Here is a 144,179-nt window from a genome sequence, read left to right as displayed (position 1 = left end):
TAAAGTACTAGGATTATAGGCATGAGCCACAACACCCAGTCAATATAACTTTATAATTCACAAAGAAACAAAACAATTTGTGTGACTCACTTTATAGCAATATTTACTTTATTGTGGTGGTCTGGAACCAAATCCACAATATCTTTGAGGTATGGCTACACTTTCTAAGCATTTCCTGAGTCAGCCTACTTTTTCTCCATTTTTATTGTCATTATTCTATCCATTTTTTTGTTTTCTTGTTGTTGTTGTTTGGAAACAGGAAAGCGCTGTGTCACCCACGCTGGAGTGCAGTAGCACGATCATAGCTCACTGCAGCCTCCATCTCCTGTTTTCAAACTATCCTCCTGCCTCAGGCTCCTGAGTAGCTGAGACTACAGATGCACGCTACCACACCTGACTCTTTTTTTTTTTTTTTTTTTTTTTTTTTGAGACGGAGTCTGGCTCTGTCGCCCAGGCTGGAGTGCAGTGGCGCGATCTCGGCTCACTACAAGCTCCGCCTCCCGGGTTCACGCCATTCTCCTGCCTCAGCCTCCCTAGTAGCTGGGACTACAGGCGCCCCGCCACCATGCCTGGTTAATTTCTTGTATTTTTAGTAGAGACGGGGTTTCACTGTGTTAACCAGGATGGTCTCAATCTCCTGACCTCGTAATCCGCCCGCCTCTGCCTCCCAAAGTGCTGGGATTGCAGGCGTGAGCCACCGCGCCCGGCCTGGCTCATTTTTAAAAAGATGTTTGTAGAGATGGGGTCTCATCATGTTGCCCAAGCTGATCTGGAATTCCTGGCCTCAAACAATCCTCCTGCCTCTGATTCCTGAGTAGCTAGGATCAATCCATTGCTGAAGAGTACGTGGATGCTACTTTGCAGACTGTCAACCTGAATTTGTGTTTGCTTGACATTGTCTAATTATTGGTTTCAGTTTCAGTTTACCCACTTTTTGTCAGCAACATGCAGAAGAGACTGTGCCCTTTTTAGTGTATCCTATCAGGAAGCATCTCACATTGGTTTGTGCCATTACTGGTGCCGTGACTTTAAGCCACTTGGTTAAGGTGGAGTTGGCCATATTTCTCTGCTGCAAAATTACTGATTTTCCTCTTGTAATTAATAAGTGTGTGTGAGAAGATTCTTTGAGATGAGGTATATATGTCATTCTTCATCAAACTATAAGGTTTTTTTTTTAAGTGAAAGAAAATGTATTAAGAAACTAAAGGAATAAAAGAATGGCTACTCCATAGGCAGAGCAGCTTCACTTTAAGTGTTTGACGTTAACTGATTTTTGTCCAAATCAATAAGTACTGAGATGATTGAAAAATGATTATTACTAAATTTGTTTTCATTGTCTCAAGTTCTGCTGAACTCTGGATCCAGGCTGTGTCAATAGCGTAGTGTGGTGCCTCCTGTACCTGTCTCAACCTCCTACAGTCCTTTATGTTTATTTTGTTTTTTATAATAGAGACAGGGTCTTACTATGCTGCCCAGACTGGTTTCAAACTCCTGGGCTCAAGCAATCTTCCTGCCTCAGCCTCCCAAAGTGCTGAGATTACAATGGTGAGCCACCACACCCAGCTAAGTTCTTTACCATCTTCAGAAAGTTTAGCTTGCACTTTCAGCAGGATGGATTCCCAGAAAGACTCTGAGAGAGAGTTGGGGACTAAGTTGATAATATCAAATACACTGAACTTGACCGTGTTCACCATGCTCTGACTCTAGAGAAATGAGAGTGCTAGTGAGGTTGCTGTCATTTTGTGTATCTTCTGTACCTTGAAGTCCCTCAGAAATCTTGCCACTGGGCTTCTTGTTCTAAGGACACAACAGGTTCTCTTTTTCTGTGGAGATGAAATCTAGATCTTCGATTTTGGAACCAAATTTGGACTCCTGACTCTGAAGCACCAATTTCTTCAGCAAGTTGTTCTCTGGAATCAATCCCAGGGTATGGGTTTTCATAAATGCCTAGAAAAGAGTGTGTAATTGAGAGGTGCTATAGATGGTATGACACCGTCTGGCTTCTCTACGTTGAAACTCCACACCAGGTTGATCTTGCCCATGGCTCTGGCTTGAATCTAAAGTCAGGTTCTGGTCTTTTCTGGAATCTGTGCCTAGCTCTTCAATTCTGGGCGACAGAGCGAGACTCCGTCTCAAATAAAAGAAAGAAAGAAAGAAAAGGCTGGGCACGGTGGCTCATGCCTGTAATCCCAGCACTTTGGGAGACCAAGGTGGGTGGATCACGAGGTCAGGAGTTCAAGACCAGCCTGGCCAAGATGGTGAAACCCCATCTCTACTAAAAATACAAAAAAATAACCAGGTGTGGTGGTATGTGCCTATAATCCCAGCTACTCTGGAGGCTGAGGTAGGGAATTGCTTGAACCTGGGAGTTGGAGGTTGCAGTGAGCCGAGATCGTGCCACTGCACTCCAGCCTGGGCGACAGAGCTAGACTCTGCCTCATTATGGGTGTTACATTGAAAACTGGTACTTTTCAAATGAAGTAGAAGAAGATACAGATGTATGATCTCTGAACATAATTAAAATCCTCTAATCAAGACTGTTAACAGAAAGGTTTACTTACAAATGATAAATTTTTATTAAAAATTTTAAAAGACACTTACCTTTTAGACTAACCCACTGAAAAGTCCTAGAAGCATTAAACATGCATTCTGGACTCTTCTGTATTGATTTCTAAAGCAAGCTTTTGTTTGGTAGCATAACCTGGGTAAGGTTTCTGATTGAAGGTATTGATGAGGATTTTCAATTGATCTTCTGTGAATTTGGTGTGATTGCACCTATAATTTGTTGCTACCATCTTGTGTGAAAAGGTGTCTTTAGTCATGCTGGAAGAGATTCCTGGAGGCTGATCTGCTGTCTGGGAGACCACTGACAGCTCATTTTTAAAAAGAAAGATCGCATATAATACAACATAATTCACAAATCTAAAGCTTATGGTTTTCTGGATTTTGACAAATGAAAACACCTGTGCAACTTCAACCCTTACCAGGATATGGATGAGGGTTTCTACCCAAAAGCACCAGTATTTTAACAAACAGCTTTGCATTTTTTGAATTGTTCTGTGTCTGTGAGGGTTCCTTACTCCAAGTTTATGACAAATATATTCAGAAGGCATAATTTACAATTATCGTTTGGGTAAGTAGTTTCATCAATTATCTGATTATTTGCTGTGAATTTGAAGTATGTTGATTTTTATGCAGTTGTCTTCTGAGAAACACTGTGCCATTTTCCACGTGGAAATCACTTGCAGAATAAACAGAGATTATGAACACACAGAGGTGGTTGTGATGGGCATGTCTACCTGTGGCTGCCATTTAAGTGGAAGGTGGAATCCGACTCTGGAGCATCGGCAGCCTGAGCTGGTGCTGGGCTCACGCTGACCCCAGGAGTGCTCTATGCATGCTTCACCTTATGAGGGGTGCGGCAGGAACAAAAATAGAAAAGTGTGCTCTACTTTCACATTACCAAAGGACAGAGGATACCACCAAGGAATTAGAAAACTGTTAAGTGAGAGTTTATTCTTCTTAATAGCCTTTCAAATAAGGAATTTGAAAACAAGATTCTACTCATCCCACACCAAAATGTAAACAGATATATTATTTTTTATATTCCCAGGATAATTTCGGTATTACTTAAGCATCACTATTGTCCTGAAATATCAAGTCAAGTGGAAAAATAAATGTGAATAATCCCACCACTAGCCTCCAGACTTGATGTTTATGTTATTTCCTTTTTACAATGACCTTTAAAAAGTTATAAATTAGAAACGTGGAAAGTAGAATGGTTTCATGCAAGAAATACTGAAATAAGATCCCTGTCTGGCCCCAAAATCTTAGACAAGTCATTCAGCCTTTCTAAGCATCAGTTCTCCCATCTGGATAACGTGGGCATTCATCTCTATGGAAGCTTCAAGCTCTAACTGTCAGTGAGTTTCTGAAACTTGCCCAGGAAGGAGCAGCCCTAGTCTGAGTGCATGCCACCCTTGTGCTTGCCTTTTGCTGCTTCTTTTCCTTGAGGTAGCCTGTAGGCTCCTCCTCATTCATCTCCTGAGCCAGTGCTATCTGACAGCAGGGAATATGTTTCCAATTCTGGTCACATCTGAAAGAAATTTTTCCTAGAAGAAAGATTACATCCATGACCTGCAAAGCATTATGCTTCTCTCTGTATTCCAGATCTTTTTTGTTTTTGTTTGTTTGTTTGTTTGTTTGTTTGTTTTTTGGAAACAGTTTCACTCTTGTCACCCAGCTAGAGTGCAATGGCACGATCTCAGCTCACTGTAAGCTCTGCCTCCTGGGTCCAAGTGATTCTCCTGCCTCAGCCTCCCTAGTAGCTGGGATTACAGGCGCCTGTCACCACACCCAGCTATGTTTTTGTATTTTTAGTAGATACGATGTTTCAACATTTTGGCCGGGCTGGTCTCAAACTGCTGACCTCAGGTGATCCACCCGCCTCAGCCTCCCAAAGTGCTGGGGTTACAAGCATGAGCCACCACACCTGGCACGATTATGTCTTTTTACATGAGGAAAATTTCTTGAGATCATAAGGAAAAAAATCCCTGAGCCAAAATAAATCAACCAAGAAGAAAAAGAAAGTGAAAAGTAAGAAAAATATGTATTTTAAAGAAAGTAAAGTGGACATAGTAATCACATTGACATCCGGGTATAGAACAAACTTCATCTCTAAAATTTATATTTAGCCAACCACTATTCTAAGCAAGGTTGTGGTAGGAATACCTACCAACTATTCTGGGCCACATGTCACTTAAACGGGCAAAAAGTAAAGCAAAGCCATAATTGTGGTTTGATATTTTGGATATTCAATCTCATTTCAGTATTTGCATAGTCTCACATTTTGGAAAACAAAATTGTGGTGATTTCACTTGTCTCTTCATATCACGATTGTGCTCAAAACTGAGAAACAAATGTAGACTAAAGAAGTAAACACTAAGCGGTGAGATCATGCAGGTTAAACAGATACGCTTTCTCAGGGAAAAAGTCACTTACCCATCATGTGCTGATATATTTTTGTGAGCTTATATGGTTCTAGTGTATTTACAACTTGACTAAATATACGTGATTCACCGTGTACTGTGGAATATAATTAAATTGACATTTCCTGGTACAGAATAAATTTGCATATGAGTGAAACAAATGGTGAAAATAAATAAAGTCTGAAGCTATATAATTCCACTGGTTACCAATTTATGTCTTCAGCTCTACACCAAAGCAAATATTACAACTCTGAACAAGCAAGCAGGAGAAGAATAGATTTGCTGTAACCTCAGATGTCAAAGAATGCATTTATCTCTGAAAACATTTGTATTTTTTTGTCACACCGTACTTTATTTAAAGGTGGCCACAGCATTAAAGTGTCAGTTAATTTTGTACAACCAGAAATGGAAAATGAGTCAGTCAAGGTGAAGCAGAAGTTTCTAACAAAGTCTAAGGCACAGTTCTATATAACTAATAATAAGGACACAATATTTGGCTTACTTAATTCCCAAACTGAGGTCACTAAAATTTAAGAATATCTACCAAAACTTAAGCGAAATCTCAAAGAGAAACTTTAAAAATAAAATTTTATTTTTGATCATTCAAAATGTTTCAATCAATATTCTGAGCCTAAATGTGTAGGTGAGTGCTTTCTCCATCTTTGCACATGTGAAGTGCACCTAAACCATAGTCCCATATTTCTCAAACACCATCACACCCATAGAACAGAAAGGAAAGGGCAGTTTCACCAGCTAGCCCCCACAAGCCACTCCCTGGGTCCTCCCCAGCATCTGCTAAATTTGGGAGGCCTGATTTCTGAGGGCTGGATAATGAACTGGCAAAATAAACGCAGCAGAATCGTAATCACAGACAAAGACCAACTCAGGTTCCAGTGCAGATAGACAGCTCATACCAGTGCTTTTGATGTTAGCTGCGGTTAAGGGGGCAGGAAAGGCTCCTGCTCTATGGTTGGTGGCCGTGATCAGCTCAGCGCTGCCACCTCGGCGGGCTCCATCTCACCATGACCCTCCCAATCAGGCTGATGGTGTCTCCTTATGCCAAGTGGAAGGAACTGCAATCAAATTCTGACACGACCTGCAAATTCTCCCGGGCCCTGGGCTACTGGTTAGGCCACTAGTAGGGCTGTGGATCAACCAATTAATTACTGGCAACACAGCACGGCCTCCTTCTCAACAAATTACGATGCTAATTCCCGGATTCAGCCATCCGTGCCCAGGGTCTTTTGTCCTTACCTTTCAAAACACCTCCCCTGCTCCATGCTTTCTAGTCTTGAGGACTTGGCTTAAGCGTGCTTCTGAATTGCCGCTCCTTCTGGTTGACAATTCTTTTTTCTTTTTCTTTTTTCTTCTTCTTCTTTTTTTTTTTTTTTTTTTTTTTTGAGATGGAGTCTCACTCTTGTTGCCCAGGCTGGATTGTGGTGGCACGATCTCGGCTCACTACAACCTCCGCCTCCTGGATTCAAGCAATCCTCCTGCCTCAGCCTCCTGAGTAGCTGGGATTACAGGCGCCCACCACCACACCTGGCTAATTTTTGTAGTTTTAGTAGAGATGGGGTTTCACCATGTTGGCCAGGTTGGTGTCAACCTCCTGACCTCAACTGATCCACCGGCCTCAGCCACCCAAAGTGCTGGGATTACAGGCGTGAGCCACCGCGCCCGGCTGACAATTCTTTACACTATTCTCCAGTTGGGGCGGAGCGGGAGACACCATGGAGCCCACCTCTGCAGGAGGTAGGGCTTGGCAGAAGGCAGACACCCCAACCAGGTGAAGGTGCACTTTGGGTACCGAACTTTAGGGAAAGCGCTCTGGGTCAGGCGTCTCCTCCAGAGTGGTCAGTTGAAAATTAAAAAGGCCACCTTCAAAATAGTTTTAAAATCTATACATTTACCCGGACATAGACATTTTTCGAGACAGGGTCTTGCTCTGTCGCCCAGGCTGGTGTGCAGTGGTGCGGTCGCAAGCCATCTTCCTGCTTCAGCCTCCACAGGCTCACGCCACCACGCCCGGCTAATTTGGTTTTCTGTTTGTTTTATTTTCGTTTGTTTGTTTTGTAGGGATGGAGTCTGACTGTGTTGCCCAGGCTAGTCTTGAACCTCTTGGCTCAAAGGATACTCCCTCCTCGGCCTCGCCAGGTGCTGGGGATTCAGGCTTAAGCCTCCACGCCCGGCCCTATTAATTATTCTTAATTAAAACATTTAAAGGACTCAGTGTTTGGGGCCAGCGCGGCGTTTGCAGCGGCTGCTCCAGCCTCAGGGCCGCAGGTCACCGCGCGGGCCCCGTGCCTACTGGCCAGGCAGTCCTGCGGGTCAGCTCAGGGGAATGCTCTGGAGAACCCTGAACCTACCTCCTGCACTCCGCCCAACCTCGGGTGCCCAGGTCCAGCCTCCAATACACAGCTCCCAGCGCGGCCGCGCCACACCTCCAGGCTGCTCCGGGCAAAGGCGCGGCCGGCGCGTCCAGCTCGGCCTCCTCCTCCAGGCTGCGCTTGTGAGTCAATGGATAAGAGCTTGGCGGACTGAGCAGCAGCCTAGGATATCGCGGAAGCCTCCTGCGGGGACTTCCACGGCTTGTCCCAGGAGCTTCCACAACAGCCTGGCATTGAAAATAAAGTTATAATATTTTCCGCCAGTTTTTCCCAGCCCCGCCCCCAAGCGTCTGATCTTAAAGTCCCCGCATCAGACTCCGGGGGGCGTCCCTGCAAGGGTGCCACGTTCCCGACACACGCCAGGGAATAAATCTCCGTCCCAGGAGAAGGGCGTGGCGAGGGAGGAAGCAAAAACCACAGGACCCATGACAGTGGCCAAGCCTTAGAGACCTCGCGTGCCTGCCAGGCACCTGAGCCCACGCCGTCCACGCTTCCCCGCCCCGGCGGGAACCAGCTGTTCCCCCTGCATTTGCGAGGGCCCTGGGGTGACCCCCGCCGACGCCAGGCGTGGGCTCCAGAACCCCCTCCCAACCGCCCAGTCCCGGCAGCGCTGGGAGCCTGGCCCTGACCTGACAATAAAGAAATCATCACGGACAGAAGGAAAGGGGCGCGAGGCTGGGAAGGCAGTGGCTTTAATCCGGGGTCCGCCCCCTTCAATTCTCCTGCGCAGCGGCCCCGAAAGTGGGGTGGGGACCGGGATTGAGGCTGAGCTCTCTTCTTCCTTGTTTTCCGGGTCTCGCGCCTCTGAAGCGAACTGGGCCTGGAGGGATGGTGGGGATCGAGAGAGCTGGGTTGGGGGCCTGACTGAGGGAAAGGTGGGGCCGGCCCCTGGGTCCGGGTCGGAGAAGGATTACGAGGCGGAGCCGCTGCCGGCCCGCGCAACACCCGCTTGGTCCACCGGATGGCTCCGCGCTAGACTCGCGGCTGCGGAAGCGGCGGGCCGGGTGGTGATTACACCCGGAGCGTGTAGGGCCGGAGCGCTATCCCTTTCAAACCTGACCCCCTAACTCTGCTCAGTAACCGGATTTCCGGAAGCCGCGACCTCGAAGCCCCCAGCGTTTCTCGATCGATGGTGGGGCCGAGACTCCTGGAAGCCTCGGAGCCGCAGCTCCCGACTGCAGCACACGCCTCGGCCCCCAGGGAGCAGCGCAGCGAGGCGGAATACCCTCCGGCATCCGGAGCGTAGCGGGCAGGCCCCAGGCTGAGGACCTGCGACTCCGTGGGACTCCAGTGCCCGCCCCTCCGCCCCTCCGCCGCGGCCCTGGAAGTCGGTTGAGTGCGGAGACCGCGACCGGAGGGGCGCAGAACGCTCCTCCAGACGTCTTGGGCTCCAAGGACATAATTTTAAAACCACCGGGAAATCCGAGTCCCGCCGCCCGCCGGGGGTGGAGCGTGGCCGCCTAGCTGAGCCCCGCCTGGTGAGTTCCAGGACTCTGTGGTACCCCAGCCGCCGACGCTCTCCAGTGTCTCTTGGCCGCGGCGGGAACGGAGCTGGGCGCCCAGACGGCGCCGGGGTAGTTTCTCTGTCCCCGCCCCGTGGCCGGAGCCGCAACCCTGCCCCTTCCCCACTGGGGCTGCGCCTTCCTTCCTCGCTGCCAGACCGCCCCGGAGCTCCCGGCCCCAGGCAACCCGGGCCGCAGCTGTCATGGAGAAGCCCGGTGCGCACTTGGGGTGCCCGGCAACAGGCTCGGCCGCCTGGCGCCCTTCTTCTCGCCCACGACTGTGGCCGGCGGTGGCCTCTGCTTCCCGGACCCACGAACAAAGCTGGAAATTGCTGCTGCGGAGTCGGTCCTGGGTCGCAGCCGTCGGGGCACAGAACGGCTGCCCGGGGTGTTCCCTCCTCCGGAGCGGTGGCTAGGGCTGGTGGGGCGTGTGCGACGCGGGACCCCGAGCCCACCGCCAAGCACGGCAAGGACCAGAGCGAGCCTCTCCCCACTGCGGCTGGGGACGGCAGGCATGGGGTGGGAGCCCGCCCAGGACATCCAGGTGGGATCGGCCGCCGCTCAGGCGCTGTCCCAGGTGAACGCGGCCAGGGGCAGGCTCAGCACTGAGCAGGCCGCTGGCTCAGTGAGCGCAGAGAGGGACCCCCGGTTTATGCCAAAAGCATGTCTTCTCCAATCTCCTCCTTAAGCCCCTGTCTCATATGCGGGTTCCTGTCTCTCTCCAATAGTTCCTGGGTGCCTGGGAGCAGAGACTTGGCCCGTTCTCCCCAGGCTCAGCTGCAGGCTTCAGTGACCTGGGCAAAGTCTGGTTAACCCTGCCCACCTTTTGGGGAGGAAGGCCGGTTGCTCCCCTAGCTTCCACTGTGGCACTAGGAGGCAAGGGTAGCCAAGCTGATCGCTGGTTTCATCTGCACCGCCCTCCCCCGCTCCACCCCCACCCCCCCCGCACCTGCCACAGGTGATGAGATGGGCAGTGACAGGTGAATTGGCAGCCAGGCTGGAGTGGCATGGCTGGCTGCCCTGGGCACCATATTCCCTGCCTGTCACCACTCCTGGCTGCCCAAGTAGCAAAACAAAGTTACAATGACAAAATCCAGAGAGGGGAGGCTCCAGTTGGAGATGGTGCTGCTGTCACAGGCCACCAGAGCAACAATGTGACAGCTTTTCATGGGGGTGGGCAATGTCCCCAGTCCCTACCCTGCCCTGGCTTGATCCTTGTCAGTGTCTATTTCTTTGCCTTGCTCTTATCTCAGCCTGGCTTCCCTTCCAGGATGTCAGCTCTGAGTGTCTCTTGGTCCACGTTTCTCTCCATCGCTTCTTTCTCTTCCCCACTCCCTAAACTCAGGACCCAGTCACTCCTGCTCCTTACACACATACACACACACACTGACATACATGCACTCTCACACTCACTCTCATAGCCCCCCCCCAGCACACACACACACTCCCACCCTGCCTTAGACAGGAAACAAGTTTCCCTCCCAGAACCTTTATTAAGACCTGTGGGGAATGACCGGAATCTGGGCCCCAGTAGGTCTGTGAGCGAGCCTGTGTGTGTGCAAAGGTGTGAGCCTGTGAGCATCCACATGGCTGTGGAATTTAGAAAGCATGTGTGTACACATGTGAGTGTGACAGTGAAAGTGTCAAGAGTTCGAATAGTGTGCATTTGGATTCAGTGTGGCCTTGGTTGTGTGGGCACACAGGTGAGCTCCGGCTAGGATAGAGGGATGTGAGTGACTCGGAGTATGAAAGCTGAGCCCGGGGCAGATGGACAAATACATCCTTTGAGTTCCTGTGGAGGCTGCCACCCCATACCTTGCTCACCTACTCCATCTTTGTCATCTTAGGTTCTGTCAAATCAGGATGGGGTGCAGGAAATGGGAGTGAAGCTGCTGACCTCTGGGAAGGGGCCTGCATGCTCCCTGGGCCTGTCAGCCACTGATCTGTTCCATGTTCCTATAAATACTTAAAAATCCCAGCTGCTGAGGAGCAAGACCTTCTCCGCCAGCCAGCTGGGGCTTCTGGCATGGAAGCTGGTGGGGAGGGAGCTAGGGAGCGAGACACATGGGGGAGTGGAGGGGGAATCGCATCAGCGAGGCTGGCAGTAGGGACTCCTGAGTTCAGCTCCCAGTTTTGCCAAAGATTAGCCTGGGTGTCCCAGTATGTCTTCATCAGGAACTGCAGAGCCAGAAATACCATCTACGCCTCTGTCCCAGGAAGCAGCCCTACCTCTGCCTGAAGAGAGAGACTCCCCCATTGACAGCCAGCTTTCTGCCTTCTAGTCACATCTCTCAAGTAGGAGTAATGAGAGGGATCTTCTTGCTTTTTTTGTAGTGGGGAGCATCTCACTGTATTGCCTGTAGCTCCCAAAGTACAACAATTACAGGTGTGAGCTGCCACACCCAGCAGCTTCTTACTCTTTAAACGCCACACAAAATTCTTCTGGAGTTCCTGGAGGGAATTGTCTCTTTGAACTCAAAACTTTTCCCAGGACACCTTGATTAATCCATCAGGCTCTTTCTGGATTGGAAGCAGAAGAAGCTGCAGCTCGATGACCCCCTTTGCAAGAGCCCCCTCTGCAGCCCTTGAGGGGAGCAAAAGCATTTTCATCTGGCCTCTCCTCAATCTGCAGCCAGCTCTTTCACTTCTGGAGCTGGGCTGGGTATGATAACCTGGAGGAGGGGGAATTAGTTGGGATGACTCACTTGCCAGAGCCCATCAACACTGGCCTAGACTTGTGGCCAGATGCCTGGTTAACTAGCCCAATACAGCTTCCTTTCTCATGAAGAGAAAGATTATTGATCCTCTACACCCACTGCCCAGGACAGTGTCAGGCACACCACAGGCCCTTGGGCATTTGTGTGGCATCATCAGCCTTATGCCTGGATCACCAAGTCAAACTTTCCCAATAGTAGTTGGTGGTAAACTCCAACTCCTAGTGTGAGAAGGCATCACAAAGCCCAGATGTCCTGGGCCTCCTATCAGGGGAAACCTCACCCCTGATATTTGATGGGGGTTCTTTTCTATTTCCCTAAGTGTTGGCTGGTCTGAGAAATAAGAGAGAGAGAAATTTTAAAGCTGTGTGTCCAGGGGAGACATCACATGTCAGCAGGTTCTGTGATACTCCCTGAGCCGTAAAACCAGCAAGTTTTTATTAGTGATTTTTAAAAGGGGAGAGAGTGTACAAATAGGGTGTGGGTCACAGAGATCACAGGCTTCACAAGGTAATAAAATATCACAAAGCAGATGGAGGCAGGACGAGATCACAGGACTGCAGGATGGGGTGAAATTAAAATTGCTAATGAAGTTTCAGGCATGCCTTGTCATTGATAACATCTTATCAGGAGACAGGGTTTGAGAGCAAACAACCTGTCTGACCAAAGTTTATTGGGTGGGAATTTCCTCGTCCTAATAAGCCTGAGAACGCTACAGGAGACTGGGGTTTATTTCATCCCTTCAGCTTCAACTGTAAAAGACAGTCACCTCCAAAGGGGCCATTTAGAGGCCTACCCTCAGGGGCCCATTATCTTTCTCAGGGATGTTCCTTGCTGAGAAAAAGAATTCAGCAATATTTCTCCTATTTGCTTTTGAAAGGAGAAATATGGCTCTGTTCCGCCTGGCTCACCAGCAGTCAGAGTTTAAGGTTATCTCTCTTGTTCCCTGAACATTGCTGTTATCCTGTTCTTTTTTCAAGGTGCCCATATTTCATATTGTTCAAACACACATGCTCTACAAACAATTTGTGCAGTTAACGCAATCATCACAGGGTCCTGAGGTGACATACATCCTCCTCAGCTGACAAAGATGACTGGATTAAGAGACTAAAGTAAAGATAGGCATAGGAAATCACAAGGGTATTGATTGCGGAAGTGATAAGTGTCCATGAAATCTTCACAATTTATGTTCAGAGATTGCAGTAAAGACAGGTGTAAGAAATTATAAAAGTATTAATTTGGGGAACTAATAAATGTCCATGAAATCTTCACAATTTATGTTCTTGTGCCATGGCTTCAGCTGGTCCCTCCTTTCAGGGTCCCTGACTTCCCACATCTTTCCCTTTCTTTTCATATAAATGTGCCATGGCAATGAAGGCTTGTTCATTCTCTCAATTTTGACGCAGGATTCTTTGACTGGTCCGGTACACTAAAAACAAGCCGATTAAACAGAGAGACATAATTCCAAAATTTACTACAGTGGAGCTCCCAATAGACTTAATCCAAGTCGTGTGGTTTAATCCATAAAGATTTTTGCCACCTGATCTAACGCCTCAGCTCCAGGCACAATGGATAAGTGAGCTTGAGAGGCTTCAAAAATTGGTTTCTTTAATTTAGTTATGTCCAATGATGAATTATCTTCCCTATTCAGAAGGTGTCATTGACCATTTCCCATGAGGATCAGTCTCATTAGAGGAATATGGGGTGATATAGAAATTAGAGGTATTGCCGGGAGCGGTGGCTCAAGCCTGTAATCCCAGCACTTTGGGAGGCCGAGACGGGTGGATCACGAGGTCAGGAGATCGAGACCATCCTGGCTAACACGGTGAAACCCCGTCTCTACTAAAAAAAATACAAAAAACTAGCCGGGCGAGGTGGCGGGCGCCTGTAGTCCCAGCTACTCCTGAGGCTGAGGCAGGAGAATGGCGTAAACCCGGGAGGCAGAGCTTGCAGTGAGCTGAGATCCCGCCACTGCACTCCAGCCTGGGTGACAGAGCGAGACTCCGTCTCAAAAAAAAAAAAAAAGCAAAAGAAATCACAGGTATTCCAGTCACACTGCATTTGCATGTGATGTTCAAGACTCACTACCTGATCTCCAACCCAAATAACAGACTGTCTTAAATCATTAATTTGATTAGCCAATTTTTGGTCAATATCTTGTTGAGAATTCCACATTTGGGTGGAACTGGCTTGCCAAACATTAACAAAATGAGCCGTTTGAATAGATTGACGTGACGCCATTCTGGCAGTGGTGGCCAGTGCAGTGACTGTAATTAGGCCCATGATCATAGGGATTAAAGTGAAAACAAACCTCTTAGATCTTTTTAGAATTCGCCGTAACACTTCATTAATTAACTGTATTGAGGGGGAGGATTCTCAAGGTCTGGGCAAAGTTACCAGAATCCAGATTCCTTCTCGAGCTCGAACCAACATTACACTTTTCCTGGAGTCAAAATGAGAGTTTATACAAGTGTATAAATGACAGGTAATGCATTGGACAGTTTGATTGTTCATCCAAATTTTGATATTTCCCACTAACAGCATGTAAGGAGGCTTAACACAACTCTGTATGGGAACAGTCAGGTTGGAGGTAAGTATAGCAGAATGTCTGGATCTATATTGATACTGACAGATGGGGTTGGTAGTGGGGACAACAGACAGAATAGTTTCCTTTCCCATACTCGCAGTTCAGACATAGCAATAGCCAATTTCCAAAGTTCTGGGTGTTCTGGGCTCAGAATGGGGAGTATCTCATGAGGCCTCAGGCGGGTAATGCCTTTATCTTCCCATTTTAAGGGAAAGAATGAGCTGAACCTCCTATGCAAAGTAGAATGATGATTCTCATTTTCCTGAAAAGAAATAAAATAAGTAGCCTCCAGGCATTCCTTTCCGCCAGAGGAGCAATTGCTTTTTAAATAGCGCTTTGGTGCCCAGTCTATTACTAAACCATATGAGTCATTTTTTAATATTACTGCATGTGAATTAACACAATCTTCCCAAATTAAAGTTTTAGATGGGCCCTCAAAATGTTTAGGGCATGGTTTTCCTGCAGGTTTATATTGAAAGGATGGGGTATCTCCCATTACTCCCCCTTTCATTTGTTTTAAAGGAGAAAGGGAGAGGCCAGAGACCAAATGTCCCAGTTCCTCTGCAGCTGATCTTTTCGGAAGATAAGCAGCCCAGATTTGAGTTTCTAGATGGATACAACCAGGTGCATGTCTGAGACACAGAGCAGGGTATTTATAACCCATGGTAACATTAAATGCAGTGCCTTCTTCTCCTGGTTGAGCAGAGCAACAGCCATCTGTAGCTCCAGGCATCCACACACCATTGTTAGTGTAGATTTCCACAGGAGCATCCATCCAAGTGAGAGGTCGAATAAGTGGAGGAAAAGGCACATAATCCCGAGAAGAATAATTTTGTGTAGCAGGTAAATCAGTGTGAGAGAAAACTGGTGAGACAGAAGGTATAAGGAGGAGAATCATTAAATAAAGCCCATTGTAAGCGAGATTGAGTGCTGAAGGGGGAAGAGAAGAACAGAGGGATGGTATTTTCAGGCTAATAGAAACGGTGAGATTTTTAGGTTTGTAAGGAGAAAAAGAAAGGTAATTAGAAGTGGGATTAGTTAGATATGTCTCCATTATCATCAGAGAGGATTGAATCAGACCCATTGTGATTTGGTGTGCCAGCTTTTAAGGAGTTGGCATAGATCTCACCACGTCTGAGGGCAGTCTCTGATACAGATGTCTTTTCTCTGTGGTTTTTTTTTTTTTTTTTTTTTTTTTTTTGATGATCTCCTGGTGAAACACAAGCATATCCTCTTTCCCACGTTAAGTAGAATCAGAAACAATATTTAAAGGTTTGGGGAAATCCTGTAAGGCAATAATTACAGCAATTAATTCTGCCTTTTGAGCAGAGGTATAAGGGGTAGAAATAAGTTTGTCGGTAGGACCTATATAACCAGCATTGCCATTACTGAAATCATCAGTGAACACTGTAATGGCCTCAGGAATGGGCTGATGTTTCGTTAATCGAGGGACCACCCAAGAAGTCATTTTTATAAAATCAAACAATTTGTTTTTTGGCTAATGACTGTCAATAATGCCAATAAAATCAGCCAAGTGAATTTGCCACAGTACTGAATGTTGAAAGGCAACCTGAACTTTGAGCCAATTTAAAGGAACTATAATTAAATTCAGATGAAATCTGGAAATTGTAAGTATTGTACACCATGCCTGTCTAATTAGAGTGGCTATTTGATCTAGGTAAACAGACAAAGTTTTTGGCACAGAATGAGGAAGAAAGCACCACTCCACTAAATCATTATGTTGAACTATTATTCCACTAGGGGAGTGTAATGAAGTGAAAACCAGAAGCTGAAATACTCTAGATAACTGAGCAGTCTGGATTCTTTCCTCTATGAATTCCAGTTCTAGTAAAGCCTCTGGAGTCAAAGTCCTGGGACTGCGGAGATTGGAATCTCCCTGCAGCGTAGAAAGCAAGTTAGACAGCGCAAAGATTGGAATACCTAAAGTAGGTCTTAAATAATTAATGTTACCCAAAAGTTTTTGGAAGTCATTTAAAGTTTTCAAGGAATCTCTCCTAATTTGAACTTTTTGAGGTTGAATATGTTGTTTTTCGACGACCATTCCTAAATATTGAACAGGAGTAGTCTGTTGAATTTTATACTGAGTGATGTGTAATGCAGCCTCTGTAACACAGTGGCTCAAAACTTGATAACAGTCAATTAGTTTTTTATCAGAGGGGGCAGCAATTAAAATATCATCAATATAATGAAGAATATAGGTCTGAGGAAATTGGGCTTGAACTGGTGAAAGCACTTGTCCAACATAAAGCTGGCACTTCGTAGAGCTATTCGGCATTGCCTGAGGAAGTACTTTCCATTGATAACGAGCTGCAGGCTCCTGATTATTGACAGATGGTACAGTAAAAGCAAATTTTTCACAATCTGATTTATGTAAAGCAATATAAAAAAATCTTTAAGATCAATAACTATGAGAGGCCAATTATTAGGTATTAAAGCAGGGGCAGGCATGCCGGGTTGGGTGGCTCCCATAGGTTTAATTACAGCATTAATGGCCCTTAAATAGGTTACCATCCACCACTAGCCTGATTTTTTTTTTTTTTTTTTTTTTACTAGAAACATAGGAGAATTCCAAAGGGAAAGAGAGAGTTCCACATTTCCAAGTTGTAACTGTTCAGAAACCAATTGAGTTAAAGCCTACAGTTTTTCTTTAGAAAGCAGCCACTGCTGAATCCAAACGGGTGTGTCAGATTTCCATTGTAAAGGGATAGGATCAGGAGGCATGGCAGTGGCCGCCACTAAAAAGGATAACGTAAACCAGCCCTGTTTTCTTTTATAGTAACTGGGAGGGGTTTAGTAATCCCTCCATGCTTGGACCAAGACGGAGCCCAGGAACAAACGCCATATTTTCCATCATATGCTGACTGGGGGCACTATAAGAGTTATGTGAAATATTAATTTCAGCCCCCCATTGTGCCACTAAATCTCTACCCCAAAGATTAATGGGAATTGGCATGATATAGGGCTGAATTATACCCTTTTGACCATCAGGGCCAGTGCAAGGCAAGATAAATGTACTCTCATAAAAGCTCTCAGCTTTTCCAACACCTACTAGTCCCATGTTAGAGGGATGTTTAAGCCAGGAGGAAGGCCATAAACTAGAGGAAATAACAGAAACATTAGCACCAGTATCTACCAGGCCTTCAAACTTTTTTCCTTGAACGTGTATGGTGCAGGTGGGCCATTGTTTATAAATTACATTAATTACATTAATCCAGTAAGTGGCCTTTTCACCGCCGAAGCCCATCCCAGCGCTATGTGTCTTACCTGCTTTGTTTAAAACGATATTAGGTAGTAAAAGCGATTGAGCTTGTTTAACAGTAGTAAAAGAAACAGGAGCTTTACCTGGGGCGCGAAACTTATCCCAAGCTCTCATACACACCTTTGTTACTTGTTTTATGGTAAGAGTATCAAAGCCTAATTGGGCATAAGTGTCAGAGAAACTATCAGAACCTGTGAGCTGAACCTGAGTAATTAGAGTGCCATTAGTCTGATATAGCTGAGCCTGCAGATAGGCCTTTTCGGACCACCAAGCACAAAATTGTAAATGCTGAGATGGGGTCAGAACAACTTTTGCCAAAAGGTGCCAGTCTAAAGGAAGTAAAGTGACCTCCATACAAAAAGTCTGCAATGCCATTTTAACATAAGGAGAAGTAGGGCGATACTGAGTACAAGCATCCTTAAATTATTTTTAAAAAGTAAGATTCCAACATCATCCTGATACCAAAGCCTGGCAGAGACACAACAAAAAAAGAGAATTTTAGACCAATATCCCTGATGAACATCGATACAAAAATCCTCAATAAAATACTGGCAAACCAAATCCCACAGCACATCAAAAAGCTTATCCACCATGATCAAGTGGGCTTCATCCCTGGGATGCAAGGCTGGTTCAACATATGCAAATCAATAAATGTAATCCAGCATATAAACAGAACCAAAGACAAAAACCACATGATTATCTCAATAGATGCAGGAAAGGCCTTTGACAAAATTCAACAGCCCTTCATGCTAAAAACACTCAATAAGTTCAGGATTGATGGAACGTATCTCAAAATAATAAGAGCTATTTATGACAAACCCACAGCCAATATCATACTGAATAGGCAAAAACTGGAAGCATTCCCTTTGAAAACTGGCACAAGACAGGGATGCCCTCTCTCACCGCTCCTATTCAACATAGTGTTGGAAGTTCTGCCTAGGGCAATCAGGCAAGAGAAAGAAATAAAGGGTATTCAGTTAGGAAAAGAAGAAGCCAAATTGTCCCTGTTTGTAGATGACATGATTGTATGTTTAGAAAACCCCATCATCTCAGTCAAAAATCTCCTTAAGCTGATAAGCAACTTCAGCAAAGTCTCAGGATACAAAATCAATGTGCAAAACTCACAAACATTCTTATACACCAATAACAGACAAACAGAGAGCCAAATCATGAATGAACTCCCATTCACAATAGCTTCAAAGAGAATAAAATATCTAGGAATCCAACTTAGAAGGGATATGAAGGACTTCTTCAAGGAGAATTACAAACCACTGCTCAGTGAAATAAAGGAGGACACAAACAAATGGAAGAACATACCATGCTCATGGATAGGAAGAATCAATATCGTGAAAATGGCCATACTGCCCAAGGTAATTTATTAAATTTATTAGCTTATTAATCAATGCCATCCCCATTAAGCTATCAATGACTTTCTTCACAGAATTGGAAAAAACTGCTTTAAATTTCATACAGAACCAAAAAAGACCCCGCATTGCCAAGATAATCCTAAGCCAAAAGAACAAAGCTGGAGGCATCACGCTACCTGACTTCAAACTATACTACAAGGCTACAGTAATCAAAATAGCATGGTACTGGTACCAAAATAGAGATATAGACCAATGGAATGGAACAGAGTCCTCAGAAATAATACCACACATCTACAGCCATCTGATCTTTGACAAAACTGACAAAAGCAAGAAATGGGAAAAGGATTCCCTATTTAATAAATGGTGTTGGGAAAATTGGCTAGCCATAAGTAGAAAGGTGAAAGTGGATCTTTTCCTTACTCCTCATACAAAAATTAATTCAAGATGGATTAGAGACTTAAATGTTAGACCTAATACCATAAAAGCCCTAGAAGAAAATCTAGGTGATACCATTCAGGACATAGGCATGGGCAAGGACTTCATGTCTAAAACACCAAAAACAATGGCAACAAAAGCCAACATTGACAAATGGGATCTAATTAAACTAAAGAGCTTCTGCACCACAAAAGAAACTACCATCAGAGTGAACAGGCAACCTACAGAATGGGAGAAAATCTTTGCAATCTACTCATCTGACAAAGGGCTAATATCCAGAACCTACAAAGAACTCAAACAAATTTACAAGAAAAAAACAAACAACCCCATCGAAAAGTGGGCAAAGTATATGAACAGACACTTCTCAAAAGAAGACATTCATACAGCCAACAGACACATGAAAAAATGCTCATCATCACTGGCCATCAGAGAAATGCAAATCAAAACCACAATGAGATACCATCTCACACCATTTAGAATGGCGATCATTAAAAAGTCAGGAAACAACAGGTGCTGGAGAGGATGTGGAGAAATAGGAACACTTTTACACTGTTGCTGGGATTGTAAACTAGTTCAACCATTATGGGAAACAGTATGGCGATTCCTCAAAGATCTAGAACTAGAAGTACTATATGACCCAGCCATCCCATTACTGGGTATATACCCAAAGGATTATAAATCATGGTGCTATAAAGACACATGCACACGTATGTTTATTGTGGCACTATTCACAATAGCAAAGACTTGGAATCAACCCAAATGTCCATCAATGACAGACTGGATTAAGAAAATGTGGCACATATACACCATGGAATACTATGCAGCCATAAAAAAGGATAAGTTTGTGTCCTTTGTAGGGACATGGATGCAGCTGGAAACCATCATTCTCAGCAAACTATCGCAAGAACGGAAAACCAAACACCACATGTTCTCACTCATAGGTGGGAATTGAACAATGAGATCACTTGGACTAGGGAAGGGGAACATCACACACAGGGGCCTATTGTGGGGAGTGGGAAGTGGGGAGAAATAGCATTAGGAGATATACCTAATGTAAATGACGTGTTAATGGGTGCAGCACGCCAACATGGCACATGTATACATATATAATAAACCTGCATGTTGTGCACATGTACCCTAGAAGTTAAAGTATAATTAAAAAAAAAAAAAAAAAGTAAGACTGAGTGGCGACGCAGACCAGTTGAGGAACTGAAACAACAGGAGGGTGAGGGGCTGAAGTGAATGGGGGAAGGCCTGAAGAATTACAGGTAAATTGTAGTTTGGTCCCAGAGCCTTTAGGTGATGCCCAGAGGCAAATGCTGCAAAGGTTTGAAGAGGGAAAGGTTTGTGGTCCTGGGCTGTGTGAGTCATGGCTGAGGGAGCTTCAAGTACTGGCTCTTCGTGAAAAGAAGTAAGATCATCAGGAGGTAACGTTAAGCCAAAGTCACCAGAGTTAGATATTGAATTTTCAGCATCCTTAGGTGGGGGAGGAGTAGTCAAAGGGAGAGGCTGATCAGATAACGAAGGCCATGCGGGAGAGGAAAGTTGAGGAGGTATTAGGATGGCTTGCACCAAGGCCCAATCACCCCAAACAGTGACGGGAACAGAATTCCCTGTCAAGACCAGCTCCTGGAATTCTGCAACAAGATCCCATACTTTTACATATATGGTTCCTTTTTCTGGGAACCAAGGACAGTATTTTTCCACCATCTTGAATAGAGTGACCATATTTTCTGTGGTTACTCGGACCCTTCCCTGTTTTAACAGGTCTACATCTAAGGTTCCTTTTTCCAGAGACCAAAGACAGAATTTTACCACTGCCCTGAATAGAGTGACCATATTTTCCATGGGCACTTGAACCATTTCCTGTTTTAACCAGAGTTTAATATAGAAGAGATAAGTATAATTTTTATACTCCATGTGTTAACCCAGACCATACACAGACTACTCACCATTCGTCAGGGAGTCGAACATGCGTATCTGTGGACCAAACCGATGCCCTTTCTCCACACCTACCAAAGGGAATCAGGTTCCCACGTGCACTTAGGAAGAAAGAAAAAACCACGTTCGTGCAATAGATATCAGGGGAAACCCCACCCCTGATATTAAACGTGGGTTCTTTTCTATTTCCCTAAGTGTCGGCTGGTCTGAGAAATAAAGGGAAAGAGTACAAGAGAGAGAAATTTTACAGCTGGTTGTCTGGGGGTGACATCACGTGTCAGCAAGTTCCGTGATGCTCCCTGAGCCATAAAACCAGCAAGTTTTATTAGCGATTTTCAAAAGGGGAGGGAGTGTACAAATAGGGTGTGGGTCACAGAGATCACATGCTTCAAAAGGTAATAAAATATCACAAAGCAAATGGAGGCAGGGTGAGATCACAGGACCACAGGATGGAGCGAAATTAAAATTGCTAATGAAGTTTCCGGCATACTTTGTCATTGATAACATCTTATCAGGAGACAGGGTTTGAGACCAGACAACTTGTCTGACCAAAATTTATTAGGCAGGAATTTCCTCGTCCTAATAAGCCTGAGAGCGCTACAGGAGACCAGGGCTTATTTCATCCCTTCGGCTTCAACTGTAAAAGACAATCGCCCCCAAAGGGGCTCTTTAGAGGCCTACCCTCAGATGTGCATTATCTTTCTCAGGGATGTTCCTTGCTGAGAAAAAGAATTCAGCAATATTTCTCCTGTTTGCTTTTGAAAGAGGAGAAATATGACTCTGTTCCACTTGGCTCACTGACAGTTGAGTTTAAGGTTATCTCTTGTTCCCTGAACATTGCTGCTATCCTGTTCTTTTTTCAAGGTGCCCATATTTCATTTTGTTCAAGCACACATGCTCTACAAACAATTTGTGCAGCTAACACAATCACCACAGGGTCCTGAGGTGACATACACCCTCCTCAGCTTATGAAGATGATGGGATTAAGAGATTAAAGTAAAGACAGGTATAGGAAATCACAAGGGTATTAATTCGGGAGGTGATAAGTGTCCATGAAATCTTCACAATTTATGTTCAGAGATTGCAGTAAAGACAGATGTAAGAAATTATAAAAGTATTAATTTGGGGAACTAATAAATGTCCATGAAATCTTCACAATTTATGTTCTGCCATGGCTTCAGCTGGTCCCTCTGTTCAGGGTCCCTGACTTCCTGCAACACCTCCCAGCTCAGGCAAGTCCAGCATGGACACAGAAACCCTTGACACTGAGCCAAGATCTCTTTCCCCTGTATGGCTTGAATTTCAGATATACTGATGTTGAGCCCCCCTTGCCCACAGTGGGACTCCCCTTGGCCTTACACAGGTAATGCCTATATCCTGGCCTAGGCTTTTCCAAGAAACCAGACTCTGGGAAGGACCTGGAATGGAGGAAAACCCAGGCAGAGGGAACCCCATGAGGGGCTCTGGCTATGGAAACTTGCCCCTAATGGGGCATCAAAGCCAGGAGGGCAGGAGCTCCTGCTCTGCCACAGGTTGTAAGTCAGGACTACAGCTTCCCATCTTACTCTTGGGATGCAGATCAGCTGTTTTCGGATGAGAGAGTCTGAGGTTCCAATTTTATAAGATGAGAAGAAGGGCTGAGATGAGACCCATTCTGCCACTTGGTGAGTCCAGAGCTGTGATGAAGAGGGAGAAGTTACAGGGCAGGACAAAGAAGGGGGCTGTCAGGGACCCGGGAGTTTTCCTTATCAGAAGTCAACTTGCCCCACCCCTGAGAAAACTGACCTTCTCAGCTGCAGGGAGGAAAGCAGGGACTGGGGAGGAGCCGACAGGGAAGAGGAACAGTCTGGTGCTCTGTGCCCTGGGGGAGAAGTCTGATGACAGCAGTGACTCAGGAAGGGTTCAGAATATTCCTAAAACAGCCAAGCCACAGCCTAAGCCAGTCCATGAATGCCTCTTCCAGAGAGCAGATCTGTAGCAGGAAAAGTCAGCCTGATCTTTGCCCCACTGTCTGCTGCCTGGCCCTGGCTACTAATTAAACCTCCCACCCTGTTGCCTTCACCAACTCCTGTCCTAATGGGGATGGGGTATGAGTAGTCAGAGGAGCCAAATCTACCCAATCAACAGGGAACTCCAGATGGGACAAGGAACACTGGTCCAGTGCCTCCCCTCCTCCATCCACACTCCTGGTCTGAGTCAGGTGGGGGACGTAGGGGGACAGACAGGCAAAGTACAGGCCTTGTACATGAGATGGAGGCTGCCAGGAGAGAGCAACCAAATTCTCCCACCCACACATATGCATCACCAGCCACGATCAGGTGGGACCTCCAAGATCATCATCAACTACTACCTTCTAGCTCTGTGTTCCCCTTTACTTAGGGCATCTTGGAGTGAGATGGGCAGGGAAGGGTTGAGGGAGCCTCTTCATGAACAAACCATATATTTGTTTCAGGGGCAGGACTAGGTACATAATTTGCAGGACCAGATGTGAACTGAAAATGGAGTCTGTTGTTCAAAAATTGTTAATAATTTGAAGGCAGTGACAACATAGCATTAAATCAAGTTCAGGTCCCCTCTGAGTGTGGGGCTTTTGCCATTGCACAGGTGGCACCTCTATGAAGCCAGCCTGGTGCAGGGGTTTGGTTGAATGAACATTTACTAAGCGCCCACTTCTCAGCTCTTCTGGCTCTGTAATATGGTCTGGCTCTATGTCTGCACTCAAATGTAATTTTGAATTGTAATCCCCACGTTTTGGGGGAGTGACCTCGTGGGAGGTGATGACATCATGGGAGTTGTTCCCACAGGCTGTTCTCGTGAAACTGAATGAGTTCTCACAAGATCTGATGGTTTTATAAGTGGCCTTTCCCCTCTTCGTTTTGCACTTCTCTCTCCTGCTGCCATGTGAAGAAGGAGGTGTTTGCTTCCCCTTCCACCATGATTGTAAGTTTCCTGAGGCCTCCCCAGCCATGTGGAACTGTGAATCAATTAAACTTCTTTCCTTTATAAATCACGCAGTCTTGGGCATTTCTTCATAGCAGTGTGAAAATGAACTAATACACTCTGTGACCTCAGAGACTCCCTCTCAGTGACCCTGTTCTCAAATGTATGAAGATGGGTTCTCAAAGATCTCTCTCTAAACATGGAACGGGGGCTATCTGAAGACATAAGTGATTAACTTTTAATCTATAACTAATGTCTGAGTCCTGAAGACCTTCCTCTGGAGCCTCAGTAAATTTAGTTAATCTAGATGGGTTCAGGTGCTGCAGGTGATTATCCTTATCTTGTCTCCTGCAAAATCATGGGGGTTTGGAGAGTTCTTTTAGACTCCCTCTTGTATGGAGGTTTGTTTTCTTCTTTTTTCTTTCCTGCAAGGACAAAGTGAATTCTATGATGGTTTGTGTAGCGTTTTTTAGTTTATTGCCAAAAATTGAGGCTCAAGTTTGTAGACTACATTTTTAAATGAAACTTTCTAGACAAAGAAATGCAGCTGAAACTGTTCCTTTGACACAATTTTCCAAATTTACACAGAGTTGATAGCAAGTTTTTCTCTTTTTCTTTCCCTGAATTGTATATATTCATATAAATGCTCTTAAATTATTAGTGCAACAGGGTAGATTGTCATTACAGAGAACGTCCTTAGTATAGAGCACAAATCTTCCCACTGCCAAATGGGTTCTGGTCACAAAGCACCCAGAGGTGGCCTTCAACTTCCACTTCTTGGTTCTTTTGCTTACCATTTCTATTTCTAGAATGGCTTTGTCTTCTCACTTGTCTGTCTAGTAATATCCTACTCCTGTAAGAATCAATGAGTTCTTGGTACATATTGGCCTAAATTTGCCTCCTGTTTGAACCTTTTTCCAGTTTTCCAGGCAAGGTTGATTTATCTGTCTTCTGTGTTTCCATAACAATCTTTCCAAGCATAATACAGTAAAAATAGAGCTGATTCATCATGTCCTGTCCGTTTCCCTCTGGAGACTTGGGAGCTGATGTGAGAATACTGGTGTGCCCCTGTATAAGCTCTTTGGTGGCCTTTGTCAGTTGAGCACAGTCTCAGTATATAATTGTCCTCAGGTACCATTAAACTGTACCTGAATAATTGAAGGATTGAAAATGTTCAGGAAGCCACCCAGGATGCTTCAATAATTCGTCCTAATTAGGGTTATGGGGAAACTTTGCATGAGAAAGGTTTTTTTTTTTTTTGAAACTTTGAGGATAAATTAAAATTCAGTAGGCAGAATGATAATATATGTTGATAATTTTTTATTTTAAAATATTCATTTTTTACCATTTTGATATAATAATTTATTTTTTAAGAAAAAGGCAGAAACTGCTGCTTATTAGAAGGCAGATTTTATCAACTTTTATACCCCTAAACTTGTTGCATACCAAACCTATATAAAAAATCTACAAATCAAATCATAAATTGTGCCTAGTATAATAATTCTATATATGGATGTAATGTTTAATTGTTTAGGAGCTTTAATAACTTAAAGGCGCTTTGATTGCCTTAAAATTAATTCTAATTGTATTCGTTTATATTGTATTATTAAGCAAAAGTACAGAGTAAGCAATTAGTGTGATTAATTCCTCTTCTATAATACAGCAAAGCACTGCCTCCCTAGACCAACTCTCTGGGATCCCTGGAAGACATCTGGCATCCAGCAAGTCTTCACCCCCTCTTTTGAAACTCTGGAGAAACTGGAGGCAATTCTGTGAATTATTCACCCTCTAGAGGCAATTCCATTAATTACCCTCTGTCACTTATCCATGACACAATTTCTTCAGTTACATGTGGAATGCTGTAATGTGTCTCCTGGCCAGACCCTTTATTTCACAAATGTGGAAATTGAGGCCATGAAGGATGAGATAATTGTTCAGAGTCCACATGACTAGTTACTGCCCAGAGCCTGGCCTGGACTTCTCTCTTGTTCTGGGGTCTTGAGTTCTCTCCCTCTTCTTTAGTATATATGACCAGATGTAACATAATCTGTGTACCAGATGGTTATTTTCCATCTTTTGTTTCTTTGCATTATAATAGCTATTTTAATGGGTATGGCGTTGTACCTCACTGTAGACTTGCTTTCCATTTCCCGTATGACTTGTGATATTGTCTGCACATATTTTAAGGTTTATACACTAACAAAGCTGATTACTAGGGGTGTGGGTGTAAGGGGAACTGTTTGGCTGCTGAGTGGCTTCCCTGTGGGACAATCAGCCAGAACCCACTATTGTATTAGGGCAATCCCCAGATGTCACCGTCTATGAGTCTTTTCCAGTTTTTATGGGTACATAGTAGGCATATATATTTATGGGGTACATGGGATATTTTGATACAAACATATAATGCATAATAATCACATCAGGGTAAATGGGATATTCATCATCTCAACCATTTGTCATTTATTTGTATTATAAACAATTCAGTTTTAAGCAGTTATTTTAAAATGTACAAAAAAACTATTGCTGACTGTAGTTACCCTGTTGTGCTATCAAATAGTAGATATTATTCATTGTAACTGTATTTTGTACCTATTAACTATCCCCACTTCCCCCCACTGACTGCACTTCCCAGTCTCAAGTAACAACCATTCTACTCTATCTCCATGAGTTTAATTGTTTTATATCCCGGCCCGCGGGATCGTCGAAGCAGGCCCTGGAGGAGGGGGTGGGAATTTGGGGAACAAGAGACACGAGAAATGGAGACAAGACAGTGCTCTGATCAAGTCTCGTTTAATGGCGGTAATGCAGTGCCTTATATACACTTGGAGGGGAAGGGGTTGGGCCAGAGGCGGAGATGATCTCATCGCAGAGGGCGTGACCAAGTAGGTATTGGTTTCTCTGGTCGAACGTCATGTTGCACCTGCGCTGTCAGTTGGTAATTTTCCCGGGCACGGGATGGTGCCTGTGCTACAAAGTAACAATTTTCGCGGCCGCGGGGGAAAAAACAAGTGAAGAAGAAGCAGGAAGAGCGCCATCTATTATGAGGTATTGATACAAAAGAGAAACAACAAATCTAGGGAGGAGGTAGAAGGTGGAAAGGAATAGAGCTCGGACGTTTAATCATTAATTATTATTTGCTATGGCCGGGGCGCGCAGCTCCGGACAGGTCCCCCTTTTTATTATTTTATGATAAGAAATGACCCCTCGGGAACTGCGCCTGTCTTAGGTTGGGTCAACTCATCCCCATCTTCTAGGCCCGTCATGGGATAAGGCAGCAGCAAGGGTGGCCCTCCTGTCTTAGGCTCCGATGGGGATAGTGTCCTCTTACCCGTCATTGACTGTCCAGTTCAGCACACAGGGGAGGTGGTCTTATTAAGGTAAATAAGACTCACCATTTTCAGTCATCTCAAGGCGATGATAATGGACCTGTATAGGTTTGGCCTGGAAGGCCTCGATTTGTTGTCTGACAAATGCCATAAGCTTATTAAGGATTATAGGCCCGATAGTGAGGAAAAGTAAAAGAGTGAGTAAAGGACCAAGAAATGGCAGGAGATAGGGGAGAAGTCCATCGAGTCCAGTCCATAGTGGATTGGCGGCCAAGCCTTTTCTGCGCTTTTCTAGTTCTTCTTGCAAAGTTTTTATCTTATCTCTGATGATTCCGGATTTGTTGGCGTAAAAACAGCACTTTTCCTGTAAGGCCAAACAGATCCCTCCCTGTTCTGCCGTTAACAAATCTAGGCCTCTTCTATTTTGGAGAACTACTTCAGCTAATGAATCTACTTGATCTTGTAAATCTTGTATAGTACTGGATAAGGTCTGTACATCTGAAATTAATTGATTGGATAATTTGGTATATTGGGTTAGTGAGACTCCTAGGCCTGTGGCTCCTGTAGTAAAAGCAGTGGTGATTCCTAGTCCTGCCAACAAGGGAATAAATTGTATGGCTCATTTTGGTCTATAAATAAAATGTTCAATAGCGGGGATGGGGATAGGTTCATCTCCAGGGATGATATCAATGTCGGGGAGAAGAGTGGCCAGAACACAAAGCCCTGTCCAATGTGTAGGTAGATACGTATATGCCATGTTGTTTCCACAAACGAAAACCGAGCCATTTATAGCACACAAAGGGTTGGTGGCATTGATTATGGAAGTACAGTTGCCAAACACAACATAGCCTAAATCAATTTCTTTAGTGTTATTATATGATGGTGAAAAGAGGCAAGTGGAATTAGAAAACGTCATCGGTTGAACTAAGGGGGGGGGGTAATAGGACAGGAATTATTTACTAAGGATTCATTTGAGTAATTGACATAGGACAATAAAAGGTTAGGTATAGCTAGAGGAATAGGGGGGCCCATCTTAAGGCAAAGCCAACAATCATGGGCCAGACTTGTATTGGACATTTGAAGTAAATTGTAAGTAGCGTTGAGGATATCGAAGGTTTGGGCATCGAGCCTAAAATTATCTCTAAGCTCAGGCAAGGCTAAGGGGTGATATTGAAGTTCCGGATATAGAGCTTTATGAATTTCTTCTAATTTTTTCTGGACGGTTTTAATTCTTGCAATATCTAATGGGCCTCCTCCATCAGAAATGTGAATGGGGGTGGTAGTGCTCCAACAAACAGGCTTTCCTTTTTGGCCATTACAAGGAGATTGTACAAGTTTATTAGTGGATCCTAATACTTGTACGTCATTAATGCCTCCAGTTTGTGTTTTTAGTAACGTGGCCGTATAATATGTTCTATTGCCTGGTTTGCATTGTTGATAGGAGGTATAACAGGAATTATGTACAGAAGATTGGAAAGAACTACAAGGGCATTCTAGGAGCGGCCCGTTAGGTGAGGTATCTCTTGGGGTAGACTTACATTTCCATAACTGGTTTGGCATTAGGTAAGCTGTCTTGCCCGTGCAGGTCACCTGGGTGATTCTATCTGACGGAGGTTCAGATACTTGTCCCCCTCTGCAATCACAAGGCTGGCCGTATTGTTTTCGTAATAATTCTCTTGCTTTACGAGGGTCACCAAAACCTGTATAGACTGCCACTATGCTATATAGAGCGATTATTCCCCAAAGGAATCTCATGTTAGGCTTCATTTTCTGAAAAACAAGAAGGAAAGAACTTCTCAGGGAGATTTATCTTCCCTGGACTGACAATGGTTATGATTTATTTGTCTTACCAATCTTTCAGGCAGCCATCCGGCTGCATCATTTTTTTGTGAGAAGATGCATACTGAGCCTCTTCCCCAAATTAAAACTGAATCGGGGCCATGCCATGAACTATCAAGTGGATCTTTCCATTTTACCATTGCAAACTGTTTTTGAGATTCAGGATGCCAGAAACGATCGGCAGCCGATTTTCCATGACTGTCCAAATTTAAAAAATTAAGGATAAACAGGGCATGATTGAGTATGTTTCTGGGGGTACCCTTCACGGGGTACCAGCTCCCTCCTTTTAATTTTGTGATAACAGTTTTTAATGACAGATGAGCTCTTTCTACTATACCTTGTCCTTGGGGATTATAGGGAATGCCTGTGGTATGTTTAATTTGTAGGGTATTACAAAATTGTAAGAAGGTTTTGGCTATATAACCGGGGCCATTATCTGTTTTGATTTGTTTGGGTATTCCTAAAATAGAAAAGCAGTGTAATAAATGAGCTATGACATGTTTGGTGGCCTCTCCTGTTTGGAGAGTTGCATTGATGAATCCACTATAGGTATCTATGCATACATGGATATATTTTAGTTGACCGAATTCTAAGTGGTGAGTAACGTCCATTTGCCAAATTTCGTTGGGGATGAGTCCTCGGGGGTTAACTCCTAGATGAGGAACAGGTAAATATGTTATGCAGTCGGCGCATTGTTTAACTATTTGTCGAGCTTGTTCTCTGGTAAGTTTAAACATAAGCCTTAAGGTTTGGGCGTTTAAATGATGTAAGGCATGTGCTTTTTGCGCTTGTTGCAAATTGTCTGTAGTGACTGTGGCTATGGTTTTTGTTGCCGTGTCGGCTGTTGCGTTACCTTGAGTTAAAGGTCCCGGTAATCCTGAATGTGCTCTAATATGCACAAGAAAAAAGGGAGTAGTCCTTTTTTGAATAAGTTGTTGGCATTGTAAAAATAGGTTAGCTGTGTCTGAAATATGTTTAATTTGAGACACGGTCTCTAAGAGGGGTATTGAATGAGCCAGGTAGGCGCTGTCTGTATAAATGTTAAGTGGCTGACAAGGAAAAGCTGATAGTGCTGCAATTATAGCTTTCAATTCGACCAGCTGAGCTGATGTATAAGCGGTCTGGAATTTAATGATTATATTATTGTAGGTGTAAGCGGCAAGTCCTGTGGAAGATCCATCAGTGAAAATTAGTAATGCGTCATTGAGAGGTTCTTTACTGGTAATATGGGGAAACACAAATGCATGAAGTTTGCAAAATTGAATGAGTTTGTTAGGTGGGTAATGGTTGTCAATCACGCCAGTGTAAGAAGCGCAAGCAATTGGCCAGGCTTCCGTATTTTGTAACAGCCAATGGATGTGTGATTGAGTGTAGGGCTGTATAATGGTAGAGGGTTCTATTCCAAAGTATTTTCTACTGTTTTCTCTTCCCAAGATAATTAGATCAGCTATGGCATCATAATAAGGCAACAAAACCTTTTTAGGGGAGGAGGGCAGGTGTACCCACATAATGGGATTATTTTGCCAGAATAAGCCAGTAGGGGTTATTGTTGTGTTAAAAATAATGAATATTAATAGCTGAGAATAATCAATGCTGGTAACAAATTGTGTTGCAATGGCATGTTCTACCTGTTGGAGTGTTATTAATGCTTCTTTAGTAATGGACCTGGGGGATTTTGGATTAGAGTCTCCTTTTAATATATCGAAAAGAGGTTTTAACTCTCCTGTGGTGAGCTTTAAGTACGGTCGATGCCAATTTATGTCTCCCAGTAATTTTTGGAAATCATTTAAAGTTTTTAAATGATCACGACGTATAACGGCCTTTTGATTAATGATTTTGGGTCCATTAATTTGGAAACCAAGATAGGTGTATGGATCTTGTAATTGTACCTTTTCTGGGGCTATTTGTAGTCCGGCTGTTGTTAACTCTTGTTTGAGTTGGGCAAAACACTGTAAGACTTGTTCGCCAATTTCTCCTGCTATTAAAATATCATCCATATAATGTATAATATACATCTGTGCCCATGTTTTTCTGACTGGCTCTATAGCGGCAGCTACATATTTTTGACACAAGGTAGGACTATTAGCCATACCCTGAGGTAAAACTTTCCATTGATAACGCTTCATTGGTTGTTTAAAATTTGTAGATGGAAGACTAAAGGCAAATCTTTTCTGGTCAGCAGGGTGAAGGGGAATTGTAAAAAAGCAATCTTTAAGGTCAATAACGATTTTAAAATATTTTTGAGGAATCGCAACTGGTGAAGGCAATCCTGGTTGTAAGGCACCCATAAGGATCATAGTGATATTTACTGCTTTTAAATCTTGTAAGAGTCTCCATTTACCAGACTTCTTTTTAATAACAAAAATAGGTGTATTCCAAGGGGAATTACTTTCCTCAATATGTCCTGCTGCTAGTTGTTCCTGCACTAACTGTTGGGCGGCACTTAGTTTATCATTGAGTAAAGGCCACTGATCAACCCAAACGGGCTCATCTGACTTCCAAGTAATGGGGTCAGTGCACCTTTGGGGTGCAGGTATGTCAGTGGCCTGAGCTAAAAATTTCCAAACCCCTTTTTATCAAGTTGCCCTGAAACCAGTATAGGCTGTGGGATACCGTTTTCTCCTTTTCCAAGACCTTTACCAGGGGTGTATCCTTGAGTCAACATTTGTGCAGTAACTATATCGTTTGGACTACACATTATAATTTTCATTTGAGAGAGTAGATCTCGCCCCCAAAGGTTAACAGGTAGGTGAGGAATGACAAATGGCTTAATGAGGCCTGAATTGTTTTCTTTATCTGTCCATGTTAGATATTTAGAACTTTGTTTAGGATTACTGCTTTGTCCAATTCCTCTCAAGTGAGTTAAAGTTTCTGTGGTAGGCCAATGAGAGGGCCAATCTTCCTGTTTAATGATCGTTACATCAGCCCCTGTGTCTATTAGTCCAGTGAATGCCTTCCCGTCTAACCATAAGGTTAGAGAGGGTTTTTGATTTGTAATTGGTTGCACCCAATATATCTCTGATGATCCGAAACCTTTTATATTTTTATTAGAGTATTGGATATTATTATCTGTTTTAACCAAAGGTAGCAGGAGTAACTGAGCTATTCTAACTCCTTGAGGGACAGTAATAATACTATCAATAGCTCTGGCCATAATTTTAATTTCTCCTTCATAATCATTATCGATAACTCCAGGGAGGACTTGTAAGCCTCTCATGGTGACACTACTTCTTCCTAAAAGTAGCCCAAAAGTGTTAGGTGGTAAGGGTCCATATATTCCAGTATTTAAGGTCTGTGGTCCCATTTCAGGTGTTAGTACTGTGTGGGAGGTGGAACTGAGGTCCAATCCTGCACTTCCTGGGGTTGCTCTACTAAGTTTTGAAATGGATTGCTGTTGCTGGCTGGAACAAAGCTGACTGCCCCATATGCTTGTTTCGGGGCCTGAGGCTGGCCCCTCATCCCGTTTCCCTGCCTGGGGGGTAAAGGATTTCCTTGACTGTCAGTTTTAGATTTACATTCATTTGCCCAGTGCCTTCCTCTTTTACACCTTGGGCAAAGGCCTGGGATTTTTGCTTCTGGACTCTTATTTTGGTTTTCACAGCAATCTTTTGCAAAGTGTCCCCTTTTACCGCATCTAAAACATTCCCCTTTATCTTTACCTTTGTTAATGAGGAAGTCTCTTACTGTTTGGCTGCTAAAAGCGGTGGCCATTGCTAGGCCTTGTTGATATGAGGGCCCAATATCTGAACAAAGGCGAATGTATCCTGTTAAATCTGTTTTCTTTCGATAAGGTCTGATTGCCGCTTGGCAGGCGGGGTTAGCATTTTCATAAGCTAACTGTTTAACATAATCTACACCCGTTTCTGCATTTCCAAAGATTCTACCTGCCGTGGTCATAAGCCTATGCACAAAGTCTGAAAATGGCTCATCGGGTCCTTGTTTAACCGCTGTGAGCAAAGCCCCTGGATCTCCTTTAACGGGAAGTTTTCTCCAGGCTTTTGTAGCAGCAGCCTGGATTTGTGAGAACAGTCCAGGGTCATATTGCATTTGGGCCTGAGTGTCTGCATAATTACCTGAACCTGTTAACATATCAAAATCCCAACCGTTTCCTGCCTGTTGATTTCTTTTAGCTGTATCTCTACAATTTTCAAAGAACTCTGACTTCCAAATTAAGTGGTCTCCCCCAGAAAGAACTGCCCTAACTAAGGTATTCCAGTCTGTAGGAGTGAGCCAATTATCAGCCACAGATTCCACTATAGCAAGAGTATATGGAGCAGTAGCCCCATACTGAGAGGCAGCAGTCTTTAACTCTTTTATAATAGTAAAATCAAATCCAGTATGATGCCTCCAAGCCTGTCCCTGTTCATCTATGGTTTCAGTGACCGGAAAAACGTCTTTGGGGGAGGAGTCTTCTCTATGTCGGCTAGCAACTAACCCCCCTCTTGGAACATGTTGTCCAGGCCGCTGAAGTGGGCGCAAGGAACCCTCCATAGCGTCTGAGTTGGGTATTTTTTCATTTCCTGTTTTTAGCTTTTGGAGCCTAATTATCAATGATTGATGTAACTCTTCAAGTTTAATCTGTTCTTCTAGTTGAGCAATTTTTTGCTTTAATTCTTCTTTGGGATCTATTGCTGCCATAACAATGGGCGCAGAAGCCTCATTATGCATCTTATTATATGGGGGTGGGTATGAAGTAAAGGGAGGCAAATCAGGGTTGTGATATTTAGCTGCCTCTTCCTCTAAATCATCCCAATTTATGTCCAATTGATTAGGCTTATTAATTTCCTCCTCTTTTTGAAGCATCTGTAAAATTGGGTATTTTTTTGGTTTGTTTTCGTGTGGCATTTCTTTATCTGTTACAGAAGGAGACTTAATTTCCTCATGATCACTTTCGAGGGAAATGAGATCCTCCTCCATATCTTGCGGAGGCTTTGCGAGGTTAGGGCGGGAGCTAACCTTTAAAATATGCTCTGTCTGAGCGACCGCAGCCATGACTTGCGGATCGGCCTCCTTCTTATCTATTAAATCTCTAATGAGGTTCCAATAAGAGAAGGCGGTTACAGGAATTTTTTCCGGCCCAAAAGTATTATAATAGTCCTGAAGACAATCCCCTACTCTACGCCATCTTTTAATATCAATAGTTCCTTCCTGTGGGAACCAAGGGCAAGTATCTTTTACAAAATCAAAAAATTTAAACAAATCATTACCTTTAACCTTTACTCCTCGTATCTTTAAAGCCTCTTTTAATTGTCCTACATATATTTGATGTTGGCTTAATTCTTGTCCCATTTCGGACGCGTCACTTACCTTCGATTCTGACGCGGCAGGTTCCCGCGGTGATCGGAAGAGTTTGACTCCTTTTGTCTTCATTAGTGGTGGACCATCCTTTGGCGTCCTCTTCCTCACGGAGTCCCTCGTTTCCAGGTCCCTGTTCGGGCGCCACGTATCCCGGCCCATGGGATCGTCGAAGCAGGCCCTGGAGGAGGGGGTGGGAATTTGGGGAACAAGAGACACGAGAAATGGAGACAAGACAGTGCTCTGATCAAGTCTCGTTTAATGGCGGTAATGCAGTGCCTTATATACACTTGGAGGGGAAGGGGTTGGGCCAGAGGCGGAGATGATCTCATCGCAGAGGGCGTGACCAAGTAGGTATTGGTTTCTCTGGTCGAACGTCATGTTGCACCTGCGCTGTCAGTTGGTAATTTTCCCGGGCACGGGATGGTGCCTGTGCTACAAAGTAACAATTTTCGCGGCCGCGGGGGAAAAACAAGTGAAGAAGAAGCAGGAAGAGCGCCATCTATTATGAGGTATTGATACAAAAGAGAAACAACAAATCTAGGGAGGAGGTAGAAGGTGGAAAGGAATAGAGCTCGGGCGTTTAATCATTAATTATTATTTGCTATGGCCGGGGCGCGCAGCTCCGGACAGTTTTAATGTTTAGCTCCCCAAAATGAGCGTGAATGTGCAGTTTATCTTTCTATGGCTGACTTATTTCACTTAAAATAATGTTATCCAGCACCATTCCATGTTGTCACTAATGACAGAATCTCATTCTTTGTTATGGCTGAATAGTACTCCATTGTATATATGCACATTTTCTTTATCCATTAATCTGTTGATAGACACTTAGGTTTCTTCCACATCTTGGATATGGTGAATAGTAATGCAATAAACATAGAAGTGCAGCTATCTCTTCAATATATTTATTTTCTTTTTTGTGTATATATCTAGCAATGAGATGGCTGGGTCATATGGTAGCTCCATTTTTAGTTTTTTGAGGAACCTCCAAATTGTTCTCCATAGTGGTTGCACTAATTTACATTCCCACCCGCTTTTTTCCGTATCCTCACCAGCATTTGTTATCACCTGTCTTTTGAATAAAACCCATTTTAACCAGAGTGAGATGATATCTCCCCATAGTTTTGATTTGCATTTCTCTGACAATCAGTGATGTTGATCACCTTTTCCTGAGTCTATTAGCCTTCTGTATTTCTTCTTTTAAGAAATGTCTATTAAGATCTTTTGCCCATTTTAAAATCAGATTATTAGATTTTTCTCTATACAGTTATTTGAGCTTTTTATATATTCTGGTTATTAATCCCTTGTCAAATGGATAGTTTGCAAATATGTTTCCCCATTTTGTGGATTTTCTCTTTGTTGATTGTCTCTTTTGCTGTGCAGAAGCTTTTTACTTAATGAGATCCCATTTGTTCACTTTTGCTTTGGTTGCCTCTGTTTATGGGATATTGCTTAAGAAATCTTTCCCCAGTCTAATGTCCTGGAGAATTTCCCCAATGTTTTCTTGTAGTAGTTCAACCTACCAAGATTGAACCATGAAGAAATTCAAAACCTGAACCGACCAATAACAAGTAATGAGATCAAAGCCTTAATAAAAAAAAAGTACCAACAAAGAAAATCCTGGAAGCAATAGCTTCACTGCTTTATTTTATCAAATATTTACAGAAGAACTAATAACAATCCTACTCAAACTATTCCAAAAAAAATAGAGGAGGGAGGAATATTTCAATGCCTGATACTTAAACCAAAGACCCATTAAAAAAGAAAACTACAGGCCAATATCCCTAAGGAAAATTGATGCAAAAATCCTCAAGAAAATTTACAGGCAAAACAAAGTCCACAACATATTGAAAATTATTCATAATGACCAAGTGGAATTTATGCCAGGAATGGAAGGATGGTGCATCCTAATGCAAATCAATGTGATCATCATATCAACGAATGAAGGACAGAATTTATAATAATGTGAATTGATGCTGTAAAGCATTTGATAAAATTCAACATTTTATTGTAAAAACTTTTTTTTTTTTTTTTTTTGAGACGGAGTCTCGCTCTGTCACCCAGGCTGGAGTGCAGTGGCCAGATCTCAGCTCACTGCAAGCTCCGCCTCCTGGGTTCACGCCATTCTCCTGCCTCAGCCTCCCGACTAGCTGGGACTACAGGCGCCCGCCACCTCGCCCGGTTAGTTTTTTGTATTTTTTAGTAGAGACGGGGTTTCACCGGGTTAGCCAGGATGGTCTCGATCTCCTGACCTCGTAATCCGCCCGTCTCGGCCTCCCAAAGTGCTGGGATTACAGGCTTGAGCCACAGCGCCCGGCCGCTATTGTAAAAACTCTTAACAAAACAGGGTATAGAAGAAACATACCTCAATACAATAAAAGCCATGTGACGCACACCCACAAGTAGTATCTTACTGAATGGGAAAAAAACTGAAAGCCTTTCCTCTAAGATCTGGAAGAAGAGATGCTCACTTTCACCACTCTGCCTCCTGAGTTCAAGCGATTCTCCTGCCTCAACCCCTCCCAAGTAGCTGGGACTACAGGCGCATGCCACCACATCTGGCTAATGTGTGTGTGTGTGTGTGTGTGTGTGTGTGTGTGTGTGTGTGTATTTCTAGTAGAGGTAGGGTTTCATCGTGTTAGCCAGAATGGTCTCAATCTCCTGACCTTATGATCCGCCTGCCTCAGCCTCCCAAAGTGCTGGGATTGCAGGCATGAGCCAGGGCGCCCAGCCCTTCCTGTCTTCTTCAAAGCTCTCCAAACTGTTCCAACCTCTGCCCATTACCCACTTCCGAAGCTGCTCCCACATTTTCAGTTATCTTTATAGCAATGCTCTACTTCCCAGTACCAATTTTCTGTATTAGTCTGTTCTTGCATGGCTATGAAGAACTACCTGAGACCGGGTAATTTAAAAAGAAAAGAGGTTTAGTTAGCTCACAATTCTGGAGGTTACACAGGAAGCATGGCTGAGGAAGCCTCAGGAAACTTAGAATCATGGCAGAAAGTTAACAAGGAGGTGGTACGTCTTACATGGCTGGAGCAGGAGGAAGAAAGAGCAAAAGGGGAGGTGCTACATACTTTTAAACAATCAGATCTGGTGAGAACTCACTATCACAAGAATGGCAAGGGAGAAATCCTCCACCATGATCCAATCACCTCCCCCCAGGCCCCTCCTCCTACACTGGGGATTACAATTAAACATGAGATTTGAGTGAGGACACAAATCTACACCATTTTCATAAGGTTAATATTCAAAGTTATTTGCTTTCCCATATACTAGCAATGAAAAAATAATTGGAATTTGAAATTTCAAATGCAATGCTATTTACACGAGCATCTCCAAAATCAAATATGTAGGCATAAAGTAAACAAAATATGTACAGGATCTATATGAGGAAAATTTCAAAACTTTAATGAAAGAAATCAAAGAAAACCTAAATAAATTGATAGATATTTCATGTGCAAGGATAGCAAGACTCAGTATTGTTAAGATGTTAATACTCCCTTTCTTGATCCACAGATTCAACACAATTCCAATCAAAATTCTAGCAGGTTATTTTGTGGATATCAACACATTTATTCTAAAGCCTATATGAAGAGGCAAAAGACTCAGAATAGTCAAAATGCTGAAGAATGACAACTCAGAGGACAGACACTACCCAAATTTAAGACTTACTATCCAGCTAAATAATTGAGATAGCATGGCATTAGTGAAAGAACAGGACAGGCAGATTGATCAATGGTTCTGAAGAGTGAGCCCAGAAACTGACCTACGCAAATATAGTCAGCTGAGCTTTGGCAAAGAAGCAAAGGCAATTAAATGAAGGAATATGGTCTCTTCAACAAGTGGTGCTTAAAAACTGGACATTCATGTACAAAAAGAAAGAATCTAAGTTCAGACTTTATACCCTTCTCAAAAATTAAAACTCAAAATGGATCAAAGATCTAAATGTAGAATACAGAATCACAAAGGACAGAAAACGAAACACCGCATGTTCTCACTCATAGGTGGGGATTGAACAATGAGAACACTTGGACACAGGGGCACGGGAACATCACACACCGGGGCCTGTCATGGGGTAGCGGGATGGGGAAGGGATAGCACTAGGAGAGATACCTAATGTAAATGACGAGTTAATGGATGCAGCAAACCAACATGGCACATGTATACATATGTAAAAAACCTGCACATTGTGCACATGTACTCTAGAACGTAAAGTATAATAATAATAATAATAATAATAATAATAATAATAATAATAAAACTTCTAGAGGATCAAAGGAGAAAATCCACGTGGCCTTGGGTTTGGTGATGTGTTTTAGATACAGCTAAGGGCAGGTGCAGTGGCTTACACCTGTAATCCCAGCATTTTGGGAAGCCGAGGCAGGCAGAAAGCTAGAACTCAGGAGTTTGAGGCCAGCCTGGGCAACATGGTGAAACTTCATCTCTACCAAAAATACAAAAAAATAGCAGGTGTGGTGGTATGCATCTGTGGTGCCAGCTACTCGGGAGGCTAATGGAGGAGGATTGCTTGAGCCTGGGAGGCAGAGGTTGCAGTGAGCTGAGATTGTGCCACTGCACTCCAGCCTGGGTGACAGAGTGAGACTCCATCTCTAAATAGATAAATAAGATACAACCAAAAGCAAAATGATGAAAGAAAAAACACTGGTGAGTTGGACTTTATTAAAGTTAAAAATTGTTATGAGAATGAAGATGGGAGCAAGAGATGGGGAAAATACTTCCAAAATACATATTTAATAAAAGACTTGTATCCAAAATATACAAAAGTCTTTTAAAACTCAACAATAAGAAAATGAGCAACATGATTAAAAAATACCAAAAGAGACCAGGTGCGATGGCTCATGCCTGTAATCCCAGCACTTTGGGAGACCAAGGCAGGCGTATCACAATGTCAGGAGTTCGAGACCAGCCTGGCCAATATGGTGACACCCCATCTCTACTAAAAACACAAAAATTAGCCGGGCGTGGTGGGGCGTGCCTGTCATCCCAGCCACTCAGGAGACTGAGGCAGAAGAATTGCTTGAACCCAGGAGGCAGAGGTTGTAGACTGCACCACTGCAGTCTAGTCTGGTCCACAGAGAAAGAAAGAAAGAAAGAAAGAGAGAAAGAGAGAGAGAGTGGGAGGGAGGGAGGGAGGAAGAGAGAGAGAGGAAGACAGAGAAAGAAAGAGAAAGAAAAAGAAAAGAAAGAAAGAGAAAGAAAAGAAAAGAAAAAGAGAAAGAAAGAAAAGAAAGAAAGAAAGAAAGAAAGAAAGAAAAGAAAAGAAAGAAAGAAAGACAAAAAGAAAGAAAGAAAGAGAGAGAAAGAAAGAAAGAAATAAAAAAAGGAGGGAGGGAGGAGGGGGAGGGGAGGGGAGTGGAGTGGAGGGGAGGGGAGGAGGGCAGAGGAGAGGAGAGGAGAGGAGAGGAGAAGAGAGGAGAGGAGGAGAGGAGGAGAGGAGAGAAGAGCTACTTAGGCTGAACTGGGAGGGTCGCTTGAGCCTGGGAGTTTGACACTGCAAGGGAGCGGTGATTGCACCACTAGGTAATAGAGCGAGACCTTGTCTCAAAAAAAAAAAAAAAAAAAAAAAAGAGAGAGAGAGAGAGAAATGAGCTATCAAACAATGAAAAGACATAGAGGATACTCAAATGCATATTGATAGGGGAAAGAAGTCAGTCTGAAAATGTTATATATAGTATGGATCCAACTATATAACATTCCAGAAAAGGCAAAACTATAGAGATGGTAAAAACATCAGGGGTTGCCAGAAATTTTGGGGGAGGGGTATAGATGAGTGAAACACAGGGGATTTTTAGGGTGGCAAGATTATTCTATATGAAATCAAAACCCAGAGAATTGTACAACAGAGTGAACCTTAATGTAAAGTATAGACGATAGTTGTTTATACTGTGTCAGTAATGGTTTATTCATTTTAACAAAAGTACCACCACAGTCCAAGACGTTAACAGTAGAGGAAACAGTCAGGGAAGTGGGGTGGGCAGACGGAATTCTATACCACCTACTGGATTGGTCTGTAAATCTAAAACTGGACTAAAATATGAAGCGTATTGATTGCTTAAAATACTCAGGTGATTAGCTCAACAATACAATGGAGGTAACAAGAAAAGAACTGATAAACTTGAAGATAGAGCAATATGAACAATGGAGAGAAAATAGGGTGTAAAAACGAACTTCAGGGACCTGTGGGATCCACATGGAATACCCTATATTCCCGCCATTGCAGTCACAGAAGGATAGTAGAAAGGTGGTTCTCCAAACGTATTTGAAGAGATCATGACCAAAAACTCACCAACTCTGACAAAGGACAAAGCTACAGACTCAAGAAGCTTAGCTTAGCGACCACCAAACAGGATGAACACAAAGACACTCCAAGGGACATCATAGTTGAACTTCTGTAAACTTAAAGGCAAATAAAAAGTCTTAAAAGCTGTGAGAAAGAAATGACACCTCATCTGTAAGGGGAAAACATCACAAGTGACAATAGATTTCTCATATGGAACTCTGAAGGCCAGAAGGAAGTGGCACATTTTTCCCCTTATGGAAAGAAAAAAAAGGTCAAACAAAAAAAAGTGCCCTGCAAGAATGGACAAATAGGCATTCTCAGATGAAGGAAAACTAAGAGAATTTGTTGCTAACAAATGCGCTCTGAAGAGTGGCTAAGTGGCTGGGTGGTGGCTCACACCGGTAATCCCAGCACTTTGGGAGGCCAAGGAGGGAGGATTGCTGGAGCCCAGGAGTTCAAGACCTGCCTGGGTAGTGTGGCAAGACCCCATCTCTACTGTGAAGAAAAAAGAAAATCAGCTGGGTGGTGGTGGAGTGTACCTGTGGTGCGAACTACTCAGGAGGCTGAAATGGGAGAATCACTTGAGCCCAGGAGTTTGAAGCTGCAGTGAGCGGAGATCTCATTACTGCACTCCAGTCTGGGCAGCAGAGCAAGATCCTATCTCAAAGGAAAAAAAAGAAAACAACAACAAACAAGAATGACTGAGCACAGTTGGCCAGGACCAGAGAATCTGGCTTCCAAAACCAAGAAGGCGGGCCAGCCCAGGACCGGCGGTGGGGAAGAGGCGCTGCCCAGGCAGATGTCTCCCAGCAGGGCCGCCTGTGGGCGTCCATCCTTTGCGCCACCCTTTGCCGGCCAATCGCGTGCTGTGGGGACCGCAGAAGTCCCTCTCTGCTTGTGTGCATGAACTCTACCAGCAACTGGTCTCTGTCCTCTACAGCTGAGATGAGAGCCTCACAGCAAAAGCAGCAGCATTAGCCCGCACATTTATTTAATGGAAGAATTATTTATAACAATGTGCCAAAAATGAGCAGGTTGGTACTTTTTTTCTTTTTTTTGAGACGAAGTCTCATTCTGTCCCCAGGCTGGAGTGCAGTGGCGCGATCTCAGCTCACTGCAACCTTCACCTCCCAGGTTCAAGAGATTCTCCTGCCTCAGCCTCCCAAGTAGGTGGGACTACAGGCACCCGCCACCGTGCCCAGCTAATTTTTTGTATTTTCAGTAGAGATGCGGTTTCACCATGTTGGCCAAGATGGTCTCGATCTCTTGACCTCATGATCTACCCGCCTCTGCCTCCCAAAGTGCTGGGATTACAGGAAGCTGCAGGTTCAAGGCCAAGGCACTGGCCAGCCCTACACCCCTGAGCTGGACCCGGCCCAGTCCTTGTTGGTCCTCTCCCACCTCAGGGAAGTTGCTTCCTGGTCAGGAGGACCTGCTGACAGGTCTGCGCCCAGCTGCAGGTTGGTCCTTTCTGCTTGCTAATGTTGCTGGGGTCTCACCCAGAGTTGCCTCTCCTCACCCGACAGAGCCATCTTAGACAAGATGCATGGCCATCTTAGACAAGCACCTCCATCTTAAAGTTCCCCTTGATCAAAAACTGCCTAAACCCAAAGGTCATCAGCCTAATGGCTATGGTCAGCATGACCATAAACCACAAATGACATCTCTGACCAGAAACATTCCAACCCTAAGATAAACCCCTCTCCGACCAGAGACATACCAGCCCTGAGATAACTTCCCCTTCCACGGGAGACATTCCAACCCCGCCATAAACTTCTCCCCCACACAGAAACACTTCAAACCTGTGATAATCTCCCTCACCCTAAAATCAATATATACTCTTAGTCTGTAAGATAGAATGCTCCTGACGGAAATAGGCTAGAAGTCCCTCAGGTTTATTCTCCAAAATAAACCTGTCTTTGACTGTTGAGCCACTTTTCATGTTTCTTTCCTCTTCCTTTAACTCTTACAGTCCCCTCGACCTAAGAACACAGTGTGGGCTGTCGGCAGGTCCTCCTGTGTCAGAAATTGGTGGGTTCTTGGTCTCGCTGACTTCAAGAACAAAGCCCTGTGGACCCTCACGGTGAGTGTTATAGTTCTTAAAGATGGTGTGTCCAGCAGTTTGTTCCTTCAGATGTTCAGATGTGTCTGGAGTTTCTTGCTTCTGGTGGGTTTGTGGTCTCGCTGGCCTCAGGAGTGAAGCCGCAGACCTTTGCAGTGAGTGTTATAGTTCATAAAGGCTGTGCGGACCCAAAAAGTGAGCAGCATCAAGATTTATTGCAAAGAGTGAAACAACAAAATCTTCCACAGTGTGGAAGGGAACCCAAGTGGGTTGCCACTGCTGGCTCAAGTAACCCGCTTTTATTCCCTTATCTGACCCCACCCACATCCTGCCTAATTGGTCCATTTTACAGAGAACTGATTGGTCTGTTTTGACAGAGTGCTGATTGTTGCATTTACAAACCTTTAGCTAGACACAGAGTGCTATGTTTACAATCCTTTAGCTAGATACAAAAGTTCTCCAAGTCCCCACTAGATTAGCTAGACATAGAGTGTTGATTGGTGCATTTACAAACCTTTAGCTAGACACAGAGTGCTGATTGGTGTGTTTACAATCCTTTAGTTAGACACAGAAGTTCTCCAAGTCCCCACTAGATTAGCTAAACACAGAGCACCGATTGGTGGGTTTACAAACCTTGAGCTAGACACAGAGTGCTGACTGGTGCATTTACAATCCTTTAGCTAGACACAGTGTGCTGATTGGTACATTTACAATCCTCTAGCTAGACATAAAAGTTCTCCAAGTCCCCACCAGATTAGCTAGATACAGAGTGCTGATTGGTGCATCCACAAACCCCGAGCTAGACACAGAATGCTGATTGATGCATTTACAATCCTCTAGCTAGACATAAAAGTTCTCCAAGTCCTCACCAGATTAGCTAGATACAGAGTGCTGATTGGTGCATCCACAAACCCTGAGCTAGACAAAGAGTGTTGATTGATGCATACACAATCCTCCAGCTAGACATAAAAGTTCTCCAAGTCCCCACCTGACTCAGGAGCCCAGCTGGCTTTGCCTAGTGGATCACGTGCCAGGGCCACAGGTGGAGCTGCCTGCCAGTTCTGCGCCACACGCCCACACTCCTCAGCCCTTGGGCAGTCGATGGGACTGGGTACCACGGAGCAGGGGGTGGCGCCCATCAGTGAGGCTGGGGTCATGTGGGAGCCCACAATTGGGGGGGGCCTTGGGCATGGCGGGCTGCAGGTCCTGAGTCCTGCCCCTGGGGAGGTGGCTGAGGCCTGGCAAGAATTCAAGAACAGCATGGATGGGCTGGTCATGCTGGGGGACATGGCACACCTTCCACAGCTGCTGGCCTGGATGCTAAGCCCCTCATTGCCTGCGGCCAGCAGCGCCATCTGGCTACTCCAAGTGCGGGGCAATCCATGCCCACCCAGAACTCGCGCTGGCCCATGAGTGCTGCACAGCCCCAGTTCCCACCATTGCCTCTCCCTCCACACCTCCCCACAAGCAGAGGGAGCCAGCTCCGGCCTCAGCCAGCCCAGAGAGGGGCTCCTACAGTGCAGTGGCAGGTTGAAGGGCTCCTCAAGTGCAACCAGAGTGGATGCCAAGGCTGAGGAGGCGCCGAGAGTGAGCAAGGGCTGCTAGCACGTTGTCACCTCTGAATCCCCCTTCTAAACAGGACACCCCAACTGCTGTTGGGAATTTGGCCAATGAACACTCTAGCTACTTCCTGCTGGATAGGGACAAAGAGGGTGCCTTGCAGTTGTAGTGTCTTCCAGAGGGGAACTCTTTAGGCCAGTGAAAGTGCCAGCAGTGGTCCAGGGGTCCTCGGTAGAAGTTGTTAGTTGAACTCATTTGGGGTTCCATTTGTAAGACCATCTGTAGCTTGATGGCCTCAATTCTAGAGGAAACAAATTTGACAAAAAGGTTAAAAACACAGGCTCAAAAGGTGAGTAACAGCAAGATGGCTGCCATGGGATCTAGAAAGGGGAGAAGCCATGTTGCCCAACTCCAGAGGTTGGTATAAGAATTTGAAAGGCGTTGCCTGATTTCAGAAGCCTTTTCCTGTAAATTTTGGGTGACATATAATACTATCCCTGACTGGTTATAATAAAAATAACACTCTTCTCTTAAGAAGGTGCAGAGTCCTCCTTTCTCAGCAGTGAGGAGGTCTAGGCCTCAGCGGTTTTGGAGAGTCACTGCTGCCAAAGAGTCTATTTGGGATTGTAGAGTAAGGATAGATTTTGTTATCTCTTGCAAACTGTCTGAGAAAGTCTTTGACAGTGCGTGATACTATAATAATGAAGTAGATAAACTGGCTATTCCAGTTCCTGTAACAGTAGACTTTGCTAACCCTGTAAGTAGGTGTATTAGTTGTATGGTTCTGCACTGACGGACTTGAGCTTTGAGGGGTACTGATAGGGTCTGATTTCCTGGGGCAGTGTTAATGTTGGGACCTCGAAAGACTAAGGTACAGGTGCCGGTCCAGTTAGTGAGGAGGCAGATATAGGTCAACATTCCACATAAGAAGAATATACCTTGGCTAGGTAGACAGAACTTTACCCTGGCTTTTAAAGGAATAGCGTACACTGTTTTATCTTTACTATTTCTATCTCCTTCTTTCTCTCTCTTCGACTTCTTCTTTGTCTCTCTCTCTCTCTCTGACTTTCTGCTTCTGACTCCCTCTTTGTCTCTCTCTTCCTCTCTCTGTCTCTCTGTCTCCTTCTCTCTCTGCTGGTCTTTCCCTGCCTCTGCCAGCCACTTATGCTGCTATTCTCCCTTCTCCTTCCCCTCTTTGATGGCTTTGGCAGTGTAAGACTGCCACCTCCTTGGCTTTTTGCACTGAGTGCAATAACTCCATGGTTTCCCTGTGGTATTTAGTGGGAGTTCCCCCAGAAGTTAGGAACTCCCTTTCTTTCTATATTGCAGCATGGGCATATAGGATTAGTAAAGCATACTTGCTATCTGTATACACATTTATTCTTTTTCCCTTTCCCAGTTCTAAGTCTTGAGTAAGTGTCAGTAGTGTCACTAGTTCTGCTAACTGGGCCCTGGTCCCTGGCGGAAAAGACTTACTTTCAAGTATGGTTACATCACTAACTATGGCATAACCTGCCCTTCATATCCCATTCTCCTCAAATGAACTTCCATCAGTATATAGGTTAAGGTCAGGCTTAGCTAAGGGGACTTCTAAGAGATCATCTTGGGTGGCATAAGTCTGGACTATAATTTGTTGGCAGTCATGCTCGATTGGTTCCCCATCCTCTGGGAGAAAAGTGGCTGGGTTGAGGGCCACACACGTACGTATTTGAAACACCAGTTCCTCAAGGAGTAGCACCTGGTACCTAAGTAGGTGGTTGTCTGATAGCCATAAACTTCCTTTGGCACCTAGTATGCCATTTACATCATGAGTAATCCTGACAGTGAGATCCTTTCCTTGTATTATTTTGATAGCCTCTGACACTGAGACAGCCACCGCCGCAACTACCCGTAAACAGTGAGGCCAGCCTTTTGCTACTATGTCAGTTTCCTTACTTAGGTATGCCACTGGTTATGGGGTGGTCCCACGAGTCTGAGTAAGGACTCCAAGAGCTATCCCTGCTCTCTCTGTGATGTATAAAAAGGAGTTTTGTCCTGTTGGAAGGCTTAAAGCTTGACCTTGTACTAGGGCCTGCTTTAAGATTTTGAAGGCCGTTTCTGCCTGTGGTTCCCATTCTACTAGATGAGTATTTGCCCTCTGGGTTTCCTTGATTAGAATATAGAGGGGCCTGGCTATCTCACTGTATCCAGGGATCCATAGTCAGCCAAAGCCAGTGATTCCAAGGAACCCCAGCAACTGTTTTAATGTCTTGGGGGAGGATAAGCCAGTATAGGCTGTATTTGTTCCTTGCTGAGGGCCCTGGTCCCTCTGGCTAAGATTAGGCCTAGATATTTGACCTGCTGTAGGCAAAGCTGGACCTTCGACCTAGACACCTTCTACCCTTGATTAGCTAGAAAGTTCAAGAGACCTAGACTAACCTGCTGGCACGAGGCTTCTGAACTGGTAGCCAAAAGTAAATCATCCACATACTGAAGGACCAGAGTGCCTGGACTTGAGAAGTGGCCTAGATCTTGGGCCAGTGCCTGACCAAACAGGTGAGGGCTATCCCTAAACCCCTGGGGCAAGACCGTCCATGTAAGTTGGGATGTGTGGTCTGTGGGATCCTCAAGGCCAAAGAGAAACTGGAAGTCAGAGTGCAGGGGAATACAGAAGAAGGCATCCTTGAGGTCCAGAACCATGACTTATTCTGCTTGCTCTGGTATTTGAGAGAGCAGGCTATAGGGATTGGGTGCAACTGGATATAAAGGAATTACTGCCTCATTGATGAGTCTAAGATCTTACACTAATCTCCACTGACCATTTGGTTTTTGTACTCCTAGAATTGGGGTGTTGCAGGGACTGCTGCATTTCCTTACTAAGCCTTGAGCTTTTAAATGTTTAACAATATCCTGTAAACCTTTATGAGCTTCAGGACTTAAGGGATATGGCCTTTGATAAGGAGAAGTGGTGGGGTCTTTTAGCCTGATTTGGACTGGGCAGGCATTTTTTGCCCTTCCAAATTGTCCTTCCAATGCCTAGATGTCAGGATTGATTCCCTCCTCATGTAGGGGAGAACAAATGGGTAACTTGTTCCCCATATTAATGTACATAATAGCTTCAGTTTTGGCTAACATATCCCTCCCTAATAAGGGTGTGGGACTTTCAGGCATAACAAGAAAGGTATGTGAAAAGAGCAAAGTCTCCCAATTACAACTGAGGAAGTAGAAGAAATACCTGGTTACAGGCTGCCCCAGGATCCCTCGGATGGTAACAGTCATCCAGGACAGAAGATTAACACTGAGAAGGCTGTGCCAGTGTCTAGGAGGAAGTCAATTTCCTGGCCCTCAGTGGTTAAACTTACCTGGGGCTCAGTGAGAGTGATGACATGAGCTGGCACTTGCCTTGGGCACCCTCAGCCCCTGGTTGGGGGCTTCTGACCCGGAAAACCTTCATACTCTGGGGCAGTGCACCTTCCAGTGATTGCCTCAGCATAGTGGACATTGACGAGGGGGCAGCTTGTTTCTCATTGGACAATCTTTTTTAAAGTGTCCTAATAAACCACACTGATAACAAGCCCTACCGGGTGAATGGCCTGCTCCATTTTCTGTTCTCTCTGAACCACCAAGGTTTGTTTGTCTGAAGGCCATGTCTAAGGCTGTGACCTTTCTCTGATCTCGCTTTTTCTTTTGGGCCTATTCATCTTGGTCCCTATTATAGAACACCGAGGTTGCCAGGTTTAATAATGCCTCCAAATTTTGTTCAGGGCCCAGGGCTTGCTTTTGGAGCTTTCTCCTGATATCTGCAGCTGATTGGGTAATAAACTTATCTTTTAGAATCAATTGACCCTCGAGTGATTTGGGTGACAGGGGATTATATTTTCTTAAGGCCTCCCATAGCCACTCAAGGAAGGCAGAAGGATTTCCTTCCTTTCCTTGAGTTATGGTGGACATCATTGAATAATTCATGGGGTTTTTCCTAATTCTCCTTAGTCCTTCTAGAACACAGGTCAACAGATGTTTACAACTCCAGTCCCCATGATCTGAATCAAGGTCCCAGTGGGGATTGCTGCTAATATTGCTCCATATTAGGCTTGCTGACCAGTAGGGAATTTGTCCCTTCCTTCAGCTGTCATTCTATCATTTACTTGACCAAGATACCAGGCATCTCCAAACTCTCGGGCTGCAGCTAAAGCCGCATTCTTTTCATTAAAGGCCAGGGTTTGATCTAACAATAGCAAGACATCTCTCCAAGTGAGATTGAAGGTTTGCCCTAGACCCTGTAGGATATCTAGATACCTATCAGGAGCTTCTGAAAACTTCCCCAGGTCTGCCTTGATCTGCTTTAAATCACGGACAAGAGCACATATACGTGGGTTGGCCCAAATTCCCCTCCCCCTACAGCTTGAAGGGGACATAACCGATAGCCTAGGGGGTTTTGTGGTCCTTTGGAGATTTCTTTGCTTATTTCCTTGTGGGCAGGGGAGATTAGAGGAGGATTATCATTAATAGGAAGGAGAGCTATAGGGAGGCTAGGATATAAGAGTAAGGTGAGAGGTCCTCCTGTGGGATGTAAATTGCAAGCTTTGCATAGCTGTGTATTCTCCTTCAATGAAAAGAAGCTTGGACAAAAGGTATTTCACTCCATTTGCCTTCCCTCTTACAGAAAACATCAAGCTGCTGGATAGTATTGTAATTTGTACTTCCCTCAGGTGGCCATTTTTCCCCCTCAGAGAGAGAATATTGGGGCCAGGCCATAGTGCAGAAAAAAATGAGCCACCTCTTTTTCAGGGTTTGCGGGTCAAATAGGACCCAATGGCTTAGGATGCGTTTCAAGGGTGAGCCTGTTGATGCCTGAGTGTTTCCCATCTGAAAGACAAAACCACCGGCGGTTTTGATTTGTTTGTTTCTACCCCTGCCCAAGAACCCACAATGGTCCCTGGACCATGCTGATCGGAATAGTTGTGCTCACCGACGCAGCAGCAGAAAGACTAGTTTTCCTCCCAGACCACAAGGAGGACTGGGAAGGTTGGATTTAGTGGCCCTTACTGACACATTCTCAAAAATCTGCACCCTTGCCTGTCCTCCCAGACCACAAAGAGGACTGAGAAAAATCGGATTTAGTGGCCCTTACCGATGCATTCTCGAAAACCTGTTAGAGTCCTAAGCATTCTCCTGTTAGTATTGGGACCTTATCCATCTCCTATAAAGATGTTATGCCCCAAAAATGAAGGGGAGGGCCATACCCTGAGGGCGAGAAGGGACCTCCAGGATTGGAAGAGTGACAACTTTTGTCCTCACTTGAATAGGAAGGACAGAATTTCTGAGGCTCCCCATATCCTAGCTTAAGTTAAACCTGCTTGTCTGAGGAGGGATCCTAAAATTCCAGGTAGTCCCCTCTATGACAGGGCTTTGGGCAAAAATTATGTCTTTCTGATTGGTGAGCCCAGGTGCCTTAAGAAGGTAACAGAGTCCTGGAGTTTGTACTAGAAATCATTCTTATAGGATAAACTAGAAAAGCACCAGAGACAGGGAGTGGTTTTTAGAAGCAGGACTAGCCTTGGAGAAAAGAGGTGAGAGGAAGTTTGTCTGATAGTCATTAGGATCTAGGAGACAAGGGTCAGGATAGGTAGGATAGATGGGTGAGTCTCCCTTGGGCAACATGCCTTTGAGAGTTCCGCTCATGGCCGCAGGATCAACCAACTTGTTTTCAGGACCCCAGAGCTGAATGACTTTCCTCTCTGTCGATGCTTGGCTCAGCCCAGAAGTACAGGAAAAGTGGAAACTGGTTCCAGGAAAACCAACGCTCCAAACTCCAAAGAGTCGGGGGTTGTTAGAGAGCCCTTTCCCAGAAAGCCTGACACCGTGTCTTTAGTCTGGCAGCCGCACTAGTCGCTTTTAACTGGCCAGCAGGTGCCTAGTATTTAGCCTCCAAATTCTAAGGAAAAATAGGACAGAATAGCAAGTGAAAGGGTTCCAATGGTACTCACCACTTGGCGATAGGTGAAAGTCTCGCTGCTTGGCAATAGGTGAAAGGCTCACCACTTGGCAATAGGTGAAAGTCTCATTGCGTGGCGATAGGTGAAAGTCCCTTCATGGTCACCAAAATGTGTCTGGAATTGGTGGGTTCTTGGTCTCGCTGACTTCAAGAATGAAGCCGTGGAAACTCGCGGTGAGAGTAACAGTTCTTAAAGATGGTGTGTCTGGAGATTTTCCCTTCAGATGTTCAGATGTGTCCAGAGTTTCTTCCTTCTGGTAGGTTCATGGTCTCGCTGATGTCAGGAGTGAAGTTGCAGACCTTCGCGGTGAGTGTTACAGCTCTCAAAGGTGGCGCATCTGGAGTTGTTTGTTCCTTCTGGTGGGTTAGTGGTCTTGTTGGCCTCAGGAGTGAAGCTGCAGACCTTCGTGGTGAGTGTTACAGCTCATAAAGGCGGCATGGACCCAAAGAGTGAGCAGCAGCAAGATTTATCACAAAGAGCGAAACCACAAAGCTTCCACAGCATGGAAGGTGACCCAAGTGGGTTGCCACTCCTGGCTCCAGTAGCCTGCTTTTATTCCCTTATCTGACCTCACCCACATCCTGCTGATTGGTCCATTTTACAGAGAGCTGATTGGTCCGTTTTGACAGGGTGCTGATTGGTGTGTTTACAAACCTTTAGCTAGCCACAGAGTGCTGATTGGTGCATTTACAATCCTTTAGCTAGACACAGAAGTTCTCCAAGTCCCCACTAGATTAGCTAGACACAGAGTGCTGATTGGTGCATTTACAAACCCTGAGCTAGACACAGAGTGCTGATTGGTGCATATACAATTCTCCAGTGAGACATAAAAGTTCTCCAAGTCCCCACCGGACTCAGAAGTCCAGATGGCTTCGCCTAGTGGATCATGCACAGGGGCCATGGGCAGAGCTGCCTGCCACTTCCCCGTGGGGCACCTGCACTCCTCAGCCCTTGGGTGGTCAGTGGGACAGGGCGCCACATAGCAGGGGCAGCACCGGTTGGGGAGGCTTGTGCCACGCCAGAGTCCACGGGGTGGGGGTGGGGCTTGGGCATGGTGGGCTGCAGGTCCCGAGCCCTGCCCCAGGGGGAGGTGACTGAGGCCCTGTGAGAATTCGAGCCTGGTGCACGTGGGCCAGCAGTGCTGGGGGACCCAGTGTACCCTCCACAGCTGCTGGCCCAGGTGCTAAGCCCCTTGCTGCCTGGGGCTGGCAGTGCCAGCCTGCCACTCTGAGTGTAGGGCATGGTGAGCCCGCACCCACCCAGAACTTGCGCTGGCCCGTGATTGCTGTGCAGCCCCGGTTCCCGCCTGCACTTCTCCCTCCACACCTCCCCACAAGCAGAGGGAGCCAGCTCCTCCCTCGGCCAGCCCAGAGGGGGGCTCCCACAGTGCAGCAGCAGGCTGAAGGGCTCCTCAAGCATGGCCAAAGTGGGCACCAAGGCCAAGAAGGCTCCGAGAGTGAGCAAGGGCTGCTAGCACATTGTCACCTCTCACTCCTGACCAGGATGTGACTTCCCTGCAGTGGGGGAGGAGCTGAGGAAGAACAAGGACAGGGCTGGGTCCAGCTCACGGGCATAGGGCTGGCCAGTGTCTTGGCCTTGAATCTGCAGTGTCCTGGGTCTCTTTGGCCCAGCCAATCATGAGGACTGTGGCCTGGAATGCTGCCAAACAATGAGGGTGCCCATTGTGGACTGGAATCCAGCTAGCTATTCCTCATTTGAGACCCCATAGAAACCCCACAAACATGACTGGGGTTGACATGGATTTTGAACATTAAAGTTACATGAGATTTCTGAACTTGAGTGTCATGGAGCAAATTTCAAACGTGGTGTGTGTGTGTGTGTGTGTGTGTGTGTGTGTTTGCATCACACTTAAGAGATGAATTACAGGCTAGGCACGGTGGCTTACGTCTGTAATCCAAGCACTTTGGGAGGCCAAGGCAGGCGAATCACAAGGTCAGGAGATCAAGACCATCCTGGCTAACATGGTGAAACCCCATGTCTACTAAAAATATAAAAAATTAGCTGGGCATGGTGGTGGGCGCCTGTAGTCCCAGCTACTCAGGAGGCTGAGGCAGGAAAATGGCATGAACCTGGGAGGCAGAGCTGGCTGTGAGCCAAGATCACGCCACTGCACTCCAGTCTGGGTGACAGAGTGAGATTCCATCTCAAAAAAAAAAAGCCGAATTACAAGACAGGACACCAAGTCCTTCACCCACCTGCAGCCCAGCCTTGCAAGCTGTGGGGGCATGGCCTCCTGGCATGGGCGTGGCAGGGCAGAACAGCCTGGATGAGGAAAGTGCAAATCCTGCTCTGCAACTGCTGGCTCCTTGGCCTTGGGAAGTCAGCACCTACTCCCCAGGGTTTTTGAGAAGGTGGTGTGACTTAGTGACTGCAAATGCAAGATGTGCCTTGCCCTCCACTGAACATGTGCAGTGTTGGCACTGTTATACTGTTTTCCTCATTGCTTGCACTTTTGACTTTCACTTTCTGCTGTATCCATTCCTAGACCCAGGACTGGGTTCCTCCCCACCTCTTTTTTTTTTTTTTTTTTTTGAGACGGAGTCTCGCTCTGTCTCCCAGGCTGGAGTGCAGTGGCCGGATCTCAGCTCACTGCAAGCTCTGCCTCCCAGGTCCACGCCATTCTCCTGCCTCAGCCTCCCGAGTAGCTGGGACTACAGGCGCCCGCCACCTCGCCCGGCTATTTTTTTGTATTTTTTAGTAGAGACGAGGTTTCACCGTGTTAGCCAGGATGGTCTCGATCTCCCGACCTCATGATCCACCCGTCTCGGCCTCCCAAAGTGCTGGGATTACAGGCTTGAGCCACCGCGCCCTCTCCACCTCTTTTGTTACTCCCTGAGGAACCAGCTCTGAACTGTGAATCCCTGGGGTCCCACATGGAGCCCTTCCTCAAGTGTGCCATGATGACCCCACCTCAGGACAGGCACACCCAGGTGGCTGAGAAACAGGGCAACATGCAGAGGGAAAACCAGGCACCAGGTTCTGGGATTCAAAGGCAAATTTGACCTAAGCAGTTCTTCATCCAGCAAGGCATTAGGTTGAAACCGCTGTCTGCTCCTCTGCAGCTAATCTCTGCAGGCTTCCCTGCTGATTTTGGGATCCAAACCTTCTCTCTTAAGGGCTCTCACCACTCCCCCAGTGACAGTGCCCTCTGTCACACCAGGTCCCCTCTCCTGGCCTTCCTTCCTGACATGGCCTTTCCCCTCTCCCAGGCAGCCCCTCATGCTCACCTGATGTGATTCACTGAATCACCCCAGGGCCTCACACACTGCCCACTCCATAAACATGTGACCTGAAGTGGGTTTATTACTTACAGACTGGCTGTGAGGGACAATAGAAGCCTAGGTTTCAGGACAAGCCAGTCCTCCAAGCCTCAGAAAGCTGTCCAGAGTGAATGGACTTTCATCTGTTTGCTCCACTTGTACCACAACTAAGAGACCCTGCAGAGCAGCGGGTGCTGGGTGTTATGCTCCAAGGTAGTGGGAATTGCTGGGCTAAAACATTGAAGAACACTCTGATTCTAGGGGAAACAAGAACAGAGCCTGGGCTGTTTTGGTCAGTTCCTTCTTATCTCAGGATGTTGCATTTTCAGCACATCCTATAGTTATTCTAGAGAACTATAAGTAAAAAAGTGGGAGCCGAGCATAGTGGCTCACGCCTGTAATCCCAGCATTTTGGGAGGCCGAGATGGGTGGATCACCTGAGGTCAGGAGTTTGAGACCAACCTGGCCAACATGGCTAAACCCCATCTTTACTACAAATACAAAAATAAATTAGCTGGGCGTGGTGGCAGGTGCCTGTAATCCCAGCTACTCCAGAGACTGAGGTAGGAGAATTGAGAGAACCCTGGGGGTGGAGGTTGCAGTGAACTGAGATCATACCACTGCACTCCAGTCTGGGCAACAGAGTGAGATTCTGTTCAAAATGAAAAAAAAGGTGGGGAGAACTGCATTGGTCCAAGCCACCCAGAGAACTGTCCTGCAAGCAGCATTAAGCTGGTTTCTGTTACATACAAGGAGTGGCTCTTACTGGCTCTTGGTCATGATCTGTGTCATACAGAAGGATTTGGCAAGCCACAGTTATAGGCAAAAGCCATGTCTCCAGGATGAACCACATGGGTACTATGTTCATAGCAGCCAGGACCCTGGAAACCAGGATCCTGTATACCTCTTATTGATGGCAGTGGTGGTCCGTCTGAAGTGGCTGCTGCCATTACACTGGCTGTGGCAAGGAGGTGCAGCCAGGGCTGCACACTCTGTGGAGCCAGCAGGAGCTGGGGACAAGTGACCCTGCTCATTCAGAGTTGGTGATGCAGGAGTTCCCTGGATGCAGCTGCAGCCACCCAACTCTTGGCTATAGAGCCAAGCCTCCTGCTCCGTGGAGCGAGCAGAAGCCCCACCCACTCTGGGCACAGCTGTAGCTGCCCAAGCTGTGACTGCAGACCCAGGCATCCTTGCACCCTTGGGGGCCAGGGAAGGCCTCCCCTTGCAGGATTGAAAATGCCTGCTCCCGCTACCTGGCTTCTCCTTGCTGTTGGCACCCCCTCCAATCTCAGAGCAAAGACCAGCTAAGCCTGGGTGCTGTCACAACCCAGCCGGGTGTGCACCTGCTTGAGGCAGTGCTGACACACCAGCCCCCTGCCACCTCAGCACCCTCCAGACTTTGGGCCCTGATGAGCATAGGAGGGAAGCTGATGGGGGCCTCAGGACAGCTTAGCACTGGCCTGCAGGCACCCCTTGGCATCTACAGCCTTGGCACCATGAGAGACAGCAGGAGGCAGACAGGTTATGGGGTAGAAGCGGGCGGGTCCCTGGTGAGGCCCCACCTTCAGGCCAGGGATGTCCTGAAGGCTGGTGGCCAGGATGGCAGTCCCGTGGACCATGGTGGGAACTTGTGATTCCTTTTCCAGCCCACCTGTGGCCGTCCATGGACCAATCAGGGTGGAACTTCCTCCCCTCTGAGGCCCATAAAAGCCCCAGGCTCAGCCAGAGCTGAGTAGACATCAGGATAACCAGCTACAGAGAAGAGCCACCCATTTCAGAGACTCCTCTCTGCTGAACACTCAACATGATGACCTGCTGCAGGGAGGAGCTACCCATTCTGGGGCTTCCCCTGAGCTATCCTGTCACTCAATAAAGCTCCTCTTCACCTTGCTCATTCTTCACTTGTCTGTGTACCTCATTCTTCCTGGATGTGGGACAAGAACTCAGTACTTGCTGAATGGCAGGGCTGAAAGAGTTGTAACACAAACAGGGCTGATACATGTCCCTTGCTCCCCATGTTGCAGATGAAGAGAAGGAGAGAAGAGCTTCAGCCGTTCAGGGATCCGAGACCTGGGAGCTCCCCAGGCCAGGGCTTTGACTCTCTCATTGGGGCCTTGTGGTTGCTGGAGTCTTCAAGCTTCTGGGCACCACTGTGTTCCCTGGTGGCAGCTGTGGAAGCTGCTTGTAGTGTCCCTAGTTCAGCCACAGCTTCACAGAGAGCTGGTGCCCATGCCTGCACTTAGAACTGCCCATCCTATTGCAGCATCTTGCATGCCTGACTGTGCAGTGGCCAGACCCCATGCTCACTTGCTCACACACCCCTCACTACTCCATGCCTGGCTCACCCTTGGCAGGCATGGAATCCAGGCTGGTGGCATGAGCTGAGTGCAGCCTGCCAGACCAAATGAGTGGAATGATTCGCTCAGTGAGTGGAACAAGCCCAGTGGTCCCAAACAAATCTTGGGCAATGGCTCCACCCTCCACAGAGGTATCTGGCCAGAAAAGTGACACCCCAAGGATCCTGCAACATTATTGGTTCTCAGTGAGGGATCCCAGCACCAGGAGCAACAGCCTCACTGGGGAACTTGTTGAAATATAAATTCCCAGCACCAAGTCAAGCACTCTGAATCAGAAACCTGAGTGGAGCTGGCAATCTATGCTTTTTTTTTTTTTTTTTTTTTTTTTGAGATGTAGTCTCGCTCGTTGCCCAGGCAGGAGTGCAGTGGTGCGATCTCAGCTCACTGCATGCTCCACCTCCCGGGTTCACACCATTCTCCTGCCTCAGCCTCCTGAGTAGCTGGGACTACAGGCGCCTGCCACCATGCCCAGCTAATTTTTTGTATTTTTGTAGAGATGGAGTTTCACCATGTTAGCCAGGATGGTCTCGATCTCCTGACCTCGTGATCCACCCACCTCGGCCTCCCAAAGTGCTGGGATTATAGGCGTGAGCCATCGTGCCTGGCCGGCAATCTGTGTTTTAATGAGACTTCCAGGAGAATTGATTCATACCAGCGTTTGAGACCTAAGGGGTGCCTAGACACCCTGGGCAGCTATCCTGAGCCTTGGGAGTACCATCCACTGATTGACTGGGGCCATCAGCCCCTCTACTCCAACCTCCTCATATCCACCTCCAGCCTGTTTCTGAAACTGTTTCCAAGAGGCTTGTCCTGAGTTTACAGCGAGGCTTGTCCTACCATCTTCTCCCATCCCTGGAACTGCTCCTCATCAGTTCTTTTCCTGCCATGGAAGCCCTGGGATATGGAGACACTCCTGCCCTTCATGCAGAACATCTAGATGCCACTGCAGGGAGTGAGACCAAGCAGACTGCTGCACTCTGTTCTGGGTGCCCCTGACCGACTGCAGCTTCATCATCATAAGCTCAGGACAAGGTGGTCACACTGACCAGACCTGGTCCAGTATTCATCCTATTGAGCCATTTCCCACCCTGGTGGCTTCTCTGGTAGGTGAATGGCCTGCAGGTGACCTGACTGCATCCTGTTTCCCAGTGGCTGCCCCCCTGAGTCTGGAAAACAGGGAATGTGGAGGAAGCTGCCCATCCCACCCACAGGTCTGCTGGGTTGGACACCAGCTCCTTTCTCCACAGGAGCCTCCTGAAGACTTCAGAAGCAGACTCCGGAAAAGCATATGTAATCTTGGCCTTAGTGGGGTTTCCTGGGTCCAAAAATATGTGAAATTGAATCTGATATAGTTTGGCTGTGTCCCCACCCAAATCTCATCTTGAATTGTAGCTCCCAGAATTCCCATGTGTTGTGGGAGGGACCTGGTGGGAGATAATTGAATCATGGGGGTGGTTTCTCCCCATACAGTTCTCATGGTAGTGAATAAGTTTCACAAGATCTGATGGTTTTATGAGGGGAAACCTCTTTTCCTTGGCTCTCATTCTCTCTTCCCTGCCATCATGTAAGATGTGACTTGCTCCTCCTTGCCTTCTGCCATGATTATGAGGCTTCCCCAGCCATGTGGAACTGTTAGCCAATTAAGCCTCTTTCCTTTATAATTACCCAGTCTCAGGTATGTCTTTATTAACAGTGTGAGAACAGACTAATATTAATGTGTGTGAAAGCAAAAAAAATTCATTTTTCTGCACATGCATCAAATTATCCAAGAAATCTACAAGTTCAGATAGGCTACAAACCCTTTCTTGAAGGCAACCCTCAGTAACCTCTTGAAGTTTCCTGGATGTAAATGGGAGATCAAAATCCATAATTATTAAAGGGAAGGAGATGTGGGCAAAGAATGTAAAATGACAGCTCACTGACTACAAAATGCATACCTTAAAAACATGAAAACAATTTAACTTCATGAGGAAAGAAGTGCAAACTAAGGAAGGGCTGGGCCATCCTGGGTCAGAGCCAGCAGGTGGTAAATTGCAGAATCTTTTCACTTAAAATACAGTCTGTAAGTGACTTCATTTTGACCGAAAAAAATATATACATTTAGATGCACATCCAGAGGCCAGATAAATAGCTTCTCAGCTCTCAGAGATGTTTAGACTCTGAGCCCTCTTTCATCCACGAAGTTCACTTCCACCCACTCAGCCTTCAGAGAAAAGCTGCCTCTCCCTCCTCTGAATAATTTCACTCTGTCTCCCACCTGTCACTCTTAGTCCTCTTTCTCCTAGGTCTGTCCCCATCGGAACCTAAGTTTCCAGCGTCAGTGCCACTTCCTCCTCAAAGCTGCCTCGCTCCTCAGTGCCTGGTCTGGCTCTGAGAACCGCTCGTCAAGTTTAATGAAATCCTTGTGTGCACACCTGAAATTTAGCCAGTGGCTGCACTGATGGCAGGTGTTTTGACTTTGACAACGTTACAACACACTGTTCCTCTCGGACCTCATTGTCAAACGGGCTACACAAAACTGACCTCACAGGTGGTTGTGAGAAATGGAAGAATGCATGTAGTAGTGGTCACTTGTATCATTATAGTCATTGCAAGGGTGGTTTCAAAGCTTCTATTTCCTGCCGCAGAGATATGCGCTGGCCCCTTTACCAATGGATTGCTATATGGCCTTGGGCCATTCTCTCTGCTCTCTTGGCATCAGGCTTTCTATCTATAATATGGGTGTTTCACTAACATGCGATATCCTTTGAAACAGACTCTGATTTCCCTTCATATTCCCTGCTTCACTCTCCAAGAGGAAGAGGGAAGGGGCCCTCCCACCCTGACTCTGGCCTTCAGGATGTCACAAGGTACTCTGGACTGTTTGTAAACCACCCCCAACCTATTCATATGCTAAAGCTTAATGAGATGGTATTAGGAGGTGGGACCTGTGGGAGGTGATTAGGTCATAAGGGTAGAGCCTTCATGAATGGGATTGGTACTCTCATAATGGGCTGAAGAGAAAAGGGCTTCCCTATCTACCACTAGAAGAAAAAGCTAGAAGCTGCCATCTATAAGGAAGCAGGCCTTAGGAGATGTGGAATCTGCCAGTGCCTTGATCTTGGACTTCCAGCCTCCAGAAATGTGAAAAATAAATTTCTGTTGTTTATAAGCCATAGAAATTTATGGTATTTTGTTAAAGCAGCCCCAGTGGAATAAGAGAAAAGGTGGGTGGAGTTTGGGTTCACCTACCTCCAGACACTGCCTTTGGATGAGGGCTCCTGCCCCTCCCACTTGAATCAATCCCTCCTTAAGGAGGACATTTTACCTGACATCTCCAATCAGCCCCCAAGTGAGGCTCCCATCCTGCAGAAATCCCTGACCTGGCTCTGATGAACCCTTTCCTTTCAAAACCAAACCGCAGGAGAGCAGGGCTTTTGACGAGTCTCGACAGAGCCCACTGACCAGTCTGCCAGTGTCACCCGTGCTATGCAGGGCTCCCACCTATTGTCAAAGGGCCCCACATTCACTCTCTAATCAAAGTTCCCTTTTGTAAGATCCCTTGGTCCTTTCTAACTCCCAGAGACTATGGGAACCCCTACACTTTGCCCAGCAGTCTCCCCTATTGATCTCTCACAAACCCCACCTGCTACCAAACTCCCCTTCTGGGACCGTTGTTCAGCCCTGGTTTCCATGGGCTACTTCTCCCTGATGCTCTGCCCCCTGCAACTTGCTGTCAGAAAAACCTCCCATCCTCTGCCTCCATTTCTGCCACCTCTGATTAATACCCTTGCCCCATCATTCTTTTTCTCAACACGAATGTCCACCCAATGCATGCTTCTCCTAAACATTCTGCCAATTTCTTGTTTCTGCCAGGCTGATTCCCATTCCAAGGATTTCCCTGGTTAGTTACATGATGCCCTAAGCTCCCACCAGCCCTCTCACCCAGACCCTGCCTCCCACCAGCTCACCCTGCTCCAGCTCAGCCACTGGGAGCTCATTAAGTTGGCTTCTGACCTTTTTGACACACCAACATCCTTCAGTTTGTAGCAATTTCCTTACTTTCTGGCACTACAAGATGCTTCAGGCTCCTCTTATGTATTTGCTACCCTAGCCCTAGACTCAGCCATTTCTCCAAGGAGCTCTGGTTCCTTTTATTGGAGAATGGTTTTAGAAACCAAGATCTGGGAGCTCAGTGTGCACACTAATGCTGGGATGTCATTGCTTTGGGGCATACTAGGCAGAGCTAAGACACACACATGCGTGCGCACACACACACATTTTGACTCTAATCCAGCACCACAGTGTTCATTCTAGCTTCCCCACCTTGCTCACTGTGACTTCTCTCTCCAACAGTGAGAAATCTGACTCTCACTATCCATGACTCATTTATTCAATCTTAATATGCAAGTAAAGCCATCTCTGACTTGTTAGTGCATACCCCTTGGAAAAACAAATTCACCAACTAGAGTACAATGTTTGTGAACAATTCCTTTCATCCTTAGTCTTTTCGTTTCTAGTCATAATATTACTTTCCAAAGTTACTTAGGCCAGTTTCTTTTTTCTTCACCTGCTCCAGTGATGTTATATCATACATTTATAGTTAAGTTAGGTCATTTGTTACAAGCTGCATTCCATCCTGGGATTCTCCAGACATCTTGGCTAATTTTTAAATTTTGCATACATTAAAGTTCCCACTTCATCACGTATGGTTCCATGGGTTTGATCAGGATATAGTCATGTAAGCACCTCCTCAGTATGATACAGAACAGTTCCATCCCCTTAAAATTCTCCTATGCATCCTCTATGTAGTTAATCTTTCCTTTTCCTCAGCCCCTGGCAACTGCCAATCTGTTTTCCATCCCTACAGTTTTTCATTTTCTGGAATGTAATATAAACAGAATCTTTTGGGGATGACTTTTCCCTTAGCAAAATGCATTTAAAATCCATCCATGTTATAGTGTGAATCAATAGTTCACTTCTTTTTATTGTCAAATGATTTTCATTGTATGGATACCACAGTGTGTTCATCCATTCATCTGTTGAAAGACACCTTGGTGACTTCACTTTGGGGTAGTTATGCATAAAGCTGCTATACATATTTTTGTGTGAACGTAAGTTTCAAATCAGTTGGCTAAATAGCTAGGAGCACAGTTTGCCATATTAAAGCTCAGTAAATAGTTACAAAGTAAACACACTCATCAGCTAGCACCAGCAACAGAACAGCCCTCACCCAGTTATACATTCCCTCCTCCACAAAAGTCACAATTATCTTCACTTCTGTTGCCACACATTAATTTTGCCTGGGTTCAAGCTTTGAATGGATCAACTGATATGTTCTTCTTTGTGTCTGGCTTCTTTAGCTAAGTATCCTCTATGTTGGTGCATGTGTTGGTTATTTTCATTGTTCTATATAGTTCCATTGCAAATATATATTACAGTTTTGTCTTTAGGTTTTTGCTGGTGGATGTCTGGGTTTTTCCCAGTTTGGATAATGCTATGAACATTTCTTTCTTTCTTTTTTTTTTTTTTTTTTTTTTTTTTTTTAGAAGGAGTCTCATTCTGTTGCCAGGCTGGAGTGCAGTGGCGCAATCTTGGCTCACTGCAACCTCCACCTCCCAGGTTCAAGTGATCCTCCTGCCTTGGCCTCCCAAGTAGCTGGGACTACAGGTGCGTGCCACCAAGCCCAGCTAATTTTTTGTATGTTTAGTAGGGATGGGGTTTCATCATGTTGGCCAGGATGATCTCCATCTCTTGACCTCGTGATCCATCCTCCTTGATCACCCAAAGTGCTGTGATTACAGGCATGAGCCACCACACCCGGCCAAACATTCTTATATGCCTTTCTGTATCTACTTCTGTTGCTGGCTCACTGGGTAAGTGCATGCTCAGTAATAATAGACATGCTGAATCATTTCCAAAGCATTTATACCAATTTAAATTACCAATAGTGCCTTATGTTTTAACAGGAGCCCTCTGGCTGCTTCATTGAGAACTGACTGTTCAAGGGCAAAGGTGGGAGCAGGGAGGCCAAGAGAAAGGTTTCACAGTCATCCATGTGTGATTGCATGGGGCACAGCCCAAAGGGGTAGCAGCGGAAGTAGTGACAAGTGGTTGGATTCTGGTTGTACTTCAAAGGTAGAGTCAACAGGAATTTTCTGATGGATTGGAAATGGAGGATAGAAAAAGTGAACAGACAAAGGTGTGTGGGAGGCATTTTGACTAATCATCTTTATGGATGGAATTGCCATCAACTGAGATCGTAAGACTGCTGAGCAGTTGGTTTGAGAGGGAAGATCCTGAGTTCTGTTTGGCATATCACTTTGGAAATGTCTATTAAATATCCAAATGGATATGTCATGGAGGCAGCTGGAGTTCAGGTTAGAGGTCTGAGTCATTGATAAAACTTTGGGAGTTGTTGGCAAATGATAGTGTATTGGTCAGAGTCTAATTAGGAAAGAGAAACCCCACAGTCATTTGAACAGGAAACGTGTATATAAAGAAGTGTTCATTGCAACAGGGAAGTGGAGTAACCAGGCACAGACTAGTAGGAAGTATAGAAGGAGCAACCGCTAGTCTAGGGCTGAGGTAGAGAGCCCAGGAGAGTCCTCTCCTCTTAGTGCACCTCCCTTGCACCTCATCAGAGGAACCCAGTCATGGTCCTCTGCATGTCAGGAGAGTCACTGGTGCTATGTCACTGGAACTTACTAGAAATACTTCTTTAGGTGCTGGGGAAAGGAGCGGTGTCTCAGAAGAGTTACTCTATAACAAAACTGCCTGGAGCTGGTGGGAGGAGTGGGACCTGCTGGGCACTGGCCACTGGGTTTCTGGAGAAGACCCCCACCTGCAGGAGCCAGGCCAAGCAGCACAGGAGAACCAGGAACAAAGACTGCTTTCACCTGCAAGGTCTCTCCATTGCTCTCTACTGACAAAACCTAACATCATGTCTGAGGGAAATATTTAAACAGCCCAGTTCAGTTTTTGCAGAGCAGGCAATGAAGAATGAGTTTATAGCAGAGATGCAATAAATTGATAACTGTATTAGTCCATTCTCTCACTGCTATGAAGAAGTACCTGAGACTAGGCAATTTATAAGAAAAGAGGTTTAATTGGCTCACTATTCTGCAGGCTGCACAGGAAACATGACAGCTTCTACGGAGGCCTCAGGAAACTTTCAATCGTGGTGGAAGCTGAAGGAGAAGCAGGCATATCTCACGTGGCTGGAGCAGGAGGAAGTGGGGGGTGGGGAGGTGCTACACACTTTTGAACAACCAGATCTTGTGCGAACTCTATCACGAGAACAGCACTAGAGGAATGGTGCTAAACCATTCATGAAGACTCTGCTCCCATGATCCAATCGCCTCCCACCAGGCCCCACCTCTAACATTGGGGATTACAATTCCACATGAAATTTGGGCAGGGACAGACCCAATACATAACAATTACTGACACAGATGGAATATAAAACTGAGACAGAATGAGATCATCCAGGGAATAAGTATAGACACAGAAGAAAAGAAAACTGAAGCCCGAAACCTATGGCCTTGCTCTAATTTAAACAGGTGAGAGCAGGGGAACCAGCAAAGGCAGCTGAGAAAGAGCATCCAGGGCTGCAGGTGGAGTCCTGTGAGACAAGTGAATCAAAGAGAATAGGAGAGGGGCCAGAGTATGTATTGACCGTTCTTTTATGAAGTTTTGCTGCAAAAGGGAACGTAGAAAAGGTGCAGGTCCTGGTATAGGAAATAGGGTCGAGTAATTTCTGTGTTTTGAAGATGACAGAAATAGCTGCATGTTGTGTGATGATGAGAAGAGTCCAGTAGAAAGGAAAATACTGCTGATGTTAGAGAAAGGATAGGCTGGCTGGAGTGACACCCTGGAGCAGTAAGAGATGATGGGATTTAGCAGTCCAGTGCAGGATTCTTTGGCTGGACATAGCGGTTGTTCATCCACAGTCACAGGCAGGCAATAGGAGGCAGATGGGTGGAGGTGGAGGTGGGAGTCTGTGGAAGACTTTGACCACTTCTATTCTCTTAGTAAAGCAGGAGGCAAGGAAGGGAGAGGCAGTGGGAAGGATTGAACAGAGAGAAGGAAGTGTGAAATATTCACTTGGAACAATGGGAGATTGAATAGACCAGGCAAAGAATGATTAAAGTGAGGACTGCTGGCATAGTCCTGTTTTCCTCCAGCCATGTTTAGTTGCATTGTTGTGGCATGGAATAGATGGAGAGCTGAGTTTATCCAGCGCCCCCATCTTACCAAGCAGATAGAAGGTGACAGGGAGGTGCATGAGTTAAGGAGGTGTGCAAGGGATTAATGAGAATGGTTGGCCATGGAGTTTAAGCTGGCTCACTAGAGAGGGCCATAAAGGAAGGAAGAAACAGTGAACAGGTAGTAAGATCTGGATTGGAGGTGCTGGTAAGGTTGCAGGAGTTTTGTTTCAGGGCGGTGTAGGGAGTGACCTGGATAGACAGGAGGTGGTGATCAGAGTGGGATACTCTGGGGGTTGCAGTCCTTGGACCTGACAAGGTCTAAGGTCTGATCGTGGAGGGAGGGGGAAGCTAAGGTAGGGCAGAGGACTGGAGTGGGCTTCATGAGACCAAAATGACGTTGGAAGGATTATTTACCTGGATACTGAAATCTTCAAGAAGTAAGCGGTGTAGTGTGAAGAAGTTACAATATTCTAAGCTCTTCACGGATAAGGGAAGCATGTGCCACGTAGGTAGCCTCTCTAGTCCAGCACCCAGTATATAGCATATGCGGAGTGAATACCTGGGGGCTGCTGAAGGCCAGAACAAGGTGCCTGTGAGAGGACCTGATGCCTGGGGTTCTCGTGACAGGAGTGGGCCTAGTTTCTGGTGTAGAATTGAGCCTTGAATGCACCAGCGGGATCATATTGAAAAGAAACCTTCTAAGACTACAGGAAGATGCATCCTCTGACAATGTACGCTCTGTAGGCATCCCAAGTAGCTGGGCTGGGGATTAGATGGACTCCAAGGCATTTCCTCAGGTGGCAATGGGCGGATCCCTGGGAAGGCAAAGCTGTGCAGGAAAAAAATGGCAAGATGCTCTATTCCCTCAGGGAAAGCCCTTTCCTGGGAGCAGGGAAGGCGAGGCAGTTTGGGCTTGGTCAGTTTGTCCCTGCCCTCAGGGTTTGTTGGTCCTGGCAAAAGAGGGCCTTATTTTATTTATTTTTCTTAGAGACAGTGTCTTGCTCTGTCACCCAGGCTGGAGTGCAGTCGCTCATCTCAGCTCACTGTAAACTCCACCTCCTGGGACCAAGCGATCCTCCCACCTCAGCCTCCAGAGTAACTGGGACCACAAGCACCACAGGCGCCCGGCACAACGCGGCTAATTTTTTTTTCTTTTTTTAGAAAGAGAGAGGTAGTCTACCTATGTTGCCCAGCCTTGTCTTGAACTCCCGGGCTCAAGCGATCCTCCCGCCTCGGCCTCCCAAAGTGTAGGGATTACAGGCGTGAGACCCCGCGCCCTGCCAAAAGAGGGCTTTAGGGCACCCCAGAACGCGAGATCCCCCTCATCTCGCATCTTTAAAGAGGAGGAGGTGGACCCCAAATCGAGCGATAGTCCATTCGTCCCTGGTACGGTGACTGCCGGGAGGCCAAGACCAAATGTGTCTCCTTCCGGCTTTTGCACCACACTAACTAACAGGCGCCAGGCCGCAGAGCCGCCCTGGCCTTCGGCGAGGACTTAGGCGAGTGCGGTGCAGGCTGCTCCAGAGTCCCACCGCGGAAGTTGAGGCCACGGATTCCGAGGGCGGGGTGGAGCGGGTTCGGTAAGTACCCGGGCCCGATGAAACGCACTGCGTGGACTGCGCCTGCGTCCGCACTCAGCTTTTCAGCAGTCTTTCTTCAGGCCCTGAAAGCCGTCCCCACGCCGGTCTCTTTTTTCTGCCTTCTTGTTTCCCTCCGGCGAGTCGGCGCGACGGTGAATTTCCGTTTCCGGCGGTGTCCATGCTGAACTGAGGAGTCGCAGTTGCCAGGTTCAGTACAGCGGGCTGGGGTAGGCGGCGGGGGGGTCCCTGATTCTGGGGCACTGGGAGGATCGCGAGTCGTGCGCGTGGGAAGGTCCTTCCCCGGTCCTCCGTGTCATCTTTGCTCCCGAGGAGCGGCATATTTCTCATCTGCCGGAGGTGTCCTGTGGTAGTTGGGAGAGTGACCGGATGAATCCCTGCAGAGAGCCCGGACAGGGAGGGAAGGTGGCTGGGAGACGTAGTTTCCTGGCGACGTGGTCTCGGCAGGCGACTTAGACCTGAGCCGGATCTGTTGACCCGAAATTGTGCTTTTCCCACCAAAGAAGGACAGGGAGAGAAACATTAGTACAAGTTCCGAACTAAAATATAGCAGAGAAGAAACATAATCATTGAAATCACACAGCTCTTCAGTTTCAAAGCGTTCCTAGCGCCTAGCTCTTCTAACTCTCGGCCAGTGTTCTTGACATTATGGTGATATATAAAGACTTTCTGTTTCCGCTGGTGTGTGGGTCTGTGGGAAGCCTCTGACTCACCTCCGTGCTCCAGTAGCACCCTGTGCAGCCTTCCAATGTCGCCCTTATTGCATGGCGCGGAAGATACTAGTTTGGATTTCCTCTGCAAGTCAGACCATAGCTGTATCCATTTACTGGCACAGTGCCTAGCACATCATAGACAGACAAAATATTTATTAAACTGAATGAATACAGTACCTTAATTGAATGAAATAGTATCCTGCTCCCCCCCTTTTTTTTAAATCAAGCTGTCAGATTTTATGAAGCCCCATTTCCTAAAAAAAAACTCACTAATTTAGTGATTACCAATTTATTAGCCACAGATTCCCAGGTAACTCAGAAATCACTGGAAGGGTCTCTGTAAGTTCATGGGGTCTCCAGGTATCATCTAGAACCAGTCCTATCTCACAAGTTAATACTTGACAAGTTAATTATATATTGTCTGTTGTACTCTTTATAAAATGTGCTAAGATATATTGCTATTTCTCAAATGTATATAAGTAAGTTGTAATTTAGGAGTTTTACAGAGTCAACAGGTACTAAAAGTAATACTGCGATCATATTGGAAGTTCATAAAAACGTTTTACATTTTTTATTAAAATGTAAGTTTTAGTTTAAGTTGAGAAACCACTTCTTTACTCCAGTTGATACTTAGGTCTGAGCTGTCCGGTGTGGTAGCCACATGTGACTTTAGAGTTAGAATGAAATTAATTAAAAATTCATTTTTTCAGTTTCCCTAAGTATATTGTTAAGTAACCACATGTGGCTGATGGCTAAATGGCTGAAAAGTACAGATATAGAATATTTCTATCCTTGCAGAAATAGATACTGCTGATGTTGACACTTAAGATGAATAAAAAGTAACAGCAATAAAATGTAACTTTAGGAGAGGTAACTCATCTAATTTATAGCATAACAGAGAGAAATGAAATTGGCAATGGTTAAGCAATTTCTACCCTTGTTCAGTAAATAAATACATCATCTCTTCATAAAGAAATAAATGAAATGTACTGTTTTTCCCTGGGTATTGCCTGGATTGTAAAATGCTCCTCCCACCTCCTTACCCCAACCTTCTTCCTTGTAGGTTAGAGTTACTTGTTATTGGTAAATAGCTACAATGGAGACTAAAGACCAGAAGAAACACAGAAAGAAAAACAGTGGGCCCAAAGCTGAAAAGAAAAAGAAGCGGCATCTGCAGGATCTCCAGCTAGGAGACGAAGAAGATGCCCGGAAGAGAAATCCCAAAGCTTTTGCAGTTTAGTCTGCTGTGCGGATGGCTCGATCCTTTCACAGGTATGTTAGGGTACGGTCTGGTCGTTCTTCCATTGATTTTTTTTAAATAGTAGGAGCCTCTCACAGGTGACATTTGGATTCATGAGTCTAGTCCAGCTCCAAAGGACATGGAGATGCGTGGTGTGTGGCTTTCACTAAAACGTGAGAAGCTTTCCCATAGAAGCTGCCTTGCCTCCAGCATCTGCACACTGGTTGGTGTTTATTGCCCAAGATGCAAGAATTTATAGAATTTGTTTGTTCCTAAATTTTAAACTGTTTCTATGGTGATAAGTGTGCTTTTTTCCCCCTAGGTATGTTTTACATAGTTGTAATATAAAATAAAAAATTACAATATTTAATACTAACATAGCTTTATTTAGTGTGTCCTTGTGATATGCCTAGCGGTATACTTTAAACATTATTCAACTAAATGCTTCCAGCAGCCTTACCAGAGTAGGAATCATTCTTGCCCTCATTTTATGGGTAAGAAAACTGAGGTCAAGAGAACAAGTTACCTCCAATCATGTAACCAGTAAGTAGGAGAGCCAAATTTAACTCCAGAGCCTCTGCTCTGTTATGATGCACTGCCTCGGTATTTACCTCTTGGTTTTTTTAAAAACTATTAAAATCACTCTTAAAACAGTCAGATTTAAGGAGTGTTTAATTTTCAGCTCTCTATGCTATTGAAGTCGTCTTGTTACATCTTTATTGAACAGCAGTTATTTGGATGGGGCCAGAAGTTAACAAGTTAATAACTGACAAGTTAATTATATATTGTCTGTTGTCCTCTCAATAAAATGTGCTAAAGTACTCATATATATAAATGTACTAAAAAAGTTTACTTATAAAGTTGATACCTTTTACTCTATTTTGAAAGTGAGTTTACTATTTATTTATTTATTTATTTTTAATGAATAGGACTCAGGATTTGAAGACAAAAAAGCATCATATTCCAGTGGTTGATCAAACTCCACTGGAGCCCCCACCAATAGTGGTAGTGGTGATGGGGCCTCCAAAAGTTGGAAAGAGCACTTTGATACAATGCCTCATTCGGAACTTCACCCGGCAGAAGCTGACCGAGATCAGAGGCCCTGTGACAATTGTGTCAGGTAGGAGATGCCGCAACAGACACAGAGTTGGCGTGGCTGTTGTCATCTGAGGGACATGCATGCATTTGTTGTTTTCTTGAGCGGAACATGTTAAATATTGTCATATCATGTTACCTGTCTTATACTTTTACTAAGTTGGCTATAGCTTCAGAAAAGGATAAGTTCCCGGAGATAACTTACCCGGAGATAAGTTCCCGGAGATAACATATGTGATAATGTTCACATTGAAAATGTGCACGTTTGCCTTATGAAGCCACATTCTGGTGGAAGTGCAAGTTTTCTCTTTTTCCTATGAGAATTGTCTGCTTTGGGAGATGGTGACCTTTCCAAGTTTGAGGGAAAATGAAACAAACTTCCAGTGGTAGAATGGGAATGTGCAGTCTGAAATCTCTTGTTATTGCAATAGTATAGTTGGATTGAGGCTTTTCTTTATCTTTGGAGCATCCATATTTTCTTTTCCCTTTTTTGAGACAAAGTCTTACTCTGTGGCACAGGCTGGAATGCAGTGGTGTGGTTACAGCTCACTGCAGCCTCAACCTCCCAGGTTTAAGCAATCCTCTTACCTTAGCCTCCTGAGTAGTGTATGCCACCACACCTGGCTAAGTTTTCTTTTTTTCCCCTTTTTTTTTTTTTTTTTTTTTGTAGAGATGGGGTTTCCCCATGTGGCTCAGGCTGGTCTCAAAACTCCTGGGCTCAAGGGATCTGCCTGCCTTGGCCTCCCACTGCACCCAGCCCATATTTTCTTGACCATTTTCTTTTTACCTTAATTTAGAAATAATTATTGTTATGAATATTCTGTTGCATTATGTTTGAGGATGTTTGTAGCTATAGTGGGAATACGGGAAGTTTTGATAGAGGTAAAGACTTTGGCCTGCAGCTGAACAGCAGGATCATGGTTATCATGGAGCCTGTGCAGTCCGAATTTTCCCTGTTTGAGCACTTTTATTCATCTGGGTAGACTTTTGATATTATTTAAATTTAGAACACAGCAAGAAAAACAGAATGGAATTTATTTTATTTTACCAGTTTTTGCCTATAAAAACGAACTTCTGGTACACTCCTGTAAACTTACATGATGTTTTACTGGATGCAGTTAAAAAATGAAAATTAGAGTTGATGGTTAGAATTTTTTCAGGATCTTTTTAAAGTAAAATTTTCATCTTTTCACGTATAGGTAAAAAGCGCAGACTCACCATTATTGAATGCGGGTGTGATATTAACATGATGATTGATCTGGCTAAAGTAGCAGATCTGGTAAGTCAGCAGGGGCAGCCTGGGGTGCTGATGGAGACTTAGAGCATCGTGATAGGTTATTTATCCCTTGATGAAAGGAAGAGAGTCCTATGATTATTAAAGGAATCATAGTCATCATCAGTGATACAGTAGATATGATTGAATTGATAATAATTATGGTAATAAATATTGTTATATTAATAATAAAAATGGAATGTGCACAATGAAATGTATTCCAAAATGTAAAAGCAAATCACGGGATGGAGAAAACCTTTAATGAACACAACTAATAAGAGCTCATTAATATGTATACATATATACATACAAATATATCATAGTAAGTACCATTTTTTCTTGGACTCTTCCTGGCACTGTGCTAACTGCTTTCTACAAATTTAGCTTACATAAATCCTTGATGCACCCTTGAGGTGAGTAGTTATTATCTGTAGTTTACATAAGATGAAATAGAGCCTCCCAGCAGTTAAATAACTTGTGTGAAGATGGGACCCTTGTTCCTGATGGTTCCAGAACCTTCATCCTTAATGATAATGCTAAAGTAAATACATGAATTGCCCTGAAGAAGTGGTCAGAGTTTAGCAATAAAAAATCTAGACAGTACTCAGTGTATGGAAAATGTACATACTCTTGCATTTATGGAAATGATAATGTTCACTGTTGTGGTATTCTATTAACTTACGTTTTAAATTAGAAAAAATAAAAACAAATTAGCAAAAAAGTAAGCCATATTGATTAGGAAGTGTGGGGCGAGAGATACCTTGGTTTTTTTTAGACAGCTGTTTGGTAACAAAGAGCTACAGATTTTATACTTTGGCCCAGGAATACTCCTAAAATATGAAGTAAAAAGTAATACACATTTTAAAGTTGTGCCATTGTAATGTCAGAAAACTAAATAACATTCAAATTTTGAACATGTAATGCTACTATTAGTAAAAATAAGTGTTATTAATGTAGTGTAAGCTTACTAAATCTTGTATACTTGAAATGATCAAAATAGTTCATAGAAGTCATTTGTTTCTCTTTTATGTAAAATGTAGCAAGTTTCTAATATTAAAGACATACATATTAAGAGATGCCTTTAATTTTATTTTTAATTATTATGGATACATAATAGTTATACATATTTATGGGGTACATATGGTATTTGATAGAAGCATACAATGTGTGATGATCAAATCAGGGTAATTAGGATATCCATCACCTCAAACATTTATCATTTATTTGTGTTAGGAACATTTCAATTTCATTCTTGTAGTTATTCTGAATTATATAATAAATTGTAGTCCACCCTATTGTGCTGTTGGACACCAGAATTTATTCTGTCTAACTGTATTTTTGTACCTGTTAACCTTTCCCTCTTTGTCCCTCCATCCCTGCTCCCCTTCCCAGCCTCTTAACCATCATTGAGAGAGATGCCTATTACGTAAATCTTTTAAAGATTTTTCAAAAGGAACACACACATTTGGTAAAGTACTCTAACTGTAATGCAGGATACGCACAATGTGCATTTTTCTTTTTCCTTGGTGTAACCGCTGGTCATTCAGATCCCTGCAGAGCAGTATCCTTCTAGATGCATATAAACACGCATACCACCCTTTAAAAACACAAATGGTAGCTTATTTTACACACTGTTCTATGCTTTGCTTTTTTCATATAATGTATCTTGGAGGTATATAATAAGTACTGTAACTCTGCCTCCTTTTTAATATAATATTCCATTTTATGGAGGCACCATGATTTATTTAGCCTAGCTTATGTTGATTGCTCTGCTGTGGGTTGTCAAAGCCTCCTGTGTACAGCAAGGCACACACAATACATGAATTTGGGTGTGTACGTGCGTGTGTGGATTAGGGGAGTAACACTGGCTTAGATGACAAAGACTGGCAGCTGAGGGACTGTTTGTTCCCCGTTCTTCCTGACCTTACAACCAGCTGCTTGCCCCCTGGCACTCTGTGACATTAAATGTAGTGTGAGGATATTCTGCCTGTCCTTTGAGCTGGTCCAGTGTTGCTGGAACGCTGTGCTTGCTGCCTCAGTCTGCAGTGGCAGCTGTGCTTTCTCACAAGCCCACCTTCATATATTCTGTGGTTTCGGATTTTGAGTGTTGCCTAGTTTAATCAAAGATGGGCATTTCTGTTTCCATTTTTCTTTGTTGTTAATTTTAGTTATCTATGCAAAGATAAGAACAGAAATGTTTTTAATACTTAAACTAGAAGTTTCCAGGAATCAATTCTGAAATTATTTTGCATCTTTGAAGCATCTTAAAAGTTAAAAATTGGTCTCATCTGCTTATATTTTCTTACAGACTACCAATCATCATAATCTTACTGTTTTTTTTGACCTAATTCTAAAATGGCAGCTATTTAAAAAAAATTTCTTAACAATTGAGTTATCCAAATTAATATATAAGATAGATGTTTCCACTGCATACTTCTCAGCAAAAAACAGATTTTTTTTTCTATGAGGAGATTGAAAGAAGAGATTGGTTTTCTGTACATATTTAATATATTTCATTGATTATCGCTTTCTTCCCATTCTTTGGATGTCAGAGACCTGTTATTTGGCTTAAAAATACCTTACAGAAAACTTGATTTCTTTAAATTAGAATTTCTTAGGTAAGGGCCAGGTGAGACCCAGCCTTTTCTGAGTTACTTCTCATACATTAAAATTCTTATAATGGAAGTTTGCATCCTAGTGGACATCGTCTTATGATTGGCTTTTAGAGCAAGTCAGAGGGTGGTGGTTTCTCTGTCTGGGTGATGCCTATGTAGTTATTTGATTTAGTCTGGAGTGCGACTTTTCTGTTGAGGGCCAGATAGTAAATATTTGTGGCTTTGTGGATCATATCTTTTACAGCTACTTAGCTCTGCAGTTGTAGTGCACAGGCAACCATAGACAAAATGTAAATGAATTAATGTGGCTATGTTCCAATAAAACTTTAGTTACAAACACAGGTGATGGGCGGGATTTTGCCCATGGCCAGTTGCCAACCCCTAGTGTAGTGGTCTGTTTTGGTAGTTTCTTTGAAAAATGATGTGTTCTGTTTGTAGGTACTGATGCTTATAGATGCCAGCTTTGGGTTCGAAATGGAAACATTTGAGTTTCTAAACATCTGTCAAGTACATGGCTTTCCTAAAATTATGGGAGTTCTCACCCACCTCGACTCCTTCAAGCATAATAAGCAACTGAAGAAAACAAAGAAGCGATTAAAACACAGGTTCTGGACAGAAGTTTACCCGGTAAGAGGAGAAATGATTGTTGGATACTAGCAGTATAATCCTTTTAAAATAGACTGAAGAGGCCGGGCGCAGTGGCTAACACTTGTAATCCCAGCACTTTGCAAGGCAGAGGCGGTCGGATCACTTGAGCCTAGAGTTTTGAGCTCAGGGCAACATGACCAAGCCCCATCTGTACTAAAAATGCAAAAATTAGCCGGGTGTGGTGGTGTGTGCCTGTAATCCCGGCTACTCAGGAGGCTGAGAAGTGAGAATTGCTTGAACCTAGGAGGCAGAGGGTGCAGTGAGCTGAGATCACGCCATTGCACTCCAGCCTGGGTGACAGAGTGAGACTCTTGTCTCAAAAAAATAAGTAAGTAAAAATACTGAAGAGACATTAGTAAACGTCTCTCTAGGATTCGCCTCCTGAATTCCGTTTGTGTATGTTCACAGTCCCTGGCCTCCTGAATTCCTTTGTGTGTGTGTGTTCACACTCTATGGCCTGCTGAATTCCTTTGTGTGTGTGTTCAGCCTCTGGCCTGCTGAATTCTTTTGTGTGTGTGTGTTCACAGTCTGTGGCCTGCTGAATTCCTTTGTGTGTGTGTTCAGTCTTCTGGAAGGTTTCCCTCAAGAGAGTGCTTGTTCTGGGCCTCTTGGTGTATCTCATTTGTCTCTGTACCTGCTGCGCCAGGCAGTGTCTGGCTGTTTTGGGGTCGGGACTTTATATAATAGAGTACATCAGAAATTTCTCCTAGTTACAGGACCAGGCACTGCCCCTTCCTTTCTATACTGTTCTGGTCCATCGGCCACAGAACCGTTTCTGTGCTCAGACGCCTCACCTCCCTCTCCTCACCATACTTAGATGGATGCCCCGGCTCAACTGCAGAGCAGTCTGCCTCTGTGGGGTTCTAATAAGTCCTGAAAGAAGCCAGCAAGGCCCTGGAAGCCTCAGGACAGTGGCTTTGCTGGAAGTCTCCCTTCTTAGGATTGCTTCTTGTTTAGAACTTTTATTTTGTTGCAGTATTGATGAGAATTTAATTGAAATTTAATTTTTAATTTTGCTCTAATGTTTAGGGTGCCAAGCTGTTCTCCCTTTCTGGAATGGTGCATGGAGAATATCAAAACCAAGAAATCCACAATCTGGGCCGTTTTATTACAGTTATGAAGTTTAGGCCTCTCACATGGCAAACTTCTCACCCTTATGTCCTGGCAGACAGGTAAAAAGTGATTGTAAATTTTTCCTTCTTGTGCCATATATTTCAAAGCTAAAAAGGCTAGAAAAAGAACAGTGATAGGATTTATTTTGTGCCTGTTTGAATAGTGGGGATAGTAGTGTAGTTGATGGGAAATGTCTACTTATATCATTGCTCAAAGATGCTGTGCCTTTGGGAGTAAATTAATTATGAGATGTTTAGGAAAATGGGAGGACTTGGAAGCATTTAAGGCTACATCCTACGTTCAGCCTCAGTTTTGAGTGATGCTGCCTTCGTGCCCGGGTGCTTGAGTCCTTCGTGTGTGCCTTCACGGCCTTCAGTTTCCTTCCTTTGTGCTCTTCCTCATGTGGTTTTCTCAGCCTGGAATACCCTTTTTCCACCTGCCAGAATCCAAGCCACAGTAAAAATCCCAGAGCACAGGCTCACTCTCTTCCAGCAAGGGATTTTCTGAATATGTTCTTCACTCTTCCCCGACCCCAGGTGGATGTCATCTCCCTGTCTGGTGTCTTCTGGAATGAATGTCACTTTCAGCCTAGAGACACAGTTGTGTGCCTGCCCGTTTTCCTCTGGTGGATGGGGAATGGTGCTTCTTTATTTCTGCATTTTCTAGTTTTCTAAATGATGTGCTTAGTGGACAATAGTGTGATGAGTCATTGACACCTGAAAGGAGGTATAGGAACTTTGGCATTCATTTCTGCTGCATGATTGAGTTTATTTTTCTAGGATGGAAGATTTGACAAACCCAGAGGATATCCGAACAAACATCAAATGTGACCGGAAGGTGTCACTTTATGGTTATTTAAGAGGAGCACACTTGAAAAATAAAAGCCAAATTCACATGCCAGGTATTCTCTTGTTGTAGTACATACTAGAATTACACATAGGATTCTTGGGATGACTTCATTTCTCAGGAAAACCGAAAAATGACCAAACAAGGGAAGATGGCCTCGCTGGAGGTTTTTAAAGTAACCCAGATGTGTGTAGGCCTGCAAAGGTGTTATCAAATCCCCTCTTCTCTGACCTCTTGTCTTGTAGCTAGGGGGCCACTGTTCCAGTGTGGCACAATGCCCTTCTTTAGTGTCATGGGTTAAGCCCTTGGACTATGGCTCGTTTTTAACCCCCCAGTCAACAGTAGATACTTCTGACTTCTTGTCAGCTGAAGCTTGCTTTTGGATCCTGTCTTCCAGGGGTAGGAGATTTTGCTGTGACTGACATCAGTTTCCTCCCAGACCCTTGTGCTCTTCCTGAACAACAAAAGAAGCGCTGTTTAAATGAGAAGGAGAAGCTGGTTTATGCGCCTCTTTCTGGAGTTGGGCGTGTGCTGTATGACAAAGACGCTGTCTATGTTGACCTTGGTGGCAGCCACGGTTTTCAGGTATCGGTGAGATGGGCGTCATTTCTCTGAACTCTCATTATTCTTTCTGAGTCTATTTTTTAATCACAAAAAATAATGTAGTCAGCTTTTATTTATTTTTTTTTTTTTTTATTTTTTTTTTATTTTTTGAGACGGAGTCTCGCTCTGTCGCCCAGGCTGGAGTGCAGTGGCCGGATCTCAGCTCACTGCAAGCTCCGCCTCCCGGGTTCACGCCATTCTCCGGCCTCAGCCTCCCGAGTAGCTGGGACTACAGGCGCCCGCCACCTCGCCCGGCTAGTTTTTTGTATTTCTTAATAGAGACGGGGTTTCACCGTGTTAGCCAGGATGGTTTCGATCTCCTGACCTCATGATCCGCCCGTCTCGGCCTCCCAAAGTGCTGGGATTACAGGCTTGAGCCACCGCGCCCGGCCCAGCTTTTATTTATTGAAGATTTTTCTCTTGTACTTATAATAAAGGCCCAAATGCATATTGTAAATATATAGGATAAAAAAAATACTTTTTTTTCATTGTACCAAGCAGAAGAGTCCTGTCCTCCATTCCTCCTTGATCCATGGCCCCAGCGCGGGCCCTGTTGCCATGTGGTGCCTGCATGGCCCATCCCCGTTTCTACAAAATCAGTGTGCTTGCCAGCTGTTATTGGTCTTTTTCTCATTCACAATGGTCTCCTCATTCTGTATTTTAAAGTGGATTTCAAGTATTAATTTCTTAGTTCTGAAGTGGAATTTTATTGGGTTAAAATTAGGGTTATTTTAAAATGTTAGAAGAGCTAGCATTGTTGTAGCATTGGAGCTGAGGTTTTTCTACCTAGGTGTTTAGGTTATCAGGTTACATACTCCCTGAACTTTGGAAAAGTTTAATGGAGATGGGGATCCATTTTAAGCTTTGTTGTAAGGATTTTCTTCTCTGCTTTTTGAGGCATTAAGAAAGGTTCTTAGGAAATGTGTCTAAGATAATTTTGAGAAACTGAATGAAACCAGTGTCTCTCCAGGATCTTTGTGCTTTTCTCACATGCTCTTTCTTGGTGGTCTTGACAGGACGAGGTGGGGCCCACCCATGAGCTGGTCCAGAGTCTCATCTCCACCATCTCCACCATTGATGCCAAGATGGCTTCAAGTCGAGTGACACTGTTTTCTGATTCCAAGCCACTTGGGTCAGAGGATATAGATAATCAAGGGTAAGTCTGCTTTTTTTCTATTTTTAATAAAAACATGTATTACAGAAGATCATATCACCCATAATTCAGCCATCATAACACATTTTGGTGGGATTCATTCTATGTTGTTTTGTTTTTCTTTGTGTGTGCATGTCTCTGAGGGCTCTTCACTTAACTGACATTACAAGGGAGTCTTTTCTTGAAATAAAATACAGGATGCATTTTTCAACAGACCCCAAATATTCCTCAAATACCACGCCATCTTCCATAGGTTGCCTTTGGTTTTTTAAGAGACGTGAGGCCACTTGGCTTTCTTTTGGTGGCCAAAACACTAGAGCAGAGTCAAGGAGTTTGTGGCTGTCCAGAAGCCACATGCCTTGTCTCTGAAAGTTTTATTTAGATTATGCTGTATTATCTCCCATGGGTAGGTTTCCATGGACGTATGGCTTATGTGAATTATTTTTCAGTCTGGGTTGGGAATTTGTATACCTTTATACATAGTCGATGTTTGCAAAACATTGGTTTTGTTGTATTGATTTATGACTCCCAGTAAAATTTATCTGAAAATTTTGAGATTATCTAGTTTGTAATTTGTTACAATGTGCATAAACTACCTAGCAGAATGCCTGACAGATACGAAGTGTTCGCCGAAAGATCACTCCTTTATAATGAAGTTACTAGCGATTTTCATTTTTGTATATCCTTCTAGTCATCTTTATCTATAAGAATACTCTATTCTACTATAGTTACAGTTAAAATACATAATTTTATTTCTATATTCTGAGCATTTCCTTTTTCTGTACAGTCTTTATGTAGTCACCATTTTGTTATTATTGGTATATTCTTTTTTGTGTGTGTGACAAGATCTTGCTTTGTCTCCCAGGCTAGAGTGCAGTGGTATGATCTGGGCTCACTTCAGCCTTGAACTCCCAGGCTCAAGTGGTCCTCCCGCTTCAGCCCCCCAAGTAGCTGGGACTACAGGAGTGCGCCACCACTCCCAGCTAATTTTTTTTTTTTCTAGAGATTAGGTCTCACTGTGTTTCCCAGGCTGGTCTTGAACTCCTGGGCTCAAGCAATCCTCCTGCCTTAGCCTCCCAAAGTCCTGGGATTACAGATGTGAGGCACTATGCCTGGCCTATTATTGCTATATTCTAACTTATCCATCTCTTTTGGTGTGATTTTCAGTTTTTTCAAATTTATGTTTTCATAATTTTATATATCTTGCTATATTAAATAGCTTCATACAGTTTTCTTTTATACTGTGATTTTAGCCTCCTGATGATTCTTCTCTATCAGATATGACACTGGTGACTTAAAATGGATGTTCTTCCTCTGTCATTCCTCCTACATTTGTTAGCTGGCATTTTTAACAAAGAGCTTTCACTTCTCCCCTTTATTTCCGTATCACTGCTGACTAATGCACTTGCGTTTTGTTCCATGGGTTATTTTCCATCACTATCATTATTCTTCCTGATGCCTATGCTGTCCCAGATTTGGCTGCAGGAGCCTTCAGCCTGTCTCCTGTGTCCTTTCAACTGTCTCTGTTAGTCTTTGAGCATTTCTTACTTTCTGACAGAACAAGAGGATCCAGGCTCATTTTGCCCTCTTTCTGCCTTGGGCCTGGACTCAGCCATTTCTCTTAAGGATCATGTATTTTTAGCTTAGAAATTAATCAGCTTTCAAAAAAATCTACAAAACACTAACTTCCCTTTTGAGCAATTTTTTTCTAAAATTAGATTTTTGTTTTTTAAGGGTTATTCCTTTATTCTCTCTCTAAGTTTTTTTGAAGTGTGGTGTTAGGGAACCATGTCCGAGTTTGCTTATTAATTCTTCCAATGTTTATCAGATCATTTTTTCCCTATGCTATGTCATCTTAAACAATTCCTTGACATTTTCTGTTTCTTTGTATTTTTCATTGACTGTATTGCCATTTGTAGATTAGCTGATTAATGTACAAATTGAATTATTTTGTATTTCCTTGGTAATACAGGCTATTGATGCCAAAGGAGGAAAAACAAATGGACTTAAAAACTGGGCGAATGCGTCGGAAAGCCATTTTTGGAGATGAAGATGAATCTGGAGATAGTGATGATGAAGAAAATGATGAAATATCCAAAGATGACGAGTTGGAAAACGGCTCTAGTGATGAGGAAGCAGAAGAGGAGGAAAATGCTGAGATGACTGATCAGTATATGGCTGGTAAGGGCGTCAAACGATGGAAACTTGAAGAGTTGGAAGAAGACAGTGAAATGGATTTGCCAGCATTTGCTGACAGTGATGATGACCTTGAGAGGAGCTCAGCGGAAGAAGGGGAAGCAGAGGAAGCTGATGAAAGCAGTGAAGAAGAGGACTGCACTGCAGGAGAGGGGGGCATTTCAGGATCAAAGGCTGTTGGAGAAGGTAGTAAAGCAGGGCTGTCGCCAGCTAATCACCAGAGTGACCGTGTGAATCTGGAGAAGTCTTTGCTGGTGAAGAAAGCAGCTCTCCCCACTTCCGATTCTGGGCATTGCACAGCTGAAGAGGCGTTTGCATCTGAAGATGAATCTGAAGAAAGCTCCTCACTCGGTGCAGAGGAAGAGGACTCAGAAAATGAAGAGGCTGTTAGAAAAAAGCTTTCAAAGCCTTCTCAAGTGAGCAGTGGTCAGAAACTGGGGCCAAGGAACTTAATTGATGAGACCAGTGATATAGAAGATTTACTCAAAGAGGAAGAAGATTACAAGGAAGAAAATAATGATTCCAAAAAAACCTCAGGTAAGCTTAAATTTAGTTGGTTGCTGCTATCAACTTGGCTCTCGAAATGGTACCCAATGGAATGTCTCCATTTGGGGGTCTGTTGATTCTGTGATTTTGTTAACTGTTGAAATGCTGCATTGTGGATGGATCTTGAGGGAGGGGAGACATGTAAACAAGCCTAACTGGAGGTTGGCTTTGGTCGTTTCAGGTGCCCTCAAGTGGAAGGAAGACTTTTCCAGAAAGGCAGCTGAGGCCTTTCTGAGGCAGCAGCAGGCAGCTCCAAACCTCCGAAAGCTTATTTATGGGACAGGTAAAGAATTCTGGCTCAGAACTGGAAATGTTTTAGTTTCTCTGATAATTTAGATGAGGGAATTGGTTGGAGGATTGGGCTGGTATTGTTGACATCCATAATTGCTGTCCATCACATTTCATGTTTGACGGATGTCTCTAATCATCAGCTTATGAGGACTACACATTGGTCTTATAACGTAGACTTAATGGGTTTGCTGTAAAACTTGATGCAAATGCTGTCCATTGCATTATGTTATGTTCCCTATTTAAAAGTCCTTCATGAGAATTTTTTTGTAGATTAGTGCCAAAAAAATATTTCTGCCCATAAAAATATTTACTTTTTTGCTTTCTGAGAATTAGAACACTGTATAACACATTTTGTTCTCCCTTTTGCCCTTGTCCTCTGATTTTATGCTTTACTAAACTTACCTATATATTCTTTCTGGTAGAATTAATGCAAAAATAAATATATAGTGATGAACTTTACATTGTACTCCCTGGTTACTGCATGGGGAGATCAAGGCCACATGGTGAGACTTTTGGGCTCAGCCCAGTGAATTGGGAAGATTGTTGTATACTGTTTTTCATTCAGGTTTTGTCTAGGTACTCTTAGTGATGAGAGGCTCAATATTCTTTAGCGCTCTTCTTTAGTAATCTAAAGCTCAGCCTTTAAATGTCCCTTCCCTCCCTCCACCGCCAATATTCTCACTCCTTCTCAGCCTCTTAGCTGCTGCTGTGCAGGAGCGCAGGAGCCCCACACATGTACAGCAATAGCTTCCTGGCTCTCTTAATCTGTGACTGCCCTGCCCTCTCAATGCCTAACTCTTATGTGGCTATTGCCATACCCATCACAGACAGAGGCCCTCAGTTCCTGAGTTCGAAGACTCATGGCCTAACTGGTTAAAAATGATGGGTCTTCTAGGGCTCTAGTTTTTGTTCTCACTTTTCTACCATGGTGTCCTCTTTAGTGGTAGAAGATAATGAAGAAGAAGATGGTGATACCCAAGAAGAGCTTGGAGGGTTGTTTCGTGTCAACCAGCCTGACAGAGAGTGTAAGCATAAGGCTGACTCTTTGGACTGTTCTAGATTTCTTGTGGAGGCCCCCCATGACTGGGATTTAGAGGAGGTAAGGCTGGGTAGTACATTTGATTTATTAGAGAATTAGAGAATTGTTCTAGAATAAGATTATCTGATGTCAATATTGCTTACCTGTTGTTGGCTTCTCATTTTTACAGGATTACAGGTCATTCTTCCAGATATTGCAGTGGGCACTTCATGCATCCTAAACAGTAACATGTTCTGAGTTTAGTTAGACCATGTATGTGGCCCACGGAGGACAGGTTCAGCTTCCAGTGTGGACAGTAGTGTGCATCTTTATTTTGAAGCATCACACATAAGTTTTTATACATCAGATGTATTTTGTGTCTTATCACTAGGATATACATAGCACCCTTGAGTTAACATTTATAGTTCCTGCTGTTTGTAAGCATAGAGAAATCTGTGATATCTGTAAATGTTCTTCCTGCAGCTCACCACTTTGTAATCACACTGGAATTCATTTAGTACTCAAACTCACCACAGCTCACCCTCCTCTGAGACCTCTTCTCTTTCTCTCTCTCTCTTTTTGAGATATGGTCTTGTTCGGCAGCCCAGGCTGGAGTGTAGTGGCACAAGTGTATGACTCAATGCAGCCGCAGCCTCCTGGGCTCAAGAGATCTTCCCATCTCAGCCTCCAGAGTAGCTGGGACTATAGGCATGAGCCACCAGGCCTGATTAATTTTTGCATTTTTTGTAGAGATAATGTTTCACCATGTTGAGCTACTTTCGAACTCTGGGTTCGCGTGATCTTCCTGCCTTGGAACCTCCCAGAGTGCTGGGATTACAGGAGTGAACCATCGCGCCAGCCCCTTTCTCTGTATTCCCTTCTGGAATATTCTGATCTTCCAAAGGCTGCCTTCTCTTTTGTCAATTCAGTTTGGCTTAGATGTCACTTCTCACAGAGGCCCAATTGCTATCATACTGCCTATTGTAATTCGCCAGATAACACTTAGTGCACTTTATGAGATTTTATTTAACCATTTTCTATGGTGAAATTTAATACAGATATAGAAAACCACGTAAAAACAATTGTTTAGCTTAATGGGTTGCCAGAAGGTGAATACCCCTGTACTCAACACTCAGTCTGGGAAATCAAGCTTTGCTGCTCAATTGTGACACCAGCCACAGTCCCCTTCCTCCCTGTAGAAGGAGGTGTGGTCCAGCCTCTTAAGGTGATGCGTTCCTTTTCTTCCTGGTTTCTTCCTCCATGCTTCTATAAGCATCACAGTTTACTTTTACCTGATTTTCCTTACTGTTTTTCAGTCTTTTAACATTTTTAGTGAACAGTCTTTCCTTCCCATTTCTTTTTTTGGTTACATTTTATTTAATAAACCAAGTCTTTGGTCTGTAGAGTTTCTTGTATTCTGGACTTTGTGGATTGCTTTGCATCCCTCTGCAGTTTCACAGGCCCTCCTGTATTTCCTGTGAGTGGGTACTGAGCAATACTAATAGAACTTCTGTGATGAGCGGAATGTATATCTGAGCTGTGGGTTGTGGCTGCTTGTGGCTACTAAGCTCTTTAAATGTGGCTAATGAGACTGGAGAACTAAATTTTAAATTTTATTTAATCTTTGTTAAGATTAATTTAAATAGCCACGTATTTGTAGTTACCCTGTAGACAAAACATCTAGTGGTTGGACAGGATTTAAATTTGATTTTTATTTTTCAGCAAAACTGCTTCCTAAGTGGTGGTGTTTTCTCATTAGGAGGCGCATAAAGACTGGTTGTGTCCTTTTAATGATGTTAGATGTTATCAGTTGTTGGTGCTCAATGCCTAGAACCATCAATTTCTTAAGAACGTAGAGTGGTGATGTTCTATTCAATCATTTCTCTTTATGTATTAGCTGTAATACTTTAAAGAGAAACTTTTCCTCTTCTACTATTTGGTTATTCACTTCCATGTATGTAGGGTAAATGCTTGATTTTTTTTTTTTTTTTTTTTTGAGACGGAGTTTCGCTCTGTCACCCAGGCTGGAGTGCAGTGACACGATCTTGGCTCACTGCAAGCTCTGCCTCCCAGGTTCATGCCATTCTTCTGCCTCAGCCTCCCAAGTAGCTGGCCCTACAGGCTCCCGCCACCATGCCTGGCTAATTTTTTTTGTATATTTAATAGAGATGGCGTTTCACCATGTTGGTCAGGCTGGCCTCAAACTCCTGACTTTGTGATCCACCTGCCTTGGTCTCCCAAAGTGCTGGGATTACAGGAGTGAGCCACTGCTCCCAGCCCATGCTTGATTTTTTAATCAGTTTTTGGAGTGATTCTCCAAAGGATACTTGTTTGTGAGTATCACTGTGATGTCATGGATATAAATGTAGTTGATGTGCCTTGTGCTCCTGCACCTGTTATCCGTTATTGAAGCTCCTCTTTATCCCACCTGTGGCCTGTGAGCGTCTGTGCACACCAGCTCCTGAGTCCTTGTGTTACAATCGTAGTCGTTCTGGGTCAATTCTTGCTCTGTGATATGAGAGAGCACTTGGAATCACCCATAAGAAGTCCTGATTTCTTTTAGTACAAAATGGTATTTCAACATGACAGCCTAGGCATAGGAATGCTTACTGCCATGAGTTGGTCATTACTTCTAGGCCTTCTCAGCTACCCGAACCAGGAGAGTTCTTATAGATATTTCCAGTTCACATTCAGGACTACATCCGATTCATTCTTCCACTGGAGAATTATTCCCTGGTTGAATCAGAAGATGATGAAATTAGAGAATCGCATAATTATTCATTTGCTTTATACTCTCTCATTTCTCTTTTCAAAAGTGACTGTGCCATTTTACTTACTCACTGGCACTGTATGTGGGTTCCAGTTTCACCACTTCTTCACCAGCACTTGTTATTATCTGTCTTTTTGATTATAGCCATCCTAGAGAGGGTGAAATTGTGTCTCATAGTATTGACTTGCATTTCCCTGATAATGATGTTGAACATCTTTTCATGTGCTTATTGGCTATTTGTATATATTCTTCATATTGTTTGCCCATTTCAAAAATTAAATTACTTAGTTGTATGCGTTGTTTATATATTCTGGATATAAGTCCCTTATCAGATACATAATTTACAAATATCTTCTCCCATTTTATAGGAATTAAGTTTTCAAACAGACAGGTTTAGATTAACAAATAGCAAGACCAACTTTGTAAACTACTGTCTCATTGCATCGCCTTAGAAACCTTAATACAATTGAAAATTAGTTGAATTAGTAATTATCTGTTTGTTTACTTACGAGGTTAGTAGACTAGTAGTATTTAATACTTTCCCTATCTGCTGCTTAATGTGTTTTATCTCTGTAGTTATACTGTCTCCATCAAAGGTAAAGTTATTTCCTGGGCTCATTTGGAATGAGAATATTCATGAAGGTGGGAAATATTTAAAGGCAAGTCGTTGCCTACTGCCATTTCTTAGAGTTGTTTTGCTGAGTGATTGGAACATCTCACCTAAGTGCTGACTTTTCTGTGTAAGGTTATGAACAGTATCAGAGATTGCTTCGTGACTGGAAAGTGGGAAGATGATAAAGATGCAGCCAAGGTCTTAGCAGAAGATGGTAAGTGAAGAGCTGGGTTCTTCAGGAAGACTGGCTTCTCTAAACTTTATTTTCTTCTGTATCTTAGACAATAGTCAAATTGAAAATCATAGTCACTTGTGAAATGCTTTGGGGAATTCAGACAGGAGTAATGAGCCAGGTAATATTCCGGATTTTCCTTTTATGATGATCTTATTTTCTCAGTTGGCTAACTGATTTACTACATATGGACCTTAAAAGTGAGAAACTTTCCATAAATTTTAGTCATGTGTTTGTTAAAAATAGATGTTGTGTGATGTGAAAAATACAATGGCATTTATGTTTTTCTTTTCATAATAAAGGTAGTATGCATTGTAGAAAATTTAGAATGAAAAGTACATAACATACCAGAATTCTACTAACCCTTAAAAAACCTTCGTTAACCTCTTCAGTAGTTTCCTTCTAGTCATTTAAAAATCATGTGTATAAACCTTTTTAGTTGTACTTTATATAATTTTTGGCAGGAGGATTGCTTAAGTGATGTACTTTATATAAATTTTGTCATTAAATTTTTTCAAAGATTTCATATTTATTATTTAAATATCATACCATTATTGAAGTCGTAGTTTTTTCAATATCTAAGTAGTTTTGTACTTTGCTCATTTTATAAAGAACTCCACACTGAACAACTTTGAAATAATTCTTGGCTCATGCTTTTTATTTTCATAAGATAGATTCATAAGTGTTATAATTGAGTCATTTTTATGGATTACAACTGCCACATGGTTTCTTGGAAGGTCATTCTTTTTGTTTTGTCTTGAGACAGGATCTCGCTCTGTTACCCAGGCTGGAGTGCTTTGGTGTGGTCATGGCCCACTGCAACCTCAGCGTCACAGACCCAAGCCTCCTGAGTAGCTAGGACTACAGGCTTGCATCACTACACCCAGCTCATTTTAAATTTTTTTGTATAGACAGTCTTTTTATGTTGCCCAGGCTGGTCTCAAACTCCTAGGCTTAAGAGATCCTCCTGCCTCAGCCTCCTAAGTAGCTTGAACCACAAATGTATACCACCATGCCTGGCTAATTTTTAAATAGTTCGTACAGATGGGGGTCTTGCCATGTTGCCTAGGCTGGCCTTGAATTCCTGGGCTTAAGCAATCCTCGCACCTTACCTCGCACCTTAGCCTTCCAAAGTGCTGGGATTATAGGCAGGAGCCACTGTGACTAGTCTGTAGTATGTGAATGTATTCTCTCTCTCTCTCTCTCTCTCTATATATATATATATTTTGTCTGGGCTTTCAGGTTAATATCATTGATCTCTGTTGGTTCATTTATTATTACTATAATTTAGTACTCTATGTAGCTTTATCATGTTATTAAGACCCCAGTTATTAAAACTGTGTCTCAACAGTTTCTTTCTCTTTTTATTCTGCTAGGGGCTTTTTTAAGCATTCTCCTGACTATTCTCACTTGCTTATTGTTTTTTCCACAGGAACTTGAGAATCGTCTTTTGTTTTCAAAAGAAAGTGTGGTGGGTTTCTTTTTTAATCACTTTAGTGAGGTATAATTGATGGTAAACTACAGTGTTTAAAGTGTACAATTTGATAAACTTTAATATGTGAGTATACCGTCGCCACAATCAAAATAATGAACACATTTATCACCCTCACAGTTTACACCACTGTGTAACCCTCCATCCTGTCCTCTTCCATCGCCAGGTACATTCAGCTGCCTTGTGTCACTATTCAGTAGGTTGTGCCCTTTAGAATTTAATCGAAATGGGATCCTACAATATGTGCTCTTTTCTGTCTGACTTCTTTTACTCAGCATGATTATTTCAAGATTCATCCATGCTGTTGCATCTTTATTTCTTTTTGTTGGCTAATGGGTAGTCCATTGTATGATGTATAGCAATTTATTTATCTGTTAACCTGTTAATAAACAATTATTTCCAGGTTTTGGCTATTATGAGTAAGGCTGCTGTGAACATTTTTGTAGAAGTCTTTATATGAACCACTTTTATTTCTTTTGGGTAAATAAGTAGTTCAGAATGGACTAAATGGGTCATATGATAGGTACACATTTAATTTTTTAAGAAATTACCCAACTGTTTTCTAAAGTGTTTACACCATTTTCCATTGCCACCATAACTTTATGTGACTTCTGGTTGCTTCACTCTACATCTTTGCCAGTACCTGGTAGTATCAGTCTTTTTAAATTGTAGGCTTTCTTTTAGGCATAGAGTGGTATCTTGAAGTTTTAGTGACTAATGGTTTCGGGCATTTTTCCATGTGCTTATTTGCCATCTGTGTCTTCTTTGATGAAATATCTGTCCAAATTTTTTGCACATTATTTTAATTGGGTTGAATTCTAAGAAATTTTATGTATTTTTGATACAAATTCTGTATGACATGTGATATGCAATTATTTTTGCCTAGTGTGTGCCTTGTCTTTTCTATTTTTAATAGTGTTTTTCACAGAGCAAAGTATTTAATTTTGGTGTAGGTCAATTTATCAAAACAATTTTTTTCGGGGGGAATGGAGTCTTGCTCTGTCTCCCAGAGTGCAATGCGATCTCAGCTAACTGCAACCTCTGCCCACTGGGTTCAAGCTGTCCTCCTGCCTCAGCCTCCCAAGTAGCTGGGATTACAGGCGCCCGCCATCATGCCTGCCTAATTTTTGTATTTTTAGTAGAGATGGGGTTTCGCCATATTGGTCAGGTTGGTCTTGAACTCCTGACCTCAGGTGATCCACCCGCCTCAGCCTCCCAAAGTGCTGGGATTACAGGCATGAGCCACTATGCCCTGCCCAAAATTTTCTCTTATGGACTGTGCTTTTGATAGTGTATGAAAGAAATCGTTGCCTCACCCAACGTCACAAATTGTCTCATATATTCTATAAGTCTTATAGTTTCAGGTTTTACATTTAGGTCTATAATTCTTTTTGAGTTAATTTTTTATAGGGTGTTAGGTATGGATTTAGGTTCCTTTTGACATATTGATATCCACTTTTCCCAGCACCTTCTGCTGATAAACTATTTTTTTCCCTATTGAATTGCCCTGTATTGGTTGGCCATATTATGGGTGCATATTTCTGGGCTCTCTGTTCTGTTCCATTGATATATTTGTTTATTTTTATACCAATACCAACACTGTCTCTGTTACTTACAGCTTTATAATTAGTCTTGGAATTGGGTAGTTTTTAACTTTAGGTAGTTTTTCAAACTTTAGTCTCCTTTTCAAAATTGTTTTGGTTAATCTAGGTTCTTTGCATTTTCATATAAATTTTAAGATGAACATGTCAATTGCTATAAAAAAGCCCACTGCAATTTTGATTGGGATTTCATGGAACTTGTAAACAATTTGGGAAAATTGACATCTTAACCACATTGAGTTTTCTGATCTATGAACATAGTAACTCTCCATTTATCTTGTTCTTTACTTTCTCTCAGCAAGGTTTTCAGGATTCAGGTCTTATATCACTGTCAGCAATTTATTTTCATATCTACTTGTATTTATGTATGGCTAATATATAAGAAATGCAGTTGATTTTTTTATATTGGTCTTGTATCCTGCAATCTTGCTAAATTACTTGTTAGTTCTTTTTTTTTTTTTTTTTTTGAGACAGAGTCTCGTTCTGTCACCCAGGCTGGAGTGCAGTGGCATGATCTCAGCTCACCGCAGCCTCTGCCTTCCAGGTTCAAGCAATTCTCGTGCCCCAGCCTTGCGAGTAGCTGAGATTACAGGCAGCCACTACCACGCCTGGCTAGTTTTTTTATTTTTAGTAGAGACGGGGTTTTACCACGTTGGCCAGGCTAGTCTGAAACTCCTAACCTCAAGTGTGTGTTTGGAGGGGAGGGGTAAACTTTGACTAAACAGTATTCATGGTTTTCTAAGTAAATACTTCTTACTACCCCAAGGATTCTTTTTTTTTATGCTGCTTTTTCTCCTGTTCTGCCTGGGCTTCCAAGTTCTGCTTTGACCTTTCACCCTGGTCCAATCTCATATGGTTCCCCCAGTTTCTGTGCGGGATGGTTCTGGGAGCCAAGCAGGATTCTCTTTATCTACAGAAAGGCTGAGATAGATCCCAGTGGTTTTACTTTCTTTCTTTCCTATCTGGATGACTTAATTTTTCTTGCCTTACTGCCCTGGCCTAAACTTCCAGGACAGTGTGGGTTAGAAGTCAAAGTAAACATCCTTGCTTTGTCCTGATTTTGCTTATTTTCCACGTGAACGTAAGAATCGCCTTTTCTGGCTGGGCGCAGTGGCTCACGCCTATAATCCTAGTACTTTGGGAGGCCGAGGCAGGCAGATCACGAGGTCAGGAGTTTGAGATCAGCCTGGCCTGGTGAAAGCCTGTCTCTACTAAAAATATAAAAATTAGCTGAGCATGGTGGCACATGCCTATAATCCTAGCTACTCAGGAGGCTGAGGCAGGAGAATTCCTTGAACCCAGGAGGCGGAGGTTGCAGTGAGCTGAGATCGCGCCACTGCAGTCCAGCCTGGGCAACAGTGCGAGACTCCGTCTCAGAAAAAAAAAAAAAAGAATCACCTTTTCTATTTCCAAAAGAAAAGTTTGTGGTACGTTTTTTCCTAATTAAACTTTTAAGTTTGAGGTAATTGTAGATTGACATGCACTTGTAAGAACGAATACAGAGAGATCTCCTGTATCTTATACTATAGCACTATCTATATATATGTACTGTGTATACTGTGTGTACTGTAATACAAGGTCACAGCCTGGATGCCAGCATTGATACAATCTGCTGATCCTCTGTAGATTTTTCCAGTTTTGCCTGTGTCTGTGTGTGTTTTACGTTTGTGTGTATATACTTCTGTGCTCTTTTATCACATGTGTAGGTTTGTGTGTCTACCAACAGTTAAGATACAGAGCAGTTCCATCACAAGAATCGCTTGTATTGCTGTTTTATAAACACACCCACGCCCCTGCTGTTCCCCAGCCCCCAGTTCCTTCCCTTGTGAACCATAATGTGTTTTCTGTTTCTACAATTTTGTCATCTTCAAGAATGTTAAATAAACAGAATAATACAGCCTATAACCTTTTGTGAGGGGCTTTTCTTCACTCAGCATAATTTCCTGGAGATCCATTCAAGTTGGTACATATACCACAGTTCATTCCTTTTTATTGCTGAGTAGTGCTGCATTATGTGGATGTACCGGTTTGTTTAACCATTCATCTAAGATCAAGCTGGATTGTTTTCAGTTTGTTTTGTTTTGTTTTCAGACAGGGTCTTGCTCTGATGCCCAGTCTGGGTGCAGTGGTGTGGTATTGGCTCACTGTAGCCTCGACCTCCTAGGCTCAAGTAATCTTCCCACATCAGCACCCCCAAGGAGCTGGGACTACAGGCATGCACCACCGTGCCTGGCTAATATTTTTTTATTTGTTTGTTTGTTTTATAGAGACAGGATCTTGCTGTGTTGCTCAGGCTGGTCTTGAACTCCTGGCCTATTTTCAATTTTTGCCTGTTAGAATTGAGCTACTATGAACATTTGTATACAGGTTTTTGTGTAAATATGCACTTCCCATTTTTCTGGGAAATAAATGCCCAATAATGCAATTGCTGGGTCATATGGTAATTGCACAGTTTCATAGGAGACTGCCAGAGTAGTTGGGCCATTTGATGTTTCTACCAGCAATTATGTGAGTGATCCAATTTCTTTACATCCTTGCCAATGTGTGGTGTTCTCGTTGTTTATTCTAGCTAGTCTAATAGGTATGTGATATTTCATTGTGGTTTTAAGTTACACTTCCCCAGTGGCTAATAATGGTGAGCATTTTTTCATGCGTTTATTTGCATTTTTATATCTTCTATACAGATAAAAAATGTCTGGGGATGTCTTTTTTTTTTGCACTTTTAAAAATTGGGTTGCATTGGGTACTGTGAGTTCATTATATATTAACTCCATTGTCAGATGTGTGATTTGCAGATACTTCTCCTAGTCTGTAGTTTTCATTTTCTTAACGGGGCCTTTCACAGAGCAAAAGTTTTTATTTTTGATGAAATCCAATTTGCCAGTTTTTTTGTTTTTTGTTTTAGGGAATATGAAACTTGTATCAAGTCTGGGAATTATTTCCTATTCTTTGATCCTGAAGTTTTTCTCCTATGTTGTTTTCTAAAAGTTTTTCAGTATTTTTTGTTTTCTCTTTACACTCATGATCTATTTTGATTTTTTCATTTTATAAGATATGAGGCTTAGGTCAAGGTTTGTATTTTCGCCTGCGGTTGAATAATTTTTCTAGCACCATTTATTTTATTGAATTGCTTTTGACTTTTGTAAAAAGTTAGTTGAGCATCTTTGTGTGAATCTATTTCTGGGTTCTCTTGTATTCCACTGACTTCATGTATCAATCCTTTGGTCAGTACGACCCTTGCTGTCTAGGTTCCTGTAGCTTTATAGTGAGTGTTAATGTTGAGTAGAGTGACTCCTCTTACTTTATTCTTCTTTTTCAAGATTGGTTAAGCTATCCCAAGGCTTGTGACTTTCCATATAAATTTTAGAATAAACTTGTTTATGTCTACAACAACTTAGCTGGGATTTTGATAGGGATTGCATTAAACCATAGATCAGTTTGAGGGGAGAATCTTTTTCTATTTTGAGTATTAAAATATATGAACACAGTATATTTATTCATTTTAGTTTTTTATTTCTTTCATCAGTATTACAATTTTCAGCATACTGGTTGAGAATATGTTTTGATAAGTTTAGACCTAAGTATTTCATTTTGATTGATTTTCATTTGTTTATCTTTTATCCTGCTAAACTCATTTATTAGTTGTAGAAGGATTTTGTGTTGTTTCGTCTTTGTAGATTGCCTGGTATTGTCTACACAGACAGTTGTGTAGAAAACATAGAGACAGTGTTATTTCTTTATTTTCAACCTGTGTGGCTTTATGGCTTTTCCTTCTTTTTTTTTTTTTTTTAGTTAAATTTTTTGGGGGTAGTGATGGGGTCTCACTATGTTGCTCAGACTGCTCTCAAACTCCTGAACTCCAGTGATCTGCCTGCCTCAGCCTCCCAGAGTGCTGGGATTACAGGCGTGAGCAACCACACCCGGCCTTCTTTCTGTTTTAAATTTTTCTGCCTTAATTCTGTGACTGGACTTTTAGTACAATGTGGAGTAAGAGTGCTGGGAGTGGACTTCCTATGTTGTTCCCAATCTTTTCACTGTTATTTATTTATTGTCATGATTGGATGTTGAATTTTGTCTAATGCCTTTTGGTGTCAGTTGATATGATCATCTGGATATGGGTTTCATTCTTTACTCTTTTGATATAGATTACACTGATCCTTTTATTTTTTGAGACACAGTCTTCCTCTGTCACCCAGGCTGGAGTACAGTGGTGCGATCATGGCTCACTGCAGCCTTGACCTCCTGTGCTCCAGTGATCCTCCTTCCTCCACCACCCAAGTAGCTGGGACTACACTTGTGTGCTATCATGCCTGGCTAATTTTTTTTTTTTTTTTTTTTGTAGAGCCGGGTCTTACTGTGTTGCCTAGGCTGGTCTTGGCTTCAAGGGAACTCTTGGCTTCAAGGGGTCCTGCCACTTCAGCCTCCCAAGCATTAGGTTTACAGGCAGGAGCCATCGCATCTGGCTTGATTAATTTTTTGAATGTCAAAGCAGTCTTGTATTCCTGGAATAACTCTCACTTGATCATGAATGAAAATGAAGATACAACATATGGAAATATGTGTGTTCTTTGTTTTTTCTTTTCATGTCAGATGGTTAATGTGCTAATGTTGTAACAAGGGTCAAGGGTGGCATATCCCACATATATGCATGAATACCCAGTCATCACACTTATGAACTATGAAAAGATCGCCATGTGAAAATTTTTAAACAAATCTTTTTATGTGTTGTTGGATTCCATTTGATAGTATTTTGTTGAGGACTTTTTCATTCATGAGCGATATTGGTCTGTGGGTTTTTTGTTTTGTTTTGTTTTTTCTTTTTGTGGGGGTACTGTCTTCATCTGATTTTGGCATTGGGATAATACTAGCCTCATAAAAAGAGTTGCAAAGTGTTCCCTATTCTGTTTTCTGGAGGAGTTTGCATAGAATTGGGATGAATTCTTTAAATATTTGGTGTAATTCTGCAGTGAAACCATCTGTGCCTGGAGATTTCTTGTTCCAGAAGCTCTTAATTACAAATTTTATGTCTTTAATGGTTATAAGACGATTCAGATTATCTATTTCATCTTGCCTGAATTTTGGTAGTTTATGATTTTCAAGGTATTTCAAGTCCTGTTAGGGAAGTGGAAGTTGCACTGAGTGCCTTGAAGAGACCAGCTTGAGTAGTCTGAGGGTGATGTTTCGAGTATTTGCTTAACACTCTTTAACGGCTGCGGGAGCCTTTTTGATAACCCCTGTTTTATTCGTGATGTTGTTGGTTTGTGTCTTCTCTGTTTTTATCTTTGTCGTAAAATTTATTAGTTTTGTTGATTCTATTCAAATAACCAGCTTTTTGTTTCATTGCTTTTCTCTGTTTTTCTGTTTTCAATTTTATTGATTTCTGCCCTTTATTTTTTATTTATTTAGTTTTTTTTTTTTTTTTGAGACTGAGTTTCACTCTTGTTGCCCAGGCTGGAGTGCAATGGCACGATCTTGGCTCCCTGCAACCTCCGCCTCTGGGTTCAAGTGATTCTCCTGCCTCAGCTTCCCGAGTAGCTGGGATTCCAAACATGCACCACCACGCACAGCTAATTTTTTGTTATTTTTTGTAGAGACGGGTTTCTCCATGTTGGTCAGGCTGGTCTCAAACTCCCTACCTCAGGTGATCCACCCGCCTTGGCCTCCCAAAGTGCTGGGATTACAGGCATGAGCCACCACGCCCGGCCAATTTCTGCCCTTATTATTTCTATTCTTCTGTTTGGGGTTTGTTAATCTTGAAGTTTCTTAGGTTATTGGTTTATCTTTTCTCATTTCTAATGTGAGCATTTAGTGCTTAAGTTTCCTTCTCTGTACTGCTGTGCTGTACCCCACAAATGTTCATGTGTTGTATTTTCATTCATATTTCCTTTGGGACTTCTTTTTGGCCCATGCATTATTTATATATATGTTGTTTTAATTATCAAGTATTTAGAGAGTTTCCTGTCTTTCTGTTATAGATTTCTAGCTTGATTACATTATGTTCTGAGAACATATTCTTATGATTTGAATTCTTGTAGATTTGCTGTGATTTCTTTTATTGCCCCAAATGTATTTCATCTTGGTAGATTTCTGTTGGCTTTAAAAATGTGTGTATTTTACTGTTGGGGAGTGGGGTGTTGTACAGATGTCAGATTTTGCTGGTTGACTATTCAGATCTTTTGTAAATCCTTACTCCTTTGCTGCCTAGTTTCACTCTGTCACTTATGCTAGAGTGCAGTGGCACGAACATGACTCACTGCAGCCTTGACCTCCTAGGCTCAAGCAGTTCCCCTGGCTTAACCTCCTGAGTAGCTGGTACTATAGGTGTGTGCCGCCATACCTGGCTAAATTTAAAATTTTTTGGAGAGACAGGGCCTTGCTATGTTTCCCATGCTCAAACTCCTGGCCACAAGCAGTCCTTTGTCTTGGCCTCCCAGAGTGCTGGGATTACAGGCATGAGCCACTGCGCCCAACCTCTGCCTAGTTTTAACAGTTGCTGAGAGGAGGATGTTGAAGTAGATGTCTTCTTGGTGGGTTAATCCTTTTGTCATTAAGCAGTTGTTATGGTCACTTCCTTTTCACGCCATTGGTGAAGGAGGGGTCCCTGCCCTAAAGTGTAGGAGATGGCTGAACACAACACCTGGTGTGGATGGATGAGATTGACAGCAGTGTTTTAGTCACATATACCCACAGCTCAGAGGAGGACACTGAATGCCACACAGGGTCAGATGGGCACCGTACTCTGTAGCGGAGTGAGGGCTGGGGTCTGAGGAGGCAGGCAGGCTTGGTAGTAACAAGAGCGCACAATGACTAATGGTTCCTGAGGGGGAATGCAGTTGGCTTGTTTGAATAAATTCATGGGCTGGCAGACAGGTGAAGTGAAACTTCTTAGGCTGAGGTGCAGCTGCTCTGGCTGATAAAAGAACTAGCCAGGTGGGGAGCCTTTCCTGCTGGGTGGCAGGGTAGGAGCTGTCTGTCAGAAACAGGAAAACCCATGGCTAGGCCTTTGGGGCCCTGTAAGGCTCAAAGATGTCAAGGCAGCATAGGAAATTTTATTATCTTAAAATTCAGCAAAGACCCTCTCTCCAGCTCTGGTAAATTATTTTGCTTGAAGTCTACTTCATGAGATATTAATATATTCATTCCTGCTTCCTTAAAAAATTAATGATTATATAAGATATCTTTCTCCACTCTTCTACTTTCAGCCTACTTAGGTCCTTATGTGAGTTTGAAGTTTCTTATGAACAGTATCTAGTTGGGCCATGTGTTTATTATAGGCTCTTCATCAATCTGTCTTTTGGTTTATTTAGACCATTTACATTTAAGGTGCTTATTGTTACATAATTGCTTATATCTGATGTTTTTATTATTTGCTTTTTTGTTTCCTTTTTCTTTAGCTCCATCTTGATCTATTTCTATATAATGTTGTTGCGTGTACCTCTTTGTATAGTCTTAAAGTGTTTGCTCTGGATGTTACAATATGCGTTGTAATATAGTAGTCCACTGGTACCAGTATTTACCACTTCAAAGTGTGGAAACCTGCCTTGCATTTATGTCTCTTTACCTTTTCCACTCTTTTTTTTTTTTTTTAATTAATTAATTAATTAATTAATTAATTTATTATTATTATACTTTAAGTTGTAGGGTACATGTGCATAACGTGCAGGTTTGTTACATATGTATACTTGTGCCATGTTGGTGTGCTGCACCCATCAACTCATCATTTACATCAGGTATAACTCCCAATGCAATCCCTCCCCCTCCCCCCTCCCCATGATAGGCCCCTGTGTGTGATGTTCCCCTTCCTGAGTCCAAGTGATCTCATTGTTCAGTTCCCACCTATGAGTGAGAACATGCGGTGTTTGGTTTTCTGTTCTTGTGATAGTTTGCTAAGAATGATGGTTTCCAGCTGCATCCATGTCCCTACAAAGGACGCAAACTCATCCTTTTTTATGGCTGCATAGTATTCCATGGTGTATATGTGCCACATTTTCTTAATCCAATCTGTCACTGATGGACATTTGGGTTGATTCCAAGTCTTTGCTATTGTGAATAGTGCTGCAATAAACATACGTGTGCATGTGTCTTTATAGCAGCATAATTTATAATCCTTTGGGTATATACCCAGTAATGGGATGGCTGGGTAATATGGTACATCTAGTTCTAGATCCTTGAGGAATCGCCAAACTGTTTTCCATAATGGTTGAACTAGTTTACAATCCCACCAACAGTGTAAAAGTGTTCCTATTTCTCCACGTCCTCTCCAGCACCTGTTGTTTCCTGACTTTTTAATGATTGCCATTCTAACTGGTATGAGATGGTATCTCATTGTGGTTTTGATTTGCATTTCTCTGATGGCCAGTGATGATGAGCATTTTTTCATGTGTCTGTTGGCTGTATGAATGTCTTCTTTTGAGAACTGTCTGTTCATATCCTTTGCCCACTTTTTGATGGGGTTGTTTGTTTTTTTCTTGTAAATTTGTTTGAGTTCTTTGTAGGTTCTGGATATTAGCCCTTTGTCAGATGAGTAGATTGCAAAAATTTTCTCCCATTCTGTAGGTTGCCTGTTCACTCTGATGGTAGTTTCTTTTGCCGTGCAGAAGCTCTTTAATTTAATGAGATCCCATTTGTCAATTTTGGCTTTTGCTGCCGTTGCTTTTGATGTTTTAGACATGAAGTCTTTGCCCATGCCTATGTCCTGAATGGTATTACCTAGGTTTTCCTCTAGGATTTTTATGGTATTAGGTCTAACATTTAAGTCTCTAATCCATCTTGAATTAATTTTCGTATGAAGAGTAAGGAAAGGATCCAGTTTCAGCTTTGTACTTATGGCTAGCCAATTTTCCCAGCACCATTTATTAAATAGGGAATCCTTTCCCCATTTCTTGTTTCTCTCAGGTTTGTCAAAGATCAGATGGCTGTAGATGTGTGGTATTATTTCTGAGGACTCTGTTCTGTTCCATTGGTCTATATCTCTATTTTGGTACCAGTACCATGCTGTTTTGGTTACTGTAGCCTTGTAGTATAGTTTGAAGTCAGGTAGCGTGATGCCTCCAGCCTTGTTCTTTTGACTTAGGATTGTCTTGGAGATGCGGGCTCTTTTTTGGTTCCATATGAACTTTAAAGCAGTTTTTTCCAATTCTGTGAAGAAACTCATTGGTAGCTTGATGGGGATGGCATTGAATCTATAAATTACCTTGGGCAGTATGGCCATTTTCACGATATTGATTCTTCCTATCCATGAGCATGGTATGTTCTTCCATTTGTTTGTGTCCTCTTTTATTTCACTGAGCAGTGGTTTGTAGTTCTCCTTGAAGAGGTCCTTTACATCTCTTGTAAGTTGGATTCCTAGGTATTTTATTCTCTTTGAAGCAATTGTGAATGGAAGTTCATTCATGATTTGGCTCTCTGTTTGTCTGTTACTGGTGTATAAGAATGCTTGTGATTTTTGCACATTAATTTTGTATCCTGGCACAAGACAGGGATGCCCTCTCTCACCACTCCTATTCAACATAGTGTTGGAAGTTCTGGCTAGGACAATTAGGCAAGAGAAAGAAATCAAGGGTATTCAGTTAGGAAAAGAAGAAGTCAAATTGTCCCTGTTTGCAGATGACATGATTGTATATTTAGAAAACCCCATTGTCTCAGCCCAAAATCTCCTTAAGCTGACCTTTTCCACTCTTATAAATCACTGACTTGAGTATTAGGTTGTGGTATAGTTTTTGTTTGAGTCGTCAAATGTGATTTTAAGAACTATGGATTGTCTAGTGTGAGGTTTCCACATTTCTGGTCTTTCCTTTGTCCCTCCTCCCATAGTCCCATATTCATCCCTTCTGCATAAGAACTTTCTGTAGTCATTTTTTTATTTTGATTTTTTTTGTTTTAATTTTTTGTGTAGTGGAAATGACAGAATATATTTCTGTAGCCACTTTTTAGCATTTCTAAATTTACCAGTGACAAATTCCTATATTCTCTTCCTCTGAGAATGTCTTTATTTCTCTCTTCATTTCTGAAGGGTAGTTTCATGGGATATATAATTTGTAGCCAACAGGTTTTTTTGTTTTTTTTTTTTGTTTGTTTTTAAGCACTTAAAAATGTTGTGCCACTTCCTTCTGGCCTCCATGATTTTAGAGGAGAAATACACTGGCATTTGAGTTGGTGTGTCCCTGCTGGCATTCTCCCTTTTTTGATCTTTGTTTTTAGTTTTGAAAGTTTAATCAGTGTTGCTTTCTTTTGGTATACTTCCAGGTTTGCTCCACTTCTTGAATCTGTAAGTTTATATCTTTCACCAAATGTGGGAAGCATCAGGAATTAGTTATTTGCATGCTTTCGCAGCTCTGGTCTCCTATGGGACTCAGATAACATAAATGCGGGGTCTTTTGTTATTGTCCCACAGGTCCGTGCAGCTCTCTTCATTTGTTTTCAGGTTATTTTCTCTCTGTTTTTCAGACTGGGTGAATTCTGTTGATCAGGTTTCAGCTTCTCTGATTCTGTCCTCTGTCATCTCCACTTTTACTCAATAGAGCCCATCCAGATAGATTTTTTTTTTTTAATTCTGTTACTGTATTTTATATTTCTGTAATTTCCATTTGATTCTTCTTCAGTTTCTTTGCTGACATTTTCAGTTCTTTGTTTGTTGCCATAGGATTTGTAGTTGCTTGTTGAAGCATTTTTATACTGACTGCTATAAGCGATGATGGTTCCAACATCTGCCTATGTAATTTTTTTATTTTTGCAGGCAGTCCTGTTTCGGTTTAGTCTATAGGTCCTGGTCTACTTTGTGGGCTGTAATTCCATTGACAATTTAATTTCAGAGCCTTCATGGTGTTATTTTGGTCTGTTTGGCATATCTGGTATCACTGGGGTTCTCCCACCAGTCCCTGCTGATGCCCACCTGAGGGAACAGGGGAGCTGCCCCAGGCTGGGCCACCTGCTGCAGCTAGGTGGGTGGGGAATGGTGGTTGTCTTGGTGTGTGGAGCTGGTTTTCTTGTTGTGGGGAAGATCTCCTTTGATCTGGGAGGACTGAGTCTGCCTGGGTTGCCTTCTATTGCTACCTTGGGAGTTGGGAGACTCTGGGCCTGGGTCACCTTCCTGTTGGATGAGGTCCAAGGAGACACCTGGCCGCTATACATTCCCTAGTCCTAGAGTCTGTCAGCAGCCTTTTTCTTTCCACCTTTCAGAATTCTCCACTGATCGTCTCCTGTCTAGGTAACCTAGAGTTTAGGTTACACTTTTTAGGAGGGAATAATGTGTTATCTTCTCTAGATCAGAAATCCTTAGTGGTGGTTTTGGGTTGTAACTGTGCTAAAAGGAGAATTGGCGTATTTGTGAAGTCGAGTCTTTCTTTTGAAATGAGAACATATCATTATTCCGTAGATAATATTTACAACACCTACTTCCTTGGGTTGAAGAATGTGGTTAAGCTTAGGAAAGTACTTAATGCAGTGCCTGGTGTGCAGAGCACATACGAGTGTTGGTGGTGATACTATTCCTTTCATCCTTTGGTAGCATATTAAAGCTTTTCTTCTTTTTTTTTTTTTTTTAAATAAAGTTCCGGTGCATTTCTTGTTAGGTTTATTCCTATTTTATCCTTTTTTGCTTTTATTACAAATAGGCGCTTCCTATCTATTATAACTTCTACCTGGTTCTTTGGCCCTTAAGTGAAAATGTTTTAATAGCCTTCTAACCATTGCTCTCCCAAATGAGTTTTAACTTGCCTGTTTCTTTTGTTTTCCTTTTTTTAAGACAGGGTCTCACTCTGTCACCCAGGCCAGAGTTCAGTGACGCAATTATGGCTCACTGCAACCTCTGCCTCCCAGGCCCCCAAAGTGCTGGGTTTACAGTCATGAGCCACTGCACGCAGCCTTACTTGTCTATTTCTTTTAAGAATGGGAACTGTAATTGAGCCCAGAGCTCCAAAAACAAATGAAGGAATGAATGAGTGAATAAGCTCTTCCCATGGGTTTGGTGTGGTTTGGGGCTCTACTCTTTTTTTTTTTTTGGGAGGGGGGTAGGCAGGGATTCTTTTTTTTTTTTTTTTTTTTTTATTATACTTTAAGTTCTAGGGTACATGTGGATAACGTGCAGGTTTGTTACATATGTATACTTGTGCCATGTTGGCGTGCTGCACCCATCAACTCGTCAGCACCCATCAACTTGTCATTTACATCAGGTATAACTCCCAATGCAATCCCTTCCCCCTCCCCACTCCCCGTGATAGGCCCTGGTGTGTGATGTTCCCCTTCCCGAGTCCAAGTGATCTCATTGTTCAGTTCCCACCTATGAGTGAGAACATGCGGTGTTTGGTTTTCTGTTCTTGCGATAGTTTGCTGAGAATGATGGTTTCCAGCTGCATCCATGTCCCTACAAAGGACACAAACTCATCCTTTTTTATGGCTGCATAGTATTCCATGGTGTATATGTGCCACATTTTCTTAATCCAATCTGTCACTGATGGACATTTGGGTTGATTCCAAGTCTTTGCTATTGTGAATAGTGCCGCAATAAACATACGTGTACATGTGTCTTTATAGCAGCATGATTTATAATCCTTTGGGTATATACCCAGTAATGGGATGGCTGGGTCATATGGTACTTCTAGTTCTAGATCCTTGAGGAATCGCCAAACTGTTTTCCATAATGGTTGAACTAGTTTACAATCCCACCAACAGTGTAAAAGTGTTCCTATTTCTCCACGTCCTCTCCAGCACCTGTTGTTTCCTGACTTTTTAATGATTGCCATTCTAACTGGTGTGAGATGGTATCTCATTGTGGTTTTGATTTGCATTTCTCTGATGGCCAGTGATGATGAGCATTTTTTCATGTGTCTGTTGGCTGTATGAATGTCTTCTTTTGAGAACTGTCTGTTCATATCCTTTGCCCACTTTTTGATGGGGTTGTTTTTTTCTTGTAAATTTGTTTGAGTTCTTTGTAGGTTCTGATATTAGCCCTTTGTCAGATGAGTAGATTGCAAAAATTTTCTCCCATTCTGTAGGTTGCCTGTTCACTCTGATGGTAGTTCCTTTTACTGTGCAGAAGCTCTTTAGTTTAATGAGATCCCATTTGTCAATTTTGGCTTTTGTTGCTGTTGCTTTTGGTGTTTTAGACATGAATTCCTTGTCCATGCCTATGTCCTGAATGGTATTACCTAGGTTTTCTTCTAGGGTTTTTATGGTATTAGGTCTAACATTTAAGTCTCTAATCCATCTTGAATTAATTTTTGTATAAGGAGTAAGGAAAGGATCCAGTTTCAGCTTTGTACTTATGGCTAGCCAATTTTCCCAACACCATTTATTAAATAGGGAATCCTTTCCCCATTTCTTGTTTTTCTGAGGTTTGTCAAAGATCAGATGGCTGTAGATGTGTGGTATTATTTCTGAGGACTCTGTTCTGTTCCATTGGTCTATATCTCTATTTTGGTACCAGTACTATGCTGTTTTGGTTACTGTAGCCTTGTAGTATAGTTTGAAGTCAGGTAGCGTGATACCGCCAGCTTTGTTCTTTTGACTTAGGATTGTCTTGGCAATGCGGGGTCTTTTTTGGTTCCATATGAACTTTAAAGCAGTTTTTTCCAATTCTGTGAAGAAACTCAATGGGAGCTTGATGGGGATGGCATTGAATCTATAAATTACCTTGGGCAGTATGGCCATTTTCACGATATTGATTCTTCCTATCCATGAGCATGGTATGTTCTTCCATTTGTTTGTGTCCTCTTTTATTTCACTGAGCAGTGGCTTGTAGTTCTCCTTGAAGAGGTCCTTTACATCCCTTGTAAGTTGGATTCCTAGGTATTTCATTCTCTTTGAAGCAATTGTGAATGGAAGTTCATTCATGATTTGGCTCTCTGTTTGTCTGTTACTGGTGTATAAGAATGCTTGTGATTTTTGCACATTAATTTTGTATCCTGAGACTTTGCTGAAGTTTCTTATCAGCTTAAGGAGATTTTGGGCTGAGACAATGGGGTTTTCTAAATAGACAATCATGTCATTTGCAAACAGGGACAATTTGACTTCTTCTTTTCCTAACTGAATACCCTTGATTTCTTTCTCTTGCCTGATTGCCCTAGCCAGAACTTCCAACACTATGTTGAATACGAGTGGTGAGAGAGGGCATCCCTGTCTTGTGCCAGTTTTCAAAGGGAATTTTTCCAGTTTTTGCCTATTCAGTATGATATTGGCTGTGGGTTTGTCATAAATAGGTCTTATGATTTTGAGATACGTTCCATCAATACCCAATTTATTGAGCGTTTTTAGCATGAAGGGCTGTTGAATTTTGTCAAAGGCCTTTTCTGCATCTATTGAGATAATCATGTGGTTTTTGTCTTTGGTTCTGTTTATAGTCTGGATTACGTTTATTGACTTGCCTATGTTGAACCAGCCTTGCATCCCAGGGATGAAGCCCCCTTGATCATGGTGGATAAGCTTTTTGATGTGCTGCTGAATCCGGTTTGCCAGTATTTAATTGAGGATTTTTCCATCGATGTTCATCAGGGATATTGGTCTAAAATTCTCTTTTTTTGTTATGTCTCTGCCAGGCTTTGGTATCAGGATGATGTTGGCCTCATAAAATGAGTTAGGGAGGATTCCCTCTTTTTCTATTGATTGGAATAGTTTCAGAAGGAATGGTACCAGCTCCTCCTTGTACCTCTGGTAGAATTCAGCTGTGAATCCATCTGGTCCTGGTCTTTTTTCCGTTGGTAGGCTATTAATTATTGCCTCAGTTTCAGAGCCTGCTGTTGGTCTATTCAGGAATTCAGCTTCTTCCTGGTTTAGTCTTGGGAGAGTGTAAGTGTCCAGGAAATTATCCATTTCTTCTAGATTTTCTAGTTTATTTGCGTAGAAGTGTTTATAGTATTCTCTGATGGTAGTTTGTATTTCTGTGGGGTCGGTGGTGATAACCCCTTTATCATTTTTTATTGCGTCTATTTGATTGTTCTCTCTTTTCTTCTTTATTAGTCTTGCTAGTGGTCTATCAATTTTGTTGATCTTTTCCAAAAACCAACTTCTGGATTCATTGATTTTTTGGAGGGTTTTTTGTGTCTCTATCTCCTTCAGTTCTGCTCTGATCTTAGTTATTTCTTGCCTTCTGCTAGCTTTTGAATGTGTTTGCTCTTGCTTCTCTAGTTCTTTTAATTGTGATGTTAGAGTGTCAATTTTAGATCTTTCCAACTGTCTCTTGTGTGCATTTAGTGCTATAAATTTCCCTCTACACACTGCTTTAAATGTGTCCCAGAGATTCTGGTATGTTGTATCTTTGTTCTCATTGGTTTCAAAGAACATCTTTATTTCTGCCTTCATTTCGTTATGTACCCAGTAGTCATTCAGGAGCAGGTTATTCAGTTTCCATGTAGTTGAGCGGTTTTGATTGAGTTTCTTAGTCCTGAGTTCTAGTTTGATTACAGTGTGGTCTGAGAGACAGTTTGTTATAATTTCTGTTCTTGTACATTTGCTGAGGAGTGCTTTACTTCCAATTATGTGGTCAATTTTGGAATAAGTGTGATGTGATGCTGAGTAGAATGTATATTCTGTTGATTTGGGGTGGAGAGTTCTGTAGATGTCTATTAGGTCTGCTTGCTGCAGAGATGAGTTCAATTCCTGGATATCCTTGTTAACTTTCTGTCTCGTTGATCTGTCTAATGTTGACAGTGGGGTGTTGAAGTCTCCCATTATTATTGTATGGGAGTCTAAGTCTCTTTGTAAGTCTTTAAGGACTTGCTTTATGAATCTGGGTGCTCCTGTATTGGGTGCATATATATTTAGGATAGTTAGCTCTTCCTGTTGAATTGATCCCTTGACCATTATGTAATGGCCTTCTTTGTCTCTTTTGATCTTTGATGGTTTAAAGTCTGTTTTATCAGAGACTAGTATTGCAACCCCTGCTTTTTTTTGTTCTCCATTTGCTTAGTAGACCTTCCTCCATCCCTTTATTTTGAGTCTATGTATGTCTCTGCATGTGAGATGGGTCTCCTGAATACAGCAAACTGATGGGTCTTGACTCTTTATCCAGTTTGCCAGTCTGTGTCTTTTAATTGGAGCATTTAGTCCATTTACATTTAAGGTTAAGATTGTTATGTGTGAACTTGATCCTGCCATTATGATATTAACTGGTTATTTTGCTCGTTAGTTGATGCAGTTTATTCCTAGCCTTGATGGTCTTTACATTTTGGCATGTTTTTGCAATGGCTGGTACCGGTTGTTCCTTTCCATGTTTAGTGCTTCCTTCAGGGTCTCTTGTAAGGCAGGCCTGGTGGTGACAAAATCTCTAAGCATTTGCTTATCTGTAAAGGATTTTATTTCTCCTTCACTTATGAAACTTAGTTTGGCTGGATATGAAATTCTGGGTTGAAAATTCTTTTCTTTAAGAATGTTGAATATTGGCCCCCACTCTCTTCTGGCTTGTAGAGTTTCTGCCGAGAGATCTGCTGTTAGTCTGATGGGCTTCCCTTTGTGGGTAACCCGACCTTTCTCTCTGGCTGCCCTTAAGATTTTTTCCTTCATTTCAACTTCCGTGAATCTGGCAATTATGTGTCTTGGAGTTGCTCTTCTCGAGGAGTATCTTTGTGGCGTTCTCTGTATTTCCTGAATTTGAATGTTGGCCTGCCCTAGTAGGTTGGGGAAGTTCTCCTGGATGATATCCTGAAGAGTGTTTTCCAGCTTGGTTCCATTTTCCCCCTCACTTTCAGGCACCCCAGTCAGACATAGATTTGGTCTTTTTACATAATCCCATACTTCTTGCAGGCTTTGTTCATTTCTTTTTCTTCTTTTTTCTTTAGGTTTCTCTTCTCGCTTCATTTCATTCATTTGATCCTCAATCGCTGATACTCTTTCTTCCAGTTGATCGAGTCAGTTACTAAAGCTTGTGCATTTGTCACGTATTTCTCGTGTCATGGTTTTCATCTCTGTCCTTTCGTTTATGGCCTTCTCTGCATTCATTATTCTAGTTATCCATTCTTCCACATTTTTTTCAAGATTTTTAGTTTCTTTGCACTGGGTACGTAATTCCTCCTTTAGCTCTGAGAAGTTTGATGGACTGGAGCCTTCTTCTCTCATCTCGTCAAAGTCATTCTCCGTCCAGCTTTGATCCGTTGCTGGCGATGAGCTGCGTTCCTTTGCAGGGGGCAATGCGCTCTTATTTTTTGAATTTCCAGCTTTTCTGCCCTGCTTTTTCCCCATCTTTGTGGTTTTACCTGCCTCTGGTCTTTGATGATGGTGACGTACTGATGGGGTTTTGGTGTGGGTGTCCTTCCTGTTTGTTACTTTTCCTTCTAACAGTCAGGACCCTCAGCTGTAGGTCTGTTGGAGATTGCTTGAGGTCCACTCCAGACCCTGTTTGCCTGGTTATCAGCAGCAGAGGCTGCAGAAGATAGAATATTGCTGAACAGCGAGTGTACCTGTCTGATTCTTGCTATGGAAGCTTCCTCTCAGGGGTGTACTCCACCGTGTGAGATGTGGGGTGTCGGTCTGCCCCTAGTGGGGGATGTCTCCCAGTTAGGCTACTCAGGGGTCAGGGACCCACTTGAGCAGGTAGTCTGTCCATTCTCAGATCTCAACCTCCGTGTTGGGAGATCCACTGCTCACTTCAAAGCTGTCAGACCGAGTCATTTGTGTCTGCAGAGGTTTCAGCTGCTTTTTGTTGTTGTTGTTGTTGTTGTTGTTGTTTAGCTGTGCCCTGTCCCCAGAGGTGGAGTCTACAGAGACAGGCAGGACTCCTTGAGCTGCTGTGAGCTCCACCCAGTTGGAGCTTCCCAGCCGCTTTGTTTATCTACTTAAGCCTCAGCAATGGTGGGCGCCCCTCCCCCAGCCTCGCTGCTGCCTTGTGGGGGGACTGCTGTGCTAGCAATGAGGGAGGCTCCGTGGGCATGGGACCCTCCCGGCCAGGTGTGGGATTTAGTCTCCTAGTGTGCTCGTTTGCTAAGATCCTTGGTAGAGCGCAGTATTGGGGTGGGAGTTACCCGATTTTCCAGGTGTTGTATGTCTCAGTTCCCCTGGCTAGGAAAAGGGATCTGGGGCTCTACTCTTAATCTAAATGCTATGTTTTATATAATCTAAGATTTCCCCTAGGTGTGTTACACGATTGTGTTGTGTTGAACTTACATTGAGACTCCTTTTCACATGTGCTGGTATCAGCGTGGGGCTTTTCTATTCACTCTTTGAACTATTCGTTTGGGGGACACAGATAGACCTCTGTGTCTTTTGAGTGTCCATTGGTTGGGTGCAGTGGCTTATGCCTGTAATCCCAGCACTTTGGAAGGCTGAGGAGGGCAGATCATGAGGTCAGGAGTTTGAGACCAGCCTGGCCAATATGGTGAAATCCTATCTCTACTAAAAATACAAAAATTAGCCAGGCCTGGTGGCGGGTGCCTATAATCCCAGCTACTCGGGAGACTGAGGCAGTAGAATTGCTTGAACCCGGGAGGCAGAGGTTAAAGTGAGCCAAGATCATGTCACTACACTCCAGCTTGGGTGACAGAGCGAGACTCCATCTCCAGGAAAAAAAAAAAAAAACAAAACAGTATCCATTATCTATACTGGAAAAATTGAAATTGGGATTTTGACTAAGTGTGGAAATGTGGATTGAGTCCATTTAGTTTACCTAAACAGATGATGAAATACTAATTGTTTTACGAAACATTCCCTAGTGCAGTTTTGCCTGTGTGTGTAGTGACGGGAACAGTGAGAATGAGGCTTGGAGCGTGGAGTGCGCTGTGGGCCTGTGGTGGGTGGGGCCAGCAGCACCTGCATGCCTGGCTCACCGGAGTAGCCTTTGGGTGTTCTTTTCCCAGAGGAGCTCTACGGTGACTTTGAAGACTTGGAAACAGGGGATGTGCACAAGGGAAAATCAGGTCCCGATACTCAGGTATGACTTTGCTGTGGCTGGCTGTTCTTGGTCATTGTGTTCTGAGAGAGGCCCACATTGAGAAATGCAAATCTTACTTGTGATGTGTGAAGATTGCAGACTGGATGGATAGATTCCTTCCTAAAGGGTAGGGATGTGGGGACCAAAGAGAAGCTTTCTTGTTTACTTGTTAAGTTTTGGATAACAATTACTACCGCTTCTTGCCATAGTCATTTGCCAAGTCCACTGTGATTTTTCACTCACAGAAGTCTTAGTTTCTTGGACTTACATTCGACCATTGCCATCATTCTCCTCTTCTTAAATTTAAGTGTCATTTAAAAGAACGAAGTCCCTGTTCTCCCTAATATTTCTTTGGAACAGGGTCTGGGAGCATCTCCGTGAGGGACACATCTGTTATTTTTATTCTAGTTTGTGTTCCCAGCCAGCTTAAGGAATGGCAGCTAATTGTAATGCAGATGTAACCATTTCCTGTAGCAGTACCATGTTATTCAGAGACAAAGGTTGTGTTGTGTTTTGTTTTGTTTTATTGATAGTGATAAGAGATTTTGCTAAGATTTTTGTTTAAATCGAACTTTAAAAAATCTAATGTTTAAAGAAAAGACCTTCATAAACATACACAAAATTTTTTCTTCTGGAAATTTAAGAATGAAGAGGTAGAGAAAGAAGTTAAGGAAGAAATTGACTCCAACGAAGAAGAAAGTGCCAAGAAAAAGCATTTGGATAAGAAGAGAAAATTGAAGGAGATGTTTGATGCAGAATATGATGAAGGAGAAAGCACATATTTTGATGATCTTAAAGGAGAAATGCAGAAACAAGCACAGGTGAGAAGCCTCAGTTCCTCTCAGCCCCTTGTCAAGACTATCATAGCACAGGAATCCCTGATTTTGTTTGGGTCCCTGCTTCCTATCCTGCTTCTGTGCCTTTCATTTGGACTCCTGGGTAGAGATGCATATGAGTGTGTTTATTCATGCAGTGAGCTCATTGTGTCTGCAGTCAGAAGGTCACCAGAAAAAGATCCATACCTATTTTGTAACAAGAATTAGGAAACAGAAATGACTGAGGCATGGTCTCTACTTTTGAGACTTTTACAGTGTAGTGATCTGAGACAGTGTATTCATTTCAGTGCAAGCATTGGCTGCCTATTCTGATTGCTGCTTCCTGATTTGAATGGCAGGTGATCAGTGGCCCATGTGGCTTATGGACACACCAGAGCTCATAGGAGGAGTGCTCTGAAAACTCATCCTGGTCAGAGTTCAGAAGGACATGTGGAATGTAAGGTCTGATGCAGAGATAAAGGGATATGGTGTGGCCCTCCTGCCTGGGGGTGCTGAGCAGGTTGCTGGAGGCGGTGATCTCACTCTGAAGGAGACAGACACAGAAACATGTGTACAGTTGATGGTGAGCATCTGAGTTGCGCCTTGTTAGTGAGGCCAGGAGTGCCTGTGTAAGCTGGAACAGATCTGGGTCTTCATTTAGTCAAAGAACTATCTCCTGATTAGGCATTAGCTTCGTGGTTGCAAGTCTGTGTTGATCTTTGATTGGCATGACTAGGCTAACTCTGAAGTTTTTGCTTCACACCATTTACAATTTAAAATTACCTAGAGCCTTGTGGGCCATTGGAAAAGACTGAATGTTTCACTCTGAAATGGGAGTCCTTGGAGGGTTTTGAGCAGAGGAGAGACATTAAGGTAATCGGATCACTCTGCCAAAAGATCAGGCAGGTGGCACAAACCAGAGAGCTGGCAGTGGAAATGAGACAAAGAGTCAAACCCGGATAGACTTTATTTAGAAGCTGGGTCAGTAGGATTTCCTGGTGGACTGAATGTGGGGTGTGTAAGAGGAAATGAGGATGGTGACTGGAAGTTCCTGGAAGGATGGGTTGTTGTAAGTTAGACAGGAAACCCTCTGCAGATGCAGCTTTGGGAAGATGATGTTTGTTTCGGTTGGGTGTCATGCAGACAAGTGGAGTGTCAGGTCTGGAGAGAGGTCTGGCCAGGGACTTAGATGTACAGCCCTCAGCATGTAGATGCCACTTAACATTGTCAGGTGGCCAGGGAGTGAGTGCAGAGTGAGTGGGAGGAGCAAGACTGGCATGGGCGAGATGGGGTGACTGTGGCCGTGAGGCCTGAGCAGTGCCCAGGCAGGAGAAGCAGTGTGAGCATGCAGGCACACGGGAAGCCAGTTGTACACGGAGGCGAAGCGTTGTTCAGACCCTGCTGCCATGTTAACTATGGTGAAGGCACAGTTGACCACTGGAAGAGTCCTTCAGTGTGGGGGCCTTCATCAGTCTTGGCAAGCACCAATTTTCATGGAGGTAGGAGAATGGGAGCAGAGGAACTGGAAGCTGTGACTGCAGAAAACTTTTGTGGGGTTTTGCTGCAGAGAGAAGCAGAGAAATGGAGCAGTTCTTGGTGGAAAAAGTGGAATCAAAAGGTTTTGAGATAAGAGAGGGAACAGAGGGAACAGCTGTTGGAGTAAAGTCCAGGAAGAGTGGATGATGTCTAGTGAGCAAGTGATGTGTGGCCCTGAGTAGAAGCATGGACAAATCATCTGTTCCTGAGCTGCCCGTAGAACTTTCTGTGATCATGGAGATGCACGTCTTTGCTTCCCAGTATTGTAACCCTGGCCGCAGGTTGATATGGACCACTTCCAGTGTGGCTAGTATGATTGAGGAACTGCATTTTAAATATTACCTAATTGTAATTAATTTTAATTTAAATAGCCACACATAGCTCCCCTATGGGCCAGGTCAGAACTCTGATAAGGCTGGATATGGGAGGAAACCCTGGTAGAGGGTTGACCAGGGAGGTTCTTTTGGTTTTGGAGTGAATCAGGAAACAGCCATCAGCTGAGTGGAGGTGAGGTTGGTGTTGGGTGTTTGAAGACGGGAAAAGTGTGAAAGAATTGTTTGGAGAGGAAGGAAAGAAGGTGTGGACTGGAGACATTTCCAGTGCTCAGGCACGCAGGGCTCCACAGAGTTATCTACATTTGCTGTCCCTTGGAGCAGCAGAGAAGAAAACGGTTGGGACATATTCTGAGCAGACTGTAGAGGTAAAATGTGTAGGTTTTTTTTGTTTGTTTGTTTCTTGCTTTTTGTTTTTTGAGACGGAATCTCGCTCTATTGCCCAGGCTGGAGTGCAGTGGCACGATCACAACTCACTGCAACCTCCGTCTCCTGGGTTCAAGCAGTTCTCTCACCTCTGCCTCCTGAGTAGCTGGGACTACAGGCACACACCACCACACCCAGCTAATTTTGGTATTTTTAGTAGAGACGGGGTTTCACCATATTGAAGACTGGTTTCAAACTCCTGATCTCATGTGATCCACCTGCTTCGGCCTCCCAAAGTGCTGGGACTACAGGCGTGAGCCTCTGTGCCTGGCCAAATGTGTAGTATTTTTAATAGGATAAAGCCTACATAATTCTGTCCATAGTTCCTTTATTTAGAAATTGCGCCTTTGTTCATGTTACTCTTATGTTTATTACAGATAACGGCATATGGGTTTTTTTTTTTTTTCCTGTCATGTGTAGCTGAATCGCGCAGAATTTGAAGATCAAGATGATGAAGCCAGAGTTCAGTATGAGGGTTTTCGACCTGGGATGTACGTCCGCGTTGAGATTGAAAATGTTCCCTGTGAATTTGTGCAGAACTTTGACCCCCATTACTCCATTATCCTGGGTGGCTTGGGCAACAGTGAGGGAAATGTTGGATACGTGCAGGTGGGTCCCTTTGCTGGGTATTTGGTGCCTGAGGCTCTGTGGATTTTCCCTCCATCAATCATCTTACCCTCTCGTCCCCTCAGATGCGTCTGAAGAAACATCGCTGGTATAAGAAAATCCTCAAGTCCCGAGATCCAATCATATTTTCTGTAGGGTGGAGGAGGTTTCAGACCATCCCACTCTATTATATCGAAGACCACAATGGAAGACAAAGGCTTCTAAAGTATACGCCACAGCACATGCATTGCGGAGCAGCCTTTTGGGGTAAAATATGATGACAATAACTTGCCTATTGCTGAGATTAAACCTTACAGGCTGCATTATTATAGCTTTTTGCTTTTCCTTTCATAAAATTTCACTCCTAAGATTTTTCTCTTTTCTGGGAGTGGGGAGGTGGTTTGGAGTATATATGTAAATCTATATCCAAATCCAAATGTCCATATCCAGTATGTTAAACTAGAATCTAAAATTTGTGGTTTGCTATATTTCTTTTTTTGCTTTTCCTTTAAGGCACTATCACTCCACAGGGAACTGGTTTCTTGGCAATACAGTCTGTCAGTGGCATAATGGTAACTATCTTGGATGATTTCTTTTACAGATTGGTTTGAGAAATATATCCTGAATGTGGGTTATATACATGAGACTTTTAAGTTGAAAATTACTCATTTTTATTAATATAAAGTAAATTTCCCTTTGCTTTTACTCTTCCTACATCCTTTTCAGTAGGGTGTGGGATTAAAGGAGGGGAGGTGGAAGAATTATAATGGTACATTTCCTATTTTTGTGCATCTTTTGTATTTATTTATCTAAGCAAGTACTTAAGAAGTGCTCACCATGTGCCAAGCACTATATGAGGTTGTGAGGAGCCATCAGAGACCAGCCAGACACGAGACTCCCTGCAGCCGTGCTGGGGTAGCAGTCTGTTCACACCATTTTCATTTGACCAGTCAGGCAGGGCGGGGTTTATCGGTCCCATTTAACAGAGAAGAAAGCAGAATAATGAGCAGATGGAATCTGCCCTGGAGGTCCAAATTTTAACTTCCTAAACATTGCAACTGTATTTTCTTTTCCATTTCATTCCAAATAAATCATTATAGTGAAATAACATTCCTCTGAAATCACTCTCAGGAAAGTACTCAAGTAGCCCTTGTTTTTTGTTTGTTTGTTTTGTTTTGTTTTGTTTTTTGAGACAGAGTCTCAGTCTGTCATCCAGACTGGAGTGCAGTGGCACAATCTTTGCTCACTGCAACCTCTGCCTCCTGGGTTTAAGCGGTTCTCCTGCCTCTGCCTCCCAAGTAGCTGGGATTACAGGTGTGCATGGTGGCATGCCAAGCTAATTTTTGTGTTTTTAGTAGAGACGGGATTTTGCCATATTGGCCAGACTGGTCTTGAACTTCTGACCTCAGGTGATCTGCCCACCTCAGCATCCCAAAGTGCTGGGATTACAGGTATGAGCCACGGTGCTCAGCCTCATGTCACCCTTGTTATTTTGGCTTACCAGCTTTAGTTTTGGATTGCTTTTGTCAGACCACTGGGTTGCAAGTTCAGATAGTCTCTCTTGTTTTTCTTAGCTAATTGTAAGTAAAATTCACTTTGGTAATGTATTGTGTCACATAGAATTGAAGTTTTTCTCTTGCTGATATTATTCCTATTTTCAAATTTTGGGGTTCCTGTTAGCCTGATTTTCGGATAGCTGCCACAGGAGTTGTCCTTGATCTGGATAAATCCATAAAAATTGTGAAGAAATTAAAGCTAACTGGTTTTCCATATAAAATTTTCAAGAATACTTCATTTATTAAGGTCTGTATATCTATATATTCTCATATTTATAAATGTCCATATTGTTTGAGAAAAGGAATGAAATACCTCTAAAATATGGGCCTCATGTTTTTAGAAAAGTATTTGAAATCTTTTATAAACTTCATATTTTGTTTGTTCCTTTATATTCTGTTACTTAACTGTGCCGAAGAAAGCAGTAGTAAAACAGCTATTTTTGAGGCTGTTACTCATGACTTCCATGTGAGACTGCCACAGAAGTCATATTGAAAATATGTCATTTTATCCACTGGGTTTTGTTTCCTACTTTTTAAATTTGTGTTAACAAAGGAAAAAAAAATCACAAGTTTGTCTACCCATTCAGCAGAAAAATCGACAAAGCATTTGCAGACAACTTGGCAAGGGTACAGAGAAACAGATGTACTGTTTTTCAGTATTTGGGGAGGGTGGTTTGAGCAGCATTTATTGACAATTTCATTAGTGGGGATGTTTCCATTAGAAACACAGAGTTAGGAAGATCATAAAATTGTTCTTGCAATATAAGGTAATAATACCACCGGCGTTTATCTTACTGTTTTCATGTTCTAAGTTGTATGCACCTGAGTAAAAGGATCTGAGCGGCAGTCCAGTCTGAGAGACGCCAGCAAAGGCTGCCTAGGCCAGTTCAGTCCAGTAAATCCCTCTTCGATCTTCTCTTCCACACAGACAGCGGTGATGAGCATGCCCATGAACCCACATGATTATTTTGGGGGAAATGAAAGGGTTGTATTTTTGAGGTAGTAATTCTACTTTCAGGGGCAAATACATTTTGATTATTGTATCACCCTTCAGTGAGTTGTTTTTTTTCTTTAACCAAGGATATATGTTTGAGGGAAGAAGTAAAGCATAAAGTATATGATTTTGTGTGTGTTTTTATCTTGCTATACCTGTAGGGAATGTTTAATTCTGCCTTGGAAGTAGCCAAATTTGAAGGTGCTGTGATTCGAACTGTCAGTGGGATAAGGGGGCAGATCAAGAAAGCGCTCTGAGCTCCAGAAGGAGCTTTCCGGGCCAGCTTTCAGGATAAGCTGCTGATGAGTGGTGAGTGTCCTGAGTAGTGTTCAGGGCAGGGTGTTACCATTCATGCTTGACTTCTAGCCAGTGTAACGAGAGGCTGGAGTCAGGTCTCTAGAGAGTTGATCAGCTCCAGCCTTAGATCTCCCAGTCTTATGCGGTGTGCCCATTCGCCTTGTGTCTGCAGTCTCCTGGCCACACCCAGTAACAGTTCTGTGATCTATGAGAATAGTTTCTTAGCGAGCTTTCCCTTCAAATACTTTGCAGCCAGGCAGAGAAGTTTGGAGTGAAAGTTTTGTTCTTTGTTTCTTCACAATATGGATATGAATCTCCTTTTGAAAACGTTAAAGTAAATTACCTCTCTTTTCAGATATTGTCTTCATGCAAACTTGGTATCCTGTTTCCATCCCAGCCTTCTATAACCCAGTAGCATCTTTGTTGAAACCCAGTGGGTGAGAAAGACACCTGGTCAGGAATGTGGACCACCAGCCAACTCGGGCTTACCCATGGAGTCAGACTAAAGGCGAACAAGGACTCTCTGTGTAAGGTACCGGTCGCGTGTGTGTTAGTGGAGATGCAGTCTGTGCCCTGCAGACAGGGAGTCACACAGACACTTTTCTATAATTTCTTACATGCTTTGAATGTTCAAGTATAAAGTCTAATGTTAAATTTGATTGAACAGTTGTATATTCACGGAATATTTTGTAACGGAACACCAAAAAATGGTAATAGTGGTTCTTTCTGGATTGAAGACAAACTTTTCTTTTTTAAAATAAAATTTATTTTATATATTTGAGGTTGACCACATGATCTTAAAGGATGCATATAGTAAACTGGTTACTACAGTGAAGCAAATTAATGTATCTACCATCTCACATAGTTTCATTTTTTTGTGTTTGACAGGAACAGCTAAAATCTTATTTAACAAAAATCCCAAAGACAACACATTTTTATTAACTATAGCCCTCATGTTGTACATTAGATCTTTAAGTTTTTCATCCTGCATGTCTGCTAGTTTGTATTATTTTAATGTATGTCTCCCCATTTACTATTGGTCATTTCCTATTTGGCCCATTTTTCAACTGGGTTGTTTTTCTGCTCGTAAGTTGTAAGAGTTCTTTACTGATTTTTGGATATTAACACTTTATCAGATATGTGATTTGCAAATATTTCTTCCAGTCTGTAGGTTCCCTTTTCATTTTATTGGTTGTTTCTTTCGCTGTGCAGAAGCTTTTTAGCTTGATGCAGTCCTCCTTGTTTATGTTTGCGTTAGCCTGGCTTCTGGTGCAATATCCAAAAAATTATTGCTAAGGCCAATATCAAGAGGCTTTCCCCCTATGTTTTCTTCTAGGAGTTTTATGGTTTCAGGTCTTCTTTAGGTCTTGCATCTGTTTTGAGTTAAGTTTTGTGTGTGGTGTATGATCAGGGTCCAATTTTATTCTTTTGCATGTGAAAATCCAGTTTTCCCAGCACTATTATTGAAGAGAATATCTTTTTTTCCATTGTGTTGTCTTATTTGCCCTTGTCAAAAATTAGTTGGCAGTATATGACCTTTATTTCAAAAGTCTCTGTTCTGTTCCATTGGTCTATTTTTTGTTTGTTTGTTTTTATGCCAGTACCATACTGTTTTGATTACTATAGTTTTGTAATACAATTTTAAATCAGGAGATGTGATGTCTCCAACTTTTTCTCTAACAGTAATCTGTTGGCTGTTTGGGATTTGTTATGGTTCCATATGAGTTTCAGGATTGTTTTTTCTGTTTTTTTGAGATGAAGTCTCACTCTGTCACCCAAGCTGGAGTGCAGTGGCACGATCTTGGCTCACTGCAACCTCCACCTCCTGGATTCAAGCAATTCTCCTGCCTCAGTCCCCCGGGTAGCTGAGACTACAGGCACGTGCCACCATGTCTGGCTAATTTTTGTGGTTTTAGTAGAGACAGGGTTTCACTATGTTGGCCAGGCTGGTCTCCAAGTCCTGACCTCATGATTCACCTGCCTCGGCCTCCCAAAGTGCTGGGATTACAGGTGTGAACCACCACATCCGGCCAGAATTGTGTTTTTCTTTTCTGTGAAGAATGCCATCAGAACTTTGATGAGAATTGTTTTAAATCTGTATATTTGCTTTGGGCAGTGTGAACATTTTAACAATATTAATTCTTCTGACCATGAACATAGGATATATTTCCATTTGTTCATGTCTAAATTTCTTTCATCAATGTTTTATGGTTTTCAAGTGTACACATCTTTCACCTTCTTGGTTAAATTTATTCCTAAGTTTTTGTTTTTCTTTGATGCTGTTGTAAATGAGATTATTTTCTTGATTTCTTTGTCAACTAGGTTATTTGTATATGGAAATGCGACTGATTTTTATATGTTGAGTTTATACCTTGCAGCTTAACTGAATCAATTTAGTAGTTCTCACAGTTTTTTTGTGGAATCCTTGGGGTTTTTTAGATAAAGGATCTTGTCATCTGCAAATAGAGATAATTTTACTTCTTTAATTTAGTTGCCTTTTTTTTTTTTCTCATCTGATTGCTCTTGCTAGTACTATGTTGAATACAAGTGACAAGACTGGGCATCTCTATCTTGTACTCAATCTTAGTGGAAAAGTTTTCAGTTGTTCCCCACTAACTATGATGTAGACTGTGGGTTTTTTATAAATGGTCTTTATTATGTTGAGAAACTTTCCTTCTATACATAAACTATTAAGAGGTTTTATGAAGAAATGTTGCTGAACTTTGTTAAATGCTTTTTTTGCATCAATTGAGGTGACCATGTGGTTTTACATTTTATTTTGTTAATGTGATATATCACATTGATTTGCATATGTTAAACCAGGCTTGCACACCAGGGAATAATCCCACTTAATCATTATGTATAATCTTTTTGATGTGTTGTTGAATTCTATTTGCTAAAATTTTTTTAGGATTTTTGCATCAGTGTTTAATTTATTGGAGAAGTTGACTTGTAGTTTTTCTTGTGTGTGTATGTGTGTGTTTTGGTTTGGCTTAGGTATTAAGGTGGCACTGGCCTGGTGAAATGTGTTTGGAATTATTTCCTCTCGCTCTATTTTTGGGAGAAGTTTAAGAAGTAAACCCCCAGGGGATGGGAGTGACTCTGGACATGGGAGTTACGTGGTAGTGACTCTGGACCCTGGAGTGGTGGAACACAGCAGCATCCCAGTCTCCATGAGGCCAAGTACAGCACCAGCAAGGACCCCAGAATGGTGGAGCACTGCTGTGGCTTGGGCCCTTGGGGGCAGGGACCAGCGCAACAACTACTTCTCTCCCTGGAGAGGCAGGTGCCTGGGCAACTCAGATTCTCCAGGGATAGTCCAGTTTCAAGAAAGCAGGGTTCCACAGTTGTTTGTCCTGAAAGGCAAGATATCCCAGTTCAGCCAATGCTATTTTCCTGGGATGTGGGGGTGCCATGTTGTCTCATCCCTGTCAGGTGTGGCTGCTCAGCTCAGCCAAGACTGATTCCCTGTGAAGCGGGGCAGTGCTGCAGCTCTCATGCAATGAGAGGTTGTCTGCTCTGGGTAGCCAAGGCACTGATTCCCTGGAAAGCAGGGCACCAAGTCAGCTCAGGGCCCAAGGGGCAGGGCGCAATTGCAGCTGGGAGGGGAGGGGCACAGCAGCCTGGCCCCACAGGGTAGGGTGTATGCTGTGATGTGGACTTCGTTTGTTCCCACCAGCACTCATGTTCAAATTTAATTCCAAATGTGGTGGTGTGGGAGGTGGGGCCTAGTGGGAGGTATTTGGGTCACTGGGGCAGATCCTTTTCATATAGGTTAGGCCTTTTCATGGGACTGGATTAGTTACCAGGAGTGGATTATCAGAGTGAGTTCAGCTTCCTAGACTCTCGTGTTTCCTCTCTTGCCATGTGAGCCCTTTGCATACACCTGTTTCCCCTTCCACTTTCCCCATGAGATGAAGCAGCACAAGACCCTCACCAGATGTGCTGCCCTATCTCAGACTTTTCAGACACAAGCAGGGTGAGCCAAATAAACCTTTTTTATAAAATAAGTTACCGAGTCTCAGGTATTCTGTTAAGCCATACTAAATGGCCTAAGACAGTGTAACAGCAGCTCAGGGGTGGTGGGCCACTAGGCGGGGGTGATACAGAGCAACAAACCCTGAGGATGGTAGAAAGGTGTGGTGGCTGCTCACCCTGGGCGGGACATGCTGCCGAAGTGGTTCCGGGTCCAGGAGGTCACGTTGCAGCAGCAGCTGGTCCATGGGGGTGGGGCGCAACGTCAGTTCCTTCTCTGAGGGGAGTGCTGGGGCTGCTGGGCCCCTTTTGCTTCCTTATCTCCGCAGGGAGACATCCCCTCTGCTTCAGGCTGATCCCTCTGGGGATGGGTGGTGGGGGACAGATATTTCCTTCTCTCCTTTATGTGACCGTCCTGGTTTTCTGTGCTCTACCGGATTTCTGCTACTCCTTGATGCACTCGGGCTCTCCTTTAGAACCTTCATCAAAATATAGTTGTTTGCTGCTTTGGCTGTCTTTGTCAGAGGACAAACGCAGGGGACTATTGATTGGCCCCTTGCTGGTGTCCCTCCCTCTTAAACTTTTCACTGGGTACTCTTTTGAACCACTTTTTCCCCCACCATATACATGTATTTTTAAAGCATCAATGTGCTAATTTCTATTGAAGCAATGTGGATTTTTCTGAAAGTTTTAATGTTTTAATAAGCTTTTTATTAAAATGTTAATGTACATACAGAAGAGTGCCCAAATTGCAGGTGTGCAGCTAGATAAACTGTAGCACACCAGGCTGCCACACCCTGGACCAAGCAGTAGCCTCACCCTGAAGCCTATCCCAGGCACTGCTGCCCCACCCCGCCCCCCAAAATAGCCACTTTCCCGGTTCCTGACATAGATTTGTTCTGCCTGGTTTTGAATTTTATAAAATACAACACATTCTATTTAGCCTGGCTTCTTTGCTTCAGTATTATAGGACACAACCATGTTCTTGTCTATGGCAGACATTGATTTATTGTCATTGTTGAGTTCCATTATATGACTGTGTCACCATTTATCCACTGATGAGTAAAATGATTTCCTATTTTTGGCCGTTATCCCATGGCCCTGAACGCTAGGTCTGGATATGGGACTTGCGGGTATGCAGGGGCACACACACTTCTGCTGGAGGATCCCTGGGTGGGGTGGAGACTCCAGGGCACCTGTGCTCTGCCTCAGTGTGGAGGCTTCTGTGTCGTGTTCTGGGAGCACAGTGGCTTGGCCTCCACCAGCAGCAGCAGCTTAAAGAGTTCCTGCTGTTCCACATGCTTGAAGACAATTCAAGTTTTGTTTTGTTTTGTTTTTCTTTTTTTTTTTAGGTGTTCAGTGCCTGTCTGGACTTCTATTTTCATTTAGATTTTTGGTTTCTTAGAAATTTCGTTATTCTCTTCATAGCTTAACAACGTATTTGAAAAGATTTGTTTTCATGTGGAGTATTCAGTTTTGTAAGAAGAGGGTTGTTCAAGGCATCAGTCTGCCACTCTGCTAGAAACAGAAGTCTCCCAGGCATTTGTTTTTATATAAAGTAGTTAATGAAATTTTGAACCGTCTTACATGAATTTTTATTAAAATACACTTCAGGATGTGGTGCCCATTATCCATTCTACTCTTCTGTGAGAAGCAGATTTCTCTGAATTCTTGAATTCGAAAACAATTGGGGTTCCTAAACAGAGAATATGGAATATTATTGGGGATGATGTCTTTAATACTACATTTCAAGACATAGGAGAAACTTTTTCTTTAATAAAAGCCTAGGGCAAAACTTTCAATTTATTAATAGTATTTATGAGGCCATTAAGAATTTGTGCCATCTTGATTGAACATAGAATTTAAGATTACCTTGAAAATTCAGTACAGAGTATTTTGCCTTCATCTGTTTTTGAGTCTCCCTTCTTTCAGCCAGCCTTCCATCAGAAATAGAATAAAGTTAAACTTCTTAATTAGAATCAGGAATCAGGACTCTTTGGCTGCTGACTGAAGGAAGAACTGTCCTTAAATCCAGAGTGGGGAGGCGTGGTGGCTCATGCCTGTAATCCGAGCACTTTGGGAGGCCAAGGCAGGTGGATCACCTGAGGTCAGGAGTTCTAGACCAGCATGACCAACATGGTGAAACCCCATCTCTACTGAAAATAGAAAAATTAGCTGGGCATGGTGGTGTGTGCCTGTAGTCCCAGATACTTGCGAGACTGAGACAGGAGAATTGCTTGAACTCGGGAGGTGGAGGCTGTGTGAGCTGAGATTGTGCCACTGCACTCTAGCCTGGGCGACAGGGCGAGACTCTATCTCAAACAAGCAAGCAAACAAACAAACAAACAAATGAAAAACCCAATATCTAGAGTGGTTGATAGTCAAGATGAAAAACTAAATTATTTTTGTTAGGCTGGGAAATAACCACCTCAGTGGCCTAAAGACAAGGCCTAAAATTTCCATGAAAAGAAACTGGGATCTATTCATCTGCTCTGTTGAGACCCCATAGTTCCATACCATAGAAATGGGCACAGAGGGTTTTGGGGGGAGAGTTGTAAGTATAAGCTCTCTGTTCCTCTGTTTACCAAGAATTATGGGGGTCCACTGAGGCAGTTCATATTTGGCGGATGATTGAGACCTGATTTCTCAGGGCCAGTGTACTCTGGTGTTGCTGATCTTGTGGAAAAGTCAACCCAATGAGAAGATTTTATACAGAAGTTTTAAATACACATTGGTCATAATTTGAATATGTCACGGTCTTTATTTTTCTTTTTAGCCAGTCCTAAGGCAATCCTGAGGCAAAAATTCACTGCAGATTCCAAAAGCCTCGCAGAAGGCCCTGCCATTTAAGAACAAGCCCAAGACCCAAGCAAAGGCAGGCAAGGTGCCGAAGAACAGGTGGAGACCGGCCGTCATACGCGAGCCTCATGAAAGACAGGTACTGTTGCCCATGCTGTACTGCATGCTGCGTTTAAATAGGAAAAGAACGCTCTCAGCAGCACACTTCCTGTTTCTACTGCAGTCTCAGTTATTCAGGGCACTGGAACTAAAGTCAGAGGAAGAGCCAGAGTCCATTTCCCTTCCTTTGCCTGGTCCTGCTCTGCCCTGTGCTTTTGATGGGGATAACAGGCACATGGCTGGGGAACTCCTCTGTCTTGGTTAGCTGCACACAGTGTCCACAGAATGATGAACACAGGTGGTAAAGGTAAAATGCAATCACACCTGTGTCTCAATGCCAACAATGACTTCCTAGCGCAGGATGCATTTTCATGCAGTTAGTATTCATTTGGATCATGGGTTGCCTCTAGTCTTAGTGTTTAGGATGCGAGTGTGTCAGGTGGCTGAGAGCATTCTGATACTCACTGGCTTTTGTCCTGGTCAGATCCTCGCGCTGCTGGATGCTCTGAGTACGGTGCACAGTCAGAAGATGAAGAAGGCCAAGGAGCAGCAGCACCTGCACAATAAGGAGCACTTCAGAGCCAAGCAGAAGGAGGAGGAGGAGAAGCTGAAGCGGCAGAAGGACCTCAGGAAGAAGCTCTTCCGAATTCAGGGGGAGAAGGAAAGAAGCAACCAGAAGTCCAGTTTGAAGGGGGCTGAGGGCCAGTTGCAGTAAGCCTTTGGACTGGAGGGACTGTCCCTGGATCTGCGGAGGTGGACAGTTTCAAACATCACAGTTTGAATGCCTGTGAATGACAAGTCAGTGGGCAAGAGCCCAAGAGATGTCTCTACCCAAACTGTGCCTGCAAGAGGAGGAACGGAGAAGCCTGGACTGCTGGGACTGGGTTCGTTCTCACCACCTGGGGCTGTCGAGATTTAAAGTGATGTAAGCTGTGGCTATGTGGATTCTCTTACTTTCCTCTGCCTGCCTCAGTTGAATTATTTTGTGCTACAAAACTATCATTACAATTTTTTTTTGTTAGTTTTGGCTTAGTAGTTTTCATTAGGGATGAATGCCTGACAATCCTTTGTGGATAATTATTTATGCTACCACCTTCATGAGGAGTCTTCCAGAAGAGAAAGAAATATTCACTTGAACCCTCAGCTCTCATGGAAAATTTCAGAGAAGGGTGTGTAGTGTTTTTGTTGTCTGTTATTTCCTTTGATCACTGGCCCTTGTGGACATTTTCTATCTTATTTCATATGTTTGCACATTAGTATAGTGACAAGGTAACAGTAAGTACATTTTTAAAGCTTTAGACCAGGAGATTGTCAGGTGCAGAGACCAAGTAAATCGTATATATCAATGAGATAGGCTTCCCATGTTATGCTCATATGTTATGCCCATATTATGCTCATGCATTATACCTGCCTAACTGCATTGACTTTTTTTTTTTTTTTTTCCCAGACAGAATCTCACTCAGTCACCAGGCTGGAGTGCAGTGGTGCAATCTGGGCTCAGTGCAATCTCCGCCTCCCAGGTTTAAGCAATTCTCCTGCCTCAGCCTCCCGAATAGCTGAAATTACAAGCACACGCCACCACATCCAGCTAATTTTTGTATTTTTTGTAGAGACGGGGTTTCACCATGTTGGCCAGGATGGTCTCAAACTCCTGACCTTGTGATCCACCCGCCTCAGCCTCCCAAAGTGCTGGGATTACAGGTGTGAGCCACGGCGCCCAGCTCATTGCCTTTTTAAAAAATTAAACATTATATTGATATAATCATACTATTATAAAGGCAATGAATGTATTTTATGATTATATGTTGATATAATTATATGCAATCTAATCCTATACAATGTAATCATAGAGTCACACATAGTTGTATACTTTGCCCAATTTCTTTCAGCGGTAACATTTCACACATATCACAATCAGGATATTGATATCAATACAACCCACTAATTTTATTCACATTTCCCCAGCTTTACTTTCCCCAACGTATACTCCTCCATGTGTGCATGTGTGTGTAGAAATATGGAATGCAGCTGGGCACAGTGACTCACGCCTGTAATCCCAGCACTTTGGGATGCTAAGGCAGGAGGATCACTTGAGCTCAGGAATTTGAGACCAGCTTGGGCAACATGGTGAAACCTCATCTCTACAAAAAATACAAAAATTTGCCAGATGTGGTGGTGCACACCTGCAGTTCCAGCTGCTTGGGAGGCTGAAGCAGGAGGATCACTTGAGCTCAAGAGGTCGAGGCTGCAGTAAGCCGTGATAGCACCACTGCACTCCAGCCTGAATGACAGAGCAAGACCCAGTTTCAAAAAAAAAAATGTATATTTATATATACCTATATAAAAATATATATACACATATATATATGGAGAACATATATATATACACATATATATGTAGAACACTTCATGAATTTATATGTCATCTGTGCACGGGGCCCATGCTGACCTCTGTGTTGTGCCAGTTATAGTATGTGTGCTGCTGACATGAGTACCGCATTGCCTTTACAACATCATAGGTGCCAAAGAGGGTCAGCAGGATTGTGAGCAGTTGGCCTAGTCTGAGAGGCTGTCTAAAAGCCGAAAGCTGTCAATAGACAGGTGCTCAGCTTTGTGTCTCCATAAGAAGGGAAGGGGATGTGAGGATCCCATCAGGGCTGGGTCCATCTGGGATGTGATAGTTAGAACATGCCCAGACCTTTCTGAGCAACTCTGGGTGTAAATTTTCCTCTATTTCTCAAGAACTATTATGAATTTCATCATCCAGCATGCTGACAGATCTGGGGACTGACATAGTAAGTCCATAACAATTATAAAACAATTTAAAACTAATATGTTTTATAGCATAATCTGTACATTTTAAAATGCAAAACTATAATTCAATTAAACTATACAAGACACTCTGTCATACCATGTTTTATAATTAAGTAGCTTATAAAGTGATCAGCAAGTGGATTATACAACAAGCAAATTTGTTCAAAGAGAAGCCTTGCAAATAAGTATTTATAATTGTATAGTTTTATATTTCAGCCAGAAGAGTGAACTCCTTTAAGCAATGGGAGAAATAAAAGAATGTTTAATTACAGTTGCAGATAATTGTCTTTTCCAAAGGCAATATATGTAGGTAGAAGTCGTACCTGTTAATATGAAAAATCTTGGTTTACCATATTTGGAGAACAAGGGAAATAAAAAGTTTGTATATCAAGATTATTTAAAACTAAAGTTAAGGAATCTCTAATGTCTGAAAGAAATAATAAATAGCATTTTCTATGTAGAATTTTTATTGGTGAAGGTCCCACCTGGCCAGGTTAGTAAAATACAGTCACACATCAATTAAGGATGGGGATACATTCTGAGATATGTATCATTAGGCAATTTTGTCATTGTGCAAACATCATAGAGTGACACGCAAGCCTAGATGGTACCGCCTACTGTGCACCTGGGCTCTATGGTATGGCCTATTGCTTCTAGGCTACAAACCTGGACAGCATGTGACTGTGCTGACTACTGTAGCCAGTTGTAACACAGTGGTAAACATTTATGTATCGAAACATAGAAGAGGCATAGCAAAAATAGGATATGTTGGACCCACCGCCATATATGTGGTCCGTCGACTGAACGTCATGCGGCATGTGGCTGTATGTATACACATAGTTTTTGCTGTGAGTTTGCATCCATCTCATAGGAAGACATATGTCACAATGAGGACCACACTGGAGAGTGTGTAAATTACTTTTCAATACTAATAGCTTATTCATTTGATATTGTCAGCAAGTATGTTGCAAAAATAAATTCCACTAGAATGTGAGTCCCCTGAGAGCAGGAACTGGGTTGTTCACCTTGCTGGCACTTGGAGTAAGAGCCACTGAGCTTAGCACTGCATAAAATTGCTTGGAAGAAAGAAGGGAGGGCATTCCAGGTAACTGAAGCATTGCTATGCAAAGTAAGCATTTGCCCTCTAAAATATTTTAACAATTTTTATAGAAACCTTTCTCAATTGCATTGAACTTTACTAATTGTAAAAATTACTCTGTTATACCTTTCTATGCTTTCACTATGCACAGGCAGCCATAGGTGCTGGGTATGTTTTGAAAACATATTGAACCTACAGTGTACATATCATTCCATGCCATTAAATATTCTTATTTAATCATAGATGTGTTCAGGTGTGTTTGGTTTCCTATTTGTGGATGTACTAGATTGTTTCTTTTTTTTTTAACAAAACCTGTGAACTTGCTTTAAGTATTATCATTTGGTGACATGCTTGCCATTTCACACCTGGCTGACCCCATGTCTATTTAAGCAGATTTAATTGAAAAATTAAAAAAAAAAAAATTTTAAGGCCGGGTGTGGTGGCTCACGCCTGTAATCCCAGCACTTTGGGAGGCCAAGGCGGGTGGATCACAAGGTCAGGAGATCGAGACCATCCTGGCTAACATGGTGAAACCCCGTCTCTACTAAAAAATACAAAAAATTAGCCGGGCGTCGTGGCGGGTGCCTGTAGTCCTAGCTACTCGGGAGGCTGAGGCAGGAGAATGGCGTGAACCGGGGAGGTGGAGCTTGCAGTAAGCCGAGATCACGCCACTGCACTCCAGCCTAGGCGATAGAGAGAGACTCCGTCTCAAAAAAAAAAAAAATTTTTTTTAAGAAAAAAATCTGTATGTAGGTAGACCCATGTAGTTTGGACACTTGTTGTTCAAAGGTCACAACTGTACCTGTGGTGACTGATATAAAACAGATGACCAAAAATGTTAGTTTTATTTCCCCATCTGGTCCCATTTAAAAGAGCTGTTTAGGTTTGAGAATTTTCACGTGTACAAAGTTCCACTCAAGGATGCCGAGGAACTGCACCCCTCTTGCTGGAGTCCAGCCCTCCCCACCCAACCCTGCTGAGTGCTGATGCGCCTTCCATCCCTGTCACACTGTTGTCTCGGGAAGGTCACGTGAGTGGAGACACGCAGCATGGGATCTCTGTAACTGGCTGCTTTTGCTAAGCATCATGTTTTTGAGATCCACCCCAGTGCTCTGTGTGTCAGTGGCATGTTCCTTTCTATTGTGGAATGGTGTTTGCCTGCACAGGGAGACACGGGTGGTTACCCCTTCATCCATGGGAGGACATGTGGTTGTGTCCAGATTTGGGCGATTATGGATAGAGTTGCTATAAATATTTGTGCAGAGGTTTTCATGTGAACACAATTTTTCCTTATTGCAGGGAAAATCGTTGTGGGACTGCTGGGCTATGTGGTTTAACAGAACTGTCAAAGTGCTTTCCAGTGTCACCTCACTGTGGTTTTGATTTGCATTTCCCTAATGACTAGTGTTGATGGTCTCTCATAGGCTTGCTGTCTTCCACATAGAGCGTCCTCTTCAGTGAGGATCCAAGTCTTTTACCCACTTTTGTTTGGATGGTTTTCTAACTGTTGATTTTGAGAGTTCTTTATATATGCCGGACTACTTTCTTTGTTGGATATGTGGTTTGCAAATATTCTCTCCCAGCCTTTAGCTGTCTTTTCAGTGTTTTTTAATAGTGTCTTTTTCCAAGCTATGTTTTTTATTTTGATTACGTCTAATTGATGGATTTTTGCTTTTACATGCATTTGGCGTCATGTCTAAGAACAATTTCCCTAACCTCAAGTGATGAAGATTTCTTCCTATGTTTTCTTCCAAAACTTTAAACACACTCTCTCCCTCTCTCTCTCTCTGGTACCAAATAAAGAGGAAACACTCATGACAATTGCAGTCTTGGTTTCTGTAGCTGGTCACATGGTCCTATAACTACGTTCTTCCACTCCCCAGTATGTATTCCCTTTGCCTTCAGGAAGCCTCTGCTGGTTGTGGTTTTTAACCTGGTGGGGAACCCTCATTCCCAAAGGTTCTGGACTATTACTAATCCTGCCTAGATTCGGTGGTTGTGCTTTTCCATTGATCTTAATCACAGCACATTCCCCAAGAGCCCTCCTATACCCCAGACATGCTCTTCCCCAGTCCGTTGTGAAGCAGCAGGGCAGTTTCTCCTTGGTGGTCTGGACCAGCCACCCCCACCAGCGCAGGAACTCCTTCTTTACCTGTTGATCCAGAGGCATGAGGAGCTTGGCGCTGCTGGGTGGCAGCCTAAACTTCCAGTGCAATGGATCATCGCTGTGTCTCCTGGCGGCAGCATTCCTCCCTCTGGAACTAAGACCTCTAGGCCAGCAGAGCATAAGGTGGTGGGGATGAGGAGCAAAACTTTTGCTAGTAATTTTGTTATTTCACAAATGTTATATACATGGAATCATATAGTATGTACCTTTTAAAGATTGACTTACTTTTTAAAATTGATAATTTATTTGAGTTTCATTCAAGTTGTTTCATGTGTCAGTAGATTGTTCTTTGTAATGCTGGGTAGTATTCTATAATATGGATGTACCGCAATGTATCCAACCATTCACCATTAAAGGACATCTGGGTAGTTTTCTGTTTGGGGTTATTACAAATAAAGCTGCTATGAACATTTGTATATAAAATTCTGTCTAAAAACAAGTTTTTGTTTGTGTCCTGGAAATGCCCATGGTTGCATTTTCTTGGTCCTATGATAAGTACATTTTCAGTTTTATAAGGAACTGCCAAATTTTTTCCAGAGTGGCTGTACCATTTTACATTTTCACCAGCAAGTGTGGGTGCTCTGGTGTCTCTGCATCCTTGCCAGGATTTGCTGTTATTCACTATTTTTTTAAAAACATTATTTAAAGTTTTTTAGCTGGAGTCTCCATCTCCCAGGCTGGAGTTCATTGGTGTGATCTCGACTCACTGCAACCTCCACCTCCTGGGTTCAAGCAATTCTCCTGCCTCAGCCTCCCGAGTAGCTGGTTACAGGCATGTACCACCACGCCTGGCTAATTTGGAATTTTTAGTAGAGATGGTCTACTATTCTTTTTATGCATTGCTAAATTTGATTTGCTAACACTGTCTTGAGGATTTTTCCATCTAGGCTTATGAGCAAAATGAGCCTGCAGTGTTCTTTCTTCTGTACCTTCCTCCTCTCTCCCTCCCTCCCTCCCTCCCTCCTTCCCTCCCTCCCTTCTTTCCTTTGTGCTGTCTTTGCTTTGTTTTGATATCAGGATAATGATATCATGTTCCTTTCTATTCTATTTTCTGGAAGAGATTGTGTAAAACTCTCGTTGATTCTTCTTTAAATATTTGGTAAATTCTCCAGTGAAACCATTTGGGTCTGGATATATTGTGTTCAGGAGATTTTTAGTTACAAATCCAATTTATATAACGGTTATAGGACTATTCAGGTTATATATTTCATCTTTTCTGAGTTATGGTAATTTGTGATTTTCACGGCATTGATCCATTTTTTCCTAGGCTGTCAAATTTGTCAGCATATAATTTTTATAGCATTTTTCATGGATGCAGGCTCTTTTGTGATATTTGTTTCATTCCTGATATTGGTGATTTGTGTGTTATCTCCTTTTATCTTTGTTCATCATGCTAGAGGATTATCAGTTTTATTAATTTTTTGAAGAACCTGTGTTTTGCTTCTTTAATGTTCTGCATTGCTTTCCTGTTTTTAATTTCATTAATTTCTGCTCTTAACTTTCCATCCTATTTGCCTTAACTTTATTTTACTATTCTTCTTTTAGTTTCTTTTCTTTGACTGTTGGTTTGAGAACTTTCCCTATTATTAATATAAGGATTTATAAAGTGCTATAAATTTCTCTCTCAGGTCTGCTATAGCTGAATCCCACTTTTTTTTTTTTTTTTTTTAAGACAGGGTCTCATTCTGTCACTGAGGCTGGAGTGCAGTGGCACAATCTCCACTCACTGCATCCTCAACCTCCTGGGCTCAAGCAGTCCTCCCACCACAGCCTCCCAAGTACCTGGGACTACAGGTGCATGCCACCACACCTGGTTAGTTTTTTGTAGAGATAGGGGTTTCACCATGTTGCCCATGCTAGTCTTGAACTCCTGGGCTCAAGCGATCCACCCGCCTCAGCCTCCCAAAGTCCTGGGATGACAGGCGTAAGCCACTGCACGCAGCTGCATCCACAAATTTTGATATGCTGTATTTTCATTTTGCTATTTGCTTTTTAAAAATTCTCTTTAAGACTTCTTCTTGTCCACATTTTATATAAATGTTTACTGCTTCATTTCCAAGTGTTTGCAGATTTTCCTGTTGTCTTTCTGCAATTTATTTCTAGTTTGATTCCACTGTGGTCAGAGGGCATACTTCGTATGATTTCAGTTTCTAAAAATTTGTTAAGGTTTGTTTTAAGATCTAGGAACCTCACCCAAGCTTTGGTGTCCAGAGTGTTTCCTGGAGCTGCACTGTGCAGCCATAATTGACTGATCTGTTGCAGACTGGTTGGAACTCTGTGGTCACCGCTCCCTTTCCCGGAATCTGGGGCTGACAGCACATTCCTGGGAGGGCCCACCATGGGCCAGCTGGTGGCAGAAACTTCAGTATGGTCTGAGGGGCCCACCATGAATAACAGAGACCCTCCTGTCACATGGCTTCAGGACTACTTACCAGGAGCCAGGACAAAGGCTAGACCTCTCTTTGGGCTAGGCCGAATTCTTTACCACACAGAAATTACATTTAGGACTCAAATGTGCCATTTGTATTTGCTTTCTGCATGTTTCTTATGTTTCCTTTAACCTGTTTCGTTTCACTTGTCATGGATTAGTTGAACCGTTTTTAGCATTTCATTTTGAATTATTTATACTTTTGGGTGCATTGCTTTGTATCGTTTTCTAAGTGGCTGCTCTAGGATTGATTATAATACACACATGTAACTTATCACAGCCTGCTGCCATCAGTGTTTCACCACTTCATGAGAAATATCAAAAAGCTTTCTTTTATTTACCTCCCCTTTGCCTCCCCCACTTAAACATGTAATTATCTTAAATATTTCCTCTTCAGATGTAGAGCGCCACAGCAGATGATGTTATTATTTTTTGCTTCAACCATAAAATAAAATTTAAGAAACTCATCGTAGTCAATTATATTTATCATATGATTACCCCTTCTGTTGTTGCTATTTCTGATTTCCTTATTTCCTTTTTGTTAGGAGAGCTTCCTTTAGCCATTTATTAAGGGTAGGTTTTCTGGTAACAAATTATCCTAGTTGTCCTTCCTCTTAGAATATCTTTATTTTCCCCTCATCCCTGAAGGATATGTTCACTGAATAGGGTTCTGGGCAGACAGTTTTTCTCAGCACGTGGCGATCGTGTGCCGCCCCCTCTGCCTCGTGGTTTTAGAGAAGCCCACCATCCTCAGAACCAGCGTCCCTTAATGCATCGTTTTTCTCTGGTGGTTCAAAAGATTTTTTTCTTTGTTTTTCCTTTCCTGAAGTCCGTTATGATGTGTTTATCCTATTTGGGGTTTGCTCAGATTCTTGAATCTGCAAGTTTATTTCTTTTACCAAATTTGGGAAGTCTTCAACCATTGTGCCTTTGAATACTTTTTCACTACACATTCCTTCCTCTCCTCCTGGGACTCTGGTGACAGGAACGCTGGGCCTTTTGTCACTGCCCGCCCGTCCGCAAGGAGATGTTTATTTCTCAGTCTCCTATCTCTCCATCGTTCCTATGGGTCCGCTCTATTAATCGTCCTTGAATCAACAGACTCTGTTCTCTGTCATCCCCACTCTGCTACTGAACCCAACTGCACATTTTTTCATTTAGTTATTGCATTTTTCAGTCGTATGATTTTCATTTTGTTCTTGTTTCAAGAAAATTCGCCATTGTTTTCTGAAGCATTTTTATGATGGCTGCTTTAAAGTTCCAACATCTGATTTATCTTGGTTAATCTTATTTTGCTATTTAAGTTGTTTTTTGTTTGTTCTGTTATGTTTTTGAGACAGAGTCTTACTCTGTTGCTCAGACTGGAGTACAGTAGCATGATCTCGGCTCACTGCAGCCTCAAACTGCCGGGCTCAAGCGATCCTCCTGCTTCAGCCTCCTAAGTAGCCGGCACCACAGGTGTGTGCCACCACAGCTGGCTAATTTTTAAATTTTTTGTAGAGACAGGGTCATGCTGTGTTGCCCAGGCTGATCTCAAACTCCTGGGCTCAAGCCATCCTCCTGATTGACCTTCCGAAGTGCTGGGATTACAGGTGTGAGCCCCCTCACCTGGCTTCAAGTTGCTTTTTATGTTTCCTGATATGACAAATAATTTCAAATATATTCTGGAGATTTTGGTTATTATGTAAGGAAACTTTTGATCCTATGTGAACATTCCAGTTCAGTTCATGGTACCCTTAATTTGGTTTACCATATAGGCCCCAGCCTGCTTTGGGGAAATGTAGAGTCAATGACAGTGAGGAGATTCCCACTGATCCATGTCACAGGTGAAACAGAACCTGCTGGAATGCAGCTGGCCTTCCGTGGAATGAAGCTGGTCTCCTGTCTCCTTGATTTGAAGCAGCTTCTCCACATCGGTTATTATGCCATTTTTCTACCTCTAATGTTGTAAAATTTGTGCCTTTTCTTTCTCTTTTGCTTGACTTCCCAGAGGTTTTTTTATTTTAACGGTCTTTTCAAAGAAGTAGTTTTGGGTTTTATTTATCAAGTCTACTTTTATTATGGCTGCTTTAAAATTAAATACATTGATTTCTTGTTTCCCTTTAAAGAGCTTCTTGTATCTTTACTTAGTTTATATAATTTTATATATCCTTTGTTCAAGCCTATTAATAAACACTTGCAGCTATAACGTTTCCCCTGGGAACTGCTTTGGACATATCCAAAGATTCTGATAGGTCACACACTTACTGTAGTTTGCTTCTGAAGTTTTTCATTTTAGTTTTTTTTCTCTTTTACTCAAATTATCATCAGCTTTCTCCTTTTATCCTGTTTATCACAAATTAATCTGAGGATATAAATTTCTCCCTAAGTGTCAATTTTGTTGAGTTCATAATTTTAATATGTAATACCCTTTTGCTATTGAGTTACAGGCATTTTATAATTTTCATTGTGAAAACTAACTTTGTTTCCAAAACACACATTTTCCTTTTTTTTTTTTTTTTTTTTTTTTTTGAGACAGAGTCTCATTCTGTCGCTCAGGCTGGAGTGCAGTGGCACAATCTCAGCTCACTGTAACCTCTGCCTCCTAAGTTTAGGTGATTTTGTTGTTTCAGCCTCCCCAGTAGCTGGGTTTACAGGTACGTGCCACTATGCCTGGCTAATTTTTTGTATTTTTAGTAGAGACAGGTTTCATTATATTGCCCAGGCTGGTCTTGATCTCCTGACCTTGGGTCATCCACCCGCTTCAGCCTCTCAAAGTGCTGGGATTACAGGCATGAGCCACGACGCCCAGCCCCAAAATGCACTTTTAACATGGTCTTTGTTATTGCAGGTTTCTAATTTTGTGGCTCCCTGGTGAGAGAATGTGATTTGTGTAACAGCAGTTCCGGGAAAGGGACTGAGGCTTCCTGCTCCTTTAGCACAGCTAATTTTTCCAAATGCTGTCCATGAGCTTGGAAACAGCATTGTACTCTGTTGGGATGGGCTCAAATCTCTCTGTAAAAATGAGTGTTCTTCTGTTGGTGTTTTTTTTGTTTGTTTGTTTTTTGTCTTACTTGTTTTGTTTGCTCAGATCTTTCGATGATCCGGTTAATCTTTTAATTTATGCAGGATGTTTCTCTGCTCGCGCAGGCTGGTGGATGGGGGACTGGAGAGAGGACAGGTGTCTGCTTGCCCAGGACTGGCAAACTGTCACTTGCCCTGGTTGTGCCTTGCCGGGAGCTCCCATGCCTGTCTCTGAGAGTGTCATGAGCGCAGTGGTGGTAGTTGTGTGGTGGATGCATTTCCTCTGGGTTGGAGGGTGGGTGGCTGGTCCTACCTCTGTTTGTTGTTGCAGCTGAGACACCACCCACTTCTGTTTCCTGATGGATCTTGTGGGTCATTTGGCTTCTTTGTGGCCTAGGCTCCTGAGCTGGCCCTCCACAGTTCAAGCAGGAATGGAGCTGGCTGCTGCAAGAGTTCCTTCACTGGAGGGTATTTCTCCTCTCTCCTCCCACACATAGGAACACGCGGGTGAGTTTTGGAACACGCGGGTGAGTTTTCCTCTGCCCACTGTGGTCCGCAGCCCGGCTTTCCCCTCCTCACCCTCTGCTTTCAGACAGACCTGCTTTTCCCTGGTGTCTGTGAGAGGTGATTCTTCGTGGTGCCAAGAATGTGGATTTTTTTTAGAGCAGGGACTCTCACAGATATTTGCACACCCATGTTCAAAGCAGCATGATTCACAAGAGTCAAAAGGTAGAAGCATTCTGGGGGTCTATGGGTGAGTGGATGGGCAAGCAAAATGTGGTTATGCATACAGTAGACTGTTACTGAACCTTTACCAGGAAGGAAATTCTTTTTCTCTCTCTCTTTTTTTTTTCTTACCTTTTGTGGAGAATGGGGTCTCACTATATTGCCCAGGCAGGTCTCGAACTCCTGGGTTCAAGCTATCCTCCCGCCTCTGCCTCCCTAAGAGCTGGGATTATAGGCGTGAGCCACAGTGCCCCGCCAGAAAGGAAATTCTGAGAGGCCCACCAACATGCATGAGCCTTGAGGACATTGTGCTAGGTGGAATAAGCCAGCCACAAAAGGGCAAATACGTTGCGATTCCACTTACATGAGGGGCCCAGAATGGACAAATTCACAGAGACAGAAACTGCAATGGTTACCAAAAGGAGGGAGTTGGTGTTCAACGGGTTCAGTGTTCAATAGGTATGGTTTCCTATCGGGAAGATGAAAAAGTTCTTGAGATGGACAGTGATAGGGGATATGCGACAATGTGAGTACACTTAAATGCCAGTTAACCTTACACTAAAAGATGGTACAACTGTGCATTTTATGTTAAGTATATTTTCACCACAATCAAAACATTTGAAAAGATCCTGCCACGAAGTCCTGCGAGCTTGAGCCGGTTCCTGGGCCTCCTGGTGCCTCAGCCCTGCGTATAACACGGGGAGCGCCTGTGCCTTGGCACACGGCCCTTTGAGTTCTCGTGTAGCACTCAGAGCTCAGCGTGAGCGAGGGCGTCACCTTTCTAGGGGCATCCATGGGGCTTGGAGAACGGAGGCTCTGGGGCGCCAGAGCAGTCCACAGGGAGAGGCCAGGCGGAGCGCTTGATCACCCCCAGCCCTCTTGGGGGGTTTCACATGCTTCTCCCACTAGGCAGGGGCAACCCTCCCCACCCTCCCTTCCCTCCTGGTTCCCTGATCCTCAGTGACCTCGTCCTTAAAGACTCAACTGCAGAGTCCCCACCCGAGGACCCGCAGTGCCCTGCCCCGCGCCCCGAAGCTTCACAGCTCCTGTGTGCCAGGAAGCCTGGCTCCAAGGGACCCTCAAGCGCTGGGTGCGGCTACCGGGGACTCCTGAGGCAGCGGCTCCAGGCCCCGGGGCTGGCCAGGCGTGCGGTGGGCCCGCTGCCCTCACTCCCGCCCAGGTCGCACACAGGAGGCGCGGTCAGCAGACACGTTGGACAGGGTTGGAAACCTGCTGTCTCTTTCCGGCCTCGGTTTTCGCGTCTGAAATAAACGCGCGTCTGAAATCCTGGTCCTGGCGCCGCCTCTCTGCCGCGGTAATGGTTTCCACCTCTCATGAGCCCAGAGCTTCTTCCAGGCTTGAGGCAGAGGGAGTGTGTGTGCGTGTGAACGGGTCACACTCTTGTGTGAACGCGTCATACGCTTGTGAAAGACGGTGCGTGTGCACACGTGTGTGCGTGCGTGTGAACGCGTCTGGTTGCCCGAGGATGCACACATGCACATGTGAGTGTGCGCATGTGTGTGCTCAGAGGACAGCTCTCAGCAGGCTGGGGACCTCCTTCCGCTCACCCCTGGGGGTTTCGGGGACCAGCCCCCAGTCTCCGGGTGCTGTGGGATGCCCTGGGCCGAGTGCGCACCGCTGTGCTCCAGCTCCGGCTCTGGGGGGACCCGGCCTTCCCGGCCCGCACCACGGGGAGTTCCACGCAGTGGCCACGCGGTGGCGCCGCAGACACGCGACTGAGGAGCGTGGCGGCTCCTGGCTCCCCGCAGCCTCGCCTCGGGCTGTGGCCAGGGCGGTCAGTCTCAGGCCCAGGTCGCTGCTGCCAGGAAGAGCAGGAACAATCGCTAGTCACGCCTGCTGGTGCCCCTGTAGTGCTTATGCTCCCAGGCATAAACTGACCGCAACATGCATTATCTCCTTTTATGTCCCTACTATTTGGAACCCTGTATTTTTTTTTTTTTTTTCGTAAATCTGTCACTTAAAAATATCCAGGGTGGAGCTAAAAGTACAGACGCTGCTCAACTTACCCCTGGCTGCGGCCCCATGAGGCCACTGCGAGTGGAAAACGACAGTCCACCTGACTACCGAATAGCACAGCGTGGGGGCCCACGTTGGCCCGCTGGGAACACTGCCCTGAGCCTGCAGTGGGGAGAAGTATCAATACCAAGCCTGTTTTGTAGTCAAGTGTCAGATACCTCATGTAATCATTGACTACTGTACTGAAAGCGAAAAACCGAGTGGCCGTGTGGGACTTAAACGAGGGTGTCTGCTGACTGTGGATGACTTTTGCATCACTGTAAAGTTGAAAACTGTTAAGTGGAACTGCGGTAAGTCAGGGGCTGTGTGCACTAGAGACCTGGGTTCTGCCACTCCGTAGCTGTGTGACTTTGGACACGTATTTGAGCCTGAGTGTCTTCTACACAAAATAGATTTCTTAGCATAACATACACATGTGTACGTGCCCGTGAGTGTGCACGTGTGAGTTTGCATGAACACATCTGTGTATGCATATGTGTGCACATCTGTATGTGTCTGTGTAAGTCTGTATGTGCATTTTTGTGTATGTCTGTGTGTGCATACAGACATATTTTGTACGTGTGTGTGCTGTGCATGTGTGTGTTAAGTCCCTGAGGTGGAGCTGAGGAGTTGAGGGGAGATACTGGGAAGGGAGCCAGCACCATGCCTTTGTTGGCCAGGAGAGAAACTGCCATCCAGATGCAACCTGGGGCTCCTGCTTCAAGGCCACAAGGCTTTGGGAGTGAGGAAGCTGGGGGCTGGAGCAGGGCAGTCCTCCACCTCAGGGGAGGTGCCCAGCCAGGCCAGGAGGATGGAGAGAGTGCTGGAGAATGGGGGGAATCCGAGGCATCAGGAAAGGAAGGCACAGGCCACGGAGAGGGCAGCTGGGCCCTGGGTGAGGCCAGCCCTCGGGAAGGGGGTGCCACAGGCAGGGGAGTGCCCAGATGGACAGCCCAGGGGTACAGACCCATGAGTGCATGCCAGTGGGGGTGCTCCTGAAACAGAGCAGCGTTATCCAGCAAGCAAGATTGGGACAACTAGTTATTCCATTTAAAAAACAGGTCAATGTCAGTCCTCATACTATGCTTTAAAATAAGCTCCAGATGGACTCATGCTTTAAATGTAAAGAAAAAAAGGCAAAAAGAAAATAAAGAAAAGGCTTGTGAACAGGTGGTTATTTGGGAGCAATCATAGGATGCAGGAGAGAGGGGATGGAGCTGCGGCAGGTCTGGGGAAGGGAGAGAAGCCAGCCTGAGACCAGGGCCCGAGGACCCATTCCAGCCAGCAGTGCCTTCTGTGCACTTCCGCAAGCTCACACGTTCTTCCAAAGTTGCCATCATGGAGAGGTAGGCTTCCATGTAGTCTTGACTCCATTCGATTTGAATCCTTGGGTCGCTTTTCCTGTGATCATACTCAACCCTGATACAGCCATTGCTGGGGCCTCCCCTGGCTGGACGTTCTGCTTTTGATCCACATTCTTTCCTCCTACCCCGAGGCCGGCCATGGGCCTCCTGAAGGCTGACTGGGAGGACCTCCCTGCCACAGCCGTGCTCTTAATCTGCCCACGCTGTCACCTCCATCTCCACCTCCCTCTCCATCCTTACCACCAGTGCTCACGTCAATGGGAGCTTTCCACTCAACAAGCCCAGGCAGGTGTGTCACATGAATTTCTCTTGGGCCTCACACTAGAGGTAGTGGTGCTGTTGTCACCCCACCTGCTGAGGATATGCTGGGGCTGGCAGCAGCTACTCAAGAGCAAGGGTGTCGCCATCTCCATCCTGTGCCCACCCAGCCCTGCCCCCTGGGCTCCCTTCAAGTCTTTTTTTTTTTTTTTTTTGAAATGGAGTCTTGCTCTCTCTCCCAGGCTGGAGTGCAGTGGTGCAGTCTCAGCTCACTGCAACTTCCACTTCCCCGGTTCAAGCGATTCTCCTGCCTCAGCCTCCCAAGTAGCTGAGACTACAGGCGCCTGCCATCACGCCCAGCTAATTTATTTTGTATTTTTAGTAGACACGGGGTTTCACTATGTTGGCCAGGCTGGTCTTGAACTCCTGACCTCGTGATCTCCCTACTGCAGCCACCCAAAATGCTAGGATTACAGGCATGAGCCACGGCACCCCACCCCTTTCAAATCTTAACAGAGAAGTCCCCGAAGTTTCCTTGGGTCCATTGGATGGATGGGCCTCTTGGACCCCTCAGCCTCTGGGCTTCCCTTGAGGTCCTGGAGCTATGTGGGCTCCAGCTCTGGGAAGGTGGACCCCCATGCATGTGTCCTGCCATCACTGTCTCTATGGAGTCTGGCTCACACTCAGTGAGCCATAAGGGCTTGTTCAAGGTCATCTGTCCCACTGATTTCAGACTCAGGGTGGAGTCTGAAATCATCTGTCCCCCACAGTGCACTCAGAGCCCTGTCTGGACTAGGGCACACATACATGCATGCTCATATGAACACACATATGCATATGCACACACCCATGCAAGGCTGCAAGGCGCATGCACACACACATGTACATGCACACACATGCACGTTCACATGCACAGGCACTCATGCACCTAGAGCCTTCTCATCTCTGCACTTTGAGTCCTCCCTCCCCTTGCCCATCCTTGCCCATCCTTCAAGGCCTCAGTCAAAACCATCTTTTACAAATCGTCTCTGGTTGACTTTCCTTTTTGTTTTCCCTCTTAGAAGAAGCGATGCTGTCCTCAGTCATCCAGCATTCACTGGGCGCTTGGTGTGTGCCAGGCCCCAACGTGGGTCTTGGGCATGTTCCAGTCCTCATGTCCTTAGGGCTCCTCGGTGAGTCGAGGGTGAGGAGGACATGGAGGCAGAGGAGGACACCGAGGCACAGGAGGCCATGGGGCAGGTCTGGGTCCACTCAGGCTCCAGAGCTCAGCCCTCCCTGCCGAGTCAGGGTGAGCAGAACAGACGCCTGCTCCTGGAACTCGGAGGGCGAGATGGACACGCAGGCAGGGAGGCTCCAGGCTCAGGGTCTATGGAGCAGAGAAAGGAAGCTTCCAGGACAGCAAATAATTCCTGGAGTGCCAGGGCAAGAGGGGAACCTGGGTGGAGGAAAGCGTGAACAGGGCAGAGGTTGGAGGTGGATGTGGCCTCCGAGCATGTCGGAGGCGACTGAGCTGCTCCGTGACTTTGGGCGTCTTCGTTCATCCCTGCATTTGCACATTTGTTAAACAAACCTACTGAGGCACTTGTTTTCTTTCCATGGTCCATGGACCTCTATATTAGGAATATAGAGTTAGCTTCCTGGGGAACTTTTAAAGAAGTATTCTTAGAGAAGAAACCAGGAGGCATCGTTGTGGGATGTTAGTCCAGGGTCTTGGGTGTATCCTTTGGTATTTTGCGGGTCAGATTAGCACGAATTGTGTCCCCAGGTGTTGAGACTGCAAAGTGCAGGTTCCCTCCTGCCCGCACTGATGCCTTCGGGGGATGGCCTGTCTGCTCTTCTAAGAACAGTTAACTCAGTCTCAGCTGACCTCAGCTACCTGTGCTTTCTCCAGCCAGGCTCTGTGTTTTGTGCTTTCACTCTCAAAACAACCCTGTTATTATCCCTGTCCCACAGACGAGGATACTGAGCCCCTGAGAGGCTCAGTAGGTGCCTGAAGGTCTTCCAGCCAGGAGGTGGCAGAGCCAGGGCCGGCCTGGCTTGAGGACTCCGAAGCTCCCACGGGCACAGCTCCTTCGTGCCAGCTCTGTGTCGGAGTTTTCTGTGGTCCTCACAGCCATCTTCCTGGTCGGCTGAGGTACAGACAGGGTGGAACTAGGACCGCCAAGCTAGAACCAGAGCTTGTTCCTAAGCAGGGCACCCGGGCCCTGCCTACGGTGCTGGGCAGGTTCTTGGTGAGGAGGGTGGGCTCAGATCCTGCTGTCACTGTGACCATGGGGCTTTTCTAGGCACCCTCCTGACTGCTAACACCAGGAGGGCCTATGATGGGGGACCACCGCCCCATGACGTGTGCCAGGTTTCTGCACATTACCACTGGGAAAGGCTGGCTCTGGGCTGGGTGGACCCGCACTGCCCGCTGGCCCCTGCACCCAGATGGTGCAGCCCACACCCCTCTGATGCCCACCTATGCTCAACCCTGGGACTTCCCTCCTTCTGCCGTGTCTGACCCCGGTTGCCCTGGTTCTGCCACCGGCTCGTAGCAACCCTTCCGGAAGCCACGTCCTCCAGGGAGATTTGATTATGTCCTGGTGGTGCGACCTCGCTAATGCAATCAGGAAGTTTTCTCAAGACTTCAGCTGCTTTGTTGGCGGCCAGGCCTGGCTCTCAGCAGCTCTGCAGGCTGGAAGGGCCCAAGAGACCCTCCACCCACCCGTTGTCTCTGGCAGCAGGGAGGGCTCCGGGGCGCAGTCTGTTGCTGCTCTGCTCTCCTCCCTTCTTTGGGTAAGCTCCTTGGCTCTGATTTTATTTGGAATCATCGAGAGCCTGTATCTGTCTAGAAAAAGCAGATGAAGAATCAGCACCACGGAGAATACTCCAGAAAGCAGTCATTTTCTATCAAGGTTAGGCTCTTAATTGAAAATTTTAAGAGGAGAGGAAATTAGGGGAGAATCCAGATATTCTCTCCATTATGGTAATCAGCTGTAATCAGAGCCCGAGAGCTGCGCTCACTCCCGGGGTTTCTCCCAGGATTACCAGAGCTGTCACGGTCACCTTCACCGACCTGCACTGTTGTCAGTGGGAGGGGCTGGTGGGGTCAGGGGGTGCTCTGGGAAGTGGATCCAGGAGGGCTGGGCTGGATCCGGGGGTGCTGAGTTCAGAGGTGACTCTGCTTAGCAAGTGTGAAATACCGGACAGGGCCTTCCAGGCAGAGGGAAGATTGAGAACTGCGGCCGAGCAAGTGCGTCTGGGAGCCTTAGTTGAGGGTCTAAGTTTTCCCAGCAGGGCAAGGTTGAGGGTGAGGATGCTGCAGGCCAATTTTCTATGGCCTCAGAGTGAGGACAAGAAGCGGGAGACGGGCCACAGGGATGAGGGTGCCTGCTCCCTGCAGCAGGGTGCACACCACAGCCGTGCAGAGGCACCCGGCGGCAGGTATTGGCAAAATGCCCTTCCTGTGTGTGTCCTAGGGGCTGGGCACGGCCTGATGGGCCCCCTTTGCTCACGGTTGCAGGAGCCCATCCATGTGGGGTCCTGCTGAGCTGACTTCCATAGGTCCAGGAAGGACTGACCCGGCCTCCTTGCTCACTTCTCCTTTTGGACAGTGTCCTGTAGGTTTCTGTGAGCAGAGCACACAGAAAGGAGATGCCCAGTAATTTCACTTAAAAACATTTTTTTAGATAACAGCAAAGGTTCTTCAAAGCTCATACTGTTAGATATTTCTGAGGCAACAGCAGAAGGAAATTAATAGCTAGAGAAAGGAGGTCCACACTCATTAATTCCAGTCAATAACATAGTGTGATTTTATAAGAAGGACAAAAGAAATTCATACTTTCTCATGAGTTGTAAACATGTTAAAAAATAAACAAATTTCTTTGTTATGTTGAAGAAGATAGTAAGAAACCATCATTCTTAGCAAACTATCACAAGAACAGAAAACCAAACACCGCATGTTCTCACTCATAGGTGGGAACTGAACAATGAGATCACTTGGACTCGGGAAGGGGAACATCACACACCGGGGCCTATCATGGGGAGGGGGGAGGGGGGAGGGATTGCATTGTGAGTTATACCTGATGTAAATGACGAGTTGATGGGTACTGACGAGTTGATGGGTGCAGCACACCAACATGGCACAAGTATACATATGTAACAAACCTGCACGTTATGCACATGTACCCTAGAACTTAAAGTATAATAATAAAAAAAAAATTTTCCATTAACTTTTAGGAATGGATAACTAATTATTTAAAAAGTAAATAAAAAAATCAAATTCAAAAAAAAAAAAAAAAAAAGAAAATTTCAGTCCACTATCACATTATCTTTCTCTCATATTGGAAATGGTTAAAAAAATGGTGCTTCATCTATTCATTTATTCATTAAATCAATCAACAAGTGTGTATTGAGAACTGTGGTGGTAGTAAAATATGCCCAAAGATCCTCTGACACTTCCCCCATGAAAGAGGTTAATTCCCCTGCCTTTGGATAGGGACTGGATATGACATTGTGAATAAACACGACGCAGTGGAGTCGTTGCTGCTTGACTCCCAGATGCGTTCAGGGTGCAGTTCTACAGGGCTCTCTGGGGCATGTGTCTTGGGAGTCCTAAGCTGTCATGCAAAAGCCCAGCTACCTTGAAACTGACATGTTAGAGGGACCACATGGAGAGCCCAAATACCGATAGAGAGGCATACCTGAGGAACATCAGCTTTTGCAGCTGTTCAAGTCTTCCCAGCCCAGGAAATAGCCATGGGAGGCCTTTGAGATGAACCCAACCCAGTCACCTTCTGACTGCAATCACATGAGACGTCCCAAGCCAGAACCACCCAGCTGAGCCAACTCAATCCCCAGGACCAAGAGACATAATAATAAAAAATCACTGTTGGTATTGCATACCATTAAATTTTAGTGACTGGTTACACATCAGTTAATAACTGGGGAAAGCCCCTAAGGTATGTCAGGCACTGTGTTAGGTATTAGAGACATCCTCCCCTAATGGAGTTTAAAACTTGATGAGTCTAGCCAGGCATGGTGGCTCATGCCTATATTTTCAGTGCTTTGGTAGGCTGAAGTGGGAGGATTGCTTGAGCCCAGGTTCAAGGCTGCAGTGAGTCATGATCACACCACAGTACTCCAGCCTGGGTGACAGAATGAGATCCCAAGTCTAAAAAAATTAAATTTTCCCACGAAGTACTCCACATGAATACAAGAAACAATGCCCTTGCTTCCCTGATTTTGCAGTCCAAATAGCAAATAGGGAAATATTCATATTAACAGATACATACCAATATAACAAAATGTAGACAAGTGCTAAGTAAATGAACAGCAAACAGAACTGACTAACAGGAGGGTACTCTTGGGAGCTGCAGAATCAGGGAAAGAATCAGCGGGGACAAAGGAGCTGGGCTAAAGTCAAGGATTCATGTGGGAAAAGGTGCAGGGTGGGAAAGGCATGTCATCCTGAATATGACGGGGCAGCGTGAGCTGCTTGGGAAGACAACTCCCATGCAGGGAAGAGCGTGAAGGAAAATCAACAAGAGGCAGAAAATCAAGAGTCACAGCAAGGCCATAGCACAGCTTTAAAATAACTAGACTTTATTTTCTAGGCAAGAGGAAGGCCCTGAAGGTTGACAAGTCATGGACTTGCCATGATGGAAGTACAGGCAGGTAGCCTGGCAGTGGAAAGAACATGGACTGATGTGTCGAAGTCAGTCTACAGGGAGGGAAACCCATCAGGCGGCTCTTGAAATAATTTTCCAATACTGTAAGAAATGTCTTTCACTCTGCTACCCTCCTCTCCCATGACCTGCCCCAGCTCCTCCAAAATGTCACATAGTGCCTCTCTTGTCTGTTCCAGCACTTTCTGGTCTCTGGAGCCCTGACATTCTCTTAATGACCCACATTGTCTCACGGTGGGGATACAGTTAAGGGGCAAACTTCCCAGCAGCTCTCTGCTGAATGGATGGGCTCGTTTCATCTCCAAGCCCACTGACAGCTGCTTCCTGGTGATCCAAGGAGTTCTGAGTACTTGTTTGTTTGGACTCTTGGATCCCCCATGTGCTACACAGTATCATTAGTTCACTGATACCTGACAAGTTTTATCCTAAAGTGAACCATACAAGTGGAGACACATTCAAGTGTTCCCTGAAGTAGAAGCATTCCTGGTTTCTGGAAGCGATGATATATAATAACAATGACATGATGCTTTCATCTTCAAAGCCCTATGCAAACATCACCTAATTAACCCTAACTCCATACCTGAAAGGCAGGGAAGCATCATCAAACCTGGGTTTCAGGAGAGGAGACTGGAAACTACACATTAATCAGCCTTGGTGCCAAAACCAGCAAGGAAGAACTCCTGACCCTTACTGCTAAGCTGAGGCTGAGAAGAAAAATCAACTCTGAAATTTTAAAATTTATCACAAAGCTCATATATGATAGCTCCTTGTAAAGCTTATCAGAGAATAGGAAAATAAATGGTGTTCATACAGGGAGGCAGGATTCTAGGGTGCTGGCTCTGGATGTTTTACTGCCTAACAGTGTGACCTAGCCATACTTTGAATTCCTCATCCGTCAAAGAAGCCCTATTAGTCTGATTCCCAACACATAACAGCCTTAAAACAATTCATGAAAAAAGTGCTCCAAGAATGAACTCTAACCAGGTCCCACACGATACAGATCATTTTAACAGCTGGGAAAAGGCGTAAGATAGACGAGTCCTCATCCTCCCTTTCTACATAATTTCCACCTCATTCTGCCACATTTCCACCAGCAGAACTGTCCCTCATTACCACTCCAAGCAATACGGTCAGGTTCTCTCTCTCTCCCCTCCATCAAACTTCCCCCCAACACAGCCTTAGAGCTCACTGATGCCTTGGCTTCCAAGCAAGTTCAGGTTTCATGGAAGCCTTTCCAGAGGGACTTTGCATCTTAACAGGGGACAAAAGTCCTGTTCAGCCAAACTGAAGTCTTGATTGTGGTGTTCTGGCCACTGGGAACTAACTTGCAGAGGAAGTGTCTTGGGATAGTGGGGCCCATGTATCATACCACCCGACATCGACAACGGCCCCAGTAGCAGTCAATGTTTTTTGCAGGTTTTTGTTTGTTTGTTTGTTTTTGAGACAGAGTCTCACTCTGTCACCCAGGCTGGAGTGCAGTGGTACCATCTCGGCTCACTGCAACCTCCGCCTCCCAGGTTCAAGCGATTCTCCTGCCTCAGCCTCCCGAGTGGCTGGGATTACAGGTGCCCACCACCATGCCTGGTTAATTTTTGTATTTTTAGTAGAGACAGGGTTTCACCACTTTGGCCAGGCTGGTCTTGAACTCCTAACCTCAGCTGATCTGCCTGCCTCGGCTTCCCAACCTGCTGGGATTACAGGCATGAGCCACAATGCCTGGCTGCAGCCAACATTATTTAAGTATTTACCGGGAGCCAACCTCTGTTTTAAAAGAAGACTGGTGTTATGATCAAGAGAGCATGGTCCCTGGTCTTCCTGATGCTATGAAATGACTTCATCTCTCTGTGCTTCAGTCTCTTCATCTCTGAAATGGGAAAATAAGGTGTATCTATCCCCTAAGGTTACTGTGATGATTAAATGAATGAATCCCATAAAGTGCAAAGCACAGTGCCAGGTATGTAATAAGCACCAAAAGAGAGTTGCTATCATTATAGACACTGATATGTACTAACAAGCATGTATTAATGCAACCTTGTGACGTGGGTGCTAGTCCCATTTTATGCAGAGGCTGAGGCATGGAGGTGAACATGTTTGCCTCAGATGAATGGCTAGTCGGTGGTGGGCAGCCTGGCTGCAGAGCCTAGACCTTACCACCGTGTTGAACTGTGGGGCCCCATGGCTTCCAGGCCCTTCTGGGGCAGCGGCACAGGGCTGGCACTTGCCAGCCTGGGTTCAAGTCATAACTTGTCCACATCAAACACACGAATGAAGTTCTCTCTTTTCTCTCTGACTTGGTATCTTCATCTTTATTATAATATCCCCCATAAAAGCTGGCCATGAAGATCAAATGACTTGTGCA

The 144,179-nt window shown here is 43.8% G+C and overlaps 1 protein-coding gene, 2 non-coding genes and 1 pseudogene across 11 annotated transcripts; 1 reads left to right on the top strand and 3 right to left on the bottom strand.

Annotated features, from left to right (window-relative positions):
- Positions 1 to 1,687: 1,687 nt before the first annotated feature.
- Positions 1,688 to 2,822, bottom strand: LOC114675768 (double homeobox protein A-like; annotated as a pseudogene).
- Positions 2,823 to 66,066: 63,244 nt separating this feature from the next.
- LOC106995720 (ribosome biogenesis protein BMS1 homolog) lies at positions 66,067 to 121,297 on the top strand. 9 transcript variants are annotated; one of them, XM_077945529.1, is made up of 23 exons: positions 66,067 to 66,119; positions 67,707 to 67,915; positions 68,813 to 69,003; positions 70,178 to 70,257; positions 73,305 to 73,493; positions 74,544 to 74,686; positions 75,407 to 75,528; positions 75,871 to 76,058; positions 77,093 to 77,232; positions 79,202 to 79,962; positions 80,153 to 80,254; positions 81,204 to 81,361; positions 84,796 to 84,877; positions 106,768 to 106,841; positions 107,486 to 107,662; positions 110,371 to 110,559; positions 110,643 to 110,823; positions 111,070 to 111,128; positions 112,237 to 112,359; positions 113,268 to 113,415; positions 113,759 to 113,935; positions 120,155 to 120,316; positions 120,761 to 121,297. In XM_077945529.1, the coding sequence occupies exons 2-20, from the start codon at positions 67,896 to 67,898 to the stop codon at positions 113,361 to 113,363; spliced, it is 3,075 nt and encodes a 1,024-aa protein (XP_077801655.1). In that variant the 5' UTR covers positions 66,067 to 66,119; positions 67,707 to 67,895; the 3' UTR covers positions 113,364 to 113,415; positions 113,759 to 113,935; positions 120,155 to 120,316; positions 120,761 to 121,297. The 9 variants fall into 9 exon arrangements, with proteins under 9 accessions (XP_077801655.1, XP_077801656.1, XP_077801654.1 ...); XM_077945530.1 differs by having other exon boundaries at positions 66,067 to 66,139; positions 113,759 to 113,930; XM_077945528.1 differs by having other exon boundaries at positions 66,067 to 66,139.
- LOC114670235 (small nucleolar RNA U13) lies at positions 92,573 to 92,676 on the bottom strand. The gene has a single exon (XR_003719716.1). It is a non-coding gene; the product is annotated as a small nucleolar RNA U13 (small nucleolar RNA).
- A 1,370-nt stretch (positions 121,298 to 122,667) lies between the features above and the next one.
- LOC114675815 (U6 spliceosomal RNA) lies at positions 122,668 to 122,771 on the bottom strand. The gene has a single exon (XR_003726671.1). It is a non-coding gene; the product is annotated as a U6 spliceosomal RNA (small nuclear RNA).
- Between the last annotated feature and the right edge of the window lie 21,408 nt (positions 122,772 to 144,179).

The sequence above is a fragment of the Macaca mulatta genome, chromosome 9, assembly GCF_049350105.2.
Source record: "Macaca mulatta isolate MMU2019108-1 chromosome 9, T2T-MMU8v2.0, whole genome shotgun sequence".
Lineage (NCBI taxonomy): Eukaryota > Metazoa > Chordata > Mammalia > Primates > Cercopithecidae > Macaca > Macaca mulatta.
Note: the sequence above shows the minus strand (reverse complement) of the source record. Positions and strands in the feature narration are given on the sequence as shown.

Bases quoted from the DNA above. Each gene is read 5' to 3' on its own strand.
- LOC106995720 (XM_077945529.1), top strand. From the start codon at position 67,896: ATGGCTCGATCCTTTCACAG. The intron at 69,004-70,177 runs GTAGGAGATGCC...TTTCACGTATAG, and splicing joins CCCTGTGACAATTGTGTCAG to GTAAAAAGCGCAGACTCACC. The intron at 76,059-77,092 runs GTATCGGTGAGA...TGGTCTTGACAG, and splicing joins GTGGCAGCCACGGTTTTCAG to GACGAGGTGGGGCCCACCCA.